This window comes from Sphaerodactylus townsendi, linkage group LG05 (assembly GCF_021028975.2).
Source record: "Sphaerodactylus townsendi isolate TG3544 linkage group LG05, MPM_Stown_v2.3, whole genome shotgun sequence".
NCBI classification, from domain to species: domain Eukaryota; kingdom Metazoa; phylum Chordata; class Lepidosauria; order Squamata; family Sphaerodactylidae; genus Sphaerodactylus; species Sphaerodactylus townsendi.
Genome location: NC_059429.1, coordinates 87,364,534 through 87,502,651, shown reverse-complemented (window position 1 = coordinate 87,502,651; position 138,118 = coordinate 87,364,534). Strand labels below are relative to the sequence as shown.

At 42.3% G+C, this 138,118-nt stretch overlaps 1 protein-coding gene across 2 annotated transcripts; it reads right to left on the bottom strand.

Annotated features, from left to right (window-relative positions):
- Positions 1-47,472: 47,472 nt before the first annotated feature.
- CDK18 (cyclin dependent kinase 18) lies at positions 47,473-128,401 on the bottom strand. 2 transcript variants are annotated; one of them, XM_048498478.1, is made up of 16 exons: positions 128,096-128,401; positions 87,274-87,429; positions 70,110-70,234; positions 68,211-68,336; positions 66,255-66,311; positions 63,946-64,060; positions 63,667-63,761; positions 61,109-61,171; positions 60,808-60,931; positions 59,532-59,652; positions 58,738-58,835; positions 57,937-58,042; positions 57,395-57,437; positions 51,671-51,761; positions 49,965-50,042; positions 47,473-48,506 (listed from the first exon to the last, which is right to left on the bottom strand). In XM_048498478.1, exons 2-16 carry the CDS (start codon positions 87,395-87,397, stop codon positions 48,472-48,474), a joined length of 1,401 nt encoding a protein of 466 aa, XP_048354435.1. In that variant the 5' UTR covers positions 87,398-87,429; positions 128,096-128,401; the 3' UTR covers positions 47,473-48,471. The 2 variants fall into 2 exon arrangements, with proteins under 2 accessions (XP_048354435.1, XP_048354434.1); XM_048498477.1 differs by having other exon boundaries at positions 128,158-128,401.
- Between the last annotated feature and the right edge of the window lie 9,717 nt (positions 128,402-138,118).

Here is a 138,118-nt window from a genome sequence, read left to right as displayed (position 1 = left end):
GTGGGAATTAGTGCTCTCACTATACTTATGAGATTTGTGCAAAGGATCAGCATATAGGTATTTCCATGTGAGAAAAGTCTGAATTACTCCTTCATGCAATATCTGGAGTTGTGCAAAGAGAGATTTGTGCTTCTTTTGCCATCATATCCTGGCAACATGCAAAACGGGTCTCAGCAACAGGATTGACACCAGACATTTTGCTGTCTGTTATGGCAAAGCCGAACAGTACTTCCAACACAGGAAAAACAATAATAAATTAAAACAGTGGACAATTTGACCCATTGTAATTGTCCCCCAAAATCTGCCACATACAGCCAGTTGCTAATAGCTCCCGCGCATTCCATTTAGGGTCAGGGCTTATAAAAGGTCCAACAACAAGCATTGCAGGTAGGCCTGGGCAGCTCCAGTATTTCTTCAATTAAGCTCCTCTTGATTCCAGTGGCTCTGGGAGAGAGCATCTGCTGCGTGGCATGCAGAAAGCCCCAGGTTCACTCCCCAGCATTTCCTATTGCAAGGATCAGGTAGCTGATGATGTGAGAGAAGGCCTGAGACACCCTGGAAGAAGCATCACGTGTTCATGGGACTCCCTTTGAAATGGTTATGTTCCTGGACCTTTGAAAACATACTGCAAGGTGGCAAAGTATTCAGGGAAGAGAAAATCCTCTCAACATTCAGATCCTAATAATTGCAGCACACTAAACACAGGCAGAAATCTAGATTTTTCTAACGTCTGCATGGCTCCTTTAAAGGGGTACACTATGGTGGTGAAAGGAGAGGGGGGAGAGAGCTGGAGTGGTTGATGCTCTGCTTACGCAGAAAACTCCCTCTGGAGGAGGATGAGTTTATAAATATTTCACCTGCTCCATTTGCTAACTGGCAATTTTTAGACTGCTCTTGCTTATTTCTTCACTCTCTTTTTCCAGGCAAAGCAATTCACAGGCATGCTGGGCTGATTCAAGCTAATAATTGTATCTCTTTTTTCCCCCTTTCTTTACTCATGTGCTCCTGGGATACATATTCTTTTACTGCCCGCCTCTGGAATGTTTGCACAGAGAGACTGGAGGTGCTAATTTGTACAACAGAATTATTATTTGGATTTCGGCTTCATTAAACAGTCCCTGATCTTGGAGTCCTCCTTGTCTATGGAGGCCCAGGTCACACATACAGCCAGATTGACTTTCCCCCCATCTTTGCCAGGCAAGAAAGTTGGCCCCCTACCTGTCCTGTTCAGACCTGGCCACAGTGTTCAGACCTAGTCACTTCCAGGCTAGATTACTGTAACTTGCTGTATGTTGGCCTGCTCTTGAGAGTGCTCTGGAAACTGCAATTGGTCCAGAATGCAGCAGCAAGAGTGCTCACTGAGACTCAGGTGAGGGAACATATAACATCTGTTCCCTGGTTACCAGTTGAACTCTGGATCCTATTCAAAATTTTGGTATTAACATTTAACACCTTGAGCAGTCTGGGACCATTGTACCTTCGAGACCCCATCCCTGTACTGCCCACAGAAGACTGTTCAGTCCTCCCAGTAATATCTTAGTGATCCCTGGCCCCAAGGACATATGACTGACATCCACTAGAACCAGAGCTTTTTCAGCCCTGACTCCTACATGGTGGAATGTGTTACCAGCAAACATCAGAGCTATATGGGAACATTAAACAGTTCCGGAAAGCTTGCAAAACCAAGGTGTTTTGCTGGGCCTCTTCTAAAGCCATATGGTGTACACTGAATTATGTTGGCCCCGTGATTACACTCCCCCACCCCCAGAGGGTTGAATATAAGTTTTATGTGGGTAATGTACTTATTCACCACCATCTAGGGAATCTTTTTATGTTAGAATGTTTTAATTGTAATTATTTTAATATATATGTTAGCCACCCTGAGCCTGGCTTAGGTTAGAGAGGGTGGAATCTTAAGTTGAATAAAATAAATAAAAATAAATATCTTATTGTGGTTTGGTCTATCCTTGGCAACCCCTTAGGAGGCAGTTCTGCCATCTAAGGAAATAAATAATCAAACTATTACACCTTATAGTCTAGAAATACATATCCATTAACCTGGAATGAACACCTGTTTCATTCTTACCATTGCTATCACGGATAAGTATAATTGCTCCATTATGTGGGAGTATGTTATTGACATGACCTTTTGAAACAAACTGGTCCATCTTTGTAGTGTTCGTACAACTGGGCTGAGGAAAACATGTTATGAAAATAACAGCTGTTTTATGTCAGTGTTCGTCTTGTGCCAGTACAAACTATTAGTTTTGAAAGATGTTCTCATGATCCTTTGAGATTTTGTAGGGATTCCACAACTGGAAGAACATGATCCTCCCATGGGACTTTTTTAAATGGGGCTTTTATTGCATGCTAGGTACTAGGTAATATTACCCAATTTGACTTTTATGAACTTTTTTCCCAGTGCAGCAATGAGTAATGTCAAACATGGACTACCCAATTTGTCTTCTGCTCTTTGCCTTACAGGGAATCTGACATTTCAATTAGCTGATAAACTGGTAACTTTATCCTTTCAAGGGGAGGGGCTAGTAGTCTCTGCTGAATCTTAAAATGTGTTTTGTACTCTGCCTGCACCAACTAATCTAATTAAGCCTGTGCATCTCCTGAGTTTCTTTTCAGAATACTCTACAGACTGCAGTCTTTGGGCTTTTCCAGCTTGCCTAGGAGCATCCCATGGGGGTTTTCTGTTGATAGAACGAGGGACGAAATTTCACCCATTTACCCTCCCACTACAAACATTTGACTCCCCTTGTGGTTCCTGCAGGTCTTATTTTTGCCAGGAGCAGGAGGTATTTAGGGATGGCGCAAAATGGGGAAGTTGAAGTCTTAGTCTATGGACAGAAATCCCTTTTGTCCATGGAAACCTCCAATGGATCCATGCCATTTCCCCTTCCTTTTTCCATACTGAACTCCTATTCTGATAAAGTGTTCTGAAAAGCTCAGAACTTTAGAACAATTTGATGCAGAATAAAAAAACTGATGCAGATTAAAAATACTGTGTGTGTATTTTACTCTTTCTAATAGATTTACATGGCTATCAGACCTAGCAATTGGGGCAGATTTGTAGCTCAGTGATAGAGCATCTTCTGTGCATGTATAAGGTCAAGGTTCAATTCCCAACCTCTTCAGCTAAATAAATAAATAAGATATTCAGTGATGTGAAAGACATTTACCTGGGACTCTGAAAGCATTACTCCTGAGAGTAGACAATATGGACTTTGATAGGCCAAACATCTGACTCAGTATGAAGTAGCTCCATGTGTTGGCAGCATTGCATATGAAGAAGTGGGTTTTAGTACATGAAAGCTTAAGCTGGGATAAAATTTCATTTATCTCTCAGGTACTTCAAGGCTCCTGTTTACTTTTAGAGCCCTGAGAACAGTATTTGGACTATTTGTCTCAATCATGGAAACCCTGTAAGCCACAGAGAAAAGAGTTAATGCTAGCAGCATCCTCTGTCCCAGAGCTATTTACCAGCAGTGAAGCTAGTTCAAGCCTTTTTGTTTGTGGGGATAAGGATACTGCAAGAGATAACTAGGTGTGGTGTAGTGGTTAAGAGCAGGCGGACTATAATCTGGAGAACCGGGATTGATTCCTCACTCCTCCACATGAGTGGCGGATTTTTGTCTGGTGAACCAGATTTGTTTCCCCACTCCTACATTCCTGCTGGGTGACCTTGGGCTATTCCCAGTTCTCTCTGAACTCTCTCAGCCTCACCTACCTCACAAGGTGTCTGTTGTGTGGAGAGGAAGGCAAAGGAGTTTGTAAGCCCCTTCGAGTCTCCTTACAGGACAGAAAAGCGGGTATAAATCCAAACTCCTCTTCCTCTACTAGCACAGTCTTAACAGAAGTTTTTGGGGAAGCCATAGGAAAGAACTCTCCTGAGGGACAGGCCTCATTATATGAAATGATGTGACTATTTCCCCAAAATTCCCTCAAGTAAAATCAACTGGAAGTGGCAAGACTCTGCAGCAAGATAGACAAAGAAGATGAGTTGCTTCACCCTTTTCTTGCCAGTCAATTGTTTGTTGAAAATTACCGCCCCCCCTCTAACTACATACTGCTTTTCCACACCAGTAAGGTTGCCAGCAATGGCAGACTACCTCTATTTCTCTTCCCTTGAAAGTCCCTTATTGGGGTCACCCCAAATTGACTGTTACTTGATGGTATGTATGTTAGGTTGCCAACTGGCAAGGAGAAAAAAAGTCCTGTCCCTTTAATAGAGGCTTGACATGTAGAAATGGGCAGCTGAAGTTTTCATGGCATGGACGTAAGTAAATAACATCACCTGATATTTGCTGCAGATCAAATGGATATTAAAAGACAGACAGGTTGATGGACTAGTTTAAAACTTGGAGATTTTAGATCCACAAGCGGAAATTCTATCTGCTAGAATATATGTAGCTATAAGTTTACTGTGGGACTAATTGACTTTGAATCAAGATTGTTACTTTGGTTAATTGTGCTAAGAAGTCCGGAAGGGTGATACTGGGAAAGTGGGTTGTTAATTTTTGTGGTGAAATTGATGGAAATCTCTAACAAAGGGGGAATGTGTACATGTTCCGGTTTAGCATGGATTATGTTTAAATCCTACACTTCATCCAAGAAATTTACAATAGTACATGCGGGATTCCCACCACTTTTATTCTCATGCCAATTCTGTGAGGTAGGGTATACTGAAATCTAGTGAGTGAGCCCAGAATCAAGCTGTGGGCAGGCTTCAGTCACCTTGGAGACTAAAAGTCAAGCCACTACATCCCTCTCACCCTTCCAAATAATCCAGGGTGATTTTGACGTATAGACATTGCAGTAGCCACTATTATAATTATAATTACTATGATGTGCAAAGTAATACACAAACAAAATGCTGATCCTGAAGTTCCTTGTTTTTCTGTTGTGATGGGGAGCTTTCCAAAGGTGGTTTTGCAAATGTAATGGTGAAGAGAGATAATATTGAGCTGAGTTAAATATTTCTTTGATCAGTTGTGGTGGGTTTTCCAGGCTGGGTGATTCGGAAAACCCACCACGACCACTTGAATCTGGCTGTGAAAGCCTTCGACAATACATTTCTTTGATCCTTTCTGGTTATGTAATATGTTGGTTGGTGGGCTTTGTATATGCTAGTGCTAATTAAGAGGAATGGAGACAAAAATTGAAATGAGGGTTCATTGCATCTAGGTCAATATGTTAAATGGTGAGAAGAGTCTAATTTGAGTGATACACTAGAATACACGTGGTACACAATAGTGCCATCTTTCTGATATCCTTTCCAACTCATGGAGCATGCTGGAAGTTCTGTAAACTCTCTTCCAGTTTGCAAATGCAAAAGATCTACTTATGTGTAAGAAGTGCAATACTTCTCAGTACTAATTATAATCAGTAAGAGCTGTAGAAGAAGTAGAACAGGACCAGTTGATACATGCCTTTGAACTTACCAAGCAGAGGCTGATGAACATGAAGTAATAGAGAAAATGTCTCAATGCACTGGGACCAAGGTCAAATAGAGAAATAATGAGCGGACTAAGAGACTGGAAATGCTTGCAACACTACTGCAGCCTTCTCTGGGTTGTTTATCCATGACCTCGATCTCTTCCCAATTACTTCACACTTACCCCATGGTATCAGAGAAGAAGAGCTTAACTTGTAGACAGAGTGAGAAAGCCTTATAACTTCTGGTCGCATGATGAGATAGCATCAGATATTGAGTGGTCCCGTGATTGTTGGTTATTTATATATTTAAAAATCAACATTATCCCAAAACAAGGTTACATACCAGTACTCCATTTTCCAAATCATGGTCATTATCTAGCTCTTTTCATGCTAGTCACTCAAAATACTTCCCCCCACAGAACCGATCTCTGCAGAAGAACTAGCATGAAAATGTGCCTTGTCACCTACCATCTGGCCCAATGCAATGCAAGCTGCTCACAACAAATATATTTACAGCATTCTGCTTCTCCAGCAGTATCTCATTTCCAGGTTCCAAAACAGTCTCTCCGTTACCCTAGACAGAGGACATCCCGCATAAGGTGAGTGAAGTGCAGATCTGAGCTAGATTTTATTAAATTTGTCACCATATTTGACCAATCTCAACCAACCCTAACTATATTTCCATTATCTTGTTTTTACTGCATTTTCTCCTATTTTGTCATTCAATGGTTTGCATGGTTTCAAAAGGGTTGCCATGTTACTCTGTAGCAATAGAACAAAATCCCAGTCTAGTAGCACCTTAAAGGTTGAAAACATTATCCAGCGTATATGTTTACACTAAACTTACACTCATTTTTGCACTGTTTATGCCAGCTCATGTCCAATACTTTTTTTTTGCATTGTTTATTATTGATTCATTTTTGTGAACTCAGTCTTATTGCATTATTTGTTGGATGTATGGCACCATTTAACACTCAGTTGTCGTCGTCATCATCATCATCATCATCCTTTGTTAGGCATAAATATATGTCTCTCGAGGTTACATAGTAATTCCATAAAATTTCATACATTTCTGAATACTTAAAATGATATTATATTGAAATGGTTACTTGATTTCTTTTTAACATTAAAGTAACTTATTGCAGACCCCTTCATTTAGTTTCCTTAATCTTAATATGTTTGCGAGAAATTTAGCGCAGCAGTTGTTAGCTCACTTGCATTTGCACTTCCTTCAAGAAGATATCGAACAATATTTGTATTATCTATTTTTGTTTGTTTGTATTAGAGGGGCTATATGATTACACTTGTGTGTTTTACACTCCTTTGTAATATGTTCAAGTGAATAAATTGTTTTACCATCATAGTTACACATTCTCTTGTGTGGGGGAAGACTTTTGAAATCTTCCACAGAGATTATTCAATGGAAAAGTATTAAAGCGTGCTAATACAAATGCTCTCCAAAGATCGGAATTATCCAGTTCATATAAATAATCAGCCATCTTCCCATTTCATACAGATATATTCATTCCTTTACCATTTGGAATTACAACCTGAAACGGACATACGTTCATTGATGAACTTGTTTCTTTAAATGTTGCAGCAGTTTGATATTGGGATATACTTTATTATGAATAATTTTCTAACATTGTGATGTTATTTATACTACGTACATTGAATGAACACACCCTGATTTATAATAGACTTGTTATATATTGGATATTACAATGCTGCAGTAACAACAATCCTGCAAGGTTGATTTTTATAGTTGTTTCGAATTTTGTATAAATTTGGATAAATTGCTGATTAGCTCATTACATTACATGCCTTGCTGTCTTATATACAACAACTTCTTGTCTCTGTCTGCTTCTCCAGTTTTTGCTTGTTGTATATTGTTTGCAGTGTTTGCTTAATAAAACTACTTGTGAAAGTCAGTGACAAAGCTGCAATGGGGTGGGGGAGGGGGCACCGTGCCCCAGGCATGTGCCATTGGCATCTTGTGGGATGGAAAATTGCCCCGAGACCCCCCTCCCCAGGGGTGTGGCGTGGGCGGGGCATGGGCGGATCAGGGGAGGGGTGGGGCATGGGCAGGCAGAGGCAGGGGTGCATGAGCAGGTTGTGCCCCGGGCGCAGTACCCTTTCCCTCCGTCCCTGGTGCCAGTGGCGATAACTCATAAATCAGTCTCATTGCCAGGTGGGATTTATATATTATCGCTCAGCCTCCGCTATAATGTCCTCTCCCAGTAGCTCAGTGGGCAACCAGACTTATTGAAGTAAACCCCTTAAGATTAATTTCCTTTGAGGCCCAGGTTTCTTTCAATAATATACAGTCAAACCTATTCAAATATTTTGTAAGGTCTGGATCGGCAGTTTTGTTATTCCATCCTGCTATATTCCATGACAAGATCTGTGTTTTCTGCGTATAGGAATTAGTTAGGGCCATAGACTGCCGAGGTTGCTTAACCTGGCGTCTGTTTAACTCAATTACTCTCAATTACTCAATTTTCTTGTGATCAACAAAAACACATCCATTATTTGAAGTTTGCAGGTTTAGCGGAATAGTTTCTCTGTGTTTAGTTGATATTTCCATCTGTTGTGGTATCGTTGGGTAGTCAGAAGATGGGATGTAGAGAGCTTCTGTTAGTTCTGCTAATTCTTGCAACCATGTCTTTCCAGGTGGATAAATAGATGTCTTATTGTGCACTACTCTAATAGAGCGTAGGTCAAGTTCATATTAAATTAAAGGCTTTTCAATGGCTGTTAGGTACTTATCTTCCTTGGAGGTTCCCCTTAACTCTGGTGGAGGTGCACTATTGGTGAGGTTTGCTATTAAAAGCATGTCCTCCTGCTCATTATAAGACTATTCAATATTACTTTGTGTAAAGTGTTCTTTGTTCATGTTCAAACATTGATTAGAGTGGGGAGGGGGGTGCTAAAATCAGATTTGAGCTGTTATTCTTACCTCTCCTCTCATTGTTTGTCAGCAATTATTCTTACCTCTCCTCCCTCTGCAATGCTTCCTTTCTGGACAGAAGACTAGTTTTTAATAAGTCAAGCTTGTTAATTGACTGTCCTTGTTCTTGGGTTAAGAGATGGGTGAAAGTGTCTCTTACACCTCCATCTATAGGGTCTGTAGAATCACATTCCATTTCAAATCATTTAAACATAATTTCCCTGGATTGGTCTTCTGTCTGACTTGCCTTGTTATCTGTTGACCTTATCCTTGGGGTGATTTGAGGCTCAAACAGTAAGAGAGTTAATGGACAAATTGGAAACACCCCCTTATTAATTAGATGACGTTTAGTGCCCAGGATCCTTTGGGGAATTTTTGCTGAATAAAATGTTGGCAGTATTCTTTGTGGTGATCCGATCTCGCGTTTGGGGTTCACATCTTCCACAATTCTTAAATCAATATCCCTGGCTTCCATTTTGAGAAGAATGTCCAAATGTCTTCTGGACAGGCTGTATTTTTTCCAATTCAGTCAACACCCTTTGTAGTTGGGAACTGTTAAACAGATTTTATTAGTGTCCGAGACTAACTGTTGAGAGGATTGCTTACTGCTTGTGTTCTCCCTTTTAGCCCGATTCACGTTTTCTTTCAGTAGCAGGCAGTATGGCGTAGAATTAACTATAGTATCCACTTTCAAACTGATCTTTTGTATTTCATTACACATTTTCTCAACAGTAATAGCAACTAGATTACAAAGCGATTTCAAATCTTTATCACTATCCAAGGTTAGCTCTTTATCACTGTCCAAGGTTAGCTCTTTCCTCTGTTCCTCAGTGTTATTCACAGCCCGCAAATGATTGCAACTGTTGTCATCAGACTCTGGAGGAGTTTCAGCTGTTATATGCTTATTTAGTTTCTCGGACACCAAAGAAGTCTCTCCACCAAAGTTCTCCTCCTGAATCAGAATAGCAAAGTGGTTTAATACCGGAACCGAGTATGTATGTATAAGTTGGGTATTCGTTTCAGTTGCTGTAGTTGTAAAATAGTCTTCCAAATTAGCTTGTTTATGTACTAGAGGGCTTGTGTCAGTCCCCTGTAGGTCTGGGATACTTTCCAGCAATCATTTTAGAAAAAAGTCAGGAATGCATACAATAGTCTCAGTAATCAGAAGAAATTATAGCACAAAAGTACATGCAAGAGAGTTCAGAAACTAAATACTAAGAGTCTTATCTGTAGTTAACAAAGGAGCTCATGCTCAGTGTGTTGACCCAGTCAATTCCCTGGAGAAGCTTTTTCAGGTAAGACTCACCTGCCATCACCTGCTCCTCCTCCGATTCTCTGCCACTTAACACAATTGTACTATGCTCTCTAATCTACCTTGAGACTTAGCAAGAAAGCCAGGCTATAAATAAAATACATAAATTATAAAAACAGGCAATGGCACCTCTGAACTTCCCTTGCCTTGAAAACCCTATGGAGTCAGAGTCACCATAAGTCAGCTGTGATTTGATGGCAAAAAAAGGTTGCAAACTTATTTGACGGTGCAGTCCCAAACAAGCTAAACTCTTCTAAATTCACTTTGAGCTTTGAAGTGCATAACCATGTTTAGGATTGCTGTGCAAGGTTGTAACTGAAACCTGTAATATGCTACTGTCTTAACAGAATTGATGATATCACGTTATTGGGGCTCCAAACTACATTGAAGTTTTAAGTCAGGGACCCCCACTCTGTGGTTACATTTGGAATTCTGACACAGCACACTGAGTGCAGCAACAAAATGGCTGCCACAAAATGACAGTAACAAGAGGTGCATCAAGCCACAAAATTATTGTCACAGCTTAACCTCATTACACAGTAGAGATATTTGTGCTGTGGTAGCAGCTACTGCCAAAGCAACAATAAAAAAAATCTGCACAGCAAAAGCTCCAACTGGCAGTGGTGTAGTGCCCACGGGACGGGGGGGGGGGGGGCGCGATGCCCCAGGCTGAGCAGCGATGGAGGAATGGCTGGGCCATCGAGGGGCATGGCGTGATGTTCCAGGGCAGGGAGGTGGGCGACGCTGCGGCAGGGGCGCAGGGCACATGCGTGCCCTGGACGTAGTTTCCCCTCACTTTGAGTCTGCCAACTGGCCTTACCTACTTTCTAAAAAACACTTGGTGGACACCAGGAAAGGTGTTGGCTCAGCACCATGTTGGGGACTGCTGTTCTAAATGATGTGCTGAGTATGCTATATTCCACTTTTGAACATTTTGGACTATAATGGCACAGGTCTCTTTCAAATTTTAATTCTGAGTGTCTGGAAACTTAAGAAACTTTCCTTAAGATCTTATCCATTTACTCCTGGTTACTGAACTAGAAACAGACTCTTTCTGTACTCGTAAACATACAATAAACATCTATCTGAAGAGTAGCAAAAATAACACTGATAATGCCTGAATCTAACCTCCAGAGTTCTCCTTTTTAAAATATAGTGTTGGCCTTCTTATGTTACGTTACTGTACTTGTTTCTCAGCTTGTAAAATTAAGATAATACTCTCCTCTTTTCCCCTCCTCTGAATGCCTTTGTCTACAATGATACAGAATAGTGTGATATGATTTGTAGGTAAAATTTTACTTGGAGCTGCAAGAAGAGAAACGTAAGCTGTTAGGTCTGTTATAAGTACCCTAAAAAAGACCTGTCTGGGCTTTGACTTCTGTTGCCCTGCCAGTGTTCCTGTTCAGGCAACATTGATATTATGCGGTGGACTGAGATACCAGACAAGTTTGGCTGTTCGGTGTTTTATTTATGTGCATAAGAGACATAGATGGATTTGGGGTTTTGCACAGAACTGGAGACAAATGGAGGTCCATTTCTGTAAAGGAACAGGAGCCCAGCAGTAGCTAATGACTTGTGAGTGGCTAAACTCTGCTGAAGAGTCTGAAATTCTTCTGAAATAATAAATTCAAAATAAGGAGATTTCAAGATACATTTGAAAAAAAGCCTTTCCTGGGAACTGAGGATCTATTGTAATTTTATGTAAGGTTGGATGTATTTTTCCCTAGCCTGTGATCATTTCCTTGTTTGCAGTTACTTACTATCAGCCACTCTGATCCTATTTAAAATGGCATGCTGAGGTCACAAACACTTTTCATTGACATGAAAATCATTCCCAATGATGTCACAGCCAGCCATTCTCACAACTTCTTGCTTCATACTGTGCTGAGATGACATGCAGACATCACCCTGTTCTGGATTAGGATTTTGGGCATCCTTTGCTCTGGCCACCATTTGGACAGTTTGAGTTGTGAATCAGTAGCAAAAGTCGGGATGCCAGTTTCAAGGTGGGGTCTGGGGATCTTCTGGAATTCTGGCATCTTCTGGGATCTGAGGATCTTCCAGAGTGGAGAGATCAGTTCTGCTGGAGAAAATGGGTGTTTTAAAGGGTGGGTTCTATGGCCTTGTACCCCACTGAGGTTCTGGTCCTCTCCAGGCTTCATCTCCAGGAGTTTCCTAACCTGGATCTGGTGACCCTAACCCTCCATTCCCCATCGGTGGCTGGGGTGGGGGGTGGGGCTGAAAGCTTAGTCAAAAGAGGCTCCATGTGTGCATAATAGACCCAGCTTCTGATCCTGAAAACCAAGTTTGATGTGATGATGACAGCCCCATGCCTAGAATTTGACTGCCAATTCTATCCCTGAAATGCAAGCAAATCACCATAAGGTGTTATGTGAGTGTAGGGTGTGAATGGAGCCCTTCACTCCACTCAAGATGTCTCACCACAAATCAATGTTTTAAAAGCTGTTTCCCAACTAGTAGACACCCAAGAGGCTAGCTGGGTGCAAAATGGCTTTGGGAGGGAAAGGCAAGACCTGGGGTGGGTGGGGTGGCTTTGACTTCCCCTCCTGTGTGTCCTTAGTGGCTTTTAAATCGCCCCATCTTTCACTTCACACAGAGTCAGGGCCAGTTCTTAAGTCAAAACATCTAAGACTCTATTGGAGAGGAACAACGCCGAGGACACTGATAGAACACAGAACTGTGTCTTGCTCCCCGCCTCCAGACCTGTGGCTTGGGAAGAGGAGAGCATTTCCTCCTGGGTCATTGTCGCCATTTAGCCACAGAGGCTTGGCTTGGTTCTGGTCAGGGGGTGCCGAGGACCCAGGGGGCAATGGGTGCAGCTTGCTTAGGGCTACAAACAATTTTGATCCAGCCCTTGTGTTCTGCTGCCATCCTATCTAGTTATATCCCTTGAGGCATCCAGGTAGGCAGTGAAGCAGAACTTTACCCTCCCCGCAAATTGATGTTTTTCTGTTCAGAGAACACAAAAGTATATGAAAAGGCTCTTTTCATTTTGTTGTTACAGCCAGACAAGTCAGTCCTTTTGGAAGCTGATGGGAACAACTGCCTGTTTAATGTAATGGGACGTGACTTTCAATGACTGGATTTAATAGAGTTCCCTGCAGGAAACCAGATGCCCTCATTCAACATAAAATGATTATGGTTTTGCATCTTTTCTTGCCAGATCCTGTTAAAAAAGGGAAGTGAAATTACAGCACAAAGAGAGAATTATCTTCTGCTTTGAAGGAAACTCTACCTTGGCACAGGGGCCAGTGGAGAAAAACACAGATGCATCTGGTTGTCTTCTAAGCCCAGCCCCCATTTCCATTTGTGCCAAAAGGGAACAACATGACTGTATATATATCTGTACTGTTAGATACATGTGTAGTGTCACAGCTGAGTTGGGATGACCCCATAGGGTTTTAAAGGCAAGGTGATCCCACATGTCCCTGTGGGCACTACACCTCTGAGAGCATCTCCCTCTTCCAGGGCTATTTTAGCCACAGGGCAACTGGGGCAGCTGCCCCATGCCCCACACTTGGGGGGGTATGCTAGTCCTTATGGCTGCCCTGCAGTCTTTGTCAGTCACAGCTTAGCCAATCATGCATAGGAGTGGTCAGTGGTAGATGGCGTGCGTTGACTGAGAGGACAGATGTAAAATAGTGAGACTGACCTCTTAGCTGTTTTTGGTAGCATCAGTCATAGTATCCTTATGAGAAAGTTGAGGCATCTACCTGGACAGCCATTTTCTAAAGGCTATTATTCTATCTTGCCCCTATGCATTTCAATATCTATGTAAAACCAGTGGGAGAGATTATGCAGGGACTTGGAGTGAAGTGCCACCACCATGTGGATAACTGCTTTCCTCCACTTTCCCCCCTCTATTTCCCCCTTCAGCTTCTCATTCCTCTCTCCCATTTTCCTGTATCCTTCCTTCCCTCCCTTCCATTTTTTTTACTGTTTTCAATCTCTGTCTGCCTTTGACTGACTGAAACCAAGGCTTGGAAATATTGTTATGGTTACTAAGTAATCCTTAACATGGTCACTGAAATCTCAGAACGTAAACTCACAAGTTCTCAGTTGGCAGTCTTCTCTTAAAAATACAGATATTGCTTTTTATTATTTTAACTGCCCCCCCCACCCGATGCATTTTAAGACTTCATGTTTTTCTGTAAACTTAGGCTTCATTCAGTTTTCCAGAAAAATCCCCCCTCGTGTCTGTCCTAGGCCCCACTGTATGGTTCTTTTGATCTGCACTGTAAGATCCAGTTCGGAATGAAATATAATGATGACCTATTTCCCCCAGCTGAGACTGATGCTTTTATGACTCTCTTGAAAGGTTGTTTTATATTTCTGTGCACAATGGTAAGTCAGGGATGGTTTTATTGCTGGTGTGTGTTGTTTTCATTGATTGCTAAAATGTAGGATTTTTTTCTCATTGTTATTTTAGTACTGTTAGCTGTCTTGAGAGAGGTGGCACATATGTTCATTAAATGCATTTTAAAATGCTCTGACGAGAGAAACTGGGGCATCTGCAAATGCATAGAGGACAAAAGCCCCAAATTAATACCACTCATTTTGAGCAGTGACAAGTAATTACTAGTGCTTTTGTGATTTTAAAAAAATGCTTATAGAGAAAATGAATGATTGTGTAAGGAAAAGAGGCTATTAGAACCCATGCTTGATCCTGGATTTTCTACACCCTGATTATTCTTAGGCCAATTTTTCATGTCAAAATGCCCCGTGGTAGATCCGGGGAACATGCCTGCCCCGCTTTTTGCCCCGCTGTTGACTCTTCACTGCTCCCCAGTTCTTTATGGGATTCAAGGCAGGGCTGGTGCGTTATGCCCCAAATGTTTCTTCATGAGCCTGGTACTTCTCCATTTGCACCACGAGCTCTTCTGCAATGTCTTCCACGCATGAGCGAACAACCTCCATTTCCTGCATTCTGATTGGCTGAATCTCCCCCCGTTCCTCCCACTTACTTTCACTATTTTAGTTTTAAATGACTCTGAACACAAAACAGGCGTTGAGAATCGGCACCCTCGCCCCCCATCTAAAATCCTTGTATGTGCGACAAAATCACTGCCTTCCACCACCCCCTCCATCTAAAACAGTGGTTCTCAATAATGCCGTGACCCTTTAATACAGTTCCTCATGTTGTGGTGACCCCCAACCATAACATTTATCCATTTTACAGATGGAGAACACTGATGCAGACAGTCTTAGACGACCCCTGTGAAAGGGTCATTCGACCCCCAAAGGGGTCGCAACCCACAGGTTGAGAACCACTGGTCTAAAATCTAAATCTAAAATCCTTGTGTGTGAGAGAGAATCGCCACCCTCCCATTTGTGGCGCCAGCACATGCTGCTTTTCTGCCCAAGGTTTCTCCCTCCTTTCTAAAAACCAAGGTTTCTCCCTCAGGTTTTTTTTCACTGCAAGGAGGGAGGGCACCAATTCTCAGCACCTGTCCATTGGTGGGGCAGGCCAAAGTGGCAAGGCAGAAAAAATGACCCTGGTTCTGCTACGGAGGAGTTTTGCACGGCGCTGTAAGCCACTGGAGCAACAAAGGGGCATTTCAAAAGAACCTCAACCTTTGTGGTTTAGGAAATTTGCGGAGCAAAGCCAATGCGATGGGGCGGCTCTGGGGCAAAAACGTGGCAGCCACGCAGCAGCACTGGATGCCATGAAGAATTCCCAATTACACCAAGGCATTCCCCGTGGCAACAGAGGAGCAATTTTAACATGAAAAATCAGCCTTACTCTGGTGTTTGTTTGGAACAGTAAATGAATTCATTGCATTTCCACATCACATCAGGAATTGAGAATGTATTAGAGAATGGAAGGTTTCCTGTTCCATCTGATCTTACACAGCCCCATGTACACTTTGCCTGTGTGGCAGTAACCTGGTATGCTGACATACAATGGTGAAGGAAGCTTGAGTGTCTTATTTCCCTGCAGTTGGGTGGGAACTTCACCTCAATGACTTTCAGTGCCTGTGGTTGGGAAAAGACTTGCTGAACAAGTCTGAGTGGATATGAAACCTCTCTGTTCAAGATGACACAAAGACAACTTTGTACTCAAAGTTGCATACTAAGATCTCCCAAACGATGGGTTGAATCCAACTAGCTTTTCTACTGAAGAAAAAGGAGAAAGGTGTCATCTTTATGTTAGGCACATTAGAATGAATGTACAAAAACCATGTAGAAAGAGAACTGTAGTAAGGAGGGGAGATAAGTGAGTGAAAAAGCTGGTTGGATATTCAGGATTTGAGTCAGATCCTGGAGCACATGCTGAAAGGTTTAGTGTGTTTTCTAGATTAAAAACAAATAAAATAATTTGTAGTTCCCCCCTTGCCCTGAGTCTTTCAAATAGAGTCAAGGTTTATGGTCAGCATTTGCTGAGAATTGAACATGGTGCCACCTGTAAACCTGCTTGCCTTGGACAGTTTGAGAGCTTTGCTGTCATGAGTGTTAGTCGTCAACTAATGAGGTCTGGATTTCTGTTTTTCTCAGACTTCTTGTGCAATTGTGATCAAGACTGTCTTTTCTATGAGTCACTGCAGTGTATTCCTATGGCAGTGTCCCAGGATAGTCCAGGATAAAACCAGAAGTGTTCTGCTTTCTACAAGCATGCAGATCATCAGTCCCAAATATGGCATGGGTGATACTTTTCCTTGGCGATAAAATCCACTGGGTCTTTAACAGAACAAGAAAAAGGGAGCTTTCACTTTCAACTCAGGTCGATTCCCCACGGTCAATTAATTGCGTGATACTCATGCAAAATGTCAAGATTTCAGCAAGAGCTCCCCACTGCTGAACCACCGAACACACTTTCATCCCAGTTCTGGCGCTCCCCCCCCCCCCCAGCACGTGTGATTTTAGAACCTGCAAGAAAGTAGACCTTTTCAAAAAATGTGTGGGCAATCTGGAGCGGTGGGGAAGTTGTGTGTGGGGGTGTGTGAATCCGGATTCATTTTTCCCACCACTGGTAGTGACGTGGAGATTCCCATCCAATGAGAATGCAGTGGGCTGTGCTCAATGCACACGCAGCATTTTTTTTCGCGGACCAGAGATCCACATGGATACATAGCAACATGGGGCCGGTTTTGACTGATTGACTGAGTAGAAGGCAATACGAAACAGTGCTACACATCATATCCACATGCATCCACCTACATAGAGGCGCGTGGAAACAGGGCTTCGCTTTAATCGCCCGTTTCTTCGTTTCTGCATAGGGTCGTTTTGCGCATGCTCGCAAAGACGTGGATCTGGAAGTTTGAAAAAAACAATTCCCACCCCAACACAACGAAACAGCCGATAAGGATAGCCCCTGAGGGATCGCGTGTTCATTCCGCCTCAGTGGGGAATCCTTTGTTGCTGCTGCGTTTCTGGCCGAATTTGATGCAGATGCCCTGTTTTACAAACTAAGTCCCACTTACATTCTGAAGTAGGGCAGCCTGTCCATGAGGGTGAGTACTGAGTAGTAGGATATCTGGCAAGTACCACTAGTAGCAAAGGAGAGTTGGCATTTTGCCACCCTTCAAAAATATTTCTTGTTAACACTTCCAACAAGTGATTTGTTGCCACATTTGTTTTCCTCATTCCGTAAAGGATGTACAACAAAATCTCTTCTTATCCAATAATCTCTGCTCCACTTGGGAGAGCATTTTGGAAAATTAATTTTATGTTGCTTACTTACAGATTGAATAATTTTAGTTGAATAATACAGTTTGATTTTATTAGATTGTCTAACCCCTAAAGGTAGCCTAACTTAGAAAATAAACAGACTTTTAACATAAAGGATAACAACTTCCAAGTGCAGTTAGAATTGTAGGCTTTGAAATGGTTATTGATAGAAAGCAGTTAACTTAGATAACAATCTTGGTTAGGCTTGTGCAGTGTTACTCTTTCCAAGAACCTTACTCCCAAATCCTAGACACTAGAAAGGGTTCTTTATTGCCCTTAATGCTGGATTGTTGATAGTAGATTTTGAATAGACAATCTCTGGGAGGTATTAGATAACTACTTCACACAAGCAATGTATAGCAGCTCTCTGAAGCATTTCCTTCTATGTACACACTATGGATAATTAAAATGCATTTTCTAGGTCACTCTGGGTGTGGGGATACATCTATATGTATATAAATTTATCAGTGTGTTTTTCTGCTGGTAATCTCCCAAAATACTGGACCAATTGCTTTGAAATTTTCACACAACGTCGCATTCGCATGCGGCCAGGTTTCCATAACCTCCTGTTGTGTACATGTCACAACTGTGCCAGTTATTGTGTACATGCCACACCTGTGACAGTTGGAACCACAGTTCTGTTCTGCAACAGCGCCATCTGCTGGCTGTCAAAGCAACACCCTCTGATACAAGGGAAACAACCATGCCTTCCTTGAAAACTGCTGCCATCTGGAGTGAAAGGGATGGGGCAGCCATCTGGACATGGCCCACCCACCCTAGCGGAGGAAGGGGAAGGTGAGGGAGGGTCCGGGGGTTTGCTGGACCAAACGCTCTGAAATTTGAACACAATGTAGCTCATGCCTCCCAGCGTGCAAGGGAAGGGAGTGAAGGGGACAGGGTCGGCCACCTTGACATGGCCCACCTACCCTAGCAGAGGATGGAGAACATTAGGAAGGAACAGGGCCGGGTGCCATGCAAGGGAATGGGAGAGAGGCAGGGGAGTGAGGGGCCCCTTGCCCCTCCCCTCCCTTGCAAGCATTGTTCAATGACACATGTTCGAACCGTTCACTTCCCCTTTTCTTTCTTTTCCACTTCACCAGACTGAGCCACAGCAACGTGTGGCCGGGCCCGCTAATGTGAGTATATGTAGTAAAAAGTTATGACACTAGAGCTTGGTGTTTCTTCCTTTCCATGCCTAAAGCAAAGAGAAGGAACTATTTGGTAAGCAAATAAGGGAGTAACAATTATTAAAAAAACCCATCTGATATAGTGGGGGGAGGGGATTGGATAGCATGCCATAGCTGTAGAGATTACAGGCACAGTGTCAAGGTTGTTAAAATGGTGAGCACACAGCCAGAGGAGCCAAAAGATGTTGCTTGTCCACAAGATACCCATGCTTCATCCATTAGGAGCTGCTACAAATTCTGTGAATGGAGGCATGTCATACATCCTCTCAAGGGTCTGTATCACTACAGAATGTAAATGGTGATTAGTTGCCTTTGAGAGCTGCCCCTTCCTCAATATAAAAATATTACTAAATAGAAACATTGAACAATAGAAACATTGAACATGGTAGGAAGGCATTTACAGTGCAATCTTAAAGAGAGTTACACTTTTCTAAATCCACTGAAGTCAGTGGGTTTAGCAGTGGCTGCTGACTGCAGAGAGGAGTATTTGAGAGCACAAACTCACTTTCTGTGGCCTTCCTGAGGGAAGTGCTGTTATTTTTCTTGCATCTCTGTATTGCTCAGTCTGTCTGGCTGTCTGCTCTGCTGTGTGAATTGTCACTGGTTCTGGGTTTGCACAAGTGTCCCACCATTGCTTATGTTTGTCCTGCTGGGCATCTATGGCTTGCCATTGTTTCTGCTGGGCTTGCAGAAGTGCCCCCCTGTTGCTTAAGTTTGTTCTGCTGGCATTGTTTGATTTGACATTGGTTCTGTGGTTCTGCTGGGATTTCCCAATTCTGCATTGGATCTTTTGGGCATATTGTGGTTTCTGTTTGCATGGGAAGCATTTGACCATTGGCTGTATGTTTAAGTGTATTTGTCTCTTGCCTTTTGCCCAGAGAAAACATGAAATTTCCCCCCACTGGATACAGTGGAGGATGGCTGGGAGCACCTTGGTCAGGAACCTATAGAATTACTCCTCAGCTCAATCTACTTGAAACTGTGTGGTTCTTCTGTGGATATGCACCAGCAGCTGCAGAACAATTTTGGTGCCATGATTTTTTAAAAAATCCCCTTCAGCTCTCCAAATAGATTCCCCATAGGAAATAATGGGGTTGAATAGTATCAGAACCCTGAAAAAAAATCCCTGATCTGAATACCAACCCAATATTTGTAACTTGGAAAACACGGAATGCTGATATTTTTAGGCTTCCTGACATTCAGATTAAAAATACCATTTTTTTCCTGAGCTGTATATCCCTAAGTGTGAAGAAACAGCAGGTCTGTGTTTAGAAGAGACAAAGGCCCCTTCCGCACCTGCACTTACAATCCACTTTCAATGCACTTTATAGCTGGATTTTACTGTGCGAAATAGCAAAATCCACTTGCAAACAATTGTGAAAGTGGATTGAAAGTGCATTATTCTGCATGTGCAAAAGGGGCCATAGAGAAGCAGACAAACTGCGGTGAGTTCATTGGAGCACCTTGGTGTCCAAGATCTCTCTTCTAGGAGATCTATAATGGAGTACTGAATCTACTATCCTGCAGGAGTGCCCCTTAGCTCCCACCTATCTGTATACTTTTTAAATAAAAGGCTATAAATATGTCATAACACATCAATACCATTTTTACCCAAACGGAACCTGCTCAAGTAGTATTGTCTTCCAAGGCTGACAGTTCAGTTGACCAAGAGTAGTAGGAGTTCTTCTGTGCAGGTGGGTTAGTGTTTCCGAATTATCTATTCTATAAAAAATCCACTTTATCTTTCTCTATAAAGCAAGTAATACACTAGCCACTGAAGGAACAAGAGAGGGATTTGGTTTGGAAGTTTATCAAAATCAGTTTCTTCTGGGGTTCTTCTACTGGTAAGAAAAGTCTTCTGAACTTCTCCTTACACCCCCTCCCAGGAATTATGCCCTGTTTTGGTCATCACTAGAATGCTCTGGAGGGGGGCTGTTCTGTGTTTTGGACTGGGCTTATAATTCAGAAGTAGAGAGTATGCTTTAAATGTAAAAGGTCCAGTCCTTGGGACCTCTGGTCAAAAAGGATTTCTAGCAGCAGGACTGTGAAAGTCCTGAGACCTTAATAATGCCTGAGACTTTGGAGAACCACCACTTGTCCAAGTAGATGATATTATGCTAGATGAATCAATAACCTTGTGGCTTCATAAACTCATAAGGAATATTTCCCTCAACATCACTGAGATTGTGCCCACCTTTGGATCCCTCACATCTGTGATCCTTCTTGTTCTCCATCAGAGTGTACTAGATGACATCAGGTGCCAAGTCTAAAGCCAGACCAAAGGAAGAAGAAACTGAAGAAACCTGTTTGGCAGAATGCTCCATATCTTGGGTGATTCACACCTGATTGACTAGACACCCAGAATTTAAGGTCTTTCCACTTCCATTGTTTGCTAAACCACAGACTCCAGAGCAGGTTTTTACAGTTCCTCACTGAATCTTCTAATTTTTGATGGGTCAGAACTCAGATTCTTAGTTTTCCTTTAGACAGGGTGTGAGGTATTTAAATGAAAGAAGTGAGGGTGGACAAGACATGCTGTGGAAAATTCAAAGTAAGGCTGAAGTAAACTGAACTAGTAAACAAGGAGAATCAGTTGAAATTCCTTCACTGTGTGGACAGTTTTAAATTTCAGTTGTATAAAAACAACCCCCGAGGGAAACATTCAGCATCTTGAAATGGAAAACTGTGATCTGCTGTTAACCTGAGGACTATTTTATCTGCATCACTTTGTGCAGTTCATTGTGTACATCATGCTGTTTTTATGCCTTGGCTTGTTTCAGTGACTCACCTTGTATTTAATGGCTTTGTGTTGTTTTATCATTTTAATTATAAGATGCCTCAAGCAGGTCTTTGGAGATATGGCATAAACATTTCCTGAATAAACAAAACAACATCAAGAGACAGAATTATGCTTCAAATAATTGTTAAAAACCTGACTGTATTAAGTTAATAATTGTGCGACCATCTTGAAGAGTAGAACTCTTTTCTGGCATCAGTGACGCGATTTGCCTTCTGACAGCAAGCTAAGCTATTGGCCAAAGAGCTCTGGGTTTTTTTGTTCTTGCATTGGATCACAGGTCATTTCAATTACTGCGCAATTACTATGACCCTCCTTAGCCCCATTTGTGGCCATAGTGCTTGTCTCACTGCAGGCTCACAGCCAAGTCTGCCTTTCTAGCTGGGGCTGCCACACATCCAGGAGGTCAGTCAAAACTGTGAGCAATACACAAACAATGGCTAGCAGTCAGTAGGACTGAATAGCTTACTACTTCACTCAATCACTTGTGAACAGAGGCTACAAATGAGGCTATGAAACAACTAATGCCCTAATCTCCCTAAGTATATGTCAAAGTATACAATCATTCAACAATCCACATCAGTGAAAGCTTCTCTAAGCTCAACAGAAAACCCTCAATGAGCTGCCAGTATCCAGTAGTATGTGGCTTGGATAAATCTTCGAAAGCTCATGGGCACATGGTATTTTCAATGTACATAAAATTTGTCCTTGAAAGGATATTTTGCAGCAAGAGGTAGCAACACAGAGTAATACAGTCCAAACTGACCTGTAAGAATGTCTTTCTTTGGACCAATTTTATGTACGGTCTCATTGTCCCATGTCTAGACTCTGTTCACACTAGTGACTGAGTAAAGCATTAAGCTATTCAGTCCTACTGATTGCTAGCCATTGTCTGTACATTGTTCACAGTTTTGATTACTAGTGCACAACCCCCCCCCCCCCGTTGTATTCTCTATGAATACTCATCCAGGAGGGGCTTCAAATAAAGACTAAAAGAAAGATCTAGCAACTTGTTGTCAAACCCTAGCAACGTTGAACTGGAAGGGTCACAAACGTGTAAGATGAATAAGGGGCTTCAAAGAGTTTATCTGCTCACATCAAACACTTTCCTCAAACAGTTGACCTAAATTAATTACAAATGCTATGTCCTACATGGTTGGGCATTTTTTTGTTTCCAAGGAATTAAAAAAGGTCAGCAACATGTGTCCACATCTGGTGATCACAGTCATTTTTAGTGACTTTGGGGGAAAAAATGACATGTTGTGTGTTTAGTAGTTGGGGGGGGGAGTAGCTTCAAAAATCAACCCTTGAAGGCTGTGGCGAGTAGGGGGGGAGGCGGCAGCAGCAACTAATTGCCATCCTAGCCTATTGTGCATGACCCTGCTTAATAACTGGGGGTGGGGGGGGGAGCAGGCTGCTAATTCAATCAGGACACACCAAGTGAACAGTCTTCTTTTCTCACACACCCCCATTTTTTCCATCCTTGGTTGCAGTGGTTAACAGCTTTGTATTAGCTTTTTTTATCTGTTCCTACATTACAGAAATATCTGACACTGTTTTACTTGCTTTTATGTGTTCGCTGACTCACTGTTTATGTCTGGTACTTTCAGCAGGTGATAGTCATTTGGGGATATTATTTTATTGTTTTTAATATTGGAAACTTTCTTGGGAGTATTTGTACTGAGAGGTTTATAAATACCTTAAATCAGTTTTTGTGTCCCACCCCCAATTATTGTTCAGTCCATAGTATTATATCACTTGCCTGTCTTCCATAGTACTCTGCTGGGCTTCACTAAATCTGCCAAGCAGAACTCCCTGTTCCAAGAGATGACTGTGATGAATTTCTTGCATTGTACTGGAAGGCAATGAAATGGAGAACCATGTGGTCACAGAGGGCATTTCTCGTTTCCATCAGCAGGTAATGGGCATGTTGACACTCAGCGACAATAGAGTTAGGCTTAGTTAATGGAAAGGAATTTGGGTTTGACGTAAAATGGGTTATAGAAGAGCAGTCAAACACATCAGCAGGGCTCATTTTAGGAATTCTGGCACCCTAGGCAAGTGAGCAACAGCTTGCCCTCCACCAGAAGGCGAGGGGAAAAACTACTTCCCATCCCCTCATAAGGGTGAGGAGGGGATAGGGCTGATTGTCAACCGCTGGCAGTGGCAGCTTAGCCAATCACCTAGGGGCACCTTGTACACCAGCAGGGATTGCAAGATATGAATGGCAATTAACACTGATAAATACATAAAGGTACCTGCTTTTTAGACAAGTCTTGTGGGCATGGCTGGTAACTTGCCAATTTTTAGATGCTACAAAAATGAGTGCTAGATTGCAGCCTCAAGAGATAGATTGCCCCCTTTACCAATTCTGTTCCCCTACCACTCACTTTGCCCCTCTTTCTTATGGGGAGGGGGAGGGGGGGACTGGATCCCTGACTGTTGTACCAACCATTTGAAGAGGTAGGGTCAAGGGACTGGAGGTATGGGAAGGAAAGGGCAATGGTTATATCCTCTCCCATGACTTCAGACAAACAGGTTTTTGGAGTTATAGATTTAACCCCTCAGTTGAAAAATAAGTCTGCATATCTTCCTCAGCCATAAAGATACCACAAGTCACCTCCAAAAGTACTTCTTCACATTATTTGGAATAAAACAAGAAATGCTGGATTAAAGCTGCCGTAAAATATAAGTTATTTGTACAAATAGATATTTGAGGTTTCTTCATACTGTTTGACAATACAATGTTGTCTGCCAGTATGTGTGTAAATTTTGATTCCAATTTTTTACAAGGTTGCATTCAAAAAAAGTGGCACAGTTTATACAGGACTGGATTTGGCCGGGGGAAGGCAGGAGAAGCAGTTGCCCCAAGCATGGTCAGAGAGCAGCCAGGTCAGAGGCTATAGTTGCCTGCCCAACAGCTGTGCATGCAGCATCCCCAGAGCATGCAGAGGGGCATGCTTGCTGGTCAAGGCACACAGCACAACTCTTGGCTGCAGCTGGCCATGGAGACACTGGACAGTTCACTTGTCACCCTGGTGCTGCAGCCCTTCTGGCCCCAGGGGGTTTTGTGGCTCCTGGCATTGGCAGAGTTGCAGCAGCTGGAGAAAGGCAGCTGGAGTCTCCTCAAGGTTCTGGCACATCTTCATTGCTCAGCCTCACCAGCCAGAGTTGCAGGAGCATGGTGGGCTTTAAAGGTGTGTGGCTTGCAATACTATGCAGGCACATGCACATTTTCATTGGAGATAATCATATCCTGTTGAGCACGGTGGCAAGCAGATGAGAGGAGGCTTGAACTTCAAAGAAAGTCCATGGGTGTCATTTGGGGTGCGGGTAGAGGGGGATAAATCCCAGGTGCAACTTCCCTGTGTCACATGGGGGGCTTGTTCAGCTGCCAACCCTTCTCTCTCCCTCCCTCTCTCTCTCCCCCCCCCCCCCCCGAGTTGGAGCATTTTGATCAGTGGTGGGATTCAGCAGGTTTGCACCACTTCGGCAGAACTGGTTGTTAAAATGGTACTTGTAAACAACCAGTTGTTAAATTATTTGAATCTCACCACTGATTTTGATCCCTGTTGACTCCCTTTAGACCCTGTCCCCCACCCCCCACCCCCGCCGTCACCACCACAGGCTCTGGCTGCTTTACAATGAAGCTTAACTTACTACCAAGTGAGTGAGTGGCACTGTGGCTAGTAGGAGACTGGGGAAGGAGACAGACCAGGGAAAGCATTCCTTCCCTGGCCTTGTCCCCACCCCCAGTCTATCTCCAGCCATCATTCGCCAGCAAGTAACTTAATTTTAAAGAAATAAAGGCTTTTTTTGTCAGCAACGGGGGGGGGGGGAGGCAGAATGAGCAGCAGCAGGAACATGGGCAACATTTCCTCCCTTTCTCCTCTTCATTCCTTCTAATTAAATCAACTAGGGGTGCTTGGTGTTCCCTGAATCCGCTGCCTCACTGTAGCAGAGTCCAGGTGTGTGTGTAATATCAGTGCTTGCTGCGGGCACCATTTTCTGTAGCTGTGCCCCTGAGTTAGTCCCACTCTGTTCAAAGGGCTCAGAAGGATTGAGGCTGAGAAATGACAAAACATGAAAGCTGCAAGGTAGTAACCACAGGCTGTCACACTTTGACAGCAAAAAACATCCTCCTTTCCCATGATGTTTCCCCAGTTCCCCTTGTTTCAGTGGAAAGCAAGCCAGAGATGCTTTGGGTCAGAGGTGGAGCATCTGCTTTGCATACAGAAGGCTCCAGGTTAAGTTCCCCGCATCTCCAGTTGAAAAAAGGATTAGGTAGTAGGTGAAGGGAAAGGCCTCCCCCAGAGTCCCTGCTGGTCAGCCCAGACAATACAGACTTTGATGGATTAACAGTCTGATTCTGTATAAGGCAGCTTCATGTGTTCAGAAGTCCAAACCTAGACTACTGAACTCAGTGCTAGGCTATAAATTAGTGTAAAAACTTGGCTCAGTTCCAGAGAATGGCTTTGTTCCTTTTGCTGCAGCCAAAACCTTAGAGACTCCCAGTACCTTGAAGAACATCCATAGATCTAAGCCCACTAAGCCAGATTCTCTGCTTCTCACTCTCCTTTCACCACAGCCTGGTGATGCAGACTTTCTACCGTGTTTCCACGAAAATAAGACAGTGTCTTATATTAATTTTTGCTCCCAAAGATCCGCTATGTCTTATTTTCAGGGGATGTCTTATTTTTCTGTGTTCTGTTCTTCGGGCATGCTTCCAAACAAAAACTTTGCTACATCTTACTTTCGGGGGATGCCTTATATTTCACACTTTAGCAAAATCTCTACTACATCTTATTTTCAGGGGATGTCCTATATTCGGGGAAACAGGGTACTATTCTCATACTTTACAGGTGGGAAAAGTGGAGGCTGCAAAATCTTGAGTGTAGCTGAGATTTCACATCTCCATGGTTCAAATGTAACAATATGCTGTTGGACAACACTGGCTTTTACCGACTAGGAGGGATTGCGAAATTTCCCCCAGGAAGGGCTCCTCTAATAAATGCAAAACGGAAGCTAGCCGTAGAACCTTTTCTGAGCATATTGATTGTAAGATGTTGCAATCCTCAAATTACATGGTGTGCGGAGCACAGCCGCAGGGGCTAGGGTTAATGTATACATTGTTCACACATTATGAGATGGAGATGATTAGAGTTCAGCCTCCAATTGTTTGCTTTTACTATTGGTAGCTGCCCCTGTTTCAAAGAGCCATTCAAGTTAAGAGTTGCAAACTTTTTTGGATAGGACTCCTGACTCTCTGGCTAGAAATTAAACATATGCAGCTGTTTCTTAGAGTGGAGAGAGCAACTGGGAACACGTCACCTGTTGCATTTCTGCTTAAGATGTTCAATGAGGAAAAGGGGAGGCGGGGGACATAACCCTGAATTCCACTGTTTATGGTTTATGGTTATGATAGAGAGTTGGTGGAATAGGGAAATTTCTGACATCAGTAACATGTGAATGCTCCAAGATGTTAATTACAGAGCAAGACTATTTAACCTGCAAAAATTGAACTATAAGCCCGGAGGAGATTTCAACCTTTCCCTTTATTCCACATTCTTTTTCTTTTCTCCTCCTCTCTGTGCTGACATGCTCCTTTTCGGGGGGGGGGGGGGAGGTCTGCTCTTGTGCTTTTAGTAACAGCTTAGATGTTCCTGTCATGAAAATAAGTTCTGCTACAAAAAGCTTTATCAGCTACATCTCTGTGTGCAGGTTGTTATTACATGCACCGGAGTAGAGTTTTTAAAATACTTTATTACAACAAACCAAATAAAAAAAAGTGTCTAAAACACAAATTACTAAATACTGACATCAAAATATATGTTTGAACTAACTGTACATGGGTCAGGGTTTTTAAAAAAAGAGAATCCTACTTTGCAATTTCCCCTCTTCCCACAGTGCTCTTTCCCTCCTGCATTTGCTTGATGAGGCAGTAGACCTGGGAGAAGGAAGTGAGATATCTTGTTATTAAAGGCAATTGGGGAATTTTCTTTTGGCCTTGAGACTGTGAGCAGGCTAGTTAGCCTGCAATCCAAAAGAAGCCCTGGCCAGAAACACCTGCCTGGTGCAGAGTCTCTTCCCGGCAAGGAAGGAGAGTTCCCCTCCTTTTGGTGGGATAAGATTTCCCTTCAGAGATGCAAAACACTTGTCTAACTTGCCCAGGCTCCTTGTGCACATTCTTATTTGCACTGTGGGGCAGATGGTAAAAGATAACTCTCCAGGGGGAAGCTACAAATGATTCCATTTGTAAAATTACTCATGATTATAATCTAGTTTCTCTGTCACTGGAAACTCTGACTGATTTATTTTTCAACAATTGTCTGACTTTTCAGGGACGTGATCTTCAGAAACCAAGTTAGGATATTATATACTGATGTATATATATAATTATATATATACACACACGTATATAATATGTGGGGGTGATTTGAACTTTTGCCCCCTTCAAAAAAAATTTCAGATTCATCTCTGAGTTTATAGATGTGGAAATGCTGTTCATCATAAAAAGAATGTTGCCTTTTTTGTTTATACTCAACCACTCTAGTTGAGAGGGACTTTAACAACCAATCAGATTATAGGAAGACTGGCACTGTACCTTTCAAAATAAGATCTCCAATCAGAGCAAGTTGGTACGCAGCAATGTTTATTTTCAGCAACCATTACATTTGCAATATAAGGTTCAATGCGAAAATGATCAGCATTCACATCAATGTATGCAGCATCTTCAATATAACCCCCCTCTTGAATAAAACATGCATCAAAGAACTAATACAATCTTTAATTTGGTAACCTTTCAATTTATTCCCATTAAAAATATTATTGGTTTGCCTAGAATAATTCTTGTAAAATCATCTCTCCTTTAAACATGCCTTTTGTTTGTACAGTAGTCACTTTAAATTATCTGCATGTTCAATACGATCACACCACAGAGAATGCTCACAACAATATGGCATGGTGGCAACTTTTTTTACAGTTATTCCCTTTCCCCTCCCAAATACATTAGATGCAAAGCATGATGAAAGACGTTTGTGCCTGTTGCTATATGGCACTATTAAGCAGAGATAAAGTAGGAGACTTCAGGGCACATTCCACACACTGTTTCATAACACAGTAACAAAATCATCAGTAGCAGTGGAATTGATAGGCATTGGTTTGTGACTTTTGGTTTGCAAAGACCTGTCAACTTGACATCCTGGTCTCCTCAAGAATGGATCACTCATAAAACACAATGATTTTGGCCTTAATGGGCAAGTACCTAAAATGACCGTGCAGTGGAAATGTGCTGAGAAAATTCACCTGTGTAGTCAAACATGCCTGAAAAGGAACACAAAGTAGTGCAAGGTGACATACAGTTCCACAAGCAGGAATTACAAATAGCTCATAGTGGCACCAATGGCCTCCTCTTGGAAATGAGAGCATGTTGGAACAGGACCTTGAAATGCAACGCAGGTGACTTTGCAGAGACCTCTGTTCTGAACCTGGCATCAGCTGATCTTAGTTAACCTGCCAGAAACACACGAGGCAAAGGCAGGCGTGCCGACTTGCACTGACCCACACTGGTGCTAACATTAGACAAGCAAGTAAGTGTAGAATTACATTTCAAGGTCATGTTCCAACCAAGGTCTGTTCTTTTTTAAGTGAGAGCAAATCATGAGAAACAAACCAAGAAAACGTGTGGGTATGGAAAATGCATAAGTGTTCCGCTTTAAGTTAGTAGACAACAATCTAGAAAGGCTTCCAGGAAATGTACATATACCGTGTTTCCCCGAAAATAAGACAGTGTCTTATATTAATTTTTGCTCCCAAAGGTGCACTATGTCTTATTTTCAGGGGATGTCTTATTTTTCTGTGTTCTGTTCATCAGGCATGCTTCCAAACAAAAAATTTGCTACGTCTTACTTTCAAGGGATGCCTTATATTTCGCAGTTCAGCAAAACCTCTACTATGTCTTATTTTCAGGGGATGTCTCATACTCGGGGAAACAGGGTAATAGTTTTTCAAATTTTACTTATTATGGCATTTATATCCCACAGTTCACATGACAACTGAAGACAACATACCTGAGGTTCCCTAGATGGCCTCCCAACCTAAGAATGAGGAATACAAGTCAGAAAAAGGCAATAGTTTTTGGAAGTATGGCAACTCTGCAGCCTACGCTCATGAGCTTGATAGAGCCATTTAAATTAGCCTGCTCTTTGATGATAGAGGCCACTGAAGTATCAAATGTAGTTTTGAACCTGCTACTTATGATAGCAAATGATTGAATTAACAGAATTCTTTAGGCATCAAAAGAAGTAAAAACAGAGCAATCTAAATGGCATAGGTGAGTTGGAAGGGTCCCTCATCAAAATAGTATTTACTTCCACTTGACAATTAAGGCTGCAATCATAGCGACTGTAACGTATCAGCTCACACAAGCAAACTGGGTGAGAGTCACACCGCCAAACATTCAACCTGTAGCAACAATCAAACACAATGGTACACAATAACATGTTCTATCTAGACCAACTGGCCATTCAGCCCATGGGATAGAACAGGGGTAGGGAACTTTTAACACTCAAAGAGCCATTTGGACCCGTTTTCCACGGGAAAAGAAAACACTTGGAGCCGCAAATAATTTTTGACATTTAAAATAAAGGTAACACTGTATATATTGGGTTTTTTTACCTTTTACTCCGCTCATTCTGAGAAGCGCATGGATGCATCCGCCCTGCTTCCTGCAGAGTGGGCAAGGATGGGGCCAGTGGCTCGGCCTCGCCGGCTGCCGGGAAAGCACCCGCCCCACTCCAATGGGGCAGGCAAGAGGGGAAGTCCGCAGCGCGGCCCATCTGGCCACAGGCAGTTGGTGCGCCCACCCTGCTGCCTGCAGGGCGGGCAAGGATGGGGCCAGCGACTTGGCTCGTGGAGCCACAGTGCAAGGGCAGAAGAGCTGCATGCGGCTCTTGAGCCGCAGGTTCCCTACCCCTGGGATAGAATGAACAGTGACTCAGGCCTCATGGACACACTCAGTAGTAGGACCCAGAAAGGACTGTACCACTTTTGATGGCATATAGTCAAAATCCCATTTTAGATGCCTTTTGTGTGCATAAACACTTCATGCAAACAGATAAGCAACATAACAGAGTTGACTGAGCTAACACCTCTCACTTCCAATGTTCTCCTTTATGGCCAAGTGCTTCTTTACATAGAAGAGCATTAAAAAAAACCCTCCACTCAACAGAGTTTATAGGATACCTTTCTCACCACCACCTCAGGATCACACTACTACATGTGCAAGCTGTGCTTTACTCAGAACACTGCAAGTGAGTCTGAGGTGAGTACCTGGACCACATATTTGCCATTATGTTGTTGGTTGCTTTGTTAGAAATCATAGGATCAGGTTAATCTTCCCCACTTGGTGGGGAGAGTGCTGTAGTTGAACAGTTTGATTATCAAAGTCAACGCAAACATAAAATTGAAAGTTCATTTCTTTTTTGAATGGTTTTTCTTGCATCAACACATTAAGTAACACTATACATTTGAGAGAGGCTATATGATTAATGTTGGATCTACCACTGGAGAGAGGTGAGTTTTAAACCTTCCCTCTGCCAGAAAATAGCTTTGGATAAGTCACTCACTGTCCTAACCTAGCCTACTTCTCAGAGGCGTGTATTTAGATATTTATACTCAGTTGTCTTCTTAACAGGACTTGAAAGCCACTTTCAACATCATTTTCCTTCCTCCATTTTATCCTTGCAACAACAACCATGTAAGGTAGGTTAGGCAGAAGGAGAGGCAGACCAACCTAAGATCACCCATGTATAACAGCACTCTGTTTTTTTGGGTTTTGGCCTGCAGGGGGCACAGTTTTCAGGCAAGCAGCACCAAAATTTCAGGGATTTGTTGGGAGACTCTCCTGATGATACAGCCCAGGTTTGGTGAGGTTTGGTTCAGGGGGCCAGTTATGGACTCCCAAAGAGTTCAGGGGGCCAGTTATGGACTCCATCCCCATTGTTTCCAATCGGAGCGAATAGATGATGGGGCTACCCTTTTGAGGGTCCATAACTTTGGAGTGAATAGTCTCCTGCTGATACCACCCACGTTTGGTGAAATTTGGTTCAGGGAGTCCAAAGTTATGGGCCCCTAAAGTGGGTGCCCCCATCTCGTATTGTTTCCAATGGGAGCTAATAGTAGGTGGGGCTACATTTTGAGCATCCATAACTTACTTCAACAGTCTCCTGAAGATACCTGGAAATTTTGGTGATGCTAGCTTAAAAATTGCACCCCTGACAGCAGGCACCCCCCCCCCCAAATTTCCCCAGATTCTCCTTTTAAATCCACCCCCTTGGATTTAAAGGGAGAATCTGTGGTCTCCAGTTTAAACATTGAAAGTGATGCTGTTTCAGGATGGGGGATAATCCACCCCAAAACAGCATCACTTTCAATGCTGTTTTAACTGGGGACCCCAGATTCTCCCTTCAAAAGGAGAATCTGGGCTCCCTAGTTTAAACACCATTAAAAGTGATGCTGTTTGGGGGTGGGTTCCAGCATCACAGCGGCCGCCCATAGGGGGTCGGTGGTGCAAAACTCAGATTTTGCACCAGGCTCCATTCTCCCTAGCTACGCCTCTGCCTGGAGGAGAGGACAGAAGGAACTGCCAGATGCCAACTGGGAGCCCAGCCGGGGGTGGGGGGGTGGGGGGGGGCAGGGGAGTCTGCTATCCTTGGCCTCAAAGAGCTGCTTTTATAAGCAGTGAGGCCAGGAGCAGGGCTTGGGGAGGTGTGGCCAAGCCCACAAGGGTAGGTGGGGGCATAACCTTGCCTCCCCGAACCCTCCCATAAAAAATCTATACCTACGTCACTGCTCTGCAGCAACAAAATTTAACATGATTATTAGTCTTAAGGTGCCACTGGACTTCTTTATTGCAGGTGAAGTCATCTGCCTGCCTTTGGGAAAGAGCAGATGGTCCAGCGGCCAGAGAGTGATTCATAATGCTCCACTATGCTTAGATCTAATTAGTACACAGGCTAAGTGATTGAGATGGGGCTAAGAGATTGGCATAAGGGAGATCTCTTCATCAAACCTCCACTCTGCCATAAATTCATTATGTAGCCTTGGGCAAGCCATTCTCTCCATCTCACGGTATGGGAAAAATAAAACTAGTTTGCCTTACAGGATTGTTGTAAGTATTACAAAAAGAGTGTGCATAAATGCCAAAACATGCAGCCAGTTTGCATCCTGCGCCCAGGTACGGCACACATTTTCATGCCTCTTCTACATGCCCCTGGTTGCTGACAGAGAAGACAGGAAGAATTATCACATCATGGCTGAACTTGCAGGTAGTACCACTAACATGCATTAACCCTTTGATCCTATTGTGCTGTTGCTCAAAGAGGGGACAAACCTCTGTATTATGTCTTATGAAATACCTGGATTGCAAACCATAAAAGTGAAAAAGGAGGGCTGCACCACCTTCGGGAAAAAGTAATGTATTCAGTTTCTTCAGAGTATTCTTTTTGTCTTCTGCTTTCTTTCCAGCAACCCCATAAATATTCCCCTCCCAACATTTCTGATCAGTTAGTTCTTGAAGAAGCAAGCCATCAGCATCACTTTGCTGAGAAGCGCCTCCCTCCAGTCAGGAGGCAGAGCAGACGTCCCCAGAAGGCCCAGGTCTCCTTTCAACAGACTTTCAAGCTCATAAAACATAAATGAGGAAACAAACATGTTCAGTATCTGAACATTAAGCATGGGGGCGGGCAAGACGGTAAGATTTCAAATAGATAACAAATGAATGCAAAAAGAAATCTATAAATTTTTCTTGTCAGTTAATGATTGGACATTTTAAAAGGAAGGAGGAAAAAATCAAGGCAAATCAATAAATGCCTCACTGTGCTGAAGACAAAGCAAATACTGGGAGATTGTGGACTATTAACAGAGCTTGCTGTTGTGGGTGGGTCTTCCAGGCGGTGTGGCTGTGGTCTGGTAGTTTTTGCTCCTAATGTTTTACCTGCATCTATGGCTGACATCTTCAGAGGCATGTCACAGTGAGATGTGTTTCTCTCCATGCCTCTGAAGGTGCCAGTGATAGATGTGGATTAAATGTTAGGAGCAAAAACTACCAGACTACGGCCCCACAGTCCGGAAAACCCACACCAGCCAGTTGATTCCAGCCATGAAAACCTTTGACAGTACATTATGTTTTAATGTACATGATTTTAAATATAAAAGCCCACTCCAACTAAATTTTGTCATGATTAAGGCTGCAATTCCATGCACACCTGGGAGAAAGCCCCACTCAACCCAGTGGAATTTATTTCGAAGTAAATATGCACGGGATAGAGTTCTTTTGAAATGAGGTAGCCATGCCAAATGTAAAATTCCCTTTGCTTTTTAGTCATAACTAAACTTAATCAGATTGGAATATATGGATTAATCAAATAACTAGGAAAGCCATTACCCTAGGACTATAATACCACTAGGCCAGATAGAGACAAAAAAGGAAAGCAATAGTGGATTGGAAAACTCGGAATTTGGGATTAAGAATGTAATCCTAGATATACTTCACTCAGAATAAGCCCCACTGACGGCAGTAGAATTTACTTCCGTGTATGAATGCACAGGTTTGGGGTGTGACTTTGCAAAACTGAACACACCTGCTGTTGTGATTGCTTTTACAGGAATTTTAGCTGTGTATGTCAGCTGTGTCAATACCTAGTCTTCATGCTAAGCTGCAAGTTGTCACTCAGAAGCAAGGGAAAAGGAAAGGCCACAGAGACAGTATATGAGTTTCCATGCGTGTGTGTGAACCCACCATTTGGGTTGCAGCCAGCCAAGCTATACGAGTGAGCAGGCATGATGGGATTATAAATCAAGGAGCCAAATATTTGCACACAATATCACTGTGCTGAATGGGAATAAACAGCCATTGAAATGCACTGAACAAAAGGGGTTATCTCAAACTCACAATGATAGCCAAACACAATCTAATAAATAACACTGTCCTGACAATGAGAAATCCTTCAGGAAAGAGCTGTGAGGGAAATCTGGCAGAATTATTCAATGGTAAACAATAAAATATTATACAAAAGGGCTTTCACCTTCAAAGAAGGGCCCTTAGACAAGGCGTCTTTCCTAATGCTTATTTTTAATGCTCAGCAGAAATAATTGTCCCATTCTGTATTTCTGTCTCCAGTGCTCCCATTTTTTCTTGTTGGTCAGAACTTGAATCCATTGTTTGGGAGAGTCAACGCAGATGTTTAGGCTGCTTTTGCATGCTATAGCAGCAGGAGTGTCGGACTAGGAGACCCTGGTTCAAATGCCATGGAACTCAGTGAGCTTGGTTCCTTCATTCGCTCACTGTAATCTACCTCATAGGATTAGCGTGAGGATATTTGAGGTGGAGAACCACATACACTACCATGAAGTCTTTGGAGGAAGGGCAGGATAAACATGTGATTAATAATAACCTGCACTTATGGCCCCTTCCTCACATGCTGCAGAATAATGCACTTTCGATCCACTTTCAAAATTGTTTGAAAGTAGATTTTGCTATTGAGCACAGCTGCAACGTGCATTGAAAGTGGATTGAAAGTGAATTATTCTGCATGTGTGGAGGGGGCCTAAGAGATGCACACATGGTGCAAACTGAGCTACATGACCTGAAGGATGGCATATGCACACATCTGGCACTGTGTGGAATTGCAGACTTGCTGCAGCCCACATCATATAGATGTACCTATGAATATATCTAATTCTAAACATGGCCAGTCTGTGGAACCTTAAATCCAGAGACTGGGGCTATGAACACATAAGGCAGTTTCTATAAACTGGAAAAAGCTCCAGATTTGATGAAAAATCTGAAATCTTTTTAAAACACGGGGAGGGTTTTTTTTTTTTAAAAAAAACACCCCATCATAGAAACAGCACTTGTAGCTTTAAGAAAGAAGACTAGGCTGTTGCTAGGAAAGCACAACAGCACTGCTAGACCTGAAGTCTTGGTTTCTGTCAGTAAAGGAAGCTAGGAAAAGGACAGGGTAAACACAGTATCCTTGTCATGACAGGCCCCAAATGCCATGGAAAAGTAAAGTGTTTTATACTTCATATATGGACACATATGTCATATTTTATAAACTTGCTACTTTAGTATTTGTGTTGGTGTTGGATCTGGAAAACTCAGGGAAACTCCATCCTGCCTTGGAAGCTTGCTGGGTGACCCTGGGCCAGCAACACTCTTAGCCCAAGCTATCTCACAGGGCTGTTGATAAAGCCGAGAATGATGTAAGCCTCTGAGTTCCCAAGCAGGGCATAAATGAAGTGAGCAAATAATAGTTTGGTATTGTGAAACTTCCACTACCATCGTTAGGAACTGTAAAAGAACAACTTGGTCTTACATTTTTCATATGTCTGCAGAATTCAAAGGTTTGCATCGCAGTCTGTATTAAGCAAATATAATGATGGGATTATGACACAGTGAGCCTGTGTTGTAAGCCAAGAGAGGATGTTCCAATTACTTGGTTCAAGTCCAGTATTCAAAGAGGTCAAAAGGAATGCAACCATCAAGGTCTGAGAATCAGTCTACCTGCAAAGATTGGGATTCACTGACCTAATTTGCCATATATCCATAATTGCTGTATGAGCCCACTTTAAATACCTTCTGTGTACTACTACTGGCCCTACCAGAGCAATTGTCTGGTAGTGTAGTTACACCTTTCAGCAAAGTGGCTGAAGGAGTGAGATACAAACCTTGTGCTTTTTTGTGGATATGTGTTTCTGGACACAATTCATTAGAACTGCTAATCATGTCATTAACATGACATGGGATCTCTTCTATTTCTGGTCCTCCTTCCTCAAATGACACCAGCAGGCTTTGGATGTTGCTTCATGGGGAGAGCAAAAATTCTCATAGATGTGCAGAAGTCCTCCTCCAAATCTACCCTGAGCAGAAGAAGAAGGACTTCCTCATTTACAGCCTTTCAACTGTGCTTTGAAGAAAGAATTTTGCGAAGGGAATAATTCTCTTGACAGACTGGTTTTAAGTGTGGGAGAAGCTGCAATATGATTTCTGAGTAGATGGATGGAACAGCAAAGTAACATTAGTATGCAAATGACAGAGAAAAGGACAGTGTTGAAATACAAATTGGCACTATTTGTAAGTTATCCCCAAGGAAGAACAGGGTTGCACTTGCCTGTAACTGTTCATTGAGTGGTTTTCTATGCAAGCACACATGGGACTGTGCATGTGCAGAAAGGACTTATACGATTCCTTCTGTCTTACAGCTCTAGCTCACCACAGCATCCCTCCCCCTCCTCAGCCGCGGCAGGGAGGTTTCCTGCCCAAACGATCACGAGACAGGAGTAGGAAGAAGAGCTTCCCTTAGCTCTCCCACCACCAATAGCATATTTGGAGGGGGGGCAGATGACCCAGACACCACTTTCAAGAGTCACATGGGGGGCATTTGGCCGGCCCCTCCGCCCTCCTCCCCCAGGAGTAAGCAGGGTCCAATGGGGCAGTAGTGGCAGCAAGGCCTGTCCCACCCTCTTCTCCCCTCAGTAGGCATGGAAAGAAACAGGCCACCATGTTACTCCCAGTCTTGTGGACCAAACCACAGTACTTGCACCCCACTCACCTGCTGCTTGCCCAGCCCACCCTGCTCACCTGCCCCGCCCACTTGCTGCCAGCGGAAAGGTAGACAAGAGAGGGTGCAGTTTTTTGGGGGGGCACACTTTCAGTACTTGCCCCAGGCGCTAATTATTGAAGGTATGCCACTGCCAAACATGGAGGCGGGCAAGTTCCCAATAGGCATGCCATTTATGAACAAAACCGGCAAACCTATCAGCAAGCTTTCCCTTGTCTAGACAGGTAGTGCATCTCTTTTTCAACTGAGCAGGGGGAGGTGAACCGGGGGGGGGGGGATCTATTACTCTTCTTAGGGGCAGAAAATTTCTTACCCCAGGAGCAGCGTACCTCTGATAGCACTGATACTGATAGAACCTTGGAAAATATTTGAGCTTAAAAATGAAGTTGGATATGACATCACACTCAATGACTTTGCTATAGGACTGAGCTTCTGGAGATCATGCAAAACGTCATCAGTTTGATTATTAAACAGAATGCCATCAAAACCAAGATCGTCTGACCGCATTTTGGTATCTTTGGGCAGGGCCCATGGACATAACCAGGAATACCTGCAAAAGGCAATAGCTGAGGCCATCAACTTTGAAGTTACATTTATTACATGCCTAGCGAAATTAATTTGCTTTCAACTAAATCTAGCTCCTTTGAATTGAGTTGCCTTTTCCAATGCTTTCTGTTTATCAGGCAAAAAATCAAGGGACTTCAGGATGCTTTCCCATAAGTGAACTTGATATCACTCGATGAAACCTAGAAAATTTGAAATGAGCATGCTGAGCTCTGCCATAGAATATCTTCCCAACAGCTTGAGTTTATGTCCCTCCTTGTTTTGGGAGGATGTCTGGGACCCCAACTTATACTTGAAGGTAAAGTCGTAGTGACCACAGAATTCATGTGTTGACGCTTGAACAGGTATGCTGTATCCTGTACATATTTCTTAGTCGAATCAGGGGGAAAGGAGGAGGGCTTTGCCCAATTGGTTTCCACAATATCGATAAAAGCCTTGGCCGGGGCAAAGCCACAGGGCCCTTGTTAGATGGATAGAGAGCATCAACCATTGGGTCTGAACACTCCTCAACCACAGACTGGGAAGATACTTTTAAGACATTAGCCATTGCGATCATCTGTTCTGAATTTCCAGTTATTGAATGGCAAAATTTCGGGCTGTATCAGATTTATCAGAGTGGCTATGGAGGTCATCTGTGTGAAGGAGTTCAGGAGAAACCTGAATTGGCAACAAGGAGTGGCATCTGGAATTCCTAAGATGTTCTGAAGGACTCCAACAGGTATGGGAATCATGATCCCGACACCAGTTGGAGCAATGCTTGTACCTATGATGCCTAGAGACTGAAGGTAATTTGAAGGACCTAGAAAGACTGCAATTCCTCTTAAAGAAATGACACTGATGGCAAGAAGATGAACTACAACGATTTGGGCTTCTCAAATGCAGCTGACCACTGGAACTGACAGACATCGTCCTCATGCAGTGCTCTCATAAGAACATAAGAACAAGCCAGCTGGATCAGACCAAAGTCCATCTAGTCCAGCTCTCTGCTACTCGCAGTGGCCCACCCGGTGCCTTTGGGAGCTCACATGTAGGATGTGAACGCAATGGCCTTCTGCGGCTGTTGCTCCCAATCACCTGGACTGTTAAGGCATTTGCAATCTCAGATCAAGGAGGATCAAGATTGGTAGCCATAAATCGACTTCTCCTCCATAAATCTGTCCAAGCCCCCTTTAAAGCTATCCAGGTTAGCGGCCATCACCACCTCCTGTGGCAGCATATTCCAAACACCAATCACACGTTGCGTGAAGAAGTGTTTCCTTTTATTAGTCCTAATTCTTCCCCCCAGCATTTTCAATGGATGCCCCCTGGTTCTAGTATTGTGAGAAAGAGAGAAAAATTTATCTCTGTCAACATTTTCTACCCCATGCATAATTTTGTAGACTTCAATCATATCCCCCCTCAGCCGCCTCCTCTCCAAACTAAAGAGTCCCAAACGCTGCAGCCTCTCCTCATAGGGAAGGTGCTCCAGTCCCTCAATCATCCTTGTTGCCCTTCTCTGCACTTTTTCTATCTCCTCAATATCCTTTTTGAGATGCGGCGACCAGAACTGGACACAGTACTCCAAGTGCGGTCGCACCACTGCTTTATATAAGGGCATGACAATCTTTGCAGTTTTATTCTCAATTCCTTTCCTAATGATCCCCAGCATAGAGTTTGCCTTTTTTTACAGCTGCCATGCATTGAGTTGACATTCCCATGGAACTATCAACTAAGACGCCTAAATCCCTTTCCTGGTCTGTGACTGATAGCACTGACCCCTGTAGCGTGTATGTGAAGTTTGGATTTTCTGCCCCTATGTGCATCACATCACACATTGCTACATTGAACCGCACTTGCCATCTATGAGCCCACTCACCTAATTTATCAAGGTCCGCTTGGAGCTCTTCGCAATCCTTTGTGGTTCTCACCACCCTACATAATTTGGTATCATCTGCAAACTTGGCCACCACGCTACCCACCCCTACTTCCAGGTCATTTATGAATAGGTTAAAGAGCACTGGTCCCAAAACGGATCCTTGGGGACACCACTCCGACATCTCTCTCCATTGTGAGAACTTCCCATTTACACCCGCTCTTTGTTTCCTGTTCCTCAACCAGTTTTTAATCCACAGGAGGACTTCCCCTCTTATTCCTTCATTGCTGAGTTTTCTCAACAGTCTCTGGTGAGGAACTTTGTCAAAAGCCTTTGGAAATCCAAGTAGACAATGTCCACCGGTTCACCCCTGTCCACATGCCTGTTTACACCCTCAAAGAACTCTAGTAAGTTTGTAAGACAGGATTTGCCTCTGCAAAAGCCATGCTGACTCTTCCTCAGCAGGTCTTGCTTTTCTACATGTTTTATAATTTTATCTTTAATGATAGATTCTACTAATTTACCAGGAACAGATGTCAAACTGACTGGCCTGTAATTTCCCGGGTCCCCCCTAGATCCTTTCTTAAAGATTGGTGTGACATTGGCCATCTTCCAGTCTTCAGGGATGGAGCCTGATTTCAGGGATAAGTTGCATATTAAAGTGAGAAGATCAGCAATTTCATGCTTGAGCTCTTTAAGAACTCTTGGGTGAATGCAATCTGGGCCAGGGGATTTGTATCAATGGCTGCCAGAACTTCTTCCTTGTCTACCACTATCTTCGCTAGTTCCTCGGATTCGCCTCCTAAGAAGCTAGGTGCAGGAATGTTCCTCACCTCCTCTTGGGTGAAGACAGATGCAAAGAATTCATTCAGCTTCTCTGCAATCTCTCTGCCATCTTTTAGCACACCCTTTGTTCCTTTGTCATCTAACGGGCCTACCGCTTCCCTTGCTGGCTTCCTGCTTTTGATGTACTTGAAGAACTGTTTGTTGCTGGTCTTGATGTTCACAGCCATGCGTTCCTCATAATCCTTTTTTGCCTCCCTTACAGCTAACTTGCTTCTCTTTTGCCACCATTTGTGTTCCCTCTCATATTCTTCATCAGTCAAACTGGACTTCCATTTTCTAAAAGACATTTTCTTTTTTCTGATAATTTCCTCAACCTCTCTTGTTAACCATGGTGGCTTTCTTTTGGACTGGGTGCTGCCTTTTCTAACCTGTGGAACACATTCCAGCTGAGCTTTTATTACTGTGTTTTTAAATAACCTCCAAGCATCCTGGACAGTTTTGACTCTCTTGATTTTCCCTTTCAGCTTCCTGCGCACTATCCCCCTCATCTTTGAGAAATTTCCCTTTCTGAAGGCGAATGTAACTACATTAGTAGTTGCCACTTGTTCGCATGCTGAGATACTGAATCTGACAGCATTGTGGTCGCTGTTCCCTATCGGCCCAACAACACTGACTTCCTGCACCAGGTCCTAGGTCCCACATAGAATTAGATCTAGGATCACCTCCCCTGGTTGGTTCCACAACCATCTGCTCTAAGCCACAGTCATTTAGCATATCCAGGAATGCTCTCTCCTTACTATGACCTGAACATGCATTTTTCCAGTTTATATGGGGATAGTTAAAATCACCCATTACCATGACATTTTTGCTTTTGTTGGCCTGTCTAATTTCTTTTTCCATCTCAGAATCCTCTTGTGCACTTTGGTCTGGGGGACGATAATATATTCCTAATATTAAACTGTCCTTCACACCTGGTATTGATATCCACAGTGATTCTGTAGGGGAACCAGCTCCCCTTGCATTGTCTATTTTATGTGATACTATGCTCTCTTTGATGTAAAGGGCAACTCCACCCCCAATGCGCCCTGTCCTATCCTTCCTATGGAGCCTGTAGCCTGGTATAACAGCATCCCACTGGTTCTCCTCATTCCACCATGTCTCTGTAATGCCCACTATATCAAAGTCCTCCTTCAAAACTCTGTACTCTAGCTCCCCCATTTTAGGTCGAATGCTTCTACTATTAGCGTAGAGACACCTGTATACCCTGTCTCTGTCCTTAACCTGGGATTTATGTGCTTTACCCTCAAGTCTTTGCAGACACTATCCCTTGTCACATGCACATTGCTATGTTCCTCGCTTGTATGTGGTTGATTTAGAAAAACCTCCCTCTCTGTCTGCATCCCCATAGATACTGTGAGTTCCGGAACCGAAGTCACCTCAGCTCCTGTCACGGGCTTTCCCCCAGTGATCAAGTTTAAAAGCTGTTCTGCTGCACCTTTTAATAGTTGAGCGCCAGCAGCCTGGTTCCTCTTTGGTTAAGATGAAGCTCCGGTCCCGCTTGTGAACAGGCCTCGCTCTTTGTCCCAAAAGGTTCCCAGTTCCTGACACAATCTGAAACCCTCTGCCTTACACCACCTTTCTCATCCATGCATGGCTGAGACCCTGTATTCTCCGCTTGCCTAGTTTCGGGCCTCATGCGCTGCGGAATCAACGGGTAGCATTTCTGAGAGTGCCACCTTTGAGGTCCTGGACTTCAACCTGTTTCCTAGCAGCCTAAATTCTAGCTTCCAGAACCTCCCGGCTACAGCTGTTATCTCCTGAAATGTCAGTTGTGTGCACAACTGCTGACTCCAGCACCCCCCAGCACTGTCTAAAAGCCTATCTAGGACTAAAAGCGTGGGGACATCCGCGAACCTTTCGCAGGCCCAGGCAGGCAGGTGTCAACCATGCTGGTCATCACGCCTCTCACAAACCCAACTCTCTACATTTCCTAATGATCGAATCACCCACTGCAAGGAGCCTCCCCCATCTCCCCGAGGGGTATCCTCAGTGCAGAGGATAGCTGATCACCAAAGTTAAGGGTGAAGGGATCCCATCTACAGGAGCATCTTCCCCCACCTCAGACTGGCACCCTCTGTCACCCAGACTCTCATTCTCCATGACATCTGAAGAGATGTCACCTTGGGAGTGGGACCCGGCTGTTAAGTCCCTGAAAGCCTCCTTGCCTGTCACCCCTCTCTGCTCCTCTTTCAGCTTCTCCAGGTTCGCTTCACCTTGGTTTCCAAAGAGAACGCACACGCTCCTTTGAGTGTCCAGGGAGCTCATTGCAGCGAAGCACACCTTACACTGACTTCTGTCCTAGTGGCAGATAGCGTCATACATGTGACACGCAGTGCAAAACAACTGGAAAGCCCCCATCCCCTGCTGGCTTTCTGCCTTCATATCTGATTTGTTTAGATATTAAAATATTAAGCTTTTAGTCACTGCCCCCCTGGAGCTATCTGCACGTACTATCTGTCAAAAATGTCCTTATTAATTTAAAAAACAAAAAAAATTAAATTAAAATTGCTGGTTGCCGCTGGTTCCAGAGACTGAACTAAAGCCCCACCTCTCAGGACAAAAGCCCCACCTCTCAGGACAAAGAGGAACAAGAGATGAACTCTGTTAACCCCTGTTAAGCCCCACCTTCCAGATTCAGCAGCCTTAGCTCACAGGAGCCTTACAAGGAGAAAAAGAAAAATTCCACCAATCATGTTCTCTCAGTGCAGTGGCAGTGAGAGAACTGAGGGAAGTTTTCCCTCCCCCTCCTGCCTGTTGGCATAGAGGGCAGGAAGCTTCCTGCCTGCATCTGAGCAGGTGGGGAGGGGTATTCTCATGAGCTAGAGCTGCAAGAGCTCCATAGAAAGAAGCTTGTAAGTCCTTTGTCCTTTCCGTGGCTAGCCTGCATGTGTGCAGTCCCACGTGGAACCGAACAGATCACGAAGATGAACAGAAACATTTCCACCCAACAAAGCAAATGTTTAAAAAGCAGCAATATACATTACTGAATTACTATATTTCACCATGCAAAGAGACAGGATTACGGCAATCCACAAAGGTATTTTAAGTGTGAACCACATTCTGTACTGATTTTCATAAAGCAACCCAGGCACTAATCATTAATGCTTTGCTGAATCAGTGTCTTAGGAGAGTAGTTTTGACAAAGATCAGCTGAGATTGCTAACTTCTGAAGTTAAATAACCCTGCCACTATTGTCCAAATGAAAAAAAACACACCTCTCTAGTGGTTCCATAATATGGCTTTTTTGTACAGCAACACTGTAATTGCCATATTTTCCCCATATTTTTCAGCTATTGAAAAGGTCCTACTATACGTCTACTGGGTAATAGGGCCTTGTCAGTAGAGGCCCTGTTCCATTCTTTTATGTGGCAGGTTCATTCATTGGCTAGGTTATTAGTTCCTGTTCCTTCAAAGAGGTTTCAGTATTGCTAGTTACCTTGTAGCTAGCTAAAGTCACTTTTTAAATTGTGTCCATTATTGTAATAATGTGACAGCAATCAATTAAAAACTGGGGACAGGCTTTTGGGGTCAACACAAAACAGTAATCCACCCTCTCCATTAGCTATCCATTACAAATGAAGTCTGAAAAGGGGGGTGGGATCACTGAATATGGTGGAATGCAGTGGGTTGATTGTCGTGTCATTGGAATTGGCTGTGAAAACTGAGTTAACTACTAGTATGAGACCAGTGTTGGCTGCAATACAGTGAAAGCTGTCCTCAGTCAATAATAAGTAACTACTAGGCATTGTCCTGCACATAATTCTTTAAAGTCATAATTCTTTAAAGTCAATCTAAATATGCAGTGGAATGGAGCTATACATGGAATGATGGAATTTTACTCATTCCTGCAAGATGTTTAGTATGGGATGTTGAATACAGGAACCTGACTCAGCAATTAAGACAAGCGGCCTTCTTAGGTGGCCCTGACTGGTATACCTTGTCTCACCGAAAGACAGAAGCTTAGTTCTGACCAAATACCCTTCTTTTTCCTAAGGAATGCTCTGCTGTGGGTGGGGCTCTTCAGGAACAGACCTACAAGTGAAGCATTCCACAAGGAGAAGAGGGGTATTTGGTCACAATTGAGCTTCTATCTTTCGGTGAGACAAGGTATATTTGGCTGGGAGACTACTAAGAAAGTCCAGGGTCGCTACGTAGAGGCAGGCAATGACAAACCACCACTGAATGCCTCTTTTCTTGAAAACCCCATAGAATCATCTAAGTCAGCTGCAACTTGATGGCTCTTTCCACCTCCTGCTATGCCTATGTCAATCTATTACAGAAAAAAATGGAGTGCATATTATGGCACTTTTAAGACCACCAGCTTTATTACTGTGAAGCATTTGCTGAGTCAGTAAAACATTTCATTCATGTCTTGAGGCAAAAAAATCTAGTATGCTATGCTTAGTCATTTATTTCCACTGATTAGAAAATGAAACTGCTCAAAAAAGAAAGCCAGTGTGATTTGCTGGCTAGTATGTTTGAAGAATTCTGGGGGATACTCAAATTCTGCTTTGTGCTTAACCTTAAAGCTCATTGGATGACCTTGGAACAGTCTCCCATTCCATTTTACCTCAGGGGGTATTGTGATAAAACTGCAAAGTGAAGTCTTGTACGTTATACTAAGCTCCTTGAAGGAAAAGTGTGGCAAAGTGTGTAAGTAAACAGAAACTGGGATCTATATTTAAAGCTTTAACAGATAATCTCAGAAATAATAAATAAATTCCATCAAAAGGCTCACAGCAGGGGTGTCCAACTCTGTAAGGCTTACAACAGGGGTGTCCAACTCTGGTGCCCCAGATGTTCATGGACAGGGGCTGATGGGAATTGTAATCCATGAACATCTGGGGCACCAGAGTTGGACACCCCTGGCTTATAGGCTTTGCCTCTACTCTGTCACTGGCAACTACTAGTTGCATGAAAGCAATGATGGGAACTTTCTCCTGTAGATCAGTATTGAAAGCACATTCCCCATTTACAGTCACAATTTGCTTTTGAGGAATTTATGTCATACTGAACTCGGACAAGTGGAGTTTCTGATACACAAAGGCTGATTTGGTCTGATGGGACAGAATGTTTAGCCAGCTGCTCAGAGAAGGAAGCTGTCAGAATATTTAATGTTCACATTCTGTGAGCACAAGAGAAAGAACCTACTTGGCAGTTTAAAAGATACAAACAGCTTTACAAGGCACACTAAGGAGGGGAAGGAGTCCTAGAAGGCAGGCAAATTTAGTTCAGAGGACTCAGAGACGAGGTAACTGAACGTGCAGAAGCATGAAGACTGAGAAACCTGAGGAAAGATATTAAGGAAGCCTGAGGAAAAAGAACATAGGAGACAGGGAACAGAGGTGGCTCAGGCATAAGAAGCACTAATAAAATCTAGGAGATTGCACAATTAGGATAGGCTACATGCTGCCCAAGAGAACTGAGCAGCCTCTCTTGGGCAGCCAAAGACGGTAGGATGAAGTAAGAGTTGCCTTCAAAGCTACAATTGGCAGAAATAGGGAATGCTTGTAATAGGAGGCTGGATCCAAACTAAACTGGCAGTTTGCACTAATCCCCCGCAGCCTGCTGGAGACTCCTCTTGTGTCATTCCTCCAGGTCTATTTCCCAGGAGCCACATTTTGTGGAGATCAGTGGGTGGAGGTGGGAGGGAACAGGCAAGCATGTTTCATTCTGCCACTGGAAAATGTATTCTAGATCCAACTGAAGACAAGATGAGCCAAAGAGGAAAGAAGAGCATGGGCAAAGCGTCAAGCAGACATTAAAGACAGGAGGGGACAGACACTGGACTGACAAAAGACGTTGAGAAGATTCAAAATTGTGGGTCAATGAGCCAGTGAGGCATAGGGTTGCTAGGTCTAGATCCCAACAGGATTGCTGTATCTTCCAGAGCTGTGTACAAGGGGAATATTGCCATTGCAACTTGATAACTGAAGGTTAACCTCATAGTATTTGCCATGTACTGGTTTGCACTAACAAGCCCACTATTTGATTGTTGCCTTCCCTTCCACTGTAGAGCCTGCTCATTCATAGCTGATATGATTCAGTGGACTATGTTTTGATTATGCTTACAGCTGGAGCCTTTGCCAGGAATTTCATGCAATAGCTGGATTAAAACTGTCATCTTTCTAGAGTTCCCATCTGAAAATGGGACACTTCTGCACTACCAACCTAGGCAGTGCTAGCCATTTTTGAACCTAAAGCCAAAGTGTGTCCCCATCTCATATTCTGGACTGGAACTCAGCTTAAACATGACATATAAGATGGCTTTATGATAAGAACAGATCCTGGATGGTCATAGAGTTCTACTAAGTAATACTACTTAATTTCTTTCTTTAACCACCATCAAATCGGAGGCCCTGAAAGGTCATGTTATCATCTGAGACTGTAAAGCAGGGGTCTTCAAACTATGACCCTCCAGATGTTCATGGACTACAATTCCCATCAGCCCCTGCCAGCATGGCCAAGTGGCAGGGCTGATGGGAATTGTAGTTCATGATCATCTGGGGGGCCATAGTTTGAAGACCCCTGCTGTAAAGATTATCATTCAGTCAGGGTAAGAGAACAGGCTAAAAGGGATATCATTTGATCACTACAATCAGCTGTTTATTAAATAACTTCAAAAAGATTTCAAAGTGATTTTTTCTCTCCCATTTCATGGCTACTAGATCGCTAGAACAAAAATAAACCAGCAAAAATGTGTGTGCGTGTGCGCAGGAGGGGGAAGTGGTTCAGATGTCTATTTTACAAGAAAGGCAGTTTCAGAATAGGCCTGACTTTTGGGAGCATTCCAAATAGATACCACCTGTTCCCTAATTTACAAAGAAATACAAATATATAAGCTATTGTTTTTCACACCGAGAACACTGCATGTTCTGAAAAGTTGAAAGTGCATGCACACACAGAGTTTATCTATGTAAATACACACAAATACACACACAGTATGCTTGTACATGTATTCTTAAATTTGCAGGATCTGTTTAAATATATACTCTGTGTGCATGCATGAATGTGTGTTCCAATTTCTGAGACTGTTTCCCTCACGCATACATATGAAAGACACGCCATCGTGTTTTCTGCTCACCTTCTCTCCCATGTGATAGAGATCTCGTGTGATATAGGTTCAGGTATTATTGAATGTACTTGCCACAAAGGTAGAATTCACTACAAGAATGTGGAACACCAAGTGGAAGAACAACCTCAATTCTTTCACATTTTGAAATTAGGTTTAATAGAGGCTCAGATATTTTTACAGTCCTTGAGTTATTTGGTTGGAAAAAAAATTTCCCCCAAGGAAAGTGCATCTATTTATTTAGTGGTGGGTTTTAGATGAATGATTCTTGGGATGTTAAAGGGAGACTCTCAGAATCACTGAGTTTAAATCTAATAAAACATGATTTAGGTCATGCTTGCCAACCATAAACCTTGTTGTGAGAAAAATCTAATTCTGGAGTCCTTGGTAGACCACCTTGAGTTTTAAAAAAACCCTAAGCCTGGGGAACAGGGCAAGGCAAAGAATGAGAGGACCAAGAAAATCCAGCAAGGGGCCTCCTTCTACCCTTTGTTTGCATCATTCAGAAATGGTATTCATAAAAAAAACCAGAAAAAACTCAAAGGAAAATTGGCATTTTCCTTCTAGTTAAAATTCTCAAGGTTTCCTTTCCAGTTCAAAGCCAGAGAGCTCTGCACAGAGTGGATCAAAGGGCTTCCCCACTGTTAATATTGTATTCATCATGTCTGCAGATCACCCTAGGCAATCCTCAAAGGCGTCATCTCATGATGAGGAAAAACAAACAAAGGGATTCAGTACATTCATCAGGACAGGGCATCCAAACCTCAGAAGCAAAGCAGGTGTTGATTGTGCCGTGAGAGCCTGGGCCCTGCCCGGTGAGTCCATTTTGCCTCCCTCTAAAACAATGGCCAGCAGATAGCATTTCAGGATGACACTTAGGACAGTAATAACTTGATGAAGATCGTTGCCCAGGGGGATATACCAATGGCTACGTGAGGAATGAGAGGCTGGACCAAGCCCCAGGGTGTTATCTGTGGAATTCTGGACAGCAACACTGCAGCAGCAGCCAGGGCCCAAGGGACAGCTCCTGGGCTTTGGATACCAGCCTTCATCATCTAGGAATGGGCTCCACAGGCTCCATGTGGTCCTTTCCACTCTCAGTGCTTTGGTAGTGCTTGGGTCGAATAAGATTTAAAATATGCTTTGCCTCCTGTTCTTCCCTCGAGCTGGAGGAAAGAAAGAAAAACATTAAGAGTGTTTGAGAAGTCTGAGAACTGTGGGCTAAACTGTATTGCTTGATGGACTGCATGGAAAAACAGGTTTCTAAACGGAAACAGTTTCCAAATAATATGGAAGCTGCATATGGAAAAAGGCACAGAAAGTGATATGACTAAGACATCTCCTCTTTATGGTTTCTGAAACCTCTGATTAAGATCAATCATTGAATTATCAGCAAGTTTCTATTCCTAGATACTCATTCATTTATACTGGGGAATAGTTATAGAGCACTTGAGCTCACAGCTGAGTGGAAGGTAAAACGTGCAGTTTTCGAATTGAATATTAGAGCAGCCAGCAGAAGCACAGAAGTTGATCTGCTGTGAAAGCTGTACATGGATGCAGTCCAATATAATCACTTTTGCTCAACACCTTGACAGAATGTCTTTGTTCAGGATCACAGAGCTCTCATCACAGGCAATGAGAGGCAGGTGTTTCCCACAGACTGCCTTGTCAATTACATTTGTTGGGATTTAGAGGGATGCTCTAGATATGGAGCTCCTTCTAAGTGGTTAAGGTGCCAATTTGGGCACTCGGAAGGTAATTTCTTTTTCTGCCAAAATATCTTAAGGAGTACATTTTCCAAGGACAAACGTTGTCTAATTGCCTGTTGAAGTCCTAGGAGAGGTTAGGCATTTACTGGAGTAATTTTCTCTTATTGTCTCTGCAAAGAGACTGAGCTGTGAAGGTGAAACCTTGGCTAAATCTGGGTGTAGTAAGGATTGCCATTCTGCAACAGCTAGCAGGCAGGAACCACAGGGCTCCGTAGTATTCAGACATGGGAGGTCCAGCTACCCAACCGAGAGAACTTGAGATTTACTTGGCCTTTCATTGCTTCCTGGAGGCAGACTATTAAAAGGCAACCTAATGAGTCACTCTCAACAAAAACCATTGATATATGATATAATCTCTGGATTATTTATCCTCAGGTATCTAAACCAATGATAATAACCTTCTATAAACAGTCCAGGAAAAATCTGAAGCATTATGACAATTAAGTCAGTTTGAGCAGTTTAGGCCTGCTCCTGGATGCTCCGCTGACCCAGTCTTCCAGCTTCCAAGCCCAATGCAAACTGCCTACCTTGGTTCCAATGAACCCAGCTTACCTCCTGGTGTACACACCAGCCTGTACTCTGAAGTCAGCTGGGAACCTTCTTGCTAGAGAACTCCAAGTGGTGAGAGTCCTCATGGGAGTTTTCTCAAGAACTGCCCCTGTCCTTCAGTACTAAATTTCCCCCTGTATTCCTCTAAAGGACCGTGTCCCCAAGAAAAAAGTTTTCATGAGTTCAAGTCCTGCTATGCTTCCTGTTCACTTCAGTCTTATAACTGAACAATCTAGTAGTCCAGAACATATTATATTTCTGCAAAGGCTTCAAATCCACCAGCCCCTGAAGCAGATGAGTACCTACCTGAGTGCTGAAAACCTGATCCTCGGAAGCCAGGATCCTTTTGTAGCTGTATTTCCTTTAGAGAAAAGATGGAGGCAGCTGTAGGAAAAGAAGAGAGAAAGAGAAAGGACTGGAATGTCAATTCATGAAGTTAGCTCAAAATTTATTTTATTTATTTATAATTTCTGTGTGGAAATGAGATAGATCAGTAAATGGGTACTCATCAGGGAAGTGCAAAATGCACTGCATCTTGGCCAGTTACTTACCATCCTGATCTGACGGATATTTAAAGACAAAGGTAGTTTCCTGTGCAAGCACCTAGTCATTACTGACCCATGATGTGACATCACATCACATCACATCATTTACTAGACAGACTTTATTTATGGGGTGGTTTGCCATTGCCTTCCTCAGTCATCTACCCTTTACCCCCAGCAAGCTGGGCACATATTTTACAAAGCTCAGAAGGATGGAAGGATGAATCAACCTTGAGCCAGCTACCTGAAACGGGCTTCCGTTGGGATGAAATTCAGGTTGTGAGCAAAGCTTGGACTACAGTACTGTAGCTTACCACTCTTGCACCATGGGGTTCCTCATACTGAGAAATTCTACAGAGTTTAATGGGATTTACTCCCATGAAAGCACACATAGGACTGCAATGTTAAATTTCAGTACTGCAAGCACAAGGGCCATTTTTAACATTTCAGAGCACAAAACTATAAAACTGATAAGAACTACTCTAGGTAAGTATACTGGACAGGTGGGTTTGAACCAGAGCTCCAGAATGTCTGTAAAGTTCTTGACGTAATGCTCCACACCCAGAACTGATTAAAGCATTCTGAGACAACACAGTCTAGACAAAGAGAACATAGTTTTTAAACCAATACTACCAAGAGATTTAAATGCTGTTCTCCTAGGGAGCAATTCCATTTCTGGGAAATAACTTTATTTGTACTCAACTCAGGCGGTACAGTTTTTAATGCAATGTGCCCTCTCCTCCCCACAACTGCAATTATTGTGCAAATCACTGGCTAATATCACAGCTTTATGCTATAGAATGCTCCTGTTGTCAGTACAGCTCCACCCTACCCCCCATCCTTCCTCTTGTGCCATTTTGATAAATTAGAAATGTGCTGGGCCATTTCAATCACCTGGTTTCTACAGATTCAATCCGCTCTTCCTCATCACTTTTGAGGCTCTGACCCTTCAGCACTAAAATGCACATATCTAGAAAGCAAGAATGCTCAAGACCGCACCTCCCACTGCTGTTCCCACACCACACAGGATCAAATGAGACATTTGGGTTTTAAAGAGCTGGTCTGAGTTCCCTGCAGTTGCACAGCAGTTGTGGTGGCTAGGAATGGCACCACTGGGGAAGGCAGGGCTCCTACCCCTTTCTCTATAGAAACAGTCTTGGGGGGCAGTATTTCCCTGTTTTTGCTGCTTCATGTGGAATATTCTATGTATGAAGAGTAGGAAAAAATGGGGAAATCCCCTCCCCCAAGCTGCTTCTGTGTGGGAAAATGGCTCAGGGGGAAAGCAGGAGCCCTTCCTAACCCCTCACCCCCAGCAGCAATTTGAGTCCATTTGGTCTCTCCTTTAGCCAACAAGAGAGTCTTTGGGCTGTACTCCCTACATCGCCGTACTCCTTACATGGTATTGTACAGACATGGCAATAGAATAAGCTGCCCCATTTAATAATATTTCAACAGGTCACACACACTTACTCTCAGGAAGGAGATGCACTCGTTCACCAAGGGTCATAAAGTAGGGGTGACGCAGGGCTGATTCAGCAGAAATACGTCTTCTGGCATCATACTACCGAGAGGGAAGGAGAAAGAAAGGAACGGACATCACACTTTTTCATGCATTTGTGCATATTTACATATTACACTGAGATGCTGATTTGAATATAGTGGTGCATCTGCATAGCTGATTATGAAATCAAGAATGTACACTAAACGTATTGTGTTAACGTGGAAGACAAGCAGTATTATCAGGGAAGTAGTATTGAAATTACTGAATTACTGTTAGGCACTCTACAAGGAATTACAGTTAAACATTGTTAACTTCAAATTGTCCCAAACATCCATTGGTACCTACCGTGAAGTACCATGAAGGGACATTTTAAACCTGAGGATAAGAGGATATCTTGTGTGTGTTTTCCACCAATTGCCAGGGAGGCAGAAATCAATTTTTCTTTCTTCTTCCTGTCTCCTTGTGGAAACATTCCCTGCTTTTCAGTTTTGGTCCTTCCAAACAGCAGTATCTAAAGCCTTTAACTCAATGTAACTCATTGGAAGACACAGCATGCACAGAGTAGACACCATATGTGAAAAACACTAAAAAACAGAAATAAATGCTAAAGTTATGAAACCAGTTGCCTAAACCAAAAGAATATGTACATGAGCATTACAGTGAAAGAGGATAAGAACAGGGAGGGCCAAGATGTCCTTTTATCTACAGGGGAGAAGGTCCCTTCACAGTAGGTACCAATGGATGTTCTCCCCTTGAGGCAGAGGACATCTTGTGGGACCTTCCCAAGCAGTGTCCCCCAGTTCAGGGTGGTGCGTTACACATCTTCGACCTCCTGCTGCAATACTCTTCAGCCAAAGCCTGCATCAGTCGAACTGTTTGTATTAATCTTATAATGTCTGATAAAGGTAGAAATCAAGGACCAAGTGGCTGCCTTGCAAATCTCCTCAACAGAAGCATTTTTTGGTTAGTGCTGCATTTATGGCAGTGCTCCTAACTGAAAGTGCAGCTGTGTCTGCTGGGGGACTCAATACATGAGCTCTGAATGCATCAGCTCTGCAGTCTTTCAGATGTTTACTTTCTGTGGTCACCAAAATCCTGATTCCCTTTTTAGGGGGAGAAATGGATATGAAAAGGGGGTTTGTCTTTCTAAAGGATTCAGTTCTTATAACAAAATCCTTTACTGCCCTTCTAACATCTAAGGTATGCCATACTTTTTCCTTAGGTTGCTGTGAGTTTGGACAAAAGGTGGGTAAGTGAATTTTGGAGTTAACTTTTGGATAAAAGGATAATTAGTCCTAAGGACCAGCTTATAGGATCTGGTGTAGATTGTCAATTATTTGGTGTAGATTGTCAATTACACCACCAGTCTGTGGGATTTGGTGTAGATTGTCAATTACTCCAAGATGTTCCAGTACCCGAAATGGTGTTGTTGAACTCTTTTGAAAGTTGACCAGGAATCCATTATGCTGGAGGCAGGTAATGGTTTGTTGTGTAGCATTGTGTGCTTGCTGCTGAGATGGGGAATGTATCAAGATCATAGAATCATAGAGTTGAAAGAGAACACAAGGACCATCAAGTCAAACCCCCTGACATGCAGAAACACACAATCAAAGCACTTCTGACATATGGTCATCCAGCCTCTGTTTGAAAACCTCCAAAGGAGACTCCACCACTCTCTGAGGCAGTGAATTCCACTGTCAAACAGCCCTGACAGAAAGTTCTTCTTAATGCTTAGGTGGAATCTCTTTTCCTGCACCTTGAATCCATTACTCCATGTCCTCCCTCTGAGGCAGCAGAAAACAAGCTTGCTCCCTCTTCAACATGACACCCTTCAAATATTTAAATGTAGCTACCATGTTCCCCCTTAACCTTCACTTCTTCAGAATGAACATCCCCAGCTCTCTAAGTCTTCGTAGGGAATGGATTCCAGACCTTTTACTATTTTGGTTGCCCTCCTCTGGACATATTCTGGCTTGTCAATATCCTTTTTAAATTGAAGTGCCCAAAACACAGTACTCTAGGTGAGCCTGATCTAGACACTATACTCTTATTGATGCATCCCAGAATTGCATTGGCTTTCTTGGCTGCCATATCACACTGCTGACTCATGTTCAGTTTGTGGTCTACTAAGACTCCCAGATACCTTTCACATGTTGTCAAGTCAGGTGTCACCCATCCTATATCTGTGCAAGATGTTGTCTATCTAGTTAGGGATGAAGAAATGTGCCCTCCTGATGAAGTAGTGTTACCATGTTCACTAGCATCTTTGTGCAGACACATGGAAAGGATAAGGTTCTGAGCTGTACATATAATGCAAGAGAGGCAACTGCTCTACTGCTTCTCCCTGTGAGAGAGAAAAGGAACTGAAGAGCAGGGGGTGTTTCCACAAGGACACAGGAAGAAGATGAAGGAAAAAAAGTTGGTTTCTACCTCCCTGGCAGATGTCCTCTACCTCAGGGGGAGAACAAGGCAAGGAGATTACATTGGGAATCGAATACTGTGATTGTTACTACTCTGGTACTGAAAGACTTACACAAGCTGCCCATCTGTTTCCAGGTACAATTCTAAGTGCCTTCAAGGCTCCAAATGGCTCGGGGCCAGGATGCTTGAAGGACTGCCTCCTCCTGTACAGTTCAGCTGCCAGAAGGTCCTCTTCTCATGCCCTGCTCTTTGCACCTGGCCCCACATGCAGAGGTGTGGTGGGTGTTGACCAGAAGTGGACCATTTTCAGTGGCAACACTTCACCTTTGAAATTACCTTCCCTTGAGGTTTGCCTAGCACTGAACCTGTTTTCCTTTAGGTGACAGGCCAAAACATTTCTTTTTATCAAGGTTTTTAATTAAGGCAATCCATCTTTGTCTGCTCTGAGCCTGAGGACTGTTGTATCAATATCACTTTGTCCAACTCTGTTTTGTGTTGCTTTTATGTCCTGGCATGTCTTTATTGGCTTGATTTGTGTTTGTTTCCTTGTTGGTATTGTTTTAGTTGTGAGCGACCTTCAGCAGGTTCTAGAGATATATAATATAGATTCTCAAAATAAATCACAATTTTGAACCTGATTTCTTACACATTTCAGCTGCCATGATCTTGGTCTCCATTTCAGTATGGGCCAATGACTGTCAGATGCACTAGCTCATATCTCTCAAGTCAACTGTTCTGTTCCCCCAAGATCCTTTATATAGTACTTGCTTGTATTGTTCTGCCTGTTTGTTCCACAAGCCACATACATGCACGCAGACATATTCTATGATTCTGTATAAGGTAGGCACAAGAAAGTTCTCTGTATAGGTCACTTCAAGCTTGTATATACTGATGACATGGCACATTCTGTGGAAAGCACAGGGTGCTCTTGGGCAAGTCATTCACTATCAGAATAACCTACTTTATAGGGTTGTTGTGAGGTTACAAACCCTGTTTTATGCACGTTTTGTTTACATACAGTGAATAAGGTATTTTGGCTCTATGACCATGCAATGGAGCCTCTTTCCTTTAAAAAATATACATATACAAGAAACAAGACCAGTATCAGGAAGAGAGAGGTTCCACAAATTTGAGCCAAGTGTTCTGTCTTGCTGACCATAAGGAAGTCAATTACACCTGAGAAAATCTACAAGTTGTTACTTCAGTTTTAGCCCAGTTGGGATACATCAAGTAGAGACTACAGAGCAGAACAATGTTTCCTGGAAAACCAGAAGAGGAAAAAAAATCTTGACAGCAAAGATTAGTCAAGTGCCCTCCCCCAAGTGTTAACAATTATCTTGAGTTCAACTGATTATAAGTTTTAAGACTTGATAAAATAAAAGATCCAGACAAGAATGTGAGGAGATATGGTGTGAATTCTCCATTATGATCTGCCATTATAAATTTCCCTGGGAAAATTTGTCTTCCAAGGACTAGTTCATATATCACTCTCCACTCCAGCAATTTCTACACTTTCTGAAGCTACAAAACAGTAGCAAAAAATTATCATAACGATCCTTTAATACCAAGATGCCTATTGTGTGGAAATCCTTATGAACAGAAGGCATTCTGAACCACTGGCTTTCATGAGGGGGTTTAATCATGTGACAGTTCTCTCTATTCTAAAGTCACAGTAAAATCACCAAAACTTTGTCCTCGCTTCAGGATTTTAAAGATAGACATTTTGAATATTTGTGGTGTTAAATATTTTCTGTTACTCTTCTGCTTCCTCCCCTTTCATTCTGCATGAAAACATCCCACGTTGTAGGTTTTCAGATGTAGGCACCATCAGTCAATGAGAATGTTCAGACACAGATTACTATAAGATACAATGGTAGCTGTATTATTTAATAGTTGTGCCTTTCACTCAGGTGAAATGGCTATAAAATGATCCTCTGAAGATGCCAGCCACAGATGCAGGCGAAACGTCAGGAGAGAATGATGCTAGAACATGGCCATACAGCCCGGAAACCACACAGCACCCCAGTGATTCCGGCCGTGAAAGCCTTCGGCTATAAAATGGTTGCCAGTATGCTCTGCAAATTACTATTTTGGTCCCCTGTAAAATATCAGAGCTTTCCTAGCCCCTGCTGACAGCTTGTGTGCAGAATTCTCCAGGGGATGTATAACGCTGTCTAGCAAACACAGTGCCAAACACCATCCTAAGGGAGTTTCTTTTCTGTACTCTTTCCAAACTGTTTCAAGGGCACTGAATAGAATGCTGTAGGTCTTATGGTCCAAATAATCAGCAGAAAGCTGATTCAGTTTATGGGGCCTGGAGCAACTTCCTTTTTATTCTCTGTGCTCCTGGCAACAACTGCAGCCAAATCTTGGACTTTGGTTTTGCTTGTGTTGCCTGAATGGCCACTCGTAATGGACCATGTACAACAAGTATCTCCCCCATCCATACCACAATAGTTGCTTTGAGGATACCACTCATCCTGCAGAGCTTCTTTTAGAGCTTTCCTCTCACTTGATTCTTGGTGGGAGGTAACTCTACTTTCCCCAGCTGAAGATCAACTACCACTGCTCTAATCGCATTCTACCTCTCCCTTACTTTGGAACTACCTGGCTCACTTTAATGTTTGCCGCACATACTGAACCAAAAGCCAGAGCTCAGGAATCTTTGGTCTTCAGTCTTGTGTGGTAGTGGCTAGGCCGATGGCTATTGAAGACTTCCAAACTAAAGAAACACAGTCAGGCTATGTTTAGCTCAATTTAAAAAAAAAGAAGACAAAAGCTAGTCTATGTATCTTATGCAGTGGCAAATCAATGTGATCTGTGCTTCAATTGGACACCACAATTGAGTCCGGTTGCAGAGAAATGCAGGATAGAAATTAAAATGTATAAATAAATACTAATCCTTCTACGGACAAGGCAGATGGTCCAAAAATTGTATGCAGATTGAAAAGGGAACTTCTTTTTTGAAATTATTTTTAAACCATTCCAGTATGAGCACTACCAATCTTGTCTTCTATTTTTGAACAGCAGCAGGCACCAAGAGGCCTTTCTGAAACAGTCAAGAATTAGAGAAGCATCAAGAGTGATAGCCCTTGTAGTTGGTGCTGGGCGTCACCGCCCTGCATCCCCCCTCCCCCCCCGTTCAACTTCTGGGAGATAACAAAAATTACTGCACTTGGGACTAGCCCTGAACATGAGCTGCAGCACAGATGTACCAGAAGGTGAACCATGCTCTCTCTCTGTTATCTAGTTTAGCATCCAAAGTCACCTACCAAAAGCAGACTCATCAGCAGGTCAATTCCTTCTGTGTCCAGTCTGGAAAAGAAGAAGGGAATTTGCTGTACTCAGGCATGGCACATTTTTACGTCCAAGCGCGTTGAAAGAGGCCTCCAAAAAAGAACTGCGACCCATTTAGGAATCACTTATCTACAACTGGCAATACAAATTCTTTCTTGAGGCAGAGGCAGTAGCTCAGGTTAACAAATGTTTGCTTTCTGTCTACAGCAGACTGGGTTGTACACACACTGTTGCCACCCCATGGCAGTTTCAGAAAGGCAAATAAAAAGAACACAAAGATTTTGTAAACCTCAAAAAGGGTGCAGTGGAGATGGTTAATTTATATATGCTGAGACAGAGAAAAAGTTCCATATACGTACCAATAATTCTACAGCATGATGTCCAGACTAACAGATATCCTTAAGGCTCCCCTTACCACTGTGCAGGTTTTTCCAGTGATAGTGGCAGAACTGGAATTTTTGTCTTCCACTTATAATCCACAACCCCCAACAAAGAGCCAATAGGTACATTCACTTGCCTGGGTGCGTGATTTATCAAGGGCTGAATTCGATATTGTGCAAAGTTGTAAGCCTTGAACTCCTCATTGGATGAGATGCCAGGCCAGGAGTCTTCTGTAGGGGTTCCTGGGAAAAGAAAGCAGGTTTAGCTCTATCACTACAGCTGAAAACACATGTAGGCTCCACCTGGGGCATTGAACAAGATGTAATCTGATATCTAGCACTGGATCTACTGTCCTAAAAACACATATCCATCTACCTGCAAAGTTTGATTTACACAGCAGTAACTGTTAATGAATTACCAGGCAGTTGATCAATGGCAATAATTGATAATGAATTACCAAAAAAAGAAAAGAAAAAGAACCTGGATTGCTCATGCATGGTGTCTCCATATTCCTCCCCAACGTTCTCTGCCTTAATCCTATAGCATTTTTTTTGTCCCTCCCTTTACTTTTTATGGTCTTTCACAGCAAACTATCACAAAGAAAATCAGGGTGTGTTTTTTAAAGAATCTGACATGGAAGCCAATTTAAATACATAAATACAATTTAATACAATTTAAATACAATTTAATACAAAGAATCTGACATGGAAGCCAATTTAAATACATAAATACAATTTAATACAATTTAAATACATAAATACATACAATTGGGTTATCTTGAAGCAGATGCTTTCCTTTAGGTAGTTCTGCACCAAATCCCAACACTTGCAATTGTATATATGGCTATTTATTACCGCAGTTCACTGCACTGTTATGCATTTTCCATTCATTTCAGAGCAAGACAGGAGAAAAGCCCCACCACTATTGGAAGACTCACCCAGTAGCCTGAATATTAAATGAAGCTCCTCTTTTATGGTTGACCCTGGGAACATGGGGCGCCCTGTGACCATTTCATAGTGTATGCAACCCACACCCCTAAAAGGAAAACAGCTTGTTTAGCACAACAGATCAGAAAAGAGATGAACATGCGTATCGATCAGGCCCTTCATGGCCCCCTACCCTGCTAAATCTCCACTCACTGCTTTAGCCTCTGCAGAGAATGGCCACAAGGATATTTGATTGCTGGGCTATAATACCTTGGGGCACAATTCAGGAGGCAGACATTGCTCCCTGGGGTGATGAGAAATATCTGCCCCCTGAATTATCCTTGTACGGTAATCAGCAGGGAAATGCAGAAGCCGCCAAAAGAATGCAGTAGTAAGCCCCCAGAAGGTGTATCATCTCCTCAAAAGAATGAGCCAGTGTGACAGGTATAACCCCATACATTCTGGAACCCATGGTCAATACAGAAAAGAATCTCGGGGAACTACTGTTCTTTTCTGGAGACAAAAAAATCAGAGCAGAAAATACAATTTACTCTACCCTTCCTCCAAGTTGCTCAGGGAGGCAAAGATATTTCCCTCTTCCCCATTTTATACTTACAATAACCTTATGAGGTACATTAGGCTGAGAGTGTGCTTGGACTTAGGCCACCCAGAGAGCTTCATGGAAGAGTGGAGATTTCAACCCCATTTACCCAGAACCTAATTTGACACTCTAACCATTACACCCAAATGGCTGTCTTGAATGCTGGTGCCCACCCCCTTTCCCAAGCGCAGACCCTCTCCTCACCACATGTCAATGGGAGTAGAGTATTCTGTGGATCCAAGTAGGACATCAGGAGGCCGGTACCACAAAGTGACCACTTCATTGGAGTATGTTTTTGTTGGGACAGACTTGGCTCTGGCTAGACCTGAAAGTGAACAGAAGTTAAATTCATGTTTAAATTTAAGTTAAGATCACCTGTATCCTAGAGAGCTCTGACTTAACTGGTGCTCCCATTTTAAACTCATCATAACTCAAAAGACAGATTGTGATGATGAACACAGTTAAAAGTGAGACTTCTTGACTGATTGTGACTCTCTATGAGATGTGGGCATCATGTAATAATGGTGCAAGGGAAACATCAAAAAGTACACTTCTAATCTCTTATAAAGGGGGCAGTACAAAGAGTTCTGTGGTACAAAATGGTAACCTGCAATACTGCATTCAAACTCTGCTCCCAATAGGAGTCTGACCCCAATGGAAGAAAATGTCAGGTAGCTGGCTCAAGGTTGACTCAACGCTGCATTATTCCAAGATTGGTAAAATGAGTACCCAGCTTGCTGGGGGTAAAGTATAAAGGACTAGGGAAAGCTATGGCAAATCACTCTGTTAACAAAGTCTTCCTAGTAAATGTTATGATGTGACATCACCCCATGGGTCAGATCTGACCCAGTGCTTGCACGAGAGACCACCTTTACCTTTACAAAGAGTTAGCTTTTGAAATTATAAACACCCCATTGACTATTATGTACAAGCATTGATTGAATTGAATTTTTTGCTACCATGAGAAGTTGTAATAGAAATATGGCTCTCTAGATTTGGAAGATAGCTCTTACTTCTCTCCTTATGCAGCATCACAAACTGTGACATTATATTGGCAGTGGTCATTGCTAGCAGCGCTGGCAGGTGCACTTATGTAAAAAAACTGGGGCATTTTGGAAACAAAGTCTTTAAAGGTACCTGTGAAAAAATGTGTCACATAGTTTCAACTTCTGAGTAATGTGCTGAATGGAACAGTGAAGAAAATTCTGTACATGGGAAATTATTTAAGATGACATGCCAAAGTTCAGTCTCTTCTGTTCTGAACTCTACAGTGCTACCTGGGTGCCAGCCAAAAGATCTGGAGTAATCAGTTATATGCACATATATGTTAACACATGCACACAGAGCCACTCCCCTAATATACTTTGCTTAGCGTTTCATTACTGAGACCCAAGGAATGGGACCTAAGAACTGTCATATGACCCTCCTGAACCTGACAAAATTGTTTTGGAACTGTGAAATCCTCATGGCAACAACTTACCAAAATCAGCAAGTTTCAGTTCCCCCTTCCCATTAATGAGCAGATTTTGTGGCTTGAGATCTCTATGCAGGATCTTATGTCGATGGCAATAAGACAGACCACGAAGCAGCTGAAACATGAAGATCTTGAAGTGGCAAAGAATGAGAGACAAGGACCAGTTAGGGATACATTAAAAGCACATTCCTTTCTACTGAAAAATGGAACAGCAGCAAAGTTGACTGGAAGATTCTGAGGCATGAAACAAGACAAGCATCACCTTACAGAAGAGCAAGTGCTCCCATCTCCTCCTCTGCTTACTCACCTTTACATTGTACATACTCATCAGGTTCCCACAGTTATCCAGATATTGCTTCAAGTCACTGTCCTGAAAAGAAAAATATGTCATGAGGGGCCTAAATGACCTTGAAGAACAATGAACCATTACAAAGCAGTAGGAACATATTGCAAGAGGCAGCATTTGAACTCCTAGTTATTGTGAGTTTTCTGGACTGTGAGGCTATGGTCTGGTAGTTTTTCTCCTAACTTTTCACCTGCATCTATAGCTGACATCTTCAGAGGCAGATGTGTTTCCCCCTATGGCACAATGTGGATTCTGTGGAGTATATGTTTTGTCCAACTTATTGGTCATGGTGGTGGTGAGGTGTATTTGCATGTGACTGGGTGAAGTATATTGGCAGTTGTATTTAAATGTTTCTAGTTTTGGCATTTTAAATACCGGTAGCTAGGTTTTGTTGAAATTGTCCTGGTGTTTGTGGATTTCAATGGCTTCCCTGTGTAGCCAATAGAGTAAATGTTGCCCATAGATTCCCTGTGTTGTTGGCATTTTTGACTAATCCAACCTGAGAAATCAGCAGTAGCTGAACATGCTCTAAAACCAAGCCACAGATAAGATCTTGTTTGAAGACACAGGAATTCTTGACAACTCTGGTAGCTACTATGTCAAACTACACATGCAAATGTGCCTCACTCCTCGCCCCATCTGTGAGGTAGAAAAAACATACACCCCACCACACAATTGCTCCACACTGCCATGGAGAGAAACACATCTTACCATGACATGCCTCTGAAGATACCAACCACAGATGTGGGTTAAATGTTAGGAGCAAAACTACCAGACCCCAGCCACCTTGACTGGAAAACCCACCACTCCTAGTTGATTCTGGCCATGAAAACCTTTAAATTCACAAAATCAATTCCCTAGCAACAGAAAATGAATTTTTTTCCAACACATCATGTAAACTCAGATGCCACCCTAAATTGCTTGTATGGATGATGCAGCTTGCTTGCTTGTTTCGCTTCTCACCCTTTCTTCTCTCAAGAACAAAAATAAGCTTTGTCTGCAAATAAACCATAGTCCTTCATGATGTCTTAATGAAGGCGCCTAACCAGTTGGAGCTTGCCAGTCCTAGTGATATGCAAGCAAGACCCAATCTGCCAGGCAACTTCATTCAGATATCATGGGCAATTACAACTGGTTTTCATTTCCATACAAGGGAAAAAGGAAGAGCAAAACAACAAACATTGGCTTCGATCTAACAGAAGATTTCTGCAGACAGAAAAGACTTCCATATGCAGAGAGTGACTTGCTTGCCTCGCCTCTCCAGCATTAAAGGCACCTCAGAACGCTGCACAAAATGCAAATGGAGTTGAATGCCAGTTTAGCATGAAAGCAGTCCAGAAGTGCAGTGTGCACTTTTAATGGGGTGTCTCCTCCTGGTAAGGGCAGGACTATCAGACTACTTACACAGATAAAATCTTGACACTGTTCCCAGATATCTGTTTTATTACATAGGAAATGCACAGCTAATAATTAGATTGTTGCAGAGTATTCATCCAGCTAACATATCTGGAGCAGGGGCCATCCAAATGATCTGTCCTCCAGTGATACCTCATCAATAGCTGAGAATACATGCTCCTCCCCCACCCTGCAACACTAAAGCCAAACATGCTAGGAAAAACTGTACCCTCCACTCCTCCCTGCATACTATTTCCACTGCAATGTGATATGCTACCAGAAATGAGAGTAAACAATACTTAGGGACCACCTCTAGTTTTAGCATCATGTAAACTCATCACACTGCCTTTGACGGTGCTTGATAAATGACAGATGATTCACAATGAAAATACCATGTAAACAAGGGTGAATCAAGCAATTCTGAAAGAACAGCAGGGGCTACCAGTTGGCTTCTTGATTCCATTCAAGATGTCAGTACCAGGGCATCTCAAGGATCCTTTTCTCCTATATCAACCTATCCTACACCAAGAAATTTGGAAAAAAAAACCCCTTGTTTCACATTTTCCTGCTGTCAGAAATGTGGTGGGGAAATACAGGGACACAGCCTTCTCACTGTGTTAGATGCATAGTTAAATTTGGGGGAGGGGCAACATTTGGCTGTGTCTGATTTTCTTTTCACTTTGAATGTTTTTCAAATTTCCATTTTTTTAATTAATAAAAAGCAATACTGATTTAGTCAGATGTGAGTTTCAGTGCAGGTTTGCTTATCTTTTATTAGGTATTATAGAGCTGGTTTCTTTTATTTCGCACTCTGAGGGCTATTTGATCCAAAACTGTGTTGGATATTTCAAATACATACATACATACATACATACATACATACATACATACATACATACATACATACATACATACATACATACATACATACATACATAAGTGTGTACGTGTGTGTGTGTGTGTATACACACACACACATGTTCAAACCAGATACTGCTGGTCAGCTAATGACAGAAAATGTCAACGCAGCAGGGCCCTGAGCTATACAAGCTATACAAGCACAGAAACAAGCTTGGAGATCCTAAACCAGATTTTCTGTAAAGAAAGATTGTTCTAAAACTCACCAGATACTCAAAGACAAGAGTGAGGGAACATTTTGTGTGGATGATATCATGAAGCGTTACAATGTTTGCGTGCTTGAGGTTCTTCAGTAAGGAAACTGCAAGGCAAAAAGATGGCAGCATCAGTCGCAGGGAACTGGGGCAGGGGGAGCACTGGAAATCGTGGACGTGAACCAGGGGCTCTTACAAAGAAGGGAGGAAAGACCCTTGAGTGCGGGAAGAACTGCCCGAGGTTTCTCTGGACACTGTGTCAGTCCTTGGGAAATAAATGCTGCTCCTTACCCTCCCGTATAGCTGTGCAAGGGGCTCCTTCCTCGTGTTCCAGTCGGATCTCCTTCAGGGCAACCAGGTTCCTGGTGAGCTTGCTACGTCCTTTAAATACAGTAGCGTAAGTGCCCTGTGAGGAAGAAGTCAAAGGGAAAAAATAAAACTCAGCTCACAAGCAAGGATTAAATCTGCAACGTGCACCACTCATTACTGCCTTACATAAAGGGGAGCTATTGAAGATTTTTGAATGCGCTTAGATTATAGGCTGAGCGCTTATGGGGGAAAAGCGACTTCTTATAGAATTAGAAAAGATAAATTTCACCATTAGTATACCTGCGGTGTTTATAAAGTGGAGCCGATGTATAAGCCGAGGCACCTAATTTTACTTCCCAAACCTGGGAAAACTTATTGACTCGGGTATAAGCCGAGGGTGGGAAGCCGGGAGGCAGAGGGAGCTCCTTATTTGGGCAGTGACATCAGGGGGACTCACTGCTGAAATAAGGATCTCCCTCTGCCTGCCAGCTGGGTTTGACAAAGCCTGCAGGCAGAGGGAGTTCCTTATTTGGGCAGTGACTCCCCCTGATGTCACTGACCAAAAAAGGAGCTCCCTCTGCTGGGTTTGACAAAACCCAGCCAGCCAGGGTGCCTCGGGGTTCCCCCTTCACCCTCCGAGGAGGGCAGCAACAAGCAGCTTCCGAGCGGCAGGGAGGTTGCCCCGCCCCTGCCCCCAGCCTCCTTGTGATGGACCGAAAATGGTGACTTGCATATAAGCCGAGGGGGCTTTTCTCAGCCGTTAAACAGGGCTGAAAAACTCAGCTTATATGCGAGTATATACGGTATACAAAAATTTCTCTGCAACCATTCTTAAACTGGATTACACTTGGATTACTCCATAGCTAACTTCTAAACAGAAAGACCACAGGAAGCTTTAATCCAGTTTCAAATAGTTTATTTTTAGTTTGGATAAAAACAGCTTTCTACACCAGCTGTCAAGTATAAATTACCCTAATTGGTTTACATTACAGTTAGCTAAAAACCTACAGTTAAATAGTTTCATGGTTCAATTGTATAGCATTTCAGTACAAAGGCAGAATATAGTTTAGGAAACGCACTGTAAAGCAATGCTGTAGAGACAATGAATGCCACTGAACTGACTGCTTGTGGTACCCTCTTAGCTAGGTAGTCCAGATGTTCACAGCAATGCAGATAAACTTTAGGGCCTCGATTGAAATTCAATTCACAAACCAAGGTGCAAGTTCAAATCTATGAAACCCTGAACAATATTGGATTAACATATTCTTAAGCCCCAGAGACTGCTTCCTTGCTATTACAGCCACTGAGATCTATTAAGGATGCATTCTTAATGATACCATCTGTACATCATGATTTAGACAGCAAGACACAAAAGAGACACTCTTGGTTGCTGACTTCCATTTCTCTCTCTGGAAGCATACCAAAATCCAAGCCTGAGCATCTTTTGGATCCAGCAGAGCTGGATAAACCAGAGCTCACATTGGAAAGGACCCAGATTATGCACAAGAAGCAGCAGAGAACTTCAGGGAGGAAAAAATAATCATTGTTTCACGGTTTTCCAATCACCTTTAAAAAGCCAGGTCCTACCCAGGAACCCCCAACCCTCCATTATTTCCCCCATTTACTTGGCAAGGTAGTGACAGTAGCAGCAACCAAGAGACTACTTGACCAGACTGGTGGTGGTAGTGGCAGAAAAATAGGCATCCAGCATTTTGGGCAACATCTGAAGTGTCATGCTCAAATACATGCCAGGAAATCTAGTCTCCAGGGTGTCTAGCATAAAGCTGTCAGATACCACCACCCTGCACCCAAGTGTACACACAAACTACATTTCTCAGATGCAGTGAGGTGTGGGAAAGGAGAAAAAAAAGATGGAAGTGGTGTGTGGGACAAAGGTGCCTGCCAGAATGCATGCCCAGAGAAAGCCAGTTGGCTACCACTGCCGCCAACATGGCTGAACACCAACAAGTGAGGCAGGAGCCAAGAGGAGATGGAATGCTTCTCTGGTTTGGATACAAAATCCAAACCAGAGAAGAATTCTGGGCTGTAATGCCCACTTTCATATTTGGAAGTTAAGCTTACATTTCCAAGCACAGCCGACAATTTATGATATTCTATTTACCTTCTTGGTCTGGTGTTTGGAGCGCATGGCTAAGTTGGAACAGTATCACTAGTTTATTGACATATGTATAGTTTCACACTGAAACTGAGAAATATGGGTGGCCTAAAAAGGAAAGATGGCATAATGCTGACAATGCTAATAATAATAATGTCTTACTGTATTTTCTTACCTCCCCTAGCTTGTCCATTTTATCATAGGTTTCCATCTTCCCAAACCCAATGTCGGACTGCAACAACAAAGAAAGATTCAACAAGGAAGATTTCCACTCTCTGATCTAAAAAGTGTAGATGGTGAAGGACCTTGCCTTAACTATACTGGGGAAAGAAATGAAACCAAACCCTTGAATACACAGTTAAATATACTGCAATTACTGTCTGCAAAAGGGTAGTCATTAGCCCATCACCAGGAACGACAAACAACCGTCTGCTGCAACAAGCTGGAAGGTATTTCATCTTGTGCCATCACATGAAGACAGTAATTGATACCGCTGTCTCCTCTTCAGGTTCAGTGTAACAAATGAAACATTCAGTCATTTTTACTTTCAGCATTTTTCTATCAAGTTTGTCAATCTGTTTAGTACAAAGTGCTGTAAACATAACAATGAACACTTTGCCTGTTTGTATGATTCTTCCATTGTGTGTGTAATGTCTTTAGATCTTGGCCCCATTTGGTTAGAGTTTAAGGCAAATCCCCCAACCTCTCAGTGACATTTTCATTTGTCTTAGTCTTCAATCCACATTTATTGTCATGTGACAAAAAAATCCTTTTTTTTCTTTGTGTGAGCAGTATTTTACTTTGAACACGGTATCTGGGAGAAGGAAATGCATGCAACCATTCACAAACAGCAGATTCAGGAGTAATCCTTTGACGGTGATAGGTTCATCAAAAGCCTTATACATTTGTTTAGCGTCATGCGTTGTTTAGACTCTTAGTTATTTTTCAGCACCAGGTGGTGCTGGAGAGACAGCCATTTTCACACAGAGAAAAATTAAAGAAATCTCATTTTCACAGATAAAGGTGTTACTGGTTGGGTCAAAAAAACTTGATCCAACACCTTCTAGGGATTCAGGAATCAGATCTGCAGAACTGGGAATAGAAAGTGCAACCGTTTCCTGGGTATCTGAAGTGGTCTGCACTCAAACACTAACTGGTACCTGGAAGTAAGACGACAGCTGTAGGCTGTAAAATGTTATAAGGCTATTTTGTTGAAAGTGGGACTTACTTCCACATAACAGTGCTTGAGAATACTTGTAGAAACAGCCAGTCACAATTACAACTACAACATTTGCCTCCTTCGGAAAGCACTGAAAGACTTTCCACTTTTGACAGATGTCTGAAGAGGGAATTTAAATTGCTGTGATTTTATAGCTGCTTGTTGCTTTGTAATGTTGGCAGTTTCATATTTTTTTGGAATACTTTTATTGCCTTGTATCTGCTTTGGATATATTAGCATAAAAGCAATACAGAAGCCCAGCAAATAAACAGGACAACTTTTATATCGGAGCATTCCCTTTGGAACTAAGGATAACTCAAATATATGCCCCAGAGGCAAGTAGCGCAGTGCCCAGTTACAGCCCAGGTGGGCCTGTGAATTAAGCTCTCCATTTTCGTTGCCTTGAGGATGCGTCTGTTTTTGTGAAAGTGATAATGAAGCTGCCAGCAGAGTAAAGTGGGCTTAACATGACTGGATGCCCCCCAAAATGTGACTATGCTACATTTGCAAGTTTAAAAGGAACATACATTGTTAATTTATAAGCTCATTAATATTTATGGAGCAGTAGCTTCAGCTAAGTAATATTTTATTCAAGAGAAGCAGAAGTTGCACAGGTAAGTAGCAGACAGATATAACATTTCACTCTTCATTCCACCCTAGAACTTTGATCTCCTCAGATCTTTTTTGTTATTCCCTCTAGTCTCATTGGTTACAGAGACACATTTGAATAATTAAATGACGAGCATTTCTAGTACAAAATCAAATGTTTGCCCCATCTTGAGAGACTTGTATAAGTGGACACAAGAGAATTTTCACATTATTATCTGTACCAATGTATCAGGGCAAATGCACGCAGGATTGACCGCGCAAGGACCTGTATTTCTGAAACACTTGTCAAAGACAGGGACTCACAAGAGAAGCCCGACGAGACATCCTACTAGGAGGCTTTGAAATTTCTGGACTTTCCATCTCCAATTTCTGTAGGAACTCTGGAGGCAGACGAATATCCATGGGCAGAGAGAGTCGCTTACTGACATCCTATGGAAAAAACAGTAAAAAGTTAACTGCTGTGATTTCTTAAACTTTTTAAATGCTATGTAGGGATACATGCAGTAGGCATAGTCCCAAAGCTATAATCCTCATTCACTGCACAGCATACACCACCTGTAGAAGGAAATTGTAGGATGAGCTCCTGTACTGAAGGATAAAGCCCTTCCAAGTCAAAGGTGAGGCAGGAGAAATACATTTACAGCACTGCATCACTTTGTTTTGATTGTACTTAAGGTCAAACTAGTAGTCAAGCAGGGAATAGAGCATCTTGTACAGCAAATGTAATGAATATGATTACTCCGGATTGAAATAGAGCCAGAAACGTCCCTCTAACTTAGAAAGGTTGTTTCCTTCTAAAGCTTTGCAACTAGAATTTTGCAACTTATTAGCTGCTTGCTATCTCCTACCTCTCCAACCATAAACACAACAGCTACTCCTTGGACCAAGAGACAACAGCCCAAAGTCTGCTCAGTTGTGCTGTCTGTGTGGAAGGAACTTTTCTACCTCCATTCCAAAGGGACAAATTGTTCACAGCCATGTTGGTCCAAAAGGAAATCCCACAAATCCAAAAACATAATTCATGTTATACCTTTTATTCAAACCAACTCAAAGACGTAACAGTGTGAACTCTTTTGAGTTCCCCAGAACTCTTCATTGGGCCAAAAGTTACAAAAGTAAAAAGAGGAAAAACAAATATTTTTCATATTGTCATGATCTTAAGACCTTCTTATGCCAGCATTACACAGTATTACATGGATTGTGTTCCATTCCAAAAAGCCAAAGCAGCCCAAGGACTTGCACAGATCTCTACAATTCCCCTGAGCATAAACTGCATTCTGGAGGCTTGTCTCAGTCAGGCTGAGTATTTAGACCCTGCTCCACTGCCCTGTGCTCCATATCATTCCTGTAATCTTCATGAAAACATTGAAATAACTTTCTTAATTATGAGTGATACTATGTTTCAATTCAACAGCTTTGTTATTTAAAGGAGTATCTCAGGGGAAGAGCATCACCTTGCACTATGTTCCGGTCCTATTATATACAAGGTTAGCTGTGGTAGCGATGACTCACTTCCAGCCAATCGCCACGCGCACACAGCTTGGGGGGCGAGGCCTAAACAGAACGGGTAAAAAACAGCACAAACAAAACAGTGGAATGTGGCAGTTACTGACTCTTGCATGCACTTCCTGCACTCCCCCACTGTTGAATAATAACAGCCACTGTGCCATCTGCAACTGCCTGAGGAGGCACAGGCGTTGGCTGCTCCCTGTGGGAGGGGCATGACTGTGGGCAGCCACAACTGTGCTGTGAACTGTTGTGTGGTGATACAGCCATCCAGGAAGATGATCAGGTGTCCAGGGACGAGAGGAGAAGGAGGAGGGAACTGATGACACAGACCTGAGGGGAAGAAAGATAGGAGGGGTTGCCCCCACCCCCTTGGTGGGCGTCATTAGCCCTTGTGTGCCAAGGAAGGCATCCAGGAAGAGGACGAGGACGAGGAGCAAGCTGGTGATGCAGGGCCAAGTAGGGAGGAAAGGCAGGAGGGGTTGGTCCCTTTGGTGGGCGCTGATAACCCACCAACAGTTTTTTACAGTCCATTGTATTTGTTCATAACAATGGGCTTTACTGCTAATTTCTATAATCACATAACCTCTGTAGACTATATGTTTTTGAAGACTGCAAAGGGGTCACACTCTTAACTACCTAAATATTACTGCTATTATCCCATACAGATTCCCCATACTGTGCAAGTGTAGTTACCTCCATGGAAAAGCGGCGCTGATTACCATTTCGGTATTTCACAGTGGTTGGGGACCGGCCTTCTGAAGGTGAAGTAGAACTAGGTTGTGACAGGTGTCCTAGGTGTAGATGTCCTTGTGCTATATCTGGTGAGAAGGAAATAATACAAAGTAATTGGTCAGAATGGAAATGTACAGAACATCCTGGCACCACTGCTGAGGTAAACACAAGAGCAGAAAACCGAGGACTTGTTTGAGCTTCCCCATAATGGCTGGTAACATGAACCACTTCCTAGAATAAACCTGCAATGAAGTGCATACTGATTTCAACCTTTTCTGAATATGTATAGGATTAGGCTATACATTATTTTGAGTTTTAACCTGTGCCATCCTTGTACCAAGTTAGGTAAAAAGCATTGTACTTTTTGCTTAATTCAGAAAGTTGAAGGGAACTAGAAATGGTTTACCTTGAAAATTACTTTCTTGCTAAACAGTAGCTTGCATTTTGCTGTTGCAACGAAAGTGTGCAGTAATTTGCATTACTCTTCTGACCTGTCAAATACCCTGCAGTAAGAATAGCTCCATGTTTGCTAACACCCCCCTCATCATAACACTGGATTAACATGTAAACCTCTTATATATGGAAATCAAGTACACTCTGTGAGTGTGTGTGTGTGTTCTTTTCTCAGGCTCATCTGTGATGAGTATCTTCTGGGAAGCTGCAACCAAATGCTACTTACTACACAGCAAGCACACACATGTATATTTGCCACATGCAAATATATATAAATGTTTTTCCTTGCAGCAAAATACCATGCAAGTGAAGCAGCAAGAGAGGCTCAAAAACATCTGTGAGAAGGCAGGGCAGCACTGAACATTTTTGAAACATCCCACACATTTGCAACTTTCCTCACTTGCTGGTACTTTTTTGTATCCTACAAGTAGAGACCTATATATATATATATATATATATATATATATATATATAAAAAAAAACCTTTAATGGCATAATTAAAACAGCAGCAATATACCAGAAAAATGGCGACATAGAATTAATGATGATACAATCTCAGTACAGTTATAACCGTTTGCTGAGTGACAGGCACAAAAGTTTCTGCGCTGCAATACACTGGCAGCACCTCTTCCCCCCATCGTTACCACAATTGATAGATTAATATTATTATCAATGGGGGTTTTATTGCTCCCACGAGTTTAGATATTTATTCTGGCTAAACTGTGTAACGGGCAGTTAATAATATCACGTGTTGGATTGATTCTTCGTAACTGAACTGCAGGGACAAAATCTTTCATTAAAAGGCACTTTCTGTATTCTGCTGGTGGTAACTGAAGGAGAATGTTGCCTGGCAAGGTCAGGGCTAAATTACTTGAATTTGGGTTCTAAGATCAAATGGAAATACTTGGCCCATGGTATAGGGTTTAATGGGTATACCCAAGTCACAAGGGAGAGCAGTTTATTAGCCTGCTGCATCAGGTGACTATACCGAGATCCTTGATATAGAGTAGTCAACTTTGGCTCATTAGCGTCATTAAAACCAAATGTCTCAAGTTGATATGGACCCATTTCGTGGATTTCTAAGCCCCCACAAGGTCCACCACTGTCGGTTGTGGTAGAAAGAAAAGTACAGTAGAGTAAAGCTTTGTGACAGTTGTTAAAGCACAATCATTATCCAGAATTGGAAGGTCATGCACCATGCTCTTGTATGGAGTAGATGTTGGCCCACCTCCAAACGGACGCAGCATATGGGACTGGGTAGGGTAGGCAGTATACTATAGAAGCATGACTGAACTCTTTCCATGCTCGCTTGTTCTGTGTTTGAATGTGGGCCTCTATTATAGTAATTGCATGGTGATTTTAGCATTAAAATGCCTTAATGGCTGGGTACAAGTCCTTGTGACAGCACAGTGCGAAAATGGCGGCTAATGGCCTTTACGAAACTAAGTTTTGCTTGATTCAATGGCCAATTTCCTTTGGAAGTAACAAGAGGTTATAATTAAAATGGAGACCCAGGTATTTAAAATGTTTGACCTGTTCAGCTGTTCATTATTTATTGGCCAACTAAATGGTCTCCAGAACAAGCAAAACCATTATTTTTGACTTTGCAAAATTAGGCGTCGGAGTTATTATGGCTACAATATTCAACCTGGCGTGCCAGTAAGCGTTTCAAGCCAGCTTTTTATGCGGAGAGTAATATAAGCGTCATCAGCATACAAAGAAATGAAAGGTAATGGTCATATGATTCAAAGCAGGGCAGTGCGAGGAATCCTCCATCAAAAAGGAAGCCAGATCACTTAAAAAAGATTAAATAGGGTTAAATAGGGTTGGGGCCAAAACACACCCCTGTTTGACACTAGTAGTGGTATATAAGGACTAAATTACCATCAGGAGGCAATTTGTTAATAGGTAGTGTCATGATGTAAGGCCATTACTAGTGTAAGTAGCCTTCTGTCAATTCCTAGATTAGCAAGTTTTCTCCACAGTAGATCTCTGGAGACAGAGTCAAATGCCCCCTTTAAGTCCAAAAAACTGTTATAAATAACAATAACATCAAAACAAATTTTGACTGTAATGTGCCAAAGTATCCCATTTTCAGGTTTTAGTTATGGTTAGTATGTCTTAGGCCTCATCAACACTTGATACTGGAAATTCCAGGCCAGAATTCCCAGATGTTTTTAAAATGTAATTTTAGAAGTGTGCAAGAGACGGATTCAAATCAGAACCATAGCACAAGGGGGGGAAGGATTAAAGCTTTTCTTCCGTGCTATTTTTCTGACCTGAAATGGCTTGGTTTCAGAGTTCTGGTCAATTATTCCTCACACAAGTGCTTTGATGGCTTCTGCTACTAAACACCTAACCTTGTTGACAGTTTATTGTTGCCTCCTGGCGGGGGCTTAAGATCCACACACCCGGTCATATCAGTATTACATCATTCAGTTTGCAGCCATTTAACTCTTAAGCTCCCAGGCTCCACGTCCCGTCCCCTCGGGCCCTGCATTCCACAACCTCATAGTGCTGGGAAACCAGATAATGAAACTGCTGTTTAAATCACCTAGCTAGACATAAACATTCTAACCATCCTTACTTTTTCCCACCAGCTTCAAGAAGGGCTGGGGTTGGTTCAAGGTATATCTCCTTTTGGCTTTCTCATGTTTCTCAGATCTGGCTATGGAAAAGTATGGTGCACTGCCTTGCATAGACCTTCAATAAAGACTACCATTAGCAATACCGGAGTCTGGTTAATGTCTACTGGTAAAATCACTAAATAGTAATGATCCTGATATTCTTGGGAGAATAGCTAACTATTTGTTGAAGGTTTTGTCTCCAAGAGATATGTAACATTATTGATGAGACTTTTTGTACCAAAAATCAATAACGATATACTCTATTTCTGCAAAAAGATATTGAATGCAAATTTGAATGAAACCAGTATTTATGCTAATATGACCTATTTTCAAATGTGTTAGATATTTCATCATTGGCACTCCTGGTTTATTATAAATTGTGTAAGTAAGATGCTTACTGTTATTTATTCTAATACTAGCAGGCCCGGCCACGCGTTGCTGTGGCTGAGTCTGGTGAAGTGGAAAAGAAAGAAAAGGGGAAGCGAACGGTTCGAACATGTGTCATTGAACAATGATTGCAAGGGAGGGGAGGGGCAAGGGGCCCCTCACTCCCCTCTCTCTCTCCCGTTCCCTTTCATGGCAACCTGGCCGGTCCCTCCCTAACGTTCCCCTTCCTCTGCTAGGGTGGGTGGGCCATGTGCAGGTGGCTGGACCTGCCCCTTTCACTCCTTTCCCTTGCAGGCGAATTATCTAGCGTAAAACACGCTGGGAGGCATGAGCTACGTTGTGTTCAAATTTCAGAGCGTTTGGTCCAGCAGATCCTTGGACCCTCCCTCACCTTCCTCTTCCTCCGCTAGGGTGGGTGGGCCATGTGAAGATAGCCTGCCCCATGCCTTTCACTCCATAAGACAGTGGTTTTCAAAGAAGGCATGGTTGTTTCCCTTGTATCAGTGGGTGTTGCTTTGACGGCCAGCAGATGGCGCTGTTGTGGAACAGAACTGTGGTTCCAACTGTCACAGGTGTGGCATGTACACAATAACGGGCAAAGTTGTGACACGTACACAACAGGAGGTGTGGAAACAGTATGGAAACCTGGCCGCACGCGAATGCAACGTTGTGTGAAAATTTCAAAGCAATCGGTCCAGTAGTTTGGGAGATTACCTGTCAGCAGAAAAACGCACTGATAGTTTTTTGTATATATAGACTAGCGGGGCCCAGCCACATGTTGCTGTGGCTTATTGTGGTGAAATGGAAAAGGAACAGTAGCAGCAAATCAATTGCAGAGGCCAGCAGTACATGCTCATGCAAACACGCAGCTTGATACTGCACGATGTCATTGATGTGTGTGGCCGCATTCCTTGGGGGGGTGGGGAATGGAAAGGCACCCCTCCCACACATCTAGGCTGGCTGGTCATGATCCTTTACCTGGGAGTAAGTTTGGTTGGTGGCAATGGGTGTCGCTTCTGAGGAAACCCTCTGAGGGGCGCGACTCAGCCATTCAAAGTATGTCACAGTTGCTGTACTGAGCTTACTCCTGAGTAATGAGTGCCTGGTTTTCTTAACTGTAACAGCAGTATTCAGAGAATCTAGGGTGCCTGGCCCCTCCCTCCCATCCCTTGCATGTCGCCCCTCACTCTCTTCCCTCCCTCACTTCTCTTCCCTTGCATGCCACCCCGCCTCCCTCCCTTCCCTTTCCCTCCGCTAGGGTGGGTGGGTCATATCAAGATGCTGGACCCCCTGCCTCCCCTCCCTTGCATGCCACCCCTCACTCTCTTCCCTCCCTCACTTTTCTTCCCTTGCATGCCTCCCCTCCCTCTCCCTCCCTTCCCTCTCCCTCGTGTGTATGTGTGTGTATGTGTTTCACTTCCACTGGAGTTACTGCCTACGTACTGTTTCCACTGCTCATATCTGGCCATCTGAACATTCTAAGCAGCACGAACATTCTAAGGATGACAGTTACACACAGGCAGCTGCATGTCCTTCACCAGGGAGCGCCAGGAAAAGGGCGTTTTACCTGGGCCAGGTGTGAAATTTCAGGTATGTGAACATCTAAAAACACTCTCGCCTGGCTGACTATAGTGGCTGGGAATTTTCAGAGGAATTGGCCCAGCAGTTACTGAGGTATACTGTCATCAACAAAAACACTGTTAGCTTTTTATATATAATGGAAATTCATTTATCCTGTAGTTTTATTAGTAAATACTATCTATAGACCATGGGGAATGGTTATATCTTTTGCTAAACAGCAGCAAATAGGGAAGAGTCAGATACAAGCTGATTTTGGATTTTAAACATAGTTGTATTGTAGTTGTTTTATAAATATATATTATAACTGAATGGTTAAAGCCTATTAATCCACTCTATATCTTCCATAAATGAACTATCACGTTGGGATGTAAAACCCATAGATGGCATATATGATCTCTTTTAAACTTAACACAGTGTATAACCACATTCTTATACTTTATGCCAATAAAGGTGATTGTGAATGTCTACTGACAGGCAACCTTACGCCTGGGTAGCTAGCTACTGCGAGCCAAACTAGAGCTCATCTAAAATAGTAATTTCCCAAGGCTGCTTTGCATTTGAATGGGGAGGACAAAAAGACTTAAATCTCATGGAATGGTTCCAATCTGAATCAGTCTCTAGCATGCCTGAAAATTTAAAATAGCACTGAGAGCGGAGGACAGACCTCCCAGCATCATGCATGGTTGAGCCTTTTGGCTATAAACATGCCTCATTTCAAACTTCTGGGCAGCCTGTAAGTAATGTAAGTGTTTGTGTTCTTTACTTCTCCTGTTCCGATAACTACCCCCTGGACAGGACAATTAAGTAATCTAGTCATAACCATGGAAAAGTGAAGGCATGGATAACTGTCCCTAGATGATAGTGGTCACAAGCAGCTATGGGTTAGGGGACTGAGTCAGATAACATACATACTCTTTCCAGATTTATAATGAAAGAGTCTTCCTTTTACTTAAACTGTAAAGATATACATAGGTGATAGGTGAAGATGTTCATAGACTATAGGTCATGCCAAAAGGTTCCCTATTCCATCCTCCAGGACCACAGATAAAGGTGATAGCTGTCAAAAATCACCCAAAGGAGGGTAAACAATATATAAACCCATAACCTGTTAAACAGGTTGAACCGCTCTGATAAATGACCCTCTAAGAATTGAAGTGATTACTTTTCTTTAAGATTAGAGCTCTGAAATGATGTAGAGCCATGAAAGAAAGCTGCAATGTGAATGAAGCAGGATCAGAGACCCTCTGTGTGCAGCTACTTGTCTCTGAGCCCATGGGTTTGTGCTCTGCCCTTAAACCTGATAGGGCTGTAATTAATGACTGGTTGCTAAGAGGCTCTGGAACAGAAAGACCCAGACAGAGCTCCAGGAAAAACACTTCACAAGTTCAACGCAGGCCACTCAGATACCCACCATTATTTTCTAGACTAGAAGCATGTAGATAAACAACCCCTTTTTCATTACCAGCTTTTAATTACAAAGCTATACCATTTAATGAGCACGTGACCCTACTTCTGCCCATTTCTCCACCTGCATGGCAAAAAACCAATCCTCTTACAAACGACATAAAAGATGGGCTAAGAAGCATCAAGCATAGGCTGCACTCAAGCTAAACTTAATTTGGCTCCATGAACTCATTGAGCAGCTCTTAGCATAGACGGTTAATTATGTTTATGCTGAACAAACTGAGAGGGAGAAAAGGTTAGGAGGATTTTGTAGATGTTACTTCAAAGTATGATTTTAAACCACACTTTAGAACCTAACAAGGATGTAGGTGTGTGTGTGTATGGGGGGGTATTCTCGGGTTCAACACTCCCATTACATGTTTGAAGCTCCGCCCCCAGTTTGAGGGGTTTTTGTATTTTTTAGTATTTTTTCAATGTTTGGTCTGCAGAGGGCACATTCTTTAGGCTAGCAATACCAAAATTTCAGGGATTTGTTGGGGCACTCTCCTGATGATACTATCATGGTTTTGTGAAGTTTGGTTCAGGGGTTCCAAAGCTATGGACACCCAAAGGGGGTGCCACATCCCCCATTGTTTCCAATGGGAGCTAATAGGAGATGGGGCTACACCATAACTTTGGACCCCCTGAACCAAACTTCACCAAACCTGGGTGGTATCTTTAGGAGAGTCTCCTAAAGATACCCTGAAAGTTTGGTGCTGCTAGCTTAACAATTGCACCCCTGGCACCCCGCAAATTTCCCCAGATTCTCCTTTTAAATCCACCCCCTTTGGTATGGATTTAAAGGGAGAATCTGAGGTCCCCAGTTTAAACACTGAAAATTATGCTGTTTCAGGGTGGGGGAGAATCCACCCCAAAACAGCATCACTTTCAATGTTGTTTTAACTGAGAACCCCAGATTCTCCCTTTAAGGTGGATTTAAAAGGAGAGTCTGAGCTCCCTAGTTTAAACACCATTGAAAGTGATGCTGCTTGGGGTTGATTCCAGAATCACAGCGGCCACCCATGCTCCCCCCCCCCGCCCGCAAAACTCAGATTTTGCATCAGGCTCCATTTTTCCTAGCTATGCCTCTGCCCAGAGGGGGGGCAGAAGGGGCTGCCAGCTGGGAGCCCAGTTAGTGGGGGAGAGGGCGGGGCAGGGGAGACTGCCTCAGTCTGCCGTCCCCTGCCTCAGAGAGCTGCTTTTATAAGCATTGAGGCAGGGCTTGGGGAGGTGTGGCCATGCCCCCAGGGGTGGGTGGGGGCCTGGCCCCGCCCCTGACCCTCCTTCATAAAAAATCTATACCTATGTCCCTGGAACCTAATAAGGTAGAAAAAGGTCAAATAATGTTCTTCTCAGTTCTTGCTGCTATCCTGCTGTGTGACCTTATAGGGAAATCATTTCCACTTGCTACACTTCAGGTCCCATCCCCTTTTTCCATGTTTGTGAATAAATGGTTACCAAATCACCATTGATCTGCATACTAAAATGGAACACGTTTGGTACATATCACCGAGAAGAGCTTAACTGAACTACATGTCAGCAAATCCTATTTATTTCACTATACCAAGAAGTTTCCCAACAGAAATCATCCAGCAAGATAGCAAGTTGTCTGTAACCACAAAGACGGCAAATATTTTTAAAAGCTAACTTCAAGATTTTGTTGAATTATTCTTAATGAGAAAGCGTGGCCTATGAGTTGAAAGTAACCAATAGTACTCCAGCCCTCAATATTTCATCTGCAACAAAGGGTATCCTTGATTCTTCGTCAAGCAGTTTTGAATCATTATGACAAAGGTAGGAATGCCACAGCCACCTTTTCCTTGAAACTCTATGCAAGAATCCTGTGATTACAGGCCCATCAGCAAGGTAACTGCACAGGCAAAACTATTTTTTAATGAAACAGCAGCATGGTATAGTGGTTAAGAGTGGTGGACTCTACAGAACTGGGTTTGATTCTCCACTACTCTACATGAAGTCTGCTGGGTGACCTTGGTTCTCTCAGAATTCTCTCAGCCCCAATTACCTCACAAAGTATCCTTAGAGGAAGGGAAGGAGTTTGTAAGCCACTTTAAGACTCCTCACTTTGCTTTGATAGGAAAAAGTGGGGAATAAATCCAAACTGTTCCTCTTCTTCACTATGAGCACATAAAACTGGGATAATAGCCAGGAAGATCAATAAAGCACATCTCCTGTCCTAAAGAATTGCAACTTATCCCTGAAATCTGCCTCCATCCCTGAAGACTGGAAGATGGCCAATGTCACACCAATCTTTAAGAAAGGATCTAGGGGGGACCCGGGAAATTACAGGCCAGTCAGTTTGACATCTGTTCCTGGTAAATTAGTAGAATCTATCATTAAAGATAAAATTATTAAACATGTAGAAAAGCAAGACCTGCTGAGAAAGAGTCAGCATGGCTTTTGCAGAGGCAAATCCTGTCTTACAAACTTACTAGAGTTCTTCGAGGGTGTAAACAGGCATGTGGACAGGGGTGAACCAGTGGACATTGTCTACTTGGATTTCCAAAAGGCTTTTGACAAAGTTCCTCACCAGAGACTGTTGAGAAAACTCAGCAATGAAGGAATAAGAGGGGAAGTCCTCCTATGGATTAAAAACTGGTTGAGAAACAGGAAACAAAGAGTGGGTGTAAATGGGAAGTTCTCACAATGGAGAGATGTCGGGAGTGGTGTCCCCCAAGGATCCGTTTTGGGACCAGTGCTCTTTAACCTATTCATAAATGACCTGGAAGTAGGGGTGGGTAGCGTGGTGGCCAAGTTTGCAGATGATACCAAATTATGTAGGGTGGTGAGAACCACAAAGGATTGTGAAGAGCTCCAAGCGGACCTTGATAAATTAGGTGAGTGGGCTCAGAAATGGCAAATGCAGTTCAATGTAGCAAAATGCAAAGTGATGCACATAGGGGCAAAAAATCCAAACTTCACATACACGCTACAGGGGTCAGTGCTATCAGTCACAGACCAGGAAAGGGATTTAGGCGTCTTAGTTGATAGTTCCATGGGAATGTCAACTCAATGCATGGCAGCTGTAAAAAAGGCAAACTCTATGCTGGGGATCATTAGGAAAGGAATTGAAATTAAAACTGCAAAGATTGTCATGCCCTTATATAAAGCAGTGGTGCGACCGCACTTGGAGTACTGTGTCCAGTTCTGGTCGCCGCATCTCAAAAAGGATATTGAGGAGATAGAAAAAGTGCAGAGAAGGGGAAGAAGGATGATTGAGGGACTGGAGCACCTTCCCTATGAGGAGAGGCTGCAGCGTTTGGGACTCTTTAGTTTGGAGAGGAGGCGGCTGAGGGGGGATATGATTGAAGTCTACAAAATTATGCATGGGGTAGAAAATGTTGACAGAGAGAAATTTTTCTCTCTTTCTCACAATACTAGAACCAGGGGGCATTCATTGAAAATGCTGGGGGGAAGATTTAGGACTAATAAAAGGAAACACTTCTTCACGCAACGTGTGATTGGTGTTTGGAATATGCTGCCACAGGAGGTGGTGATGGCCACTAACCTGGATAGCTTTAAAAGGGGCTTGGACAGATTTATGGAGGAGAAGTCGATTTATGGCTGCCAATCTTGATCCTCCTTGATCTGAGATTGCAAATGCCTTAACAGACCAGGTGATCGGGAGCAACAGCCATTGCGTTCACATCCTGCATGTGAGCTCCCAAAGGCACCTGGTGGGCCACTGCGAGTAGCAGAGAGCTGGACTAGATGGACTTTGGTCTGATCCAGCTGGCTTGTTCTTATGTTCTTATGTTCTTAATTGCAGTAATGTTTGAAGAGGACTGTGGCTCACACTGCACATGCAGAATTTTTTTCTTCAAGAAAAATGCCCTAGGTTCAGTCTCTATCATTTCCAGAAGTGAAGGAAGGAAGGAAGGAAGGAAGGAAGGAAGGAAGGAAGGAAGGAAGGAAGGAAGGAAGGAAGGAAGGAAGGAAGGAAGGAAGGAAGGAAGGAAGGAAGGAAGGAAGGAAGGAAGGAAGGAAGGAAGGAAGGAAGGAAGGAAGGAAGGACGGACGGGAGGGAGGGAGGGAGGGAGGGAGGGAGGGAGGGAGGGAGGGAGTGTTTGGATTTATATCCCACCTTTTTCTCCTGTAAGGAGACTCAAGGTGGCTTACAAGCTCCATTCCCTTCCTCTCCCCACAACAGATACCTTGTGAGGTAGGTGGAGCTGAGAGTTCAGGAGAACTATGACTAGCCCAAGGTCACCCACCAGGAATGTAGGAGTGCGGAAACATCTGGTCCCCCAGAGAAGCCTCCGCCACTCAAGTTGAAGAGTGGGGGAATCAAACCTGGTTCTCCAGATTAGAATCCACCTGCTCTTAACCACTACACCATGCTGGGGTGGTAGAGTTGTGGGGAAATAAAACTGTCCAGGAGTCTGAGCATTTTCCTAATACACAGAAGTTTAATAACCCATAGTACCAAGAGGAGTGAAGAGTCAGTGCCAAGAAAGCAGATGGCTCCCTAGTAGGAATGCTACTGGATGTGCCTATATACATTACCAAATGCCTTGCTAGAGTATGCATCAAAGATGTAGGAAGGCTGTGTGTGAACACTGCTGTTTTATTCTGTTCCACTTTTCACAAGGATTGCAGCAGACCCTGACATTCAGATCATAATGAAGCTACATACACTATCAAAGCAAATTAAAAGAGAAACCGCAGACACTGCTGCTGCCCTTGACAAGTCTTGCTCCTTTTGTAAATATTTTTAAACATTGCCTCTGTCAAAACAAGCTTTGATCTCCTATGGAAAGAGGCCAGAAACTCTCTTCGCTTTGCCTGAATTACAACTTCTAATTACTTCACTCAGCACTACCATTTCTGCTAAATTCTGAAGAACACGTTCCCCAAAAACACAGTCTATTGCCAGTGATCTTTTGCTTCTTGCACCTGAACAACTCTTACTGAAAAACCAGAATCCTCTAGGCAACCACAGCATTTGCTGGATAGCTTGATCTCATGAAGTAAAGTGTATTTAACTTCTGTGAAAAGAGAGAGAGACAACCATCCCATGTTACAGATGGGAAACAGGAAAAGAGAAGCTTTACACATTGCACATGTTCATTCTGGAATACTGTAGAGCAGGAAAATTTTAATTAACCCAGTGTTACAAGTTTAATGCTGTTCCTCCATTGCAACTCTAAATTTTTGGGATCACTGAAGAGATCTCCAAAAGCTGTAAATCACAGGTAGGCAGATGTTTATAGTTCTGTTTAGAAGCAAAAGACAGTTGCGGACTTCTGTCTAAGTAGAAGTTAAAGTACCTCATGGAGGCGTGACTCCATACACCCTTTCTAGTAAGACTGTGCCAAGCCCAAAGATGACATTGCACGGTACTCTGTGTGCTAAGTTAGAGTGTTTGCTTTTCCATTTGCCATTGTGAGATTTTCTGCGTCTATCTTATTATTCTGTGTCTGAGAAAAATACATAGATCCGATGGGATTTTCCAGTCTAATTAAGGTCTTTTTGGAAAGAATGGCCGATTGAGGGAAGGAGACAGTTCTTTGGTTCCTAACAGCAGCGCACTCACATGGGGAGAAAAACAGACATAATATACACCGCTGATTTGAAAGCTGATGGCTGAATTGGGAGCATTCTTCTTGCATTAACCACAAACTATACCTAGGGTTGAGCCCTCCGTTTGCCTGGATTTTTTTTTAAAGACCTCTGTGTTTGAATTTCTAGAAGTCTTCTCCCTGATACTGATTGGTTACTCCATTCCTTTGATGTCATCATGAAACTTTCTCCAATCCCCCAAGATAGCTTGATGGTTTTGACTTCCTGCTGTGTACATTTGTCACTTCAACTGCTAGGCTGCCATGTCAAAAGCTAGTCTGAAAGATAACGGGATCTCTTCTTCTATGAAATTTGTCTTCACCTGTGGAGTAGCTTTATGTTTCTTATGGTCCAAGAATGACGTTCCAGTAGGTTCAGCCTGATCAGCTCTGGTTCACAGGAGCATAGAGAACCACCTTGGGATGATCATTACATCACAGACAATCGCAAAACAGTTGTATAACCAGAACAGACAAACTGGTAAAAAGGAAGTATATGATTCAGTGCCAAAGGCAGCATCCAGAGGCTTCACAAAGGGATCAGGGCCTTGTAGTAAGTGGAAGAGGTAAGTGAAATCTTTTGTACCAAAAACCCCTTTTATTCAGGAAAATGTTATGGAAACCCTGTTCCACTTGCCAGGAGAACAAAAGAATACATGCTTGTAAAAACCTCAGATACTAGGCAAGTGGCTAAAATTCAGATGCTTAAAACCAGCATCTCTATATGCACACTGCCTGACTTATACTGTTCAACCACAACCACAAACTTTACTTCAGTCCAATCACATTTTAACAGATCGCGGTTCTCTGTCAATAACATGGGAGCTATAACTTGATGCCCATGTACACTATCTGAGGTTAGACTAAAAACACAGCAGGGAACCACTTTCGATTTATAAAGCAAGCATTGCAATTTAATGTACCAACGTGCCAGCTTTAAACAAGGACTACTCTGCCATGCGTCATAACCTTGAGCTATTGAGTCACTCAATTAATGGAAGACATTCCAACACAGGCCTTATTAATGTGTGTAGTTCAAGTCCCAGAATAAAACAAGTCCAATTTAATAAAAGGCAGTAATCTGAAGGGAGGGCACTTATAGTTTACATTACAATTACCTCAACTAGCTCTCTTGATGGTACGTAGAAACAGAAGGGGGAGGAACAGGTGGCTCCAGAGGACTTTCATACAAGGTTCTATCAAAGGGGTCTCCAACATGTTTTTAGAAAATGGGCAGAACTAGGCAGGGCTTTTGCCTAGCAGGGCTTTGATTGGTGACTGAAGATCTGGTTGGCTGTGCAAAATTTTAAAAGTGTTGTCTTGGCAGTTACTGCTACCACAAAAAAAAGGATCTTCACAGCTTAACTGAATGTATGCTATATGTATGTAAGAACTTATTTTTAAATGATGCAATAGTTTTAAAAAGCATCCCATTAAGCAGAGCTTCTGCCTGAAATGTTGAAGGTTTATTACTGGAGTTATGCATAACCTCTCTTCCTGACATTTTGAGGTTGGTGCCATCTCCTGCAGAAACCTGTGGTTTTTCCCAACATTTAGAATTCCAAAGGCGCTTGCAGATTCCAAAAGGCCAACGAAGTCTGATCTACATAATCATGTTGCGTGGCAAGGGAATCATGGATCTGAAAAGATTTTGTATTAAAATGGCTCCATTTTAAACACAATTAAAACATAAATTTACAACCCCCCCCACAGACGCCACCAGATCTAACTCCTTTGTTTGAAGGGTACATACAATATTTATGATGCACAGTTATAATAAAATAATATGCACATATCGCAGTAGAATGTACACATTTTAGGAAACAACATCCAATCACGATTTTCACATGAATATACTACATTAAACATACGAGAAGATCATAATGATGTACATGTTTCTGTCTACAGCCATGGAACAAACATCATCATAGGAAAAAGATTAAAGGTGTATCAATGAATACTATATGTGCAGAAATTGGAAACTTTATCAATACTTACAATAGAAGAATAGTTTAAGTTGTTGGAATTGGCAGAGATGGCTAAACTTACTTTTTGGATTAGAGAAAAGAATTAATTGATTAGACCTGAATCCTGACTAGGCAGAGAGGCTGTTGGTGCCAGGTTGTACAGTCCAGTCCACAGGTCATCTTTGCCTGTACTGGGTGTTTTTGCCCCAAAAGGATCAGGTGAGAGATTTGGGAACTTCCTGGATATGCAGCTGTCTAAGGAGGCGCAGGTGGAAGCTGTGGCTGAGGGTGGGGCTACCAAAGTCTACAGTCACTATGGCACAAATGCCATTCCAAAAACACTACAGCAGCACTTGAACCTGGATGCCATTCTGAAAACACTACAGCAGCACTTGAAACAACTTCAAATCGACAAAATCAACATCAGTCAGATTTAGAAGGCAGCCCTGCTGGGATCTGCACGAATACTACACCAACATATTACAATGTCCTAGGGGCCTATGGGTAAGGCTCGAATTGTAATGTAAGGCCAACAACCAACTAAAGAACTGGCAGCTGTGATATTAAAAATTATAATAATAGACTAATTTTATAAAGGTAATTAGAGAACAAGTAGCAATTTCTTAAATGTATTAATACGGTAGTACAGATGAAATCGAGAGTCCTTTTGTTAAATGTATTTTATCTGTATTTTCTCTCTTTTTTACTTGTAAGCTTTTAAAGTTTTTAATAATAAAAGCTTTTTTTTAGAAAAAGAGAGAAGGACATAATAATGATGTATATGTTTCTGTTCCAATCTCTGTCTGCAGCCACGGGGCAATTATTATAATAGGAAAAGATGAAAGGTGTTATTACAGCTGTCTGCAAAAACTCAGCGAGTACACAATTCAAATGGTCAAGATAAGAACATGAATCTGTTCTCAATATAGCAGGACTCCCATGCATTTTTGAAAGCAGCAAACTGGGAAATTTTCATCATAATTTTTTTAAAGCATAAGCTCCCCCTAAGTCCACAATGGCTCTATTATAAACTGTGGGGTGGTGAGTGTTAGCCACATTTGCAGGCAATAGAGATTTATCTGAAGCACATCTTTTCCATGATCATTCTAGCTCATTGTATATGTATCTCTTGAAACCAGAACTGAAACTGAAACTGGGCTAGAATTCTGACTGACTGACAAAAAGTAACTACAAGAATTTCAAGCCTGATGGCATATCCCCACCACCATGATCACTGTTAAAGTTTGGTTCAATGACATTCTCCCTTTCAAAACTCTCCTTTTCCCTTCCTGCTTTATATTTCTTTTAAAAAAGGTATCACTTCAGGAGGGCTAAGGAGAATGTTATGCATATTTTAGAGGTTTGGAAAATTAAATGTCCCAACAGGCACAAGATCAAGACAGGAAAATCTGATTGTTGCCTCAGTTTGAGAACTAGAACTAGCAGTGTAGAGATTCTCAACTAGACTGGAAACACTTGTCCAAAAGCAGAAGGGAATAACAGGGGAACCAGCATATGCTCCATTTCTTGTTGTGAACATGGAACACAGCACTCTAGCAATCAGAATGCACCCTTATTCCTCTCCCACCCCTTTCAAATTTGCCTGACTTAGAATTAAAGAATCTTACTCTTTCTTGTAGCACCATGTTCCAAGCATTTCAAACAGAGGCATTCCTCCCATTGGGCAAAGTGGGCAGTTGCCCAGGGCACCCCCTTGTAGTGGGCGCCAAAAATGAAGGTTCGTTTGTAGGATTTTTTTGGTATTTTCAGTGTTTTTTTCTGTTTTTGGCCTGCAGGGGGCGCAGATTTTCGGCTAGCAGCACCAAAATTTCAGGGATATTTCGGGAGCCTCTCCTGATGATATCACCCAGGTTTGGTGAGGTTTGGTTTAGGGAGTCCAAAGTTATGGACTCCCAAAGGGAGTGCTCCCATCCCCCATTGTTTCCAATGGGAACTAATAGGAGATGGGGGCTACACCTTTGAGGGTCAATAACTTTGGACCCCCTGAACCAAACTTCACCAAACCTGGGTGGTATCATAAGTAGGGTCTCACGAAGATACTCTGACATTTTGGTGCTGCTATCTTAATAATTGCACCCCTGACAGCAGGCAAACCCTAAATTTCCCCAGATTCTCCTTTTAAATCCACCCCTTCCTACCAATGCTTGTTTTCTTTCTTTTATATATTCTCTCAATGCCTAATAAAGGTTTATTATTATTATTATTATTATTATTAGTATTATTATTATTATTATTATTATTATTATTATTATTATTATTATTATTATTATATGGATTTAAAGCTTCGGCATGGATTTAAAGTGTGAATCTGAGGTCCCCAGTTTAAGCATTGAAAGTGATGCTGTTTCAGGGTGGGGGAGAATCCACCCCAAAACAGCATCACTTTCAATGTTGTTTAAACTGGGGACCCCAGATTCTCCCTTTAAGGTGGATTTAAAAGGAGAATCTGGGCTCCCTACTTTAAACACCATTGAAAATGATGCTGTTTGGGGGTGGATTCCAGCATCACTTGTTTAAATGAGGAAGCCCAGAGGGAGCCCCTTTTAAATCCACCTTAAAGGGAGAATCTGGGCTCCCCAGTTTAAATAACATTGAAAGTGATGCTGTTTCCCCCAATTGGGGGGACTGGATACAACACCATACAATGTTTTTATAGCAGTAGTAAAACATTTTGAAAGCATTTTGAAAATGTTTTCAAAAAAATATTTCTGCTGTGTGGCCCTGTACTGGTATTATAATGCCTATTGCTGTGTTCAGATTTGTGAGTTGGGGCATGTTCTATAATGCGATGGTGACTTTGAAACGATCTGGTGGAAAAAAAATCATTGTTTGGTCATGGTGGGAGAGAGTGGCCGCCCATGGGGGGCATCAAACTCAGGTTTTGCCCAGGACTCCAGTTTGCCTAGGTACGCCACTGATTTCAAAGGCTATAATGGTCACCATTAGATACTGCTTTCCACTCTATGAAGGGGTCTAATTTGAGGACTTCCTAAGTTGACTGCAATGGGCTTTGGCACAGCCCCATCTGCACTGCTTCCAAATGATTGCTGACCCCACTAGATTTTACCTTCATTCTTCCTGTTGTTGAGTTGGTTGAACTGGTCTGTGAATTCTGCCAGAGACTCTTCAATGGTCTCTGTTCGGGGAACCGAAAGGGAGAAACGGCGCTTAAATGTTTTCATCTTGTTCATGGTACTCTGAGCAGCAACACAGCAATAGGGATCTGGTGAGGAAGAAAGGTAACATAGTAAGGAACTTTGGGTTTTTTGAAGACAATTTATCTGGTTTTGCACACCAAACAGAGCGGAAATTCCAACTTCACTGAAATCAGAGATGTTTGATCTACTACATATAGGGTCAAACTACATGCTTAATGTTAAAAAGCAGCTGGTGAGAAGGACAGGCAGGAGATTTGAGCCATATCCTTGGTGTGAAGCAGTAAAACCCTTGCCTTCTCTTCTTTACCCCAATGAACTCCCTAGAGGATAGGAAGGAAAACAAATCCCCTAGTACAATAAGCTACTCGCAGTGGCCCACCAGATGCCTTTGGGAGCTCACATGCAGACTGTGAAAGCAATGGCCTTCTGCTGCTGCTGCTGCGGCTCCCGAGCGCCTGGTATGGTAAGGCATTTGCAATCTCAGGTCCACAATGATTGGCTTAATCTGTGGTTTGGAATCCCAGGTTTGAACAGAGTAAACACTTACAATTGGCTGCTTATGTAAGTATGTTATAGGAAACTGGATTTTGCTCCAAATTAGGTTTCCTTATTCATTTTCTGTGCAAGAAGGGAAGGAGGAAGAAGGGCATATGAAGGAAGCCAAATTTATGACCATTGCCACAATGTGATTTATGTGACAACTGAATGATCTATGTGACAACTTGAATGATTTATGTGACAACTGAATGAAGCTACACTTCCTTGATTATAGCTTTTACCAATTTAAGATATTTAATGTTTAAGATATTATCTGATTTTTCCATTGCAATTGTTTCAGAAATCTTTGAATTTTAGAGTCCACACACACTTACACAAGCTCTCTCATGGTGTAGTTATAATGGTGGCCATTCCCAATACCACAGACAAACAAAAAAGGGGGGAACAAACTTAACCCTACAAACTAGAATTAAATACCTAAAAGGTCAAGAAATAAAGGGGCCACTAAATATAAAACTGCTAAGTATCAAAACTGCTAAGTATCAAAAGTATGTATTCATTATAAAAAGTACGTATTCATTATAAATTAGGCCCATAATAACCTGCCTTATGTGCACAATATCACAATTACAAAACACAAAGGAGTCCTCATTCAGTTGTTCCAGACTAAAATAATTTTCTATAACTAAGGATTTTGCCATAGCAGAACTGGGTAGTATTGGCACATTGCATTATACTCTTTAAGAGGACATGACTTTGTGTGGAAGACTTGAGTGCCAATTTTAAACAATCTTTAAACAACTGCTCTCTGTTATAAAAATAATCGTAATTTGTAGTCTGGTACCTAATACACTGTATTATTGAATTACTTTTGACCACTGAGGAAGTCCAGCAGGCCGAAACTCATCTGATTTTAAAGGTCAAAAAAATGTCCCGCAGGACCCCTTTGTAATTGTGATACTGTAATTGTGATATTGTGTACATAAGGCAGGCTATTATGGGCCTATTATAATGTGTAGGTGATTTTAATTTGTAATAAATACATATGTGTTTTTGATACTTAGCAATTTTGTATTTAAACGCGCCTTTAACTATTTCTGAACCTTTTAGGTACTTCATTCATAATACCATTCACAGGTCTTAGGAACTGAGTCCAGCAGCACCCTATTTTTTCTTCAAACTTTTTCTTCAATTTTAAAATAAAAATATTACCACAATACATTAGCAAATATATATATATATAATGCTTTTGTTGGGCTTTAGCCTGCATGACCTGATTACAGACCAAAATCAGTTGTGCAAGTTCAAGCTCATCTCCTGCATAATAAAGTTAGTTTTTTGTTGCTAGAAGTAAAACAATAACAGCTTTTGAAATAATAAATTTACTCTGAAGACCAAAACAGAAATCTCTTTGTCCAAGAATTGGGTATGAGCCATCTCTTGACAACTTCTGCAAAAATTCATACCAGTTCTATTCTCAATACCAATAACCATATCCACAACTGCATCACATTGAAAGTTGTCACCACAATAACCAATCTTGCATTTGAGTAAATGTAGTACAGTCACTTTTTCATTTTATTATGCTTGTTTTGATGGAATTTAAAATAAACTCCAGTTGAGACGTTCAAACACAACCTGTAAACATGACTGTTGTGATCCTAAGCCTCAGAAGTGTAGCAGCCTGAAGATAGGGTTCCCAATCTCCAGGTGTGGCCTTGAGATCTCCTGGAATTACATCTGATATCTACACAATGATAAGATGGATGATTTGAAGGGTGGACTCTAAGGCATTATGCCCCACTGAGGCTCCTCCCCAAGCTCCACTTCCACATTTCCATCCGTTTTCCAACTCAGAGCTGACAGCCCTACCTGAAAAGTGTAGGGCAGCCTCACATCCAAGTCTTGCTGCTTTTTTTCATGCAAGCCTACATTTCCCAGGCACCCTCCAAGCATCAGGATTGGAGCAGGCAAAATGGAGGGCAAAGTAGGAGCCAGTCACTGATGAAGAGGCACAGTTGTGACATAGGTCATGTAAAATGCTGTAAGGGGAAGGAACTGCCTGAAGCTAGGAAGTGGTGAGGCTGCACATGGTGGGAGCTTATTCCTCACTCCAAGGTGGGGGTGAGTCTAACTTAAGTATCAGGAACTGATGGAGAGTTAGGAATCAAGTAAAGGCTGTTCCACTGGAGAACTCTGTCTTTCTATCTTATTTGTTTGTTATCTTCTCTTATTTGTTAACTATTTGGTTAATAAAGTGGTCTTCTTAGTTCACTCTGCCTAGGTTCGTGCCTAAAGTTGTAAAACTCTGGGGCCTTTTCCACATGAATCATTTAATATGTACCCTGCCACCAAATGGTATTCCACACGTTTTCCCTGTTTGGTTCCAGAAACATTTCCTCTAACTTTTTCTCTGTTGTTTTCATGAACACTTCATGAACTACTGTTATGTTTTTCCTGAATCTTAGTTCCTGGAGCCAGGAGTCTCCCTTGCTAATGAGGATTCATATTAGCTTCACTGTTTACTTCATCCCACTCCTACTAAAACACCTGGCTATCCCATATCATCCCTCCATTTCTGTAATTTCACCAAACCTCCCCCTCAGACATTTTCTCTTATTCTTAGTTGGCCACACACACCCCTTCCTCCACTCATTTCCCCCTTGCATTTTTAAAAAAATATTTTTGGCATGGGATTAGCAATAGAGCGCTGGTGTGAATGAACAAACAAGTGCCATGCTAACTTTCCCATTTCCACAGAAAGAGGCTGAGGATTCATGAAAAGCTACTGGTCTTTCCTATGGGTGCTGGAATCCATCGCATTGCAGATCAACTTTAACCTCACATGAAAACAAATGACAGGAATGTGAATGGGAACCCAGCCAAATATGTTGCAAATTCACATAAGCTTCTACCTGCTGAACATTGCTGGGCTATACCATGCTGTGCACTCTAGCATTTCACCCATCCCAAACATGTTTATTTTTTCAAACAAACAAAAGAAATTTTGCTTTTTCTTGAATGTGCAATGGTTTGAAGATGTGTGTGTGCAAATGAAAGTGGAGGAATGGACTAGGCAAGGTCTCTGGGTTGCGGGGGGGGGGGGGTATGCAGATGTGCATAATGGTGGGTTGTGACTCGCTTTGTGACATCTATTTTGAGTGCAAACTTTTCCAAACATAAAAGGACAGAAGGGACGTGTTTCTGAGGGTGGGAACTTTGAACACTTTGCAGCTTCTGAATGTTCTCCCAATGCAGATATTCTTGAACATGCAATAAAGCCACTCAGATGGATGTCCAAATCAGGGAATCTTGGGAAACAAAGGAGGCAGGTTTTCAAAAAAAGAATTATGGCCACAGTGACCAATCAGCAGACTGAACAGGGGCTACACAAGGACAGCATTTGAAGTAATCGAATTTAGTGATTTATCACATTATAGCCAAAATGTCTGTGTAAAAACACTAAAAAAATAGGACAAAGGGGAGCACGTTGAATGTGATCATCCACGACGTCATGTATGATGGGATACGCCTACTTTTTCCAGCATAGACAAGATGAAACTGACTAAAGTAAACAGGAAATGGTGTTTTGAAGGGAGGTGTGAGGTCAAAAATGGAGGAAAATGATAGGATCGACAACGCCTAAAATATGGGGTATGAGCTTCAAGAGGAAAAAGCATGGGTTGGGAAATTCCTGGAGTTATGATGCCACAGAGTCCACTCCCTGAAGCTGCCATTTTCATCAGAGGATCTGATCTCTGTAGTCTGGATATGAGTTTTAATACTGGGAGAATGGCAGATCTTTGCCCGTATTTTAGCCATACAACTGGGAACACCCTGATCAAAGAGGGAAATACCCATGAAACAGGGAGGGTACTCTGGTCCTCCCTAGAACCAGAGTGGTAAGAACCTGGTAAAGCCCTTGTTTGCTTCAGAGCTAAAGGAGGAAGGAGGATTTATATAGTGGTGGAGGACTCTTTGGAAGGAAGTCCCCATCCACAATAAAATGCCACATGGCCCTATTCCTTTCTCAAGACAATGATGAATATGCTGTTTTTGTACCTGCTGTTCTATACATGATGCTGTTAAGCCAGGTACATCCAAGAAAACACATGGGGTGCCCATACTGCAAATGTTCACAGATGCGTCACCACCTCTCTTTTAATTTGCATGGCCAGAAGAGCATAGGGCCAATAAAAGGACAGGCAGTATACTGCCCAAGAAACATTATCTCAGTAAAAATATGGTTAATAATACTCCATTAACAGATAAATTAGAAAAAAATCTAATTTTTACAAACAAATCATTACTAATCTTATCTAATAGTCTAGAAGGTTGATTCTGGAAACTCACCTATAAATAAGAGGAATAAGAGGAATTTCTTTTAGAAGTAGCACACATAAAACAGATATGCTTGTACACATTTTGTAGAGATGCAATATACAAGCATTTATTAAAAATATGCACCAATTGCAGTTCTTGCATTACACACACTACAGTTGGTACCAGTAAAATAATGTTGATATATTCAGAATTTACAAACTAATTATGGGACTAATATTGGTCCATTTGTGTCCGACTTTCAGCCACACACACATCCAGCTATTTTTGCATCAGTTCCACAATGCCGAAATGAAAATAACAGGAAGATGAGGCATGTCAGTAGTTTTAGCTAAGGTGAAATACATCATTTATTTTAACATCTCTGAAAAATGATTGGATTCTCTCCTAACTCCCCTCTTCATTTTACCTTGGGTGGATTCCACACAGCAGATTTATAACGACTTGCAATCTTTATAAATGAATTCGTCTTCCATTTATAAAAAGGGAAAACAAGTTCATTTATAACGATTGCAACTTGTTAGAAATCTGCTGCATGGAATCCACTTTAGGAAGAGTTTTGATTGGCCAGACTGAAACTACAGTACACATATCACATGTACCCATAGTCCTTTTTTCCTCTTGGGAAATAAGTGAAGGACAAAAGGAAACACTACCTACAAGAAACTAAGTGCTTCCACTAATCACAGTGACAAACCATTCATTATATACAAAAATACTGATGCCTACTTATCAATGTTTAGCTAAAACTGACAACTGGTGGAGCCACAGATGACATGCAAAAGAGGTAATCTCAGGATTAAAGGTTCTACTCTATCCATAATACAATCGACTGTTTGGGGTTTTATGGCACATAAAGCAGCTGCTTCCTAATCCAAAAGAGCTAAATGCAAACACGCTTTGGAAAAATTATATATTCCATTGATCCAGTTCAGACATTCCTGGTGCTGTGCTTGTGATTTACAAACCACCATCCATATGTTACATAGTATGAAATCGAAAGCAAAATTGCAAGCCACCAACAGTTAACTCAACTGCTCTCCACTTTACTCCTTTTATGTAGAATGAACCTACAGCCCCTACACTGACAGCATTTGGAACTTATTTTGCAGTATGTGAAAGTATCCTTTGAAAGATTTGCAGGCATTGTTTCTCATTATAAATAAGAGCTGCTGAAACACAGAAAGATATTAATCAGTTTCTTCTCGAGTTTGCCTGCATTCCAATCAGGCCACCTTTCTTGGCCATTTACCTGAGGAATGATTCATTCTGAAAATAGTAGCAGCTGGTTGCCATCTGCAGCCTTAGACCACTCCCCTTCTTCCTCTCTGCCATTTCAGGCTAATTTTTAATCTAAAACTAGTCAGCCTTTTATAGGGTAGTTACGTGGTGACTGTGGAACTCTTCTCAGAAAAGCGATCTATTTGAAGAGAGAGGCCATTCTAAAACTACAGACATTCAATGTAAAAAAAAAGAGCAGCAGTGGCGGAGTGGTTAAGAGCAGGTGCATTCTAATCTGGAAGAACTGGGTTTGATTCCTAGCTCTGCCACTTGAGCTGTGGAAGCTTCTCTGGGGAATTCAGATTAGCCTGTGCACTCCCACACACGCCAGCTGGGTGACCTTGGCCGAGTCACAGCTTTTCGAAGCTCTCTCAGTCCCACCCACCTCACAGGGTCTTTGTTGTGAAGGGGGAAGGGCAAGAAGATTGTAAGGCCCTTTGAGTCTCCTATAGGAGAGAAAAGGGGGATATAAATCCAAATTCTTCTTCTTCTAAAATGTGTACCTCTGAGCCTGCACATCAGAGGCCCAGCAACTGTCCCAACAATTGTAGCATCTGCCACCACATCAGGTTGCAACTGAGTCAACAGTTCCAAATACACTACATGGCTGTGGCTTAGAACAAAAACACTACATGGCTGTGCCTTAGAACAGTTGATCACAGATCAGAATAGACCAGAGGTGACTCTGGACTTAATCCTGAGTGGTACCTGGAACTTGGTGGGACATTTAAGGGGTGGTGTGGAGGGGACAGGAAACATAGTGCTGTCCAATTTAGCACATATGGAAGTTACCCACCAAGGCTAATACAGTTGCATTATTACATCCTCTCATTAAAAAAAAGAAATGCAAAGTTTATAAAGTTATGTGAGAAGAAAAAATTCTCTCTCCACCTATGCATATTTCTGAAACTCGAGGTCACCTAATAAAGTAGATTGCCTGTAGATTCAGAACTGACAAAAGACAGCCATTATTCACTCAGTGCATAATTAATTTATGGAATTCATGGCCACAAGATGTGGGTATGGCCATAGGCTTTAAACAGATCTATCCTCTGGAAAGCTGTCAGTGACTATTAGTTATCATTGTGAGGTGAGGGAGAGCTACTGTTTCATGACCTTCCTGTGGGCTTCTTAAAAGCATCTGGAGAGCCAAGTATAATACAGCTTCCTCAGCTAGATAGATGTTTATGTGATCCAGAAGAACATCTCATAATTATAAAATGCCTATGTTTTTGATCAATTAAAACACACATGCATGCTCAGTTTTTAAAAAAGTTAAAGTGGAGAGATAAGGATACTGGGAGCAACAGAAGAGACAGGAAATGGAAAGCTCTTTGTGGGGCTAGTGCACTATGGGAAGCAGACTGTCCATCCCCAGAGTCCTGCTGCTGAATTTTTTTAGCAATTTCACAATTCCCTCTCCACAAATGAAGGGGCTACTGACTGTTTAAAATGAAAGCTGATAATTCAGAGAACCTGCCACCCCTGCTGTTACAATGCTATGTTGATACAATGACAGATTACTGCTGATTTGTAAAGAAATAAAATTAAAAGCCCCCTGTGGTAGAGGGAAGAAATGTTTGCTGGAGAGGACAGGGTTAGGGGAATGGCTGTCATGTGGGTCAGAAAATCCTAATTTTCCCACCCCTATAGCAGCCATCCAGTAAACTGTGATCTTTCTCAAAACTTTGATGAAAAGCAGATTTGAGAGAGATGAAAGAAAAGCTGGGGAAACCCCCAGAAGCTGTACAAATGCATCATGATGTTGTGGGGAAGCAGGAAAAAAACCACTTCCTAATATAACTGAACCTACAGCAGACAACCTGCGTGGAAATGGCTACAGTTTTTCTAATGCAGATTATTTTTTGCATGGAAAAAAATGTGGATTGGGAGAATGTGTGAATGTCAGTGAGAGAATTTCCTCTGTGGATCAAGATGCCGCTGAATTAATCTGTAGTCATGTACTCTGTAATTATACAAGAGGAACGTGTTTCCATCGGGCTCTGGAATATATAAGAAGCTGGACTAGAGGTGTACTTTCACATCCACAGAAGAAAAAGCAAATGTTATCAAGTACATGTTTTCTCATCATATCTACCCAGGAAATGTAACAAAACATACTCACCTTTTTAATGGACAAAGGCAGACTCCTATGGCTACCTTAGGTGTATTCCTAAGGTATTTACTCCTTGTACTCCTATGACTACCTTAGGTGATAAACATTTTACTGTAGGGAAGTTGTTTCATTACTGTATGTTGGGATCTGTTACAGCTTTGTAATTTGATGAAGTACAGTTTGCCTCTGGCAAGTACAAGGTGAAAGTTCCCAGTTCTTATCCGTACTGCCTGTCAGATGCCAACCCTCAAATAGCCAATTCACAAATTTATTTTCAGTTATAATACACAAGATGGTTTCTGTTTTAGTTTCTAGCCAGATACATAACTCACCCTTTCCTAGTTTTTACTACTACTTCACAGATGTGATCTGCCACCGTCTCTACTGTTATTTCATACTACTTTTCGCCACAGGTAGAATTTAAAGAAAATATTTTATTGCTAAATTTTAAAAGAAACATAAAGAAGAAAAACAGTCGTAAAGTATATCATGAATTTTAAATACAAATGGATGAATCCTACCAAATTTATCACTGCGTTACATTATAAACAATCACCGTTTCTCAATAAGCTTCACTAGAGTTGTACAACGTTCCTCTCAGTTCTCACACTGAGCTAGAGGACCTGTTCTGAAGATGTGCTTCTTAAATCATACTCCCAACATTGGCTTAAGGCCTTGAATATGAACACGCATGTGAAGAATTGCTCTACAAATCCAGTTCACAGCTCTCATTTCAGAAGTGCTCTTCGCATAGCTCTTCCTGTCCTTCAGTCCACTGCTTTGCCAGTCTTAAGCAGCCTTACAGTGCAACCTTACTGGTAGCAATGTTATCCATGGGTTATTTTGGAGAATTGTGGTAAGAATATCACTTCCTGATGAATAAACCTTTTTGCTCTAATGGCTTGGATCTGTGGAATCCAGAGGCATAGCAAGGGAGGAAAGCGCATAGTGCTCTGGTGCGTCCTCCGCCCCAGCACTGGAACGCCCCCGCCACACCCCGGAACACTCCCACCATGCCCTGAAACACCCCCGCCGTGGCCCTGCCATGCTCCCACGGGGCGCCCGCCTGCTGTGTCGCCCCCCCCATCCCCTTGGAGAAACGTCTCTGGTGGAATCAAAGCAACCTTCCTCTCAGCTGCATCTGAAGCAGAATCTGCACCAAGACTTCCTTCTGCCAATCAAGTCTGAAGTTTTACAGCAGGTTTTTAAGCAGTCATTGTTTAAAAGGAGGTCAGGCACCACCATTACATTGTTTAAGCTGGGGATCAGTTGCATGTCTCTCCTTGGTCAGTGAGCAGCAGTTATCCTCAGTCTTAAAATGTGAACAAGCAGCACATTTCTACTTAATACTGACCTTCTTACTAAGAGGATTTCCATCCTGAAGCAGAAAAGGAGTTCAGAAAGAACTTCCAGCGATACAAATATTAAAAGGACAGCACACTTCAAGTTAAATTCACAACAATACAGAAAGCAGAGCTCCACAAACTGGACTAAGGTGCATTTTGTTCCCGAGCATGTCCCACAATGGGATGTATGCACAACAAATGGATGAACTCATTCCAGAGAGATGCAGTCAGGCATAGCATCTAAGAGCTAGTGCACTGCCTCTCCATGGTAACAGAACACTTGGGTTAAAATGCCTACATCCAAAAGCTTAAGAGATTATCTGTCAGTGACACAAACATTCTGCTGGCTAATTGTCTGCTGTTGCCAGGGGCTCTTACTAGGATAGGCTTCCAGTTTCAGTGCCCCCAGCCATCAGTATTGGCAAGAAGTAAACTTCAGAGTCCCAAGCAGTTTTTCAGCTAGTCAGGATCAAATACTTGCTCTCTAGAGATGTCACTGTTCCAATGCATGCAAAGCCTCCACTGTTCCAATGCACGCAAGTGCCATATCCAGGGAGTGACAGATCATATATTAGGGTTGCCTAGCAACTTCATTTTTTTCTTCCCCCTCCCTGTTCTCTGTCAAAACAGCCAGGCTAATGAATGTGCTATGACAAGGAAGAATAGGAGATTAGGACAGGAAGGAGGATGCTGACATAAAACAGTTCTTAAGGCACAATGAAGCAATTTTCAGCTAAATATTGTAAGAAAATAAAGAAAGGTTCCTGTAATGGACTCTACAACAGTGAACTGTGAGAACATATCAGGCTTGAAGTTGATGGCTCCAGAAACTGAAGGGTTTTTTTTAAAGCAAAAGGTTTTATGAGGGAACCTGGAAACAGCATTTCAAATGAAGAAAGCCAATGTGGCAAATAGGTGTTGGCCTCTTTATTTTCCGTAGCTCTAAGTTGCCTTTGGCAAAGCTCAAAGAGAAAGTACAAGCCGTTGGCTACTGCAACTAAATTGAGGCAAATCTCGGTTAGCCAGCAATGGAGTACCACTACGATTCTGAATGGTGCGTCCCTGTATGGTCTATTTTTACAAGTGCAATTGTGGTATAGAACTGAACTGTAATGAATTATGTCATGTTGGATCTGAATAAATGTAAGCTGTTTTACAGGCTGGACATTCCAATAACCAACACTTTAAACACTGAATAAACTATCAGCCATAAAAAACAGCTTCTGAATTCAGCTGTGCCAAGTAGGCAACTGGCCCTTTCTTCAAGCAATTATATATTATTGCTAGCTTAAACTGTGCGATTTGCAACATCAGTTCTTCATTCAGCACATCACTACCCACGGGATTCATTACCATGAGATGTTGTGAGAACCACTGCGTTTGATGGCTTTAAATGGAGATTAGATGTGTTCATGCAGGATGGACACCTGAATAGCAGATCCTGTAGATGCACATCAACATGTGGATTAATGTATTCATGTACTGCTTGTGCATTTCCCAGATGCATGTGGCTGGCTACTACTGGCAACAAGATTCTGAAACGGATATATGCACGGTCTGATCAGCAGTCTGATCTCCTTTAACAAGAAGTTATTAATTTGTATGATTTTTGACGGCATATGGGGGAAACGTGATAATTTTATGTTAAACAAGCAGAGACCAGGAATAATCTCTTTATATCTGAAGGGTTTTTTTAAATTGAAACAGGAGGCTGTTGTATGCCCGTACATACAACAGTAACTGTGTATTTACAAATGTACTTAGCACTTTGCTGAATCACAACATGGTTTTTAGCCTTGCCTTGATCACAGAGCTGTCACTTTAGAAGACAGAAATGCAATCTGGATTCCCAGACCTTGTTCTGAAGTCTTAGGCCCTTGAAGTCTCTGAGTTGAGTCTTTCGATAGCAAAATGGAACTTTCTCGCAGCTTAAATCTTTCAATAGCAGAATGGAACTTTCTCACAGCCCACTGATCTCTACAAAATTCCTGGAAAATAAGGATCCCTGGAGAATATCATGAGGGTAGTCTGCAGTAGAAAGATGGAATCGGAGGAAATCACAATTTTTGTCTAGAGCCAACACTGCAGTCTAAGTTGAGTTAGAGCAGTCTTTCAAACAGTTATGCTGGCTTAATAAACAGCTTTATTGCTGCTCAATAAACAGACACCTGTATTCCAGCATGGCACAGTGCATCAAATAGTACATTAGGTTGGATGTTGTCACAAGGTATGGTTGCTGCATTACTATGCATAACACTGTATTTACAATGATTCTCCAACAGCCACAAATGCTATAACTGTCTTGCTTTACATTTCCCTGAATGATGGCAGGACTGAGAAGATGCTTGAGACACATGCCTCCTCTTTCTGTGAGAAATTTATCATTCAGCATCGAATTAATCCTGCAAAAGCTAGTTGAGGTGATTTCTTCCACACATGTTCTTGTGCCTCTGAGAAGCAAGAGAAGAAATAGATCCTTCATTCTGGTCCTGGGACTTACCATGTATTTCCTACAGGATCTAGTCATACTGCACCAAAAAGACAAGACCTTATTCCACAGTTATGTTTAGTTGCCCATGATTATTTATTCTTCCATGCTACTCATCCCAGGGGAAATTGGAGCTCAGCCAATTTAGCCTTAGGTCAAATTTAAATGACTGTGAGGGAGTACACCTTGGTGAGACAGCATATACAACAAGGAACGCCTCTACAGAAGGCAGGTTTTGATCATGATGAAAAGCTTTAAGGTAATTGGAGGATTCTTTCAGCTTCCAGTATGGAGATGACTGCTGAGCACATATCATACAACTTAAAGTAAAAGGGCAGTAGATTCTTAATTTACTTAATTCAAAAAATAATTAATCTGTACAATTCATTACCACAGTGAGGACTACTACTATGGTAAGTTTCAAAGGGGAATTAAGTAAACTTATGGAGAATAGGTTCATCCAAAAATTATAGGCTTAATGATGAAATGAAACTTCCCTGTTCAGACACAATAAAGTTCTGTGGGGTGGCTTTGGTCCCTGCCTTCCTGACTGTATGCACTGCAGAGGCATTTTGTTGGCTAGTGGATAGCAATCAGTGTGAATCAGGGTGCTGCAGCATTAGAGTAATTTAGCACTGCTGCTCTTATGTAAGTGGCTTCATATTCTCAGTTGTTCAACTAAATTCATACAGAGAAGGCTATCCATAATAGTTTGGCAAAACACACGACAAGAGATGACTGAAACTGATAAAGCATAAAAAGATAGGATAGAGCACGGACAGATCAGGTGGTAATAAAGATGAGGTCAGGGAGTGTCAGGGAAAATATGAGTGCACATGTTTAGACATACACTTTTTTCTCTGAGCTGCATAGCAGTGCCTTATCAAACAGTATGCTAATTGTGATTTCCAGCATGTTTAACATTTTATTCTATATGATCTACTAATCAGAAGATAATGTGCTTGTTTCACTGGCACTGTTATCTTCAAATTTTGACACGAGGGCTAAGTAAAAGTTCTCAGTCTGCATAATTTGCCACCCTGAGCCCTTCAGGGTTGGGTGGGATTTAAACAAACAAACAAACAAATAAATTCAGGCTGTTTTAATCCAATTGCTTCACAGGTTTCTCAATCCAGTCAGACTTTGTCTGCTTTGATTAAAACTGATAAAGAGGCAGGTGTATATGAATGAACATCATGAATGGCTGTGGGCACATATTTCTAGCATAACCATACTATAACATGCATCCACATGTATTGAAGAATAAACAAAAATTTATTCCAATTTCGCTGCATTTCATTCCCATTGCACCACCTATTCATGTAGGTTAATTCATTCTGATTTCGTATAGAAGCGGCTAGTCTAAACTCAAAATTCTTCTTAAAAACTGAGCATTATGTACTATGCATTTACTGGGAAGAGTTAGGCAATTAAACCTAATATCAAGACCACCCTTTGTTCTGTATCCACAAGTGCTAGCAATCAATAATTTCTAATAAATGTAGCCTAAATTGCCATGAAAGATTTCTCTTTACATGCCTATCTTGTAACACAATACTAAATATGAACCCACTCAGGAAGTGAAGTGAGAGTAAAAACAGAAGCTGAGAATTCACAGGACATTGTTAGGCAGCATAGCAGTTATGTGTGCGGCTATTCCGCTTTCATTATCTTTATGACTCTCTGAATTCAGGAACCTAAACTATTTCTCCTAACTAGATTAGGCCTTTCCTGACATTTTCAGAGGGAACTCCAATTAAAGTGTCTACAGGCCAAGATGGATGGATCTATTGCTGCCCATTTGCTTCCTGCAAGCTTTCTCTCTTCTTTGGTTTGTACTTTCAGTAGCAGTAATAACTTGTTGTTTTCCAACTGTTCCGCTAAGTTGCCGCCTGCTTATTACAAAGATGTCTTTATGTTTCCAGGGTCAGATTTTCACCATGACAGTTTCCAAAGATTTGACTGCTTCAGGACTTTACCCATGAGGTCACACACACTCACAAAGCAGCTGTTTACATCCAACACATAAGAGTTGACAATCAACGAGAAATGGATCCAGTTTCAAATATCCAGTGGAAAGGCTGTGTTGCTTGGAGCTGGAACAATGGATGGCCAAACAGGCAAAGAAATTGGTCACTAAGGGACAGGCTGCCATACAGCATCATAATGAATGCTCCAAGGGCATCACCTTGTGACTTAATATTGACCTGAATGAGCTCTGGGGTGAAGCTCTAAATCCCCTTTCTGGATAAGCTCATGTTACAAATAGAAGAAATAAGGTCTGTGCCTCATTGTTTCTGCCATATAGCACAATGCTACCCATTTAATGAGCCTCACAGACCAGATGTACTCCAAGGAAGCATGTACAAATCACAACCTTTTTTTTCTTCCACGGGTAACCAGTAATGCCAATGGTTACGAGAGCTCCTCTTTCCAACCCTCCTGTACCCAGTGGTATCATTTTATTTCAGCTTCATTCTCTTCTGAGGCAGTACAATGCTTCGAGCAGATGGTTTTGTTATAACTGTTCAGAACAAGTTATCTAGTAATAAACCGTAGAAAGCCTCAGCTCCCTATGGATAGATTTCATACTGTTGACTGTCAACGATATAGTCTCTCCCCCTCCCACATTTTTTAATTGTAAATAGACAGAAGGCAAACATTCAGCAGACTTTTCTGAACAAATTAAGCTTTACCTTTGCAGTCACTGGAGAAGCAAAGTAAGGTAACCTTGTTTTTATACAGTATCTTTCTGATCACTAATCCCAGAGTGAAATAAACTTTAGAGTTTGTCAACTAATTAATTCTTACTGAACACATTCTTCATTCTGTGCCCAAAGACTAGCTTTACTGAAGAATCTCTAATCTGAATGCCACAAACCAACACTTTCTAGGTCTGGCCAATCATCCAAATGTACCTCTAGCTGAATGGACATCTAATCTTGGTCTGCTTTCCACGGTATTGCGCAATATCTTCAGTCCTACCATTTGCCTAAATTCCAAAAAGCCCTACAAGATACATAATGGTTACGAGAGCTCCTCTTTCCAACCCTCCTGTACCCAGTGGTATCATTTTATTTCAGCTTCATTCTCTTCTGAGGCAGTACAATGCTTCGAGCAGATGGTTTTGTTATAACTGTTTTGTTATAAGCTGTTACCAAAGGATAGCATTTTTGTTATAAGCTGTTTTGTTATAAACTGTTACCAAAGGATAGCATTTTAATTACCGGAAGTGATTTTCAAGACACTGCTTTTGTATGGCACACAGCAAGGATACATCAGTATGGAGAGCACAAAAGGTCAGAACTACAGAGAGGAAGTAAAAAAAGAGGAGTTTGGAATTATACCCCCCCCCTTTCAAGATGGCTTACAAACTCCTTTCCTTGTCTCGCCCCAAAACAGACACTTTGTGAACTAGGTGGGTATGAGAGAGTTCTGAAGAATTGTGACTAGTCCAAGATTAGCCAACAGGTTTCAAGTGTAGGAGTGTGGAAACAAATCCAGTTTACCCGATAACAGTCTGCCATACATGTGGAGGAATGGGGAATCAAACCTGGTTCTCCAGATTAGCGTCCACCGCTCTTAACCACTATACCTTCTAGTCCTGCAAGACTGCTCAAGCAGTTATGTTAATAATCATTAGATTACTGTGGTTGTCTGGCATAAGAGATGACTTCTCAAATAATCTTGCTTGTCACACAAGCCTGTAATGGACCCCTTCTGTGCACTGCAGAAAGAGAAGAATGAGGTACAGTAACAACAAAAATCAATATGCAAAATGAACCACTCATACCTCTGTTCATCAAATTCAGTACAGACACAAGAAGAAAGGTTGTAAACCAAAAAACACCTGGAATTAAACAGCACAGAATAAAATGGAACAATTCTGAGTAGACCCATTTATAATTGTTCCCAAACAGAATCAAATACAATATCATCATCATCATCTAGACACTAATAGCAAAGTCGGCTAAATCCGACGAGACTTAACTCTGGCTATTAGAATGGGCAAGACATTTTAGGGTGCTTAAATCTGTTGACTGGAAATGTGAATGGGCAAGTGAGATCTTTCAACCAACCTGAAAAGGGCCCTAGGTTTGCAGAGAATTTGAAATCTTACCCTATATAATTTACTAGCATCAAATGAGCTTGACGACTAACCCTCAACCAATGGGCACACTCACGAGACTGTTCTGTGAGGCCTTTGAGTGAGTTTGTCCTTGCACTCAACGAGAGTGCTAGAACCCATCTCATTTTAAGTTGAAATCAACTTTAGTGCTAGTCTAAAAATACATTGGGGGTTTACAAAAACAAAAAATGGTAAAGCAAGAAGCTGTAGCTTTAAGCAACAGATTTGCTCTGTGGCTGTTATTAAGAAGCCACAGTATTCCATAAGAAATATGCTACACAGAAAGGTCTTTTAGCAATCAAAGCTGGCATTCCGATTTTATAAATTTCTTATGAACATACACAAACAGTAAAGATTCCCTAGAAAAAGACAGTTTCACTCTGTCTCTGCATAGCCTTGGCAATACCCAGTAATAAAACAGCATTGTACAGAACAGTGGGCCATGTTCTCTTCTATGCACCAATCAGTTCAGACTGCCCAGCCTCATGCTACTGTCTCATGCTACAGCATTTTGTAACAGGACATAATTAAAGTTGCCAACTTCAGACTGGACATTTGGGGGTGAAGCCTGGAGAGGGCACAACTTCACATAGTACAGGGGTAGGGAACCTGCGGCTCTCCAGATGTTCAGGAACTACAATTCCCATCAGCCTCTGTCAGCATTGCCAATTGGCCATGCTGGTAGGGGCTGATGGGAATTGTAGTTCCTGAACATCTGGAGAGCCGCAGGTTCCCTACCCCTGACATAGTATAATGTCAAAGCCCACCCTCTAGAGATTTTTTCTCCAGGGGAAACTGATCTGCAAATAGCAAAAAATCAATTATTTTACAGGACTGGCATGTTAAAATATGATAAAATGCAACTTGTGCTTCACTTCACTGGGTAATGTACCATTGTGTGCCAGTATGCAAAGTCACACGGCAGTGACTATCAGCAGCTCAATACCCATATTGTCTGCTTTTCTAGAGGGGTTCTTATCAAGCTGAAAAGGAGTTGGCTGTGTCAGCATTTTGAATGGTACACTTCTGCTTTTGAAACAGTCACACACCCTCAGCCAGTGCCAACCAGTGTACTACCATGGAGGTCAATGAAGCTATAAGAGTTTCCAACAGAACAGGATCTAGTAATAAGGTCTTCGGGGGAGGGGGCATAGTGCTACATATTACCTCTTCCACTACACATCTACTAGGTATTCCAGATCTCCAGCTCTTAGCTTTACCATGTTACAGGTATGTAGTTTTCACTCCTTTAACAATGGTAGCACATAACATATTTTGAACAAGGAAAAGGAAATGTCAATTACGGCCTATGGGGATAGGATGAATCAAATCTAGGAAAATGTTTAGAACCAGGCCATGTTTTTCAGGTCATTGGAGCATATGATGTTCAAGTCCATTAGTTTAACTCTTTCTTATTATCTTGACTGAGCTGTGAAACAGGGAAGCAATCCCACACAACTTGACCAAAAAATATATTTTTATCCAACTTTTCTTCCAAGGAACTTAGAACAGCATACATTGTCTTCTCCTCCTACATGCTGCTCTTGCAACTCCTATGAGATGGGCCAGTTATTCTCTTTCAGCCTAACCTAACTTACCTGGTAAGCTTCATTGCCAAGTGATGATTTGAACCAGCTGTAGTCCAACACTCCAATCACTACAGCATACTGTACTAGATGTGTTAGTTTGTCAGTTCATGACACCTAAATACAGCTACAGACAGTCTTGAATTAAAAAAAACCTGCTACTTCAAATGTGGTGCAATCAACACCTGTCACAACTCACAACCCCATTCCAGTCCAGAAGGTCAAGAATAGATGTAAATGACTTAGCCAACGTTTTACAAGGTGACCTTAATAAGAAAACTTAAAAAAAAAAACCTTACAAGTCCGGATTTAAAAACAAGACTACAAATTTCCTTAGATAAATCACTTAGCCATTCTTTTTAACAACCAGAAGTTTGGAAATGAGACTACAATCCCCACCCAGGCTGCAATAATTGCTATACTCCAGCAACTTCTTTTTAATTGTCATTTCCTGCTTTAAATTAGAGCTTTCATTATCTCTATATTACTGTCATCTCCAGACCACAGATATCTCTTGAGACCCCCCCCATGTCATAAAATAAATCATTTTTCCACTTTGAAATCTGCTCATCAACAATTCAAACTAAAAATGTGAGAGACGATATGATATATTTGAGTCCAGTAGCACCCAAGAGACCAAGAGTCAAACTTGCATCATCAGACACTAGAGAACCTCTGCCCTTTAGTGACAATTCTGGCACTTGCAACAGCTAATTCTACTGGCATCTTCTTCACACTGTCCTTAATTATGTCTTTTCAGCTTCATTTTGGAGCAAGTGATTAAAGCACAGGAGCAGGATCTGAGAGGCCAGGCTTCTATTTCTGGCTTTGGGAATAAGCAAGATGAAGCAATTAAGGAAGGCACCGTTTAGAGCATGTTTGTCTAAAAGAAAGTAAGAGAAGCACAAATCCAAGGTAAAGTCTAATTCTGCATCCAGTATGAACTATTCAAGAATATATGAAAATACCAAAAATACCAGCAGACATGGCTAGAAGTAATAAAAAACCAGGAACTATTTCAGCACTGATGCACCTTTTCTGAGACCACTACAAGTCTTGCTCCCCTGCTTAAGATTTTCTCAGTCACTCAGAAGGGACAGATGGTGGCTTTAAAAACTAATTAAACAAATACATTTCTAGCATTCCAAGTTCCATATCAGATACTGCAATTCAAACTTATGTAGACTGGCATGCAGGTAAAACATACATCATTACAAGTACGAGAGGCAAGGGCCTGTGACTCTAGATGTTACACAACCAGAGGGAATGAAAATGTTTTCTGTTATCTATGCTCTTTTTTTTTGTAAAATACAGCGTTCAAAGTTTATTTATTTATTTATTTATTACTTAGACTTTTATACCGCCCCATCCCCGAAGGGGATTAGTTAACATTTTCTCCTGCATTCAGATGCAACAACCTTGGTTGCTTTCCTGCTAAACAAACCTGTGAGTCTGTCAGCATTTAACACCACTTGTTATGTCATAAGAGTCCACCATTAACTTTTAAATTTTTCTAACATCAGAAACCTGCACAATGTTGTGTCATTCTGGTTGGCTTTAATAGAAAGGTGTTACATGGATTTAATTCCTTGTTCTAGCTTCTGTGTGGGCCAATACAACAGTCTGCATTTTTTTTCTTTTGCCTTCATAGTAAACCTTTTATTCAAAGTTCATATCATTAGTTCACTGGGCTGTGGCTGATACTCTGTGACATTGCTGCCAAACTATATTGCTCTAATGCTTTCACAACTATTGTCCCAACTTTTTTACAGACTTGGTTTGTAGTGATTCTTCTATCCAAACAGAATTGTAACACCAGTCTGTCCACTCAGGAGTGCCAAAACTCCACTGAAACACTTGGCAGAGGAATGGCCCATAAGGCAGTTGGAGAGATGATTAGTGATTTCTCACCATTTCCTGTCTGCACTGCTGTTGGAAGTATTCTCCCTTACTGCTACTCAGCAGTGCTTGATCTCCAGTTTGTCAAGCTCCAGCAACAACAAGGATGCCATACAGGGAAGTATATGCACAGCATGACTCTGTACTCCAAATCACGTGGAACAGCCTGTATGCACACAGTTATGGCCCTTACATATGGACATTTTGGGCATCTGTTTGGGCTTAAAGTATCTTTCTAGTTATAAAAGGCATAGTAATGCAAAGAGTTGCAGCAAAAGGGCTAGAGATTTCACATAGTCCACTACTACAAACTCCAATTGTCTTTGAATGCCAAACTCTACTAAATAATTTTAACACAACTCCAAGCCTGACTGGCATCTATGACCTTATCATACCTTTTAGGAACACAGCAAATAGGGCCCACAGTCCTAGCCACAAATCAGATTTCACTGTCTCTAATGCTCCTGTTAACGCAGCCATCTTCAGTAGTCACTTCATTAGTGTCACCCAGCAATCTGGTTCCTGTCTCAAAGAGGACAAAAAACCTGTGACTTGAAGGTTGTTGTTAAAATCTCATCTCTGCCATTAAATTACTTGGTGGCCTCAGGGAAAACCACTATTTATCAGCCCCAGCCAATACATGCAATAAGGGATGAATAGTACTGTTCTAAGTCTGCTGTAAAGATAATATGTGAAGCTCTATAAACACTGAAAACACTGTACAGATGCTAAATACTATTATTTCTTCGGCCACATTGAGCCAAGCCATGAGGTTCTAGGAACAACATTACAATTTGCACCTGCAGAAACTTTCATTTTTGGTTCACAAGAGCCAGCTCCTAAGTGTAAAAATAGGTGGTTTGCTCTACATAGTTTCTTCATTTTTGACAAGGAGACAATAATTACTGCAGGCAAGCACAGGAGTGATAGCTGGAAGTAAGAACCTAGGATGAGTCTTGTGCCACTTACATTCCAGAATCAAACTGGACGGCAGTAAAGGAAATAAAAGCTATTTCAGGTGAGTGAGGTTAAGTGTCATATGTCAAACTCTACTGTGCGCAAATGCTTTTACTGATTCAAGGCCAAACACTTGCTAATTGCTCAGATGCATTACCTATTTGCAGGAGGAATGGTACTGTTTCCTTAACTGAACTCTTTGAGTTTGCCCTTAAACTACTCAACATTCCTTCGGTCTGGTGGAGCTTGGCAGGGCCCAACTTAACCTGTGCCAGAGGCTAGACATCTTTGGTTGTTGAAGACAAGATTCCAAGAAATCCATTTACACAAAACTCTGTAGAAGGATGCCACAGAACTTCAATGCACTTCAATGCCTTCCATATCCTGCACCACCAAGGCTAATTTTATTAGGCTTAACACCCATCTGTGGGTTTCAGCTAGCCAAATGGCAAGGACAATTGTCATCAAAAGCAGGATTTCCCTAAAGAAAACATGTTTTGGAAGTGGAAGAAGTATGTTTGCCGTCATCAGTCATTACAACTGCCTTCAGTCCCCTGTGTCCTGGCTGGCTGAGTTCAAAGGGAGTCAAATTACAACTGCGAGCAGGCACAGCTGAGAAAAAGAAAGAGAGGGGACTTATTGAACGTCCAAAGAAACGGAAGTCTGTTGCAGGTCTGAGGAGAGCCAGCCAAGGGTTGGCCAGGTCAGCCAATCCAGGTCTATGAGTTCAGAGATATCAGTCTGACAGCAGGTGCAGCAGAAAGCTTTCAGGCCTTCCACGATTGCAACCTCAACTTTCTAGAGCTGTCTCTTATAAGTCTGCTCTGTTGCTTAGTCTGCTCCTGAGACGAATCAGAGAATCCTCTGCAATGTCTCTGAGCCTCCAAGCAGGAACTGAGTCTTGCAGAGTGCAGCTCCTGCCGGCTACGGATTCTAAGCTCAAGTGAGTTGGGTGGGCTGCCAGTTCTCACCTCAGTGGCTGGAGGTGCTTCTGCAAGTACTTGTCTGTGGCTTGTCTGCGGGCCAGCTTCAGCTCTCTCCTGGGAGGCTTCTGGCTGCTCTTGAGTTTCAATCAACTGGGGCTCTGGAGAGACAGGGTCATTCTGCCAGTACTTGTCTGAGGACTTCTTGCTGGCTGAATCTGAGTCTACATTTGAAAAAAATGACAGTTGGGGAAGGAGGAAGAAAAAGGCTGCCATGTGGGTGGGACCAGGAAAATCCAGACTTTCAAAGTCTTCCAACTACCTGAAAGCCAAGAAGGCTTTGCTGCAATCTTTCCTAAACATTCAGAGTCCAGCAGTTTTGGAAAAGGTCACAGAGAAGCAGAAGAAAACTCAGAGGATGCATGAATGCACCACAATGCTGTGGGAAAGCAGAGAAAACCTAGGGCAGATAATCCACACTGAACAATTCCTAACTTTGGGGCGAACTATTTTGCTCAGCTTAAGGGTGTGGGGGGGGGAGGGGGGGAATAATGCAAGAAAGCTCATAAATTAATATTTTGTAATATTTCTAATCCAAGTAACCTGAACAATGACCAAGACAAAGTATATTTAAAATATTTGTATCCTGCTTTTCTGCCCAGTTAGGCTTCTTAAGGCATCAAACAGTTAAAGTCATTAAAAGCAACTTAAAAACAACACACACACATTAAATACACTCAGCAATTAAAACAAACATGAAGGAGGGTCAATAAGGGAATACCAAGCAAAAATCTTCATCTACTGGCAAAAGCAAATATAGGCTGATACAGAAGAATTTTCCTAGGGTGGACGGAGCTCTACTGTTTTGGTGCCATGAAGCAGCACAGAAAGCTTGAAGCCAGTGTAGATGCAACAAGATTAGTCATAGGGCCCCTGTGACCCCTTTCAGCCAGGATTCTATGCCACCTGTAGATTCCAGACATTCTTCAAAAGCAGCCTTACGTATAGTGCATTACAATAATCTAATCTAGCTATTTTATGTATTTGTTCTATTTATACCTCGCCCTACACCAAAGTCCCAGGGCAACTTAAATAATGGGGTCAAAAGCCCCCTTAAAACATGCAATCCTAAAAACATAAACATTAAAAACCACCATAAAAACATCCTTTAAAACCAGTCAATAAAAATATCATTAAAATTCCCCTCCCCACCTTCCCACCACCCTTCAGCTGGCATTGATGCCAGCTATTATTAGAGCATATACCACAGTGGCAAGATCTTTTTACTCAGGAGAGGCTACAATTGGTTCATCATCTGAAGGTGGTGAAAGGCACTCCTAGGGGCCAAGCAGCAGTCCCCCAGCACCATCTACTGAAATCTACCTTCCAGACAGGAGCAAAATCACCACAGAATGGTGCCTTCTTGCCCCCCAAAAGTGGTCCAGAAGGATACCACGATGGATTGTCTTAAAAACTGTGAATAGGTTAAGGAGAACTAACAGTATTATATTTCCTCTGTCCATGCAAAAATCATTCACCAGGGTAAGCTAGGCCATATCCAGACCCAAAACCAGACTGGATCCTTTGCTAACAATCTGCTTTAACCAGGAATCAAAAGGAACTGTGGGAAAGGAAGATGAGAAAATAAGCCTTTGAAAAATGTATATAATAAATGGTTGCCTGCCAAAAACAGTATAGTTACTGTGTGAATTCTTCTCCACTAAAAAAAAATTAATTGGCTGTCTGGTGCCTAGATCTTTACCGGTCAGTATCTTCTGTCCTGCCAAAGCAGTCACAATGCAAAGGAGAGTGACTTCTGGAATAGAAAAAAAGTGGTTCTGGAATCTACCATCACTAAAATGACTCTGCACCATTGTAAGATTCCCTTGTTTACCAGTACCTTACAACTATCCCTCTCAACAAGCCAAAGCAGCAGCTAACTGGCAGCATAGGAATATAAGATACTACAACTTGCATGCTCCATTTTTGCTCTGTGAAGCTTTCAATGCAATTTCTTTCATCTTTAGCAAGCAAGGAGGTCACCCTTACTGCTCAAACATGAAGTAAAGATGGGGGGTGGGGGAGAAAGTTGTACTACTCTACTCAGCTTCTCATTGTTCTGGCTTCACTTTTTCTTATATTCCCCCTTTAAACTACCCTGTTTAAACATCTGCCTTTATTATTATTATTCAGCAAATGAGTGGCAAGAACATTTTTGGCACTTTATTTTCTGCACAGAATTTTGCCAAGGGACGCTGAACAGCATCAACATTTCCCTTGGGCTGTACAGCAACTAGGTTCAGTTGAACGCTGCCCAGCAGCACGCCACTTTTCCTTCCTGCTCTCCCTGCCTTGGCTCATGTTCCCCCCCTAGTTCTTCTCTCCAGCTGTGGTTTCCCTCCCTCCCGCCCTCTGGCTCCTTTCTCCTGGCTCTACTTCCTTCATCTACACTTCATCCTGGTTATGGTAGACACTGCTGACCTCACAGGCAACATTTGGGATTGCTACAGCAATCCAAATATGCCATGTGAATGGTGCTTTGTTTGCAGGGTCTGTGCCCCCCCCCCCTCCCAAGTGCATAGGAATACCCTTAAGCTTACAGAACTCAAAACTAAAACCACAGGTCTTTCTGTTTTGTACATTTTTTCCCAATCCATGCAGCATGAAGTCTTTGATTATCAGATATTCAGGCTTGCTAGGTTCTGCAACAAAATTTGGGGAGGGAAAAACTCTTAAGAACCATGTTAAGAGAACATTCTGCATCCCTGAGAGTACTGAGCTATCCTTTTGCACTGGATTTTGTAGGATCTGATTAAAATCTTTTCTTATGCATTACTTTGCTGCCAGCAATTTCTACAAACTATTTTTACTCCTTGCTGGGGATTGCCTTTGGATAAATTGCTTGGACCAGTCAGTGAGATGTGGTGGTCAGTGTTGGTCTAGGACTGAGACCACCCAGATTCAAATCCATACTTGGCCATGAAGCTTGCTGGGTGACTATCTCTCATTGTAACCCATCTCACAAATCAAGAACAGGCAGGGAGACCATGACCACTACCCTCAGTTTCTTGGAGGAAGGATGGGATTCAAATGTGACTGGACTCTGGACAGAAATCCCCCCCCCCAAAAAAAATAACCTCTCCAGATTAATAATGGTTAAGAGTAAGGTTCACAGACACAACATGGAGCTTGCAGAAGTCCACCACTTTACCGCATTTAACCAAAAACAGAAAGACACAAGCATCAACAAACAAGGCAATTTTACAGAGGAAACTGAAAGATCAGCACAATTTGAAGTTTCAGCTCTGCGCTGACGGAAACTGCTGAGCTGAAACAGACTCAGAAGATCAGCATGCTAGGAATCAGCACAGATGCAAACAAAACGACAACAATGAGGTCATGGTTCAGAGACAGACCATTCAATCTGCTTGCTTCAACACACCTTTCATGTCCAGCTCTAAACGGATGTCAGTTTATTGACAGCATGTAGATCAAAAATGTATCCTAAAAATCAGATGTTGTTACTCTACAGCTGAATTCCTGGCTTTCTTTTGTACTGAACTCCATGTGCATTCTTCCTGTGTAGATCCCTGTAAGGGATCATCTGACAGAAGGATGTGGAGCAGTTTTATGTGGAGAAAATAAGAGAGCTTTCATTATATACTTTACTATTTGCTATCCAGCACAGGTAACCCACAAAGAGTTATGGAGACATCTCCATCTTTTCCTCTACTATTTCCTCTTTCCTTTCACTGGAAGACCATGTAGCGTCTCTCCTTTTCCTGTTTCCTTCCTTCCCTCCGTCCCACCCACCAGCCAATGAACTTAATATTGCCCCCATGGCTTCAGCTTTCCTTCCCCCAACAGCCCCCCACTGGAAAAACTCTGCATGGCTTTATCCACTGGGTTGAGTTGTTCCTAGCTGTGCAGTGGGGAATCTGCAAAGACTCGTGGGGGGCACCTGATTTCCTCCTGCATCCCTCTCCCCACATTGCTTCCCCCTTTTCCCCCTGGCCCCACGAGTTGTCTCTCAGAGGCCTGAACAGTCCTGGAAAGGGTCCTGCCCCTCCCCACTCCCCCTGCCTTTTAATGACGGAAGGCAAGGCTGAAAGACTGGCAGTGCAGTGGTAGTTGCCCAGCAATGACCAATGAAGACTTTAATTTGTTAGCACAGATTAAAAAATTATTTTAGGGGTTGTAACTTTCCCCCTTTTTAAGATTTCAGATGTTTTTCTTTATACATGGGGCTCCTCCTATTTCTAGAAAGATCTGCCCTACCTGTTCATGGCCCAATCCTCTGGGTTTAAGAATCCACCGACGGAGCCATGCTGAGAATTAGATTTATGGAAGATGGTGAAAAAGTAGTAAGTTCTGCTCCCCTAGATCAGCCCTGCCTTTCCTTCCTTCATCCAGGTAATGTGGATGTTAGAATGTGCATCCAGGTGTCCAATCAGATGAACATTTTATTAGTACTTGATTTTTAAAAAAGCAATGAGGATGGCAAAAAGATGATGAGTGCCCAGACAGGTTTCTGTATTCAAGTTATCCAACCAGAGTATTGTTATAGTAACTATTCAACAGAATTACACTTGGATCAGTTAGAACCATTACTAGTCATAACCACTTTGTTTTGTTGCTGGATATCTAGGATTCTAAATCTGGTTAAAATAAATATTTCAAATATGAGTTTGCTGAGCATGGAACACTTGGCTTCATCCCTACCTCCCTCCCCACCCCCCACCCCCCAAAAGGCAGATCCCGTTTAGATTCACAAAGCATCATTAGTTCTGCCATTCTATAATCACACAGTCATTTGCAGCACAGCAGCCCTTCTGTCCTTGAAACATTTGACCAAAAGCGATTAAATGTTACAGCCCATAATCTGGAAATTTCCACTAACTGAAAAACGCAACTTTGCAGCCTTTTTTATTGGTCATTCCTATAATTAATTTGTGAAGCCATGACTAAGGCAACTTTTAAAAAGTTTTAAAGTGGCCTTCATCTTCACAGTGGAACTCACTGCTCATGTAACTATAGTCCAGGTTTTGATTACTTGAGAGAGGCAGGGAACGAAACAAGAGCCACAGAAGTATGACAGCAAGGAGAACAAACAAACACAGAGCATCAAACCCTGATACAAAAATGTAGGCGCATTCATGGGATTTGCATCTGTGCTCCTAAGATATTCCTATATCTGGCAATCCTCCATCTCCGTGGGCTTTGACAACTCTTATTGCTAAAGAACTACCAACATCAGCTGTATGGGAACAAAAGCCAAATCCATCAGTAAAAGATGTACATTGAGCTGAATAAATAGAGATCCAATCAGATTGGGATGCCTGTTGTTCCCTGGACCTATCTCTGCCATCTTTCTGTCTACCACACCACTGATTATTCCCTTACTTCTTGTGAACAGATATATTCCTAAGGGAAATGTTAAGTATTAAATTGCACAGTACGAGGGTTAATGAGGTATCTGGAGTGCTTGCAAAGGAGGATGGTACTGAAGGTTAAAAGTGCTGAACTAGGATCTGAGAGACCTGGGTTCGAATCCCCACTTGTGCCCTGGAAGTTCACTTGGTGACCTTGGGCCAGTCACACTCGCTTAGCCTAACCTATTTCACAGGGCTATTGCAGCAGAAAAATGGAGGAGAGGAGAAAAGATGTAAACTCCTTGGAATCTCCACTGGGGAAAGAGAGAGGATACAAATGAATTAAATAAATGAAATTAAATAGATACGTTTGAAACAGGTTCCAAAATGGTATTTGTGTGTTTTAACAGGATTGCCATTTAACTCCATTTAGTACCTTCACATCCTCAGACAGCCTCAAGAAACATCATACTATTCAGTTGTTAACAATACTGCCATGAGTATGTCAGGAGGCTATTCATCTCTGCCTTAATATGGGCAGAATGGTAACACAATAGAGTACTTTCAGTACTCATTAAGATAGATATAGCACCTTGTCTAACAGCACATTTTGGGCTGCAACCTGAGAAATGAAACCTGTAAAGTCATCTTAACAGAGACATAAGAAGCAACATCAGCATATGGTATCAGATACATGAAGCCAATTGTGGATTGGAAGAACTCCTGTGAGTGCACTTATGAGAAGTTCATAACTCTGCCATATATTTAACTAGCAAGTATACAACTTATAAATCAGTAGCAGCATTGTGCCTTGGATAATCACTAGATACCACACTTCTCTTGCAGATAAGCCTTTGGGAACAACTGTGCAATCTGCAATTAGCAATGCTAATATAGGACAGTAACAAAGAAGCTATTAGGTCTTAGTCACAATACTACTAATTGTATAAATTAATCATACATCTTAGGAGACCAGGATGGATCAAGAGCTTAAACAGAACACGAACTGCTTGTTCTGTTGTTTCCAAATGGCTCCTTCACATTCATGTTTTTGTAAAGCTGGATACACTCAGAGGGAACCCTCTTCCTTCTGGAAAGCCAAAGAGCTTAAAGTTTTAAAAGGGCTTGTTCATGGCAAACTGCACTGACTCTCTCCATCCCTGCAGAACTCCTTGCTGGGTCCACCTTAGGGGAGTTTGCTTGCTTGCGAAGTCAATGCCTTTAAAAGGTCAGAAAGTAACCACAACTCTTTAGAAAGCCCAAATTAATAAAAGCTGTAGATAGTATAAAGAATTCTCACCCTAGCACAGAAAAGTGTTCCTATTGTTCCTGCCTTGAGGCGCATGGAGATTTATTTATACAAAGTGAAGGAAGTCCAGATGGAGCGACTCAGCATAGAAACTGCCAGCCCAAGACTGGTTTCGTGCTGGAAAGAACACTGTTCGTTAATGGGGATGGTTTCTTTCTCTAAATTCTAGTGGATTCTTTTGATAAGAGAAAGATATTTCTTCTGGTTCTAAATATATTATATTTTTAAACGCAATGCCACCCTAAACGAACAATTTTGCTTCGCCAGGCAAAAAGGAAAAAGTTTGTGCTCTCAGAGCTGGAGGGATCGCTTCAAACTCAACTTTCCAGTCCTGCAGCTGCATATTTGTCACACCATGACCTCCCATTTGGCAGAAAAACCCAGGGTCACAGGCAACCTCTACAGTTTTCACCTGTCAAGTTTTTGTCCTGCTGTCATTCCCTCCTCCAGCATGGATTAGGCTGGATATTTGTGGGGGAAGGGGTTGGTATCTAAAGTAGTCTGGAGTCTCCAGCCACTTCACATCCAGCAGAGACAAGCTGAATGAGCAATCTCTGCCCCAGTAGAGAAAGGGAATACAGTTCATGCTCCTAAGGGATGAGGAACATTGGAAAGTCAAGCACACTCTATCAAGAAACTTGGTTGTGGTGGAGTTGCCCCTTTTATTTCCATGGTTCATTGATATCTGAATTCCAGTCAAGGATGGCAGTGAGTCAGGTGAGGGGGTGCTGGGGGGGGGGGGGGGGGCTGACTATGGATTTTGTTTCCTTAGCATTGTCCCAGAAGCCTCAGAAGTGATGACAGCATTCATTCAAACCAGAAACATCCCCCAAAATATAGTAAAACCCCACCACTCATCCCTGATCTCGAAACACTTAAGAGAGCAAGTCTCCACTGAGGTCAATCCTCTGCACATGTATTGATGCCTGTGCCAAGTGAGCTTCTGCAGCACGAGAATGCTGTGGTTGGGGCAGCTGTGCTTCTTTTCCAGTGGGACTGCCTGGCAATGGGGGACTCTGATGTAGGCAGGGATTGCCCATGGAGTATCTTAGTTCCAAGGGCCCCGAAGCTCTTGCCACTGGCCTGCTTGGAAGCAGAGGGATCAGCAGCTCTTCCCTCCTTGCCTCGAACCTGGACAGCAGCTGCCTGATACCAGGGGATGTGACTGCACCAGTGAGTGGTGGTATGGCTGCAATGAATTCCAGTGGCAGTCATGGAGAGTCAGCTGCACATTTTCCAGAACTGGTATTGGTGGGATTACTGTGTACTCTGACACCACTGATATGCTGCTGCAGCTGTCTGACGGATGTTTGTTATTTCTTCCCGCCTGCAGAACAAACATAAGATATCACCTAGGTGAGGGAGTTGGAACAGGGCTGCCAATTTCTTATGTGATGAAAAGTGGTAGTGGTGGTGTTTTTTAGGGGGGAGGGGGCAATAATGACAATTGGAGCCAATGTACCTAACTATTGTGTGCTGTTACACATTGACAAGAGTTCTCTACTTCTCTTCTGCACACCCTTCCTTTAACAAATATAATGAGAAGGCCAAATAAGTAGACAATATATAAAAACAACTCTTCCGTGGAAATAAAAGGGGCAACTCCACCACAAGCATTTGACAACTGTTTGGAGTCCTTCCAAGAAACTGTAGCAAAACTGAACTTTACACGAGCAGGGCTGTAAGCTTTTAAAGATATATTTGTGAATAAGTGTAGTACCAGGCAGAAGTCAGACTGCAATAAGTGTCCCACTGAGTGGTAATTATTTGACTTCTGAACATTTGATCCCCTGCTGCAACACCCTAAACAAGTTATTTAAATTGAGCCTTTCTGGAAAGAAAGAAATGAGAGGTAAATACATATTTAAAACATTAATATCCCTCCTTACCTCCTTGGACTTGAGGCAGCTAACAAAGCAACAAGAATCAAATACATACAATAACATAACAGTAAATCAGCAAGATAAAAAGGAGTCAGTGCTGTTTTTACTCTTTTAGCCTTCGCCCAACACCCTTTGAAATTAAACAGTTTTATACAACTCCTTGGAGGCACTCGGTGCACTCAACCTGGTAGGCTATTATAAAGAAATGGTGCTACCACAGAGAAAGCCTGGGACCTGATGGTTGTCAGACAGACAGTCCTAAGCAAAGGCACTACAAGCAAAGGACTGTCCAAAGAACATAATTAGTACATGGGAGTATATATATATATTATTTCATTAAATTTGATACCCCACTCTACCCTGGCCAAGGCCAGGCTCAGGGCAGCTTACAAGCACAATGTAATAACATTTGCCAATAAATAACATGATTTAAGACACAATAAAACAGGATTGATGGTGACTATGCGCCTCCATATAACTCCCACCTAGCCTGAAACCAAAAATCATATCACATCATCCCCATCCCATTTATATTCCAGTCCTTAAACTACTAGGATGAGGATAGAGGACGGGGGAGAGGAGGCCAGTAAGTTGACATGAACCCATGGTTACCTCAACCAAAGGCCCAGTGGAACATCTCCATCTTACAGGCCCTTTGGAACTGGATAAAGTCGCATAAGGCCTTGATGTCAGCTGGGAGGGAGTTCCATCAGGCCAGGGCCAGGGCTGAAAAAGCCCTGGCCAAGGCTAACTGAATGTCCTTGGGGCCAGGAACCACCAAAAGGTTGCATTCAGATGAGCGAACAGCCTTCCGTGGACAGTATGGAGAGAGGCAGCCCCAAAGATATGAGGGTCCCTGACCACTCAAGGCCTTAAAGGCTAATACATGATCTGGAACTCAGTCAGCAACCAGTGCAGCTGATGGAATATACTGCATGTAGCTGTAGTATTCTTGAAATGTGCACATTTTCACCCACATATATAAGCAAGGGAGATTCTATGTTGATCTCAGCTCTCTGTGACATGGATTCATAGCACATACACTGAAGTAAGAAAAAGAGAGGCTGGGCAGTCACATATTAGGGGAAATATAGTGGGTATTCTTCTATGCACCACAAAGACATCTGAAATCTGTAACACATAAAACAACCTTTCTGCCATTGCAAATTCACACATGATAATTACTTCAAAGATGAAGGGCCAGAAAGACCACAGTGAATATTATAAAAAGAGAATTAGTGCTAAAAGCTTTTCAGAAATAAGTATGCTTGCTCTCGCATAAAATGTACCCCTTAACTACAGTCTGAGCATCAATATCAGCATTTACCTAGAAAAGGAATCTCATAATGTTCAGCACAATAGTTAAATGTACCACACTATGCCATAGAGAGAAACACATCTTACTGTGACATGCCTCTGGAGATGCCAGCCATAGATGTGGGCAAAACATTAGGAGCTAAAACAACCAGATTATAGCCACACAGCCAGGAAAAATCACAACAGCCAGTTAATTCCAGCTATGAAAGGCTTCAACAATATATTAATGTGATGTCTCCACAGGTTACAGCTCTGTAGAGATAGTTCTTGAAATGTTGAAGCCATGTGGGACAAAAAAGGGGGGAGGGAATGCTACAGTTACTTTCTTATCATACCTAAGCTTATTTCACTTCTTTATCATCATAAAATCCTTAATTTATAACTTAGTTTTTAAAGCTCTACTGATTGACATATTTATGGAATTTAATTTTCTAGAAGCAAAACCACAACATACCCAGTTCTTAAGATAGGCAATATATGATAAAGTACAAGGAAATTAAAAAGCACCAAAAATCCACTCTATAGCAAATATAGAATCTACTGCCAGGTAAATCACAACTGCCCAAAGCCATTACCAAAGAAAATCTTCCACTAGCTTGGAAAGAGACTCTTTTCTTCTCAGCTAAGCTCTCCTTCAGTACCAGAGATCAACTGAGGTAAAAAGGAGGAGAAAGGCAAGATCCGGCTGCAGTGAATTGTGCCATGGCCAGGGGATGGAATGAACCCATATCTCTGCTGCTCGAAAATCAGAGCTATGAGGCAAGAGAACACCTACAACTATATTGATTGGAAGATGACATTGTGCAGAAACTAAAAAATTGTGGCCGTTCGGGTAGTGGTGCATGCACATGGAGCTAAAAGTTTGTGAAGTAGCAGCCTAGGCCTGCCTTCATCTCATCATTTGGTTCTCATCTGTATTGTTAAAATTTAAAAGAATGCAAGGAGCAGATTTCAGAGAAGTTCAGCCCTAATCAGGGGCTCATTATGTAAGACTCCAAACACTGAGTTAATAAGAAGTTAACCAGACAGAAACAAAACCAGAATATAACATTGCTCAATGAAAGGTAAAAAAATTCTGGTCCTTTAAGGCAAAGGCTCCACTGGCAAAAAAAGGGCAAACCTGGGATCCAAACGCTAGGCTGTGTATGTACCACAAACAATATCCATTCCAAATTCTGCATAAATATAGTCCAGATTTGCTACCAAGAAAAGCCAAATACACAGTTTGGATCCTGAAAAAGACTGAGTGTTGAGAATATTGAAGTTTCACTTCTCATCCTCCCCAGACCGGCGGAAGTCCTCCTCATAGATCATGAGATTTCAGCAGGCCCTGTTCCTTTTCCAAGCTTACCTATGCAGGACTGGAACTGCCATTAACAGAGAGATAAAAATGAGATTCTTAGGATGTGCCAAGCACCACATTCCATGCTTGATGTAAACACTTTTCCCTTGCACAAGCCATGTACATGTTTCTAGCAGCCAGCCTTTCAGAGCCACAGTAGCTGTGAACTGATACAACCATGCTATTTTTTCCAGGAATTTAATTTTTACCCAAAAAAATCATGGGAACTGAACTCTCCCCTGTACCACATATTTATTTCCCAAGCTCTGTTGACTCAGGCACTTTCCTTTCTATGCTAGCTCACCACTGATACCAAAGCTGGGCAGGGACAGAACTATCTGAGTCACTGGAGCGGAGGGAAGAAAGGCAAAGAGCATCTCCCATCAGCACTGCACCCCCTTTTGCTGTTAAAATTAGATCCTATCCATTCAGTGGTTTAAATGTAAATGGGGTAGACATTTGAACAATTGATATGCTTGCCCCATTCACATCAAGCTTAGTTCTCAGGTGGAGCCATTTCATTTGCTCTAGCATAGCAGGCGTGACGTTTTTGAGACCTGGGGCCCAACTAGCTCTCAGGTTGCGGTATGCAACCCACCGGCAGGAAGTTGCAGTATTGTCACATGACAGGAAGGGGAGTCAGAGTTTTTAGACTTGACTACTTTAAAAAAGAATTCTCTCTACTGCTGAGAGAACTCACCTCGCCATTCTGGTGCTCCCCTTATACAAATAAAGAGGGACACAAGAAGTGGTGGGATTCAAATAATTTAACAACCAGTTCCGGTGGTGGGATTCAAATAATTTAACAACTGGTTGTTTACAAGCATCATTTTAACAACCGGTTCTGCCAAAGTGGTACAAACCTGCTGAATCCCACCACTGGACACAAGGCTCAGTAGCCTCACTCTCTAGACATGCAAACTGGTGGCAGGTCCTTCCGAAAGGGTAAAAGAAAAAAGGCCCCATGTAGGTGCTTGTGATCCACCTCAGAGTTCCAATTTGTGGGCTGAACATCTTTGTTCTAGTATTAGTCATCGTCCTAACACGTAGAGTTTAAAAACTACAGTCAAAGAAGCAACCTGAACCTGTGTTCTCACCCTGATTCTGCCTGTTCCCCTTCTATGTAATCTGGTTAATTAAAAAAAAACTCTTTTATTTTGCTTCACTGGTGGGTATCTTTCATGTGCTGCTGTTTTACAGAACCATATGCCTTTCCTTAATCCTTTCTTATTTAAAAAGATCAGACTAAAACCTTACTTAGATACGATGTCTCTATTTTGCATCTTTTTTACTTCCCTGTTTACTTCAGCATCTCTAGATGTGCAGGTATGTGAAATTCTAGAGCAAGAATCTCACAGCCCTTCAATCCATTTTCTTATACCCCAGTGATGCATCTCAAACTGTTACAACCTTTCATCTCTCTGTCTGAGAATGGCTAGTTACAGACATGTTCTATAAATAATTCACATAATTATGAACATTTGTAAAGGGAGGCAGGTGGCAGAAATACATATCAATGACAGCATTGTCTAAAGACCTTCATTATCCCTCCGTTCCACAGACTTTTAGAAAGAAAGTATCAGCTGCCCCTTGCCCTCTGCAGAAGCAGGGAAGATAAGATAGTGATGAATGCCAGTTTCTCCCACTCATTTGAGGAAAATCAGCAGTATAGCTTTTTTAAAAAGAACCAGATGGAGAAAGGTGCACAGATTTTGAGTAGATACTGCTGTTTTAGACTGAACCAGCTGATCCTGCCGGCTTGTGGCCTGCTGCTTGGGCTAGCAGAGGTCAGTAAGGAGATTGACACTGATCGTGTCAAGCACGCTAGGCCATTATTCACAGAAAAATGTCTGGAAGCGCCATCTGGAAGCGCTTTTAGATGTGAATCTAGCTTGATATCTCTGAGACTTAAGGCTACTCCGTTCATGGATTTATTGGACTTCCTTGAAAAAAAAATCTTCTCTAATTTGTCAATTCCACATTTATCCATCTGTAATACCAGATACTCAGGAATGGCACAGCCTCAGACACATTTAGAAGATAAATCCTTACGCTATATTGAAATACACCGTAATATGCATGGCCTGATGCAATCAAGTTTATTCTTCACATGCACAAATATTCTTATTTATTAGTGCAGTGCCAAGTTCTCTTACTGAAACAGGTTCAGGAACAGACCACTGGGCCATATTAGGTATTAAATAAAACCCGATTCTAGATGCAAACTGAAAGCAATAAAGCACATGAAAATTTCTTCCTATTGCGGGAGGCATCAGACACTTACCATCTGTATTTAAAACAGCAAGTTGCTTAAGAATGAGATCTCTAATGCAAGTATGCAAAATCACAAGAAACAAAGCACAGTTACAAAGGAGGCTTCCAGGTAATAGACTTCAGACAAAAAGATATATGAACATACAAGCACCTTGACCGCCACCAGACTACTGAGCCGTTTAGCCCAGTACAGTCTAGACGGCCCTGCTGAAGCTGTAAGGATGTAGGCAGAAGTTTTGGCCTAGTCCTCTGACCTGGATTGCAAATGATGCTGGGGATTGACTCTGAGACCATCTGCAGGCAGACTGAGCACATGCTTTATTACTAAGCTAAGGCTACTCATCTTCCAGTATAGAGGAGACAAGACACACTTCAAGGAAAAACGCTACCATAAAAGGAACCTTGTCTGGAATGTAAAGAAGTGCTGCATTTGATTACCAATATTGCTAAAGAGCTTAATTGCTTGCAGGATTGAAATCCAGACACTTTCAACTGCCGCCAACAGGCAGTTTTCTGTTTAGTTTTCTGTTCCAAGATGGACACAGCATATTAATTGTGTGTGTGTGTGGGGGGGGGGTTGAAGATTCAGTGGACAGACTGAACATATTGATTTCAAATGCCCAAAACAGTGAGAAGCCCCTTGAAAGTAATTAAATATTACAACATTTTTGTGTTGATAAATTCAAAAACAAGGTAATTTTAGGGGTCAAGAATATCCTGCAGGCCATATAGGTAAAAGTCAGTTGCTTTTATTAGAGGTTTTCTGTCTTGGAATAACAGCAAATGCTGTGAAAGTACTCTTACAGCAATATTTAAACCTGCGGCTGATGCTGAAAAGAATCAAGCCTCAGCACTAGTTTGAAGAGCTTCTCACTCTCAGTTGCTTCAAAGGTACTGGAGAGGGAACACAGTGTGCAGCCTGTCCCCCAAGCGACAATTCTGGTTGCCACAGGGAAGCAGAAGCATTAAGAATAAGTTTGGGTTACTCTGATCCACTGAACATGTCAGAACTTCAGAAAGTCTTGCCTTTAAACAAACGAAAGTCTGAAGTTCACAATAAAGCCAGAAAGAAAATGTATCTTTTCATAGGGTCCCAGGATCTCTCTTTATTTTCAGGAGTGCAAGGCGATTGCTGATGGAGACATGACCTATACAGCTCTTCAAGCAAAGACAATGGCCTCCATCAAACCACAGGCACCAGTTATACAACTGATGCATAAAGCCAAATTTCCTAGACACGTTATAATAGTTGTTTCAACTAACTCAAGAAGGAGTAAAGTTTTCTCTTATGGGAAACGCATCATCGCAAATGATTCTTTTCCAAGTTTCATCTGGTATTTTATCCAACCTTATGCTTCAGGGTTCTATGTTTATGCTCGGGGAAGAAATATTCTTTCGTCATGTGCAATCAAAATAGTGTCTTACTAAGAAAGCATAAGGGAGGCATGAACTAATCTGTAGGCAGAAGGCACTACTACAAGTAGTAGTTGATCAAATTTCTATTGGCATTAGAATGTCAGAAAATTGAGCAACCTGGAAACTAAATGATTTATGACAGCATGAACAGCTGCTGTACTCTAAAAGACTTATAATGTACAATGATAGTGTTGTTCATATAAGGTAGCTACCTTTAATTGGATGTAGCACAGACAGCACAGTAGACCCCAGGGTAAGCTTTCAGTGTTCTCTGGCTGGAAAATGTATTAGTGCATGGCTGCCTACTGATAAATTGTGCATTCAACTCCAGCCTGGAATGTGATCAGATGAACAGAGACTCTCATAGGGCTTTTAAACAAGATAGTGAAACTAGCAAAAACTAAGAATCACACTTAATTTGGGGACCTGCTGAAAATGGTGATTCTAGCAAAGCAAAAGAACTTTCACATGTCACTTAACAGGGACTCAGTGTGATGTTTAAGCTTGACTGCTACAACTACAGAGCTGCTATGTACTTTGTGTACCAGCACAACACCTGACAGAGCTACAGATCTTTAAACTAAGCAGTCTAAGTGTCAATTTCTGCCCATTTTAAACAAGACTTGGGGCAAGTATAAAGATACTCAGTTAAGAACTTTTGCCTTGCCAGCATCACATGTAAATCAGAACTTTACTTATACACACCAAGATATTAGAGAGAGCAAGTACCTCATATGAAGTGCTGATAATCATAGCTGAGCTCTAAATTAGTAAGAGTAGCTTGAATTTACCACGCTTCTGTTAATATGTTCTTGGCAGGCACCAGAGCTGAAAGAATCTGTAACTCCAACAAGGTCTCATCCTACCCTTAACATACAGTCATATAACCAAGATGGTAACGGATGTAGTTCAAAGTGCCATGCCGGGTGTGTGTGTGTGTGTGTGTGTGTGTGTGTGTGTGTGGTGTGTGTGTGTGTGGTGTGTGTGGTGTGTGTGTGTGTGGTGTGTGTGTGTGTGTGTGTGTGTGTGTGTGTGTGTGTGTGTGTGTGTGTCACAAACAAACAGTGGCTTCTTAAGTAAACTGCCTAAAATAACCTGGAATTCCTTTTGTATGTAGGAAGAGGCTATAACTTCAGGACAACCATCCCAGAATAGCAGTAACCTTTGGTATCTGATTGGATCAACAAACCTTAAGAACATAAGTAGTACTTGCTAGATCAGACCAGAGGTTCATCTAGTCCAGCATCCTGTTTCACACAGTAGTGAACCGGTTGTCCTAGAGAGCCAAAAAGAGCATAGAGGTTGAGGTGTTGCCCCGACACGGCCTCCTAGCACTGATGGTCAGACATTTGCTGCTCCTGAACACAGAGGATCCCTTTAAGTCATTGTGGCTCATAGTATTGGATGGACCTCTCTTCCATTAATCTCTCCAATTCTCTTTTAAAAGCATCTATGCTTGTGGCCATTACTAGATCCACTGGCAGTGAGTTCTACAGTTTAAAATTGTTGTTTGCTGAGTAAAGAAGTATTTATTTTTGCCTATCATGAACCTGTTTCCCAGCTACTTGATTGGATGCCGCCAAGTTTCAATAGTACAGGAAAGGGAGAAAGAGCTCTCTTTTCTTTTTCTACATCATCCATAATTTTACAAACCGCATCCCTCCCCTTACCTGTCTTTTTTCAAGACTGAACAGTCCCAGACTCTTTAGTTTCATATGAAGAAGAAGAAGAGTTTGGATTTATACCCTACCTTTTTCCACTGTCAGGAGACTCAAGATAGCTTACAAACTCCTTTCCCTTCCTCTCCCCACAACAGACACCTTGTGAGGTAGTTGGGGCTGAGAGAATTCCGAAGAACTGACTAGCCCAAGGTCACCCAGAAGGGATGTAAGAGTGTGGAAACACATCACCAGATAAACCTTTGCCACTCAGGTGGAGGAATGGGGAATCAAACCTGGTTCTCCAGATTAGAATCCACCTGTTCTTAACCACTACACAACGCTGGCTCTCCAATCCCATGATCGCCTTGGTTGCCCTTCGTTGTACATTTTCCAGCCTTCTTGACATACAGCGATCAAAGAACAAAGTACTCCAAATGATGCCACACCACAGTTTTATACAAGGGTATTGCAACATTGGCCACTTTATTTTCAATCCCTCCCCTAACAGTTTCTAGCATGGAATTTGTCTCTTTCCACCACTGCCGAACACTAGGTTGACATTTTCATTACGTTTTTCACTGCAGCTCTAAGATCTTTTTCAATCTCCTTGTTTGAGAACATTCATTCAGTATTACAAACCAATGGTTCTATTCTTCTTTCATCTCTAAGCTGGTTTGTTGCAAATATTTTCCTCACAGGTATGAGATGCAACAGCTTCACATATTCACGGAACGTTTATGAAACACTGTCTGGCTTTCCACTCAACATCCGGAGCAGAAAACAAAATTCAAAGTCACATAAAATATATTGCAACAAGCAAACAAAATGAAGCAGCAGAACTGCACCGAACAGTTGAAGAAAACAAGCATGCTTTTGCTGTGGGGACTGGCTATAATGTGCACAAGGCCCTCAAAAGGGAGGGATATCCTTTTAGGCAATCCATACACTGTAGCAATAACTGGGGAAAAATGTTCACAAAAAACGTAGATTAGGTGGAATGCCTTTGTTCTTTACCAAAAAAAAAGTCTCATGAACTGCTAAATGCCAAGGATAAACCAAATTGAACCATCCTCATATTTAGCTGGCATGGATCCTTCTTCCATCTTGATTTCCAATAAAGGGAAAGTGGATATCCAATTAAAACAGAAAATACTAATATTTCCTGGAGAAAATTGGTGTGTTCCGCATGTCTGGAAACTTCTATGAAGACTCCAACATTGGAATAATACAAAGATCCCAATGACACTTACATCCAATCTGCTTTTTCAACATGCCTTCATTAAAACTGCTGCTGAAAATACTCAGCAGCTTCACTGGCATCTCTACATTCATCATAACATTTTATTAGAACCCATGGGCAATTTTATCACCCCAAAAGGAAGGGGCCACTTGCCTGGCACAGAACACAAATTAAAAATCAATGCCACCAGTCTGAGGCCTGAGGGTACTATGACTTCCTTTTCACAATTCACGACACTATTGTGCACATTCATCTGCAAGGCTCTCTCTCCCCCTTGTTTTCCTAGATAGGCTGTTAAAACATCCCTGGCACAAACTGTAGTCAGGGCAATGCAGTAGGTTCAAATTTTACACATAAATTCATCCAGTCCAGGGGATTTCTGAATCCTACAGACAACAAATACGTCAAAATATTTTAAAGACACAGAACATTTCCTCTGCACGTGTGCAAAAATACATTTTACCTATATGCATGCCGAAGAGCGCCAAAATGCTACAAAATCATGCTTTGTGTCAGGTAGCAGAGAAACACTGTCAAAAGTTATCTTAAGAACAACTTCAAACAACTTCATCCTGGACTTTTAACACATAACTGCTCTTACACATCTCTCTTCCTCGGTGGCTTCCTCATTAAAAAGGGCAAAGTTCTGACCTATTAAAAGTTCACCTCAGGGAGGGAAGGCCAAAGTAATCCAAACAAAGAGAGATCAGAGGTTTCCAGGTGGACACAAAAAAAGCCAAAGCCGCCTTTAGCCTCATGAACGCCTACTGGCCTGTGCGCCCCCAGAATGCTCAAGGTTTCCTATATTTATTCGTTTACAGCCATTCATCTATCGATCAACCAGACTGGCCTCAAACCGAAAAGGAATGCACGGCCTACCGTTTCCCCAACAGCATACGAAATAGTAAATCTGTGTCCGGATTGTACCATTTCAAGCAGATTTTTACAGGATGGACTTGCACTTCTTGGGGGGCGTGGGGAAGCAGTTAGGAGCATGTTAGCTCGGAAAGCTCGAGCAGCCGGGGGAAGGAGGCGGTGTGTACAAATCTTTCCAAGAAGGAGCAGCCCAATGCTCTTCCTCGCTTACAGACTAAAGTAATACAGTCGAGGCAGGGAGAAGAATCCGATCAAGCAGGGCTAAATGAAAATTCAAAGTCACATAAAATATATTGCAAAAAGCAAACAAAACGAAGCAGTGGGGTGGAGAGTTGTGTCACCGGGCGACGACTTTTACCTGACCCCTCCCCGCATCTTAACTTTCCTTCCTGCCCAGCAGAAACAGCACTACGGAGGGGCTGGTCGAGAAGCAGAACAGATTAGTGTGCAGGGGGACGAGAGGGGAGGCTGCTATACCTTTGCTCCGTTTGCTTTGCAACGCCGTAAACCCAGGGGAAGAGCCGGGGGTAGCCACTTACCCGCTCAGCCTCCCTCGCCCGTTGCCGTCCGGCGGCGACCAAAAGCCGCTTCCACCACGGCGCTGCTCCACGCCCACAGCCAGCCAGGACTTGCAACTCTCCCGGGTTTCCCGCGGGGGGGGGGGGGGGGAACCAGCAAAACTGGAGGCTGTCGGTTTCCAGCAACAACCTGAGGCAGGCAGGAGCTTGCAAAGGGGGCGGGCGGAAAAAGCCTCTGCTGAAGGGCTGGAGCGCTTCACGCGGCGGTAGATCCGCCCTCTGAGCCTCTTTGCCAACGGAGGCGAGAGGCCGTGCCCGGGCAAGGCTGGAAGGGAGACGGGGCGGGGCTGAGCGTTCTGAAGAGGCAGCAATTCAACAGGGAGAGCTTTCCACGGATTGGCGGATCAGACCAGTGGTCCATGTAGTCCAGCATCCTGTTTCACGTAGTGATCAACCTGTTGCCCTGGAAACAAACAGGGCAAAAAGGCCGAGAGGGTAGGATTATTGCTCCCCAGCTCTGCTATTCCGGAGTTTACTGTTGTTGGATGTGAAGGTTCCCTTTGCTCAACCTGGCTAGCAGCCATGGATGCTCCATAAAGCCACCTAACCCCTTTCTAAAGTATTCATAATTTCATTTGAGAAAGAGAAGTTCATTTGGTTGTGGTGACTCTGTTGCCCCCTGCATGCTTTTATTTATGAGAGGGAGCAAAAGCTCTCACTTTATCCATCTCATGAACAATGTTGTAAATTATCTCCCTCCCCGCCAGCCATCCCAAGTAAACCGTTGCATAGGTGAGGCATGGACACCTTACATCTGACTTTTTCCCTTTGGGCACAGGGTAGTCACAAAATAAATCAGCTCTTTCCTGTCCAAACCGCATGCATAGACCCATTCCATCCCATCCCTTTCAGTCAACAGGGAATGTTCAATGGCACCCTGTTGGAGTAATTATGTTTCGTGTGTGTAAGGTGCCATCAAGGCACAGCTGACTTATGGCAACCCCTACAAGGAACTTTCTAGACAAGTGAGAAGCAGAGGTGGTGCCATTCCCCACCTCTACAAAGTCTTCCTTAATGGTCTCTCATCTCAACTCTGATGAGATCAAGCTATCCCATAAGATTGGGCTGGACTATGCTGCCTTCCCTTCTTATTAAGTTTCATGTATTGCCAAAATGAAGTTTTTTGGTGTTATTATTCATGATGGCTCATGAAGGAATTCTACTCTGCCAAAACAACATTAAGGCCTGTTAGGCGCCTGGGCCCATGTGCTTTTCCATTATCTTAATACAGGTCAAGAGTATGTTACTTGCGACTTTAAAATATCCCTTTATATCTGATAGTCAAGTAGCTGTCCTTTATGTTAACAATTAAAACTACAAAAAGGACCAGCTGCAGAAAAAGCTGGGGCTCTGCCCTGGGGTGCCAGGTCAGGGATGCCATCTTCAGATTGGGGAACTCCTGTAGATGTGGAGATGGAGCCTGGGATGTAATCAAGCACAAGATGATCACTCTCCCCCCACCCCACCCCCGCACCATGGGAGTCTTTTACTTATGTCAGCTGTCTGATGTACAGAAATTCTTTTGATAAAGCTTTCCCCATCACTGCATCTACATGCTGGTGAAAACTGCATTGGGTGCATTTTTATCTGCTAGTCATCTCTTCTGGAGCCTTGCTACAAATAAAAAGACCACAATTATGCATAGAATCTCAAATCATTCTTATTGTGACTTGTGCAAGAGTGTGAATGAAACTGAGTAGCAGGTTTTCAGGATGTACAGAACTGTTCTTTAGACCTGAATAAAAAGGGGGAAAGCAACCACAAACATAGGCCCCTTCCGCACACGCAAAATAATGCGTTTTCAAACAACTTTCACAACTGTTTGCAAGTGAATTTTGCTATTCCGCACAGCTTCAAAGAGCACTGAAAGCAGTTTGAAAGTGCATTATTTTGCATGTGCAGTGTAGGGATGGGCCCGCGGACCCAGCAGAACCGCAGATAGAGCGCTTGGAATGCCGGTGCCAGCTGCGGCCTTCTGGGCGCACACGCTCCCCCACCCCCCGTTCCCCCGTGAGTCACAGGTCATGAGATGCCTGACTCACGGTCACCAGGTGTCCCAGACAAAGGGACAAAGGGGCTCTTGCCCCCAGGTGTGGATTAGACCCAGACACGGACGCTTCCTCCTGCACGTAGGCAACTCCATGATGTCATGTATCATATGATACTCTCCCGCTCTCCAGCTCTCCCGCCTCCCGGTACGCCCCCATTGCCGCCCCTATTGTAAACCCTAATAAAAGGTGCCAGGGCCAAGCACATGGCAGAGTTGCTAGGATCACGGAATCCCGCGCTTCCTGCTGCTGGTGCTCTCCACCAGATGATATCTCCGCGTCTCATCTCTTCCTTGCGACCTCGCGGGCACGACTTCAGTGCGGAATGAGCCATAGTTTTTGTGCTGGACTATTCATGTCTGTCTCAAGCGATAATCCAAAGCATGCTTGCTAAACAGTAAGTGCCAATGAACTCAAGCGGGTTTGCTAACATGCTTCCTGAACTGCACTCCACGTCTGTCAGTGGACTGAACTGTTTGGCACTTAAATAACCTAAAGAAAAGCAAACATAGCCAAACGTTAACTTCACCCATCATATCTCAGCAAAGGTGACTCTGACTCACATTGTACCATGAAAATTACCAGTCTATCAACCAAATCTTTATTATGGTCATAGACCGGCATAAGATAAATGAAATAAAGGATAGTACACAAAGGATAAAGCATAGTAAACAGCATAAGTACTAAAGCATAAGTACTAAAAGGGGTAAAAATTTAAAGGAGGATTTGTATAAGAAGGCACTAAATTGTTAAATTGAAGGTTATAGCTATCAGGTCACTAAATTTACTATGTTGCATGGACCATCCTGGGACATATTTTGAGTGCTGTTACACAGAACTTGGCCACACTGTAAGTTATTTCAGGATTGATGTCTGTAAGCAACTTGGAGTTATAAAATTGTTCTATATGACCTGGAAATCTATATAACAATGGCAAAATATAACTTAATATGCGTATTTTTGTAAAACTGACAGTGGAGAAACACATGTTCTACTGTTTCTATGTGCCCAGATCCTCAGAGGCATTTTCTTTCCAGATGAGGACTCTTCCTGTATCGGCCTTCCAGGGCAGCAGAGGGGAGGCCCTGGCATCATGGCAGCGTAAAGGTTCACAATTGTTTATGCACTTCCAGATTAGTTAAGTATGCCATAGGAGAGATGGGATACCTATTAGATTTACTGACAATAAAGGCTTACGGCCTGGCTAAATCCAGTTGGCACTCTATGTCAGCCACATCTGTTTAATTGTTTCTTTGGCCTGTTCATTGCCCATGCTGAATAAAAGTTGTGGAAAACCCCAGATTTAAAAGTTTGGTTACTACTGCATAGGGGATTTGCAGCCCAACTGGACAGTCTTCTCTGGTTTTACCGGTTTTCTTCCAGTGTGTGCTGCCAGGAACCTCTTTGGAGGCAGCTGGGCTGTGCCATGCCTGGTTGTGGGGGAACTCCCCCCCCCCCAGATTGCACTGCCAGTTGCTCATAATACTATAACAGGGACAGCTTTTGGAACATAATTATATGCAACACATCTGGGCTAGGGCCATTCTCTCCCATCATTTCAGGAAAACTGGAACTGGCATTTGGTTTCCTTAACCATGCAATTTCCCACTGATTGATGGCACAGGGGAAAGTACTGCTGTCAAAGACCCTAAGGGAGAAGATGTTGCAAAAATCTAACAATATATGTTGGACCCAACAGCCCTAATGATTATGTCCAGTAATTCAGTTCCCTCTTTTGTATGAAAATGTGAATTTATGCTCTTGAAAATTGGCTTTGTAACTGGCTAATTGACCATTTGTGTGCAGTATGATTTTGTTGTTGTTGTTTCTGCTTTATATTTTAAAAAGGGTTTCTGAAAGTAGATATACAGCTAAATTTAACAAGCTGAAGGTATAAAATCATCTGTTAGAAACTATTTCTTTTATAAACCACTGTATTTTTGCCATGTCCCAGCTGCTTGTCAGTGGAATAAATAGTCCCACATTAGTTTCTGCATTCAGTACCAAGTGAAGTACCTGTTGAAGTGTTTGAGAGGTCCAAGGACAGCCCCATGTAGAACATACTTTGGTAATTAAGTCAGGAAGTTACTGACATATTTATGCATTTACTTTTTATTGGTATGGGTTATTTATAGTCTGCCTTTCTCAGTGAGACTCAAGGTGGATTACATCGTGTAAATCAATACAATCAACAGGATGGAACACCCAGTAAACAATGTAATAGGTTTTGAATTGCAAAAATCTGAAACAGACCAAACTGAAACAATGCAACAGACCAAGTGTTGGAATATATTTTGACTGTACTTGTATGTTTAACCTACTGTTTGGAATGTTTATTTTCTTGTTATTTTAAGCTAAACTTAAAATAAAGAGTTATTTTAAAAAACAAAGCATAAGCATCAAATATGGGTTCACATAGGAAGACATAGCATAAGAGGGAAAATATATTTTTTAAAAGTTGCATATGAGAAAGGATGTCTTGGCCACAGCTATAATCTGCTTCTGAAAGAATAAAGCTCTTCCTATAGTTCTAACCTGCTTTTGAAAGAGCAAAGCTCTTTCTCAACCTGTAGTTACACTAAAGACAGTAACACCATTTATCCAAGGTAGATCCAGAACTTCACGAGCATCAGTATCCTCTGCTGGTATTGCTATAGAATCAGATTCAGTTTGTTCCCCTCCATCCATTTGACTGCAACCTATAGTTCAGGACCATTACAGTGGCTCCTGGATGCTTTGTTAGTGAAACATAAAGTCTATGGCAATCATCCTCAAAAGTCCTACCTCTCTTCCAGAGTTCTGACCCAATTCTTGTGATTTTGACTTTATTAAATTCCAACTGATGGTCTGCCAGTCAGAGCCTATCAAACACCACTGGAGGGAAAGGCTAAGACACTCAGCTTTAAAGGGGTCAAGAAATTTTATTTTTCCTTTGAGCATAAATATTTTGGCATTGGAAAGAAATATCAATTTAGCCAGGCCTTTATTTGGCTTTTTAGCTAGTTGGCATCAGCTTAGGGAAGAAAGCTTGCTTGATGTGACAAATAAACATCCTGTTAAGATCCCATTGTGACGAATGCACTTATCCTGCATTCAGATTACAGGGTGGACCCGCCCCTGAAAGAGTTAAGCCCTGGCCAGCCCTGATTGGCCAGAGAAAAAAGGCAGGGAGTATAAATACTGTCAGCGAGAGCGCTGAAGGTTCTTTCTTTTTGGAGTCTTTGACTTTTTGGCTCAGTGTGAGCTGGTGTGCCCTTGGGTACTTTTTGTAGCAGCGTGAGGTGAATCCGCCAGATCTCTCACGGCTGTTGTTTATGAATAGCTGAGGAGGCTATTCAGTCATCTAAAACCCTGAGATTTGGAGGAGAGTGTCCGCCCTCAGGTGTTTTGTTTTGTTTTTGAGGGAAACCTCTAACAGTCTAAAAGTCTGTCCCACAGTGAACATCAGTCTTGGGAGGCCCAGTCCTTTTGGCAGAGAGGCCAAATTTTGGGGAGTGTGGGAGAGGGAGGCTGTTATGCCTGAATCCCACTGGGCGTAGACTGGGTGTTTTATTTTTGTGGTGAGGAACAGCGGACTGAAAACTTTATTTTTAAGAGGGAGTGTGAAACCTCCACAGTAACATCTTTAAAGAAACATCTTTTCCTGAAGTGAAATTTTAAGTGAAGTGACACCTGCGAGTGTTCATACATTGTGTAACTGAAGTAAAGTGCCTGCAACCGTTACGCTTTAAAACAAATTTACTCTGTAACCGTTAAGCTTAAGCAAACTCTCTCTGAAACCAATACGCTTATTTCCTCTCCAGTTTACCTGAGAAGCCTTTGTGAAGCCAGCAATAAAAGTTTTAAGTTTTTGTTTTTTTAAAAAACCGTTCCAGTCTTCATTATTAGTTCTGTCTGTGTCTGTGTTTTCCCAAAGAGGGTGGTGACCGTTTAAACTCAGTTTGAGTGGGCTATGGGAAAAAAAATATATATTTTGGTGGCAGCGAAAAGCAGAATATAGAAGCACCTTCTGTACACCATCATTCTGTGTAAAGGCTCTGGAAAGGAGCTCTCTGTGGTAGCAGCCTTGAACCTGCTGAAGTAACCTGTCTGGAGAGAGAAGAATCAAATCTTCTTTCAGGGTTTATATATTTTACCTGAGGCTCAGCAACAAAGTAATTACTATCATTGTGGAAATGTTTGCAACCTCTGGTGGATGAAGTTGAGAGCCAGTTTTATATATTAAAGCCACCCACCCAAAGTATTTACCCTGTTAAGTACTTTTTTCCTGTTAAATAAACCATTGTTGTTCATCTCCATCTGTCTCTTGTCTGTTGAGTCATATATCTAGGACAAAGTGATTTCTATTTACCTCACAAATAATTATAGCCTTGGTCTAGCAGATTTCAAAATAAGAGCTCTTTAGGGAACACATAGCTCACATACTACCAATCCTTTAACCACAGCTTGTGTCTCCCACCCATTTATTGGATTGTGGGCTACTGGGGTTTAAAAAATCTATAGGAGAGTTCAGAGTGGGGACTGGACATTTTTCAGTCAAGAAGACAGTGGCCTTTACCCCATAGCCACCAAATTCTCATAAGCATATTGATAAACCCAACCCCAATGCTGTGAATGGTTTCACTCCACAGTTTCAAGATGTTGAAGAGCATTGGAAGTACCAACTCCAGAAGTACAAGTAGGTAAAGCAGAATATACAGATGTTTTAAAGGCTTGGATGCAAGAAGACTCAAGCCAGTGGTGGGATTCACATAATTTTACAACCGGTTCCGGTTGTGGGATTCAAATAATTTAACAACTGGTTGTTTACAAGCACCATTTTAACAACTGGTTCTGCCAAAGTGGTGCAAACCTGCTGAATCCCACCACTCTAAAAACCAACTAAATTCATGTTCACTCTCAGCGCGTGGCATCCCTGGTGCGCGCCCCAGCATCCCCACGACCCCGCGTTCTGCGCAGGGTCATCAAAAGGCGCCATTTGCAAGAGCGCCAGGGATGCCACGCGCTGAGGGGGCGCAACAGCGGCAGCATCGGGGCAGCTGCGCTGTCGCCGCCCCTCTCGTGGGGAGTGCAGGGGGACCCCGAGGTACTCTCCACAAGTAGCGCGGGGCTTAAGGTAAGTGGGGAAAGGCCCTGTGAAATAAATGTGGAGGTAGGTAGCTTTGATATAGTCCTCAAGACACAAGTCTTAAAACGTGTGCCTGAAAATTAAAGCCAGAATTGGCCCCTGTACATGATTAAAACCAGGACACAGTCTCATATGGGAGGTTTTCATAAACACAAGACCATCAGCACATTAATTTCCTAACCAGAACAGATCCCATATGACAGAGAGAATTGTTTTACTGGCCTTTAATGAGCTCAAATACAAGTTTAATAGCTTGGTCAATGTAGTAGTTTGTTGACCCATAATATTAATCATAAAAATCAATTACGGCAATCACCATTAGCTGCAGTTGTAGTCTGCAATTGGACAGGAAAAGATATAGGGTGAGAGAGGACCAAATCATCCTGGAGGCTCATCCAGAAATTAAAGGCTTCTTGAAGACATTTGGCTTTGCCAATGTACTGGAAACTGACACTGCATTGCAAAACAGGTCATTAAAGGAAGCTATGCATGATCCTTTGTATCCTTCCTTCTCATTTTGTGTACTGCTTGTTATCAATCAAGCCCACCTTATTTTTGCAGTGTTATCAAAATCTTTGCTTTACCTTTGCCTACTTGGCTTAGATTTGTAAATTCTCTGAGCACAGACCGTGTTACTTCTGAGTAGCCTTTGTCATGGTGGGCACTAAATAGATATAATAATAGTAATTTGATGGCAAAGGAGCATCAGTCTTACCTCATTCTCAGCTCAAATGGTTTAAGGCCCTAGGTAGAGAATGAGGTCTGTTCAAATAATTACACACATAAAACATTGCTCACAGTTGACTTTTTGTTGTGGAAAGGTACCTGGAATGTTTCACAAACATAACTCACAAGAACCAGGCAAAATGGGAGTAAATTTGTTATCCTGAATTCTGTTTTCATGGCACCTTGAACAGTTATTGCACAGCCTCAGGAAATGTCATAGGTAAAATTAACAGAAACCAGGCCATTTTAAACAGGTGAGTGTATTAAAGAATATACCTGATTTCAGAAGAATGACAATATACTGTTTAGGGAATTACTAGAGCTGTTCTGTTCAGTTGCTTTCAAATAGCACTATGTCAGTCCAATATCATGACTGATTCTAAGACTTATGTACAACATTAAACAGGACAGAAGATGACATTTGGATAGCAGTAGATAGCAAAGTATGCTCTGTGGTGATCTGGGGCAAATTCTACTGACTGCCCTCCACTAGGTTTGCCGACATCAGGCTTTTTATCAGCTGCTGGGTAGGCAGCAATTCAACAGGACTGAAAGAAAAAAATTGAATTGAAAATTGAAATCTTTTCTCTCCTTTCATCTATATTTTCTGGGATAAAAGCTATTTTTAGATGCATGCTACACATAGTGCAGGGGATGGAATTGTGCCAACTGACCTCCATGGATTTGAGATTTCGTTTGCACAATGACCTATGTGTTGAACTACAGCGTGTATATCTGTGAATATGCAACCATACTCTGGAAACATGGAAAGCAGTGGACCATGTGTTAGGAACATTTAGGGACAGACTGCAGACAGCACTGCACTCACAGATGGTGCCAAGTGTAATCCTGACATGCAGCAATTACAGGCTACAAATGTTTAAATGTTTAGCCTTCACGCAGGGCTTCAGTAAATAAAAGCTGCCACTTGTTGCTAGAAAGAAAACAACCTTTAAAGGTTTGTTGGCCACTATGTTTGATAATTGGGAATATTCCACATTATACTAACACATCGAAAAGGTTAGGGGAGGAGAAATCACTGTTTCAAGATTCGTAAGCTATTGTGGCAGAAAGAGAAGATATATGGCGCCATCCTAAGTATGGTTAATCCTTCTGAGCCCAATGACTTTGGTGACTTTTCTCTAGTGAAACTGATTTCTGTTGTCTGGAGATCAGGTGTAATTCCAAGAGATCTCCTGGCTCCATCTGGAATTTGGCAACCTTGGGGACTGATTATCTTGGGAGCTTATGGAACTGAGCAAGTAATTAAATTTGCTTCCATATATTGTTTTTTTTTGGGGGGGGGGGTTGATATGATATGAAGGGAACCCAGAGGGAAACTCAAAGCTCAGGAATGTTTCTCTCTGTTTTTTGTTTTTTTGTTATTATCAAGTGCTAATTACTAGTTTCCAAAAAGGAGAGAGCCAGTGTGGAGCAGTGAGTAGGAGCAATGAACTCTAATCTGACGAACCGGGTTTGTTCCCCCACTCTGCCACATGAAGCCTGCCGAATGGCCTTGGGCTAGTCACAGTTCTCTGAGAACTCTCTCAGCCCCCCGTACCTCACAAGGTGTCTGTTGTGGGGAAAGGGAGGGAAGGAGTTTGTAAGCCTCTTTGAGACTCCATAAGGTGGAGAAACTGGGGTAGAAATCCAAACTGCTCCTCTTCTTATTCGTGAGTTCAAAGAATGTTGCTTTGTGTTTGCCTTTTAGCCTAAATTATCAACAACAAAGTCTAGCAATTGTTAGGGAATATATTTTGCCAATCTTTACCATGTTGTTTATTTATTAATTAAAGTCACTGCTCACTCAAAGGGTCTCTCTGCAATTTACAGCATTAACAACCCCATCCAATGGGCCAGGCACCTGGCTGTGGCATCATGGCCATGCCGGCCCACTGCTCCCATAGGGGCTTCCCGGCAGCATGGGGAGGCTTGAAATGCGAAAAAAGCCTCCCCACCACCAAGAAGCCCCCATTGGGCTTTATGGATTTATGCCGCCTTTTCAGTGGGGTAAGTCCTA

What these genes read in the sequence shown, in the direction of transcription:
- CDK18 (XM_048498478.1), bottom strand. Translation starts at nt 87,397, where the DNA reads ATGAACAAGATGAAAACATTTAAGCGCCGTTTCTCCCTTTCGGTTCCC. An exon ending in TGCTGATGAGTCTGCTTTTG is followed by an intron (nt 51,762 to 57,394) that starts GTAGGTGACTTT and finishes CCCTCTCGGTAG; the next exon opens with TATGATGCCAGAAGACGTAT. An exon ending in AGTGCATCTCCTTCCTGAGA is followed by an intron (nt 50,043 to 51,670) that starts GTAAGTGTGTGT and finishes CTTTTCCTACAG; the next exon opens with CTGCCTCCATCTTTTCTCTA.